The sequence below is a fragment of the Labrus mixtus genome, chromosome 3 (assembly GCF_963584025.1).
Source record: "Labrus mixtus chromosome 3, fLabMix1.1, whole genome shotgun sequence".
In the NCBI taxonomy this organism is placed as follows: Eukaryota; Metazoa; Chordata; class Actinopteri; order Labriformes; family Labridae; genus Labrus; species Labrus mixtus.
The window spans coordinates 2555776-2669155 of record NC_083614.1 but is presented as its reverse complement, the minus strand read 5'-3'; the positions used below and the strand labels follow the sequence as shown (position 1 = coordinate 2669155).

The 113380-nt window shown below is 40.1% G+C and overlaps 3 protein-coding genes, 2 long non-coding RNA genes and 1 pseudogene across 6 annotated transcripts; 4 read left to right on the top strand and 2 right to left on the bottom strand.

Annotated features, from left to right (window-relative positions):
* Positions 1-13701: 13701 nt before the first annotated feature.
* LOC132972094 (uncharacterized) lies at positions 13702-14402 on the bottom strand. Its single transcript, XR_009672861.1, has 2 exons — positions 14140-14402; positions 13702-14077 (listed from the first exon to the last, which is right to left on the bottom strand). It is a non-coding gene; the product is annotated as an uncharacterized LOC132972094 (long non-coding RNA).
* A 7264-nt stretch (positions 14403-21666) lies between these two features.
* On the top strand, positions 21667-30352 carry LOC132972053 (cytochrome P450 2J6-like; annotated as a pseudogene).
* A 12859-nt stretch (positions 30353-43211) lies between these two features.
* LOC132972062 (uncharacterized) lies at positions 43212-45677 on the top strand. The gene is made up of 2 exons (XR_009672852.1): positions 43212-43484; positions 45443-45677. It is a non-coding gene; the product is annotated as an uncharacterized LOC132972062 (long non-coding RNA).
* Positions 45475-56187, bottom strand: LOC132972027 (cytochrome P450 2J6-like). Its single transcript, XM_061034892.1, has 9 exons — positions 55812-56187; positions 54659-54824; positions 54420-54572; positions 54169-54329; positions 53847-54023; positions 53600-53738; positions 47750-47937; positions 46575-46716; positions 45475-46473 (listed from the first exon to the last, which is right to left on the bottom strand). Exons 1-9 carry the CDS (start codon positions 56001-56003, stop codon positions 46298-46300), a joined length of 1494 nt encoding a protein of 497 aa, XP_060890875.1. The 5' UTR covers positions 56004-56187; the 3' UTR covers positions 45475-46297.
* Positions 56188-64321: 8134 nt separating this feature from the next.
* On the top strand, positions 64322-74916 carry LOC132971951 (cytochrome P450 2J6-like). Its single transcript, XM_061034784.1, has 7 exons — positions 64322-64614; positions 66591-66753; positions 66870-67019; positions 67334-67494; positions 73029-73205; positions 73321-73459; positions 74726-74916. Exons 1-7 carry the CDS (start codon positions 64414-64416, stop codon positions 74914-74916), a joined length of 1182 nt encoding a protein of 393 aa, XP_060890767.1. The 5' UTR covers positions 64322-64413.
* Positions 74917-88526: 13610 nt separating this feature from the next.
* On the top strand, positions 88527-96784 carry LOC132955547 (cytochrome P450 2J1-like). Of its 2 annotated transcripts, XM_061028441.1 has the most exons (5): positions 88531-88943; positions 90152-90314; positions 90396-90545; positions 92067-92227; positions 96512-96784. In XM_061028441.1, the coding sequence occupies exons 1-5, from the start codon at positions 88743-88745 to the stop codon at positions 96755-96757; spliced, it is 921 nt and encodes a 306-aa protein (XP_060884424.1). In that variant the 5' UTR covers positions 88531-88742; the 3' UTR covers positions 96758-96784. The 2 variants fall into 2 exon arrangements, with proteins under 2 accessions (XP_060884416.1, XP_060884424.1); XM_061028433.1 differs by having other exon boundaries at positions 88527-88943; positions 90152-90545.
* Positions 96785-113380: the final 16596 nt, after the last annotated feature.

The window sequence follows — 113380 nt, the reverse complement described above, 5'->3', positions numbered from 1 at the left end:
GACCTCTAGTGGAATGGGGACAAAAAATCAGGTCCACAAAATGGAAACCCTTTAACATTTCTTTAGGAGCCATGCTGAAGGTTCCTAAGTGATTTTCAGCATTGGTGGACACAGCTGCGCCTCCCCCCCCCTCAGTTTTAAACTGGTACTGCACTGTCTGCTCTTCACACAAACATTTTTCCAAATATGGTTAATCCCACCCACTTTATGGTTCCCATTATCAAAGATTTTAAAAGCATCAATATTTTCTGTGTTAAAGGGGTCATATTATGCCCTTTTTGGGGTTCATATATTTAATTTATGTGCTTATTAAAGTATGTTCACAATCGCAGCGCGCAGCGCGGTCTCTCTGCAAAGCATACAGCCTGCTTGGCATCACAGGTGCACCCAGAGAAAGTCCATCAAAACCACCACAGAGGCAGCCAAGAAGGCCTCTAGATGGCAGTGAATCAAGAGGGGCGATCCGTGGGAACATGCTACTTAGAGACAAGCCGGGACTTGATCAATCCCGGCTGGGTCGCCTGGGTAAGGGTGAATGATGTTGAAAGACCCGAACACCCAATGACCCCAGGTTCCATCACTGATGATGTGTCTAAGTGCATCAATAGATGTATATTGAACTATCATTCAAAAAGGTTATTACAATAGATGGCTATTGACATACTAATAACAATTTCTGTCAATTATGTAACATAAGAGTAATACATGACTTAGGCAACATGCCTTTTAACATGCCTTTTGCATTTTAACATGCTTTTGTGACTTAGGCAATTTTAAACATTCAACTCTGTCAACAATAAAGCATAGCTAACACACTAACTAAACATACTGTAATGCTGAGGATGGGGGACGAGCCCTGAATCATGGAAATAACTTCAGTGATAGAGTGGTTTGTTGTCGTTCTTATTGAAGCAGCTTCTTGAAAAGCTTGTAAAATTGCCTAAGTCACATTGACTTTTGACTTAGGCAAAATAAAACGGCCTAAGTCACACTCTTGACATAGGCCATTATACTACGGGGGGGAGAATAGTATGCTCTGTTTAACTGAGGTTGTAGGCAACTTTACCAGAGGTGGCAAGCATCATGAGGAGATGATTGTATAAATCGTTTTTTAACACCCATTAATAAGCGAACGCTTAACTGAAATAAATACAAATAAAAAATAAAATAGACTCTGACGCTTCCATGTACGAGCCAAATTAACTGATTTTACTTAATAAAACAAATGTAGTAAAAGTAAATATAGGAAGAACCTATATAACATCAGCATACCTTAATTAAACATTGTGAGAGTAATCTCTAAGAATTAGGAGAATATTAGTCTCTTCCAATCTGTCATTCAAGACAAACAATGCGTTAAACAATCAACAAAATTGATAACCATCACAGATCAATGCAATATAAAAACAGAAAGAGATAGTATACTATACATTCTATAGCCAATAACAAGTAATATGATTATAACATATTCTAAACATATAATTATAGGGCTTACATGTCCAACAAATCCTAACCACTAGATGGCAGTAGTGCTCCACACTAAAAAGCTCTTAAAATCAGCTCTTTCTCATTTGGTATTGAAATCGTAATCAGATAATTCAGTCACATTAGTTATCACAATTTTATATATATAACCCAGAGATTAAATGGCCATTCATTTGAGTCAGAATATAACACATGTTGGTTTGGACCCAATGTTCCTTGGCAGATGTTTAATTGTGGATTACACACAAATGTTCCTCTGCTACAATGTTGTATATCTTTGTAACATTATATGGGAGATAAACTCCGGAGATAGGGGACTTATGACAACACTGCTAGCTGCAAGTAAAAAAAGTCATAACTCGTAAGTGCTTGAAACCCCAGGCACCCTCGATTGAGGAATGGATAGACATAGTTTACCAAATATGTACGAAGGAGAAACTCACATATTCACTAACATTAAGAAAAAATAATTTGTCTTTTCTAACTTTTTTACAACACAATTTCCAGGTGTAGAGTTACTGCTGATGTCAGAACATTAATTAAAGCAAATATTAAGCACAAAAAGCTATCTAAAACACACCTAACAGACATTACCGAGGGACTAAGAAGTTAACGTTTGTAACCTAGCAACAATGAACACTGGTGAGAAGCACTGAAATATCAATCAATTCAATCAATACATTTTTATTTGTACAGTGTCAACTCATAACAAGTGTTATCTCGAGAAATTTTACAAAAAGCAGGTAAAGACCTTACTCTTTGTCTGTTAACATTACAAAAGAGCAGGTAAAAAGACCTTACTTATTGTTATGTTACAAAAAGCAGGTAAAAGACCTTACTTATTGCTATGTTACAAAGACCCGGTCTATCCATCATGAGCACTTTAGCAAAGCAGCAAAAGTAACAGATCTTCCATGTGTCCATACTCTAATATCTCAGCAGGTATTCAAAGTATTAATCAGATATTCAAGGTTCCTGTACAAAGAAAGCTCTGCCACATTTTGTGGGGAGCTTAATCTTTAAGTTTTCTACCAGAAGCTCCTCAATGATGTCAATGTTTTCACCTTTCAGCGGAAGTGTCTGTGCACACAATGATGGTTCTCAGAGGATGTATTGCAATGATTTTTCTGCGACTGAATCACAATGAGAATTTGCGGTTTACAGCATTTAAAAAAAATGTTTTATGAACGCACCACTTATAACGCATCATAAGCACTTTTATAAAACGGTGCTGATCAGTGATTATAAGCATTTATAACAACTCATAGCACTGTTTATGAAGTGTTATAAGTAGTGAAAATAATGCATTATGAAGGAAAGATTAATAATGGTAAATGGACTCAAGCTTGTTGTAGCGTAATTAAATTATTAAGATGTTATATCTTTATTTAACCTCGGATTAAAAGAAGGGGGCACCACTTCCTGTTAAAGGAAGAAAATAACTTTAATGGTATAAGTTAATTAATTAATTAATCAGTCAGTTTCATATCTTGAAAGAAGTAAGTTCTGGAAATGTTAAACAAGAAAACACACAGACAAAGTCCTGAATTTTATGTGTAAAATTTAATATAAAAAGGGGTAAACAATAATGTATAGATGAAACAGATAAAGAATATGATTATTATGATTAAGATAATGCAATTATAATGTATGGTGACATTATATATTTAGTAATGAGATAAGACACGGTATTGTTTGAATGACTTAATCAGAAAATGGTCGAAAAGAAAAAGTTGCTAAAGAAATTTTGGGATTCTATTTGGATTTTAAGGAGGAATCTGAATAGACACGACTCAAGACTCAATCTTCCAACACCCCTTGCCACCAGCAGTCTTACTGTGAGATGTGTTCAATTGAACTCCGCCGGCTGGTCCCACGTTTCAGTCTCTGGCAAGCGGTTCTTTTCAGGCCCAGAGAGGTCCACGGGCCAGATTAGCTGCCTTAACAACTTGGTCGGAGTGTGCAGCTGGGATGGAGATTGTACGTCGGTTCAGCCGTTGTCTCAGAAGCTCCAAGAGGATCCAACAGGAAAAATATTAAAGGGTCTTTTGATACGTCGATTTCCAATTCAGATTAACCGGATGGCCATCTTGATGAATCCAAATTAAGTAATTGGCGTTCAAAATTGAAGAGCAAAGACTTTAGAGAAGAAAGTTCAAAAACCTTGCTTGAGCCAGAAAGAATTGATGTTTCCAAAAATTGTGCGTGAAAAAGAAAGTTTGGCAGAGACTCGTCTCTACGGCACAAACTTAAAAGAAGTGATTCGGACTGAAGTCCGAAGAGAAGAGAGCAAGAGCTGAAGCTCTAAACTTCAAGAAACCAAAACAAACTAAAACTAAAGAGCTGAGCTCAGTGTGAGCTCTTATCAGCTGGATGAGAAGAGGGGGGTCTGCAGGCAAAGAGGGGTGCCGCCCACGGGTGACTCCCATTCTGACCGGAGGACAATTGTTTAAACTAAACCGAGTTTACTCAATAAGATTAAGAATAAGAATCTAAACATATATACGTCACCATACATTCATTTCAATATTATTTCTATCAGATCCACGTTGATGTAGGTTCACGTCATATATTTAGACAAACATTTCTATCAGATTCATGTTGATGTACGTTCACGTCATATATTTAGACAAACATTTCTATCAGATTCATGTTGAGATGAAAATCACACCATCTGGGAACATCCTCAGTTAATCCCATCCTGTAGGTGAACAAAAACATGTTATACAGTCAACATTCTTAATAAGACATATTAATAAAGTAGGAAAAGAAGTTGGTGTCTTTAAATAACACCTTCTATATCTAATATCAAAGAGTATGCTTTATAACACCTCTAAATGTATAATTATGAAGGTTACGTATTCATGGATATTCTAACACTAGATGGCAATAGCGCTCCACGTCAAATTCCTATTAAACATAATATAACTCTTATTCCTGTTCTGAAGATCAGATTTTTGATGATTATAATACGTTCAATGTGACAATTACAAATATCTAGATGAAGAAAGACATAAATGTTCATTTGATGCAGAATTGAAAGCTGTGGTTTAATTCAGTTCTTCAGCAGTCCTTCAACAGATGGTCAATTTTACGACTTTGCAGAGACTGGTTTCGGTCATAGTTCATGTCTTTGGGGTCAATTCGTAGATAGCAGAGTGTTCTGTTTCCGCTCGGTTGTTTATTCAAGGTGTTGTAAAAGTTCATAATATCCTGTCTTCCAGAGCCTGTCTGAGAGGGAGACTTAAATCATTGATCAGTTCCTTTGTTTCTTGGTAAAATAAACCCAGATGTTAATGCACAGTCCTGAGTTCTGCAGGAAGAGAGGTTGTAAAACGTGGCTGCTGATAACGGCTACATTGTAAAATTCTGTTCTAGTCTTCTGTCTCCTCAAAGCTCTTTTAGACTGAGGTCACACCTACATATTCAATCACTGATGGTAGAGACTGCTGTGTAAAGAGTCCATCAGTATTAACTCATCCGTTCATACATATTCACACACTGATGGTAGAGGCTGCTGTGTAAAGAGTCCATCAGTATTAACTCATCCATTCATATACATTCACACACTGATGGTAGAGGCTGCTGTGTAAAGAGTTCATCAGTATTAACTCATCCATTCATACACATTCACACACTGATGGTAGAGGCTGCTGAGTAAAGACTCCATCAGTATTAACTCATCCATTCATACACATTCACACACTGATGGTAGAGGCTGCTGAGTAAAGAGTCCATCAGTATTAACTCATCCATTCATACACATTCACACACTGATGGTAGAGGCTGCTGTGTAAAGAGTCCATCAGTATTAACTCATCCATTCATACACATTCACACACTGATGGTAGAGGCTGCTGAGTAGAGTCCGCTGAGTAAAGAGGCTGCTGAGAAAAGAGTCCATCAGTATTAACTCATCCATTCATACACATTCACACGCTGATGGTAGAGGCTGCTGTGTAAAGAGTCCATCAGTATTAACTCATCCATTCATACACATTCACACACTGATGGTAGAGGCTGCTGTGTAGAGAGTCCATCAGTATTAACTCATCCCTTCATACACATTCACACGCTGATGGTAGAGGCTGCTGTGTAAAGAGTCCATCAGTATTAACTCATCCATTCATACACATTCACACACTGATGGTAGAGGCTGCTGTGTAAAGAGTCCATCAGTATTAACTCATCCATTCATACACATTCACACACTGATGGTAGAGGCTGCTGAGTAAAGACTCCATCAGTATTAACTCATCCATTCATACACATTCACACACTGATGGTAGAGGCTGATGAGTAAAGAGTCCATCAGTATTAACTCATTCATTCATACACATTCACACGCTGATGGTAGAGGCTGCTGTGTAAAGAGTCCATCAGTATTAACTCATCCATTCATACACATTCACACACTGATGGTAGAGGCTGCTGAGTAAAGAGTCCATCAGTATTAACTCATCCATTCATACACATTCACACACTGATGGTAGAGGCTGCTGAGTAAAGAGTCCATCAGTATTAATTCATCCATTCACACACATTCACACACTGATGGTAGAGGCTGCTGAGTAAAGAGTCCATCAGTATTAACTCATCCATTCACACACATTCACACACTGATGGTAGAGGCTGCTGAGTAAAGAGTCCATCAGTATTAACTCATTCATTCATACACATTCACACGCTGATGGTAGAGGCTGCTGTGTAAAGAGTCCATCAGTATTAACTCATCCATTCATACACATTCACACACTGATGGTAGAGGCTGCTGAGTAAAGAGTCCATCAGTATTAACTCATCCATTCATACACATTCACACACTGATGGTAGAGGCTGCTGAGTAAAGAGTCCATCAGTATTAACTCATCCATTCACACACATTCACACACTGATGGTAGAGGCTGCTGAGTAAAGAGTCCATCAGTATTAACTCATCCATTCATACACATTCACACACTGATGGTAGAGGCTGCTGAGTAAAGAGTCCATCAGTATTAACTCATCCATTAATAGTCCATTCAGTTCAGGGAAATTTAATATGGTTTATATAGTTTTTAATCATTACAGATGCTCTTACACAGAATATAGCAGTAGAAATATAAAATATAAATAACATGGAATGAAAATAAGATATAAAGTACAAGAAATAGTTTGAAGAATACAGCCATGTACCGAGCTCATGTTAATAACAGATGAGTTACTGTATGTTCTGTACTAAAGCACAGAGAGTTGGGACCTGTTAATGATTTAAATAATTCAGGTTATATTTGTTTCATGTTAAGATGAAGTACTATCCACAATAAATTGCTTAATTTTTCCTAACACAAAATCTGAGACAATTTGATGTGGAATATCATTGTGCAAGTGAGTCAGAGCTGAAAATATCATGATTACAATAAGGTTTATCTTCTTAACTTTAAATAGATGTTGATTACCTGAATACTGTACCTTTGTTGTCTGGGTAGTACACTGTTGAATTTATAAATGTGCTCTTACATACAGATGAATACAGAAAATGCACAAACAAATTGATTTAATGAATAACTGATATTTTCTCTCTTTCTTTGCCATCCTGAAGACCCCGCACTAAAAGTCCACGTTCTCCTGGATCCATGTCACATGCTCGAGCTTCTTCAGAATGACTTTTCAACAGTTGAAGTTCTGGTGAGAGAAGATGGCCAGCAGATAAGACGGCAGTACATGAAGGAGCTCCACAAGCTTCAGGAGGAGGAGGGTTTGCACCTTGGAAGACTGTATTCATGCTTCAGCTGTTCAAATAAAAATAGATCTCCTCCAAACAACTTGCAATCAAACCATTTTCTTCTCATTTTAAAACCCTTTGTCCAGTTTAGATGGGAGAAGTCAATATTATGTGATCTAGATCAGGGAAGACTACATTTATAAATCATTTTTAACTGTTTTTATTCACAAGTTATTGATCTTATTTACTCTCCATGTATCTTGATTTAAGAATGGGGCTGTGTTTAAGGGCAATTTTTTGCAATGACTCTGTTCCATCCCATTTTCAGAAAAAAATGTCAAAAGAATAAAAAGTTGTGTAAAAGTAGACTTCCTTCCCTTAGCTATTGAGTTGAGCATTAATGCACATTTTAGTCTTGTCATTTCAAATCTGAAATGTATACTCATAAGTAGACATAAAGGAGTTCATTTATATAGAAATATTTATTTAATCTGGAAAAACTACTTTCAAAAAGCCTGTTTTTACAGCAGAGATTAACACGTTTACAGCTTGGTACAAAACAAACAAATAGGTGTGATTATCTCATGTCTCGATCGACATACACTGTACGGGGGGTGAATGTTTTGATTTAATCAGTTTTGATTTGATGAAGGATAAGAGTTCTGGAATGGGTGGGAGACAATGTTCAAGATGACAACGAAATAGAGACAGCATCCTCCTCTCTGACACTGCCGTCAGAGAGTCCAGCTCCACTCCAATAAAGTCAATGGCCCTGCAGGTTGTGTGTTATGCTCATTCAGTTAGCATAACACACAACCTGCAGGGCAAGCAGAGAGTCCAGCTCCACTCCAATAACATCACTGGCCCTGCAGGGCAAGTAGTTGGCAAACAGACTTAGCCAGTAAACACAGCAAACAGTAAACCAACTGAAATTAAACTCAATGCAAAACAACGCACACATTGTGATGTGCAGTGTACACCAGACCAAGATAAGGACAAGGTGAGGACCTGAGGACCTGGACACAAACTAATACCAGTCAAGAAAACAGCAATCGATTATCAAGCTTCATGCTGATAATCCATGATGATGTCCATAGAAATAGTCCATAAAGTATATAGCCTATATAACATTTACCGTATATGAGAAGACAAAAGTCTGTAGTCAATTTGTGTTCATTCCACTTTATCAAATCAATATTGAAGTCACCACAAACAAAAAGTTGTTTCTTATCACATACCTTTCCTAAAATATCAACAATAATATTCATAAATGAATCAATCAGGAACCAAGCGTTCTATATATGCAACTCAAGATTACACTCTTAAATTTAGTAGAGTGAATTTCAATTGTCAAGCTCTCCATAATTTAATCAACAACTGTACACTCCACTATTTTACATTGAAGATCTGTACAAAAAATGTCACACCACCACCCCTTTTATTCTGCCGGTTTACATTATAAATATTATACCCTTCTAAAACAAAATCAGAACAAGCCTTTTCATTTGTTAACCAAGTCTCACTCGAAACACATGCTTTCATGATTGTATATAGTCTTTGATTTGAACAAAATTTGTAAGGAGGCTTCGGCTGTTGAAATGTACAATAAAAAGCCATACAGATTAAGTTTATTAAACTGATTTTCAGAGTAGAACTCAGCATTAGATTTGATATCTTTGTAAAAATGTACATCTGGATCAATGTCTTTTTCAAAACTAATAGATTTATATTCTATTAACTTTAGAAAACTTTGATTTTTTTTTGTTATTACAATTAAACTCAACTAAAGAATTTTCATTTTGAGAGAAATCATCACTCTCCTCCTCCAAAGGAAGATACATGTTTTCATCCGTCATATGAAGAAGAAAAAAATGATATGAAAGTAAATTTTACAGGACTCTTTCAAAACATGCTCCTTGAACTGCCAAAAAAAAGAACATGATATGGAAAAAGCAAGAGTGCCTTGATCCCACCAGACTGTAACCATTGTCACTTATTGTTCCAGATCTCTCACCACAACCACCTAAGCTTGCTCTGGTGGTCCATTTAACTTTATAAATGCTTTTCCATTCCTTGTCCATGTTGCTTGAATTTTGTTTTGTTTTCTGAGTATATGCCATTTCTAGCTATTTCAGCATTTTTCGTTGTCAAATGTTCATTTACATACACCACAGTGTCCTTACATTTTTTTTTGACTGTCTCAGCACATCAATCTAATCCGTTCTGTTAACAAACTGGACAACAATTGTTGGTGTGACACGTTAAAAAGGAATGCACTTACAGTTAAGAATAAAACACAGAGTTCATGATCTGTTACAGGGTTAAATAATTGATTGTGGATAAAAACATTGCATAGTCACAAGAAGTTATATAGAGAGTGATTAAAAAGTATAAATAAGTTAAAATGCTTAAATATCAGTTTTATGTTAAAAGAAAAGGTTAAAGATGCTAAAATGTTTAATAGACATGATTTAGTTCATTCTTTATTGTTAAAAGTAAGATTTGTTGATGTGTATCTGTGATCTACTGAATTGTTTGAGTTATATTATCTGGGAGCGATTGCTTTTGTCTCCGCCCACATACCAGGAGAAATCGCGGTGTTTTCCTCATTACACTAAATGCTCTTGATGAGGAAACACAACTGAATCACTCTCGTGATTATTTATCTCCTTATTCAGGGGTGTAACATTGGCTTGGCATTATCCTTACGTGGAAACGTGTGACAGGCTGAAATGTGCTCACTCTTTAGATGAATGTTCTTAATGCTCAAGAATTTAACAACTTGTTTCTCTAATGTGCGCAGTTCCTCAGGTGATGCATTCTCGCCTTGCCGGTCACTGGCTGCGGCCCTGGCATAGCTGTGATGTTTGGTATCCAGCCCAGAGATCATAAGATCATTGGTAAGAGAGTGCTTCTCCATATCGTCAATCCTTAGTTCCAGTAGTTCAATCCTCTGGTCTTTTTGGTTGATTGTGGCCCTAAGCTCACAGACTTCCTCCATTAGACCCATAAGACTGACTTGCTGTTTGACCACTTTGCTAATCTCCTCAGACATTAAGTTGAGGGTTTTTTTTAATCTCTTCTAGCTCCTCTGCCAGCTTCTTGGTTGTTGTTTTCATCTTCTTCAACTTTGGTCACCAAATAATATATATTCCAGGTAGACTTAATAAGAAAAACTGCTCTGTTGCCGATCACCATCTTCCCCAAGACCCCAAAAATCTCTTCGATCATATCCTGACCAAAATGTTCCAAAAAATGGAACTAAAATGTCATTTTACCACCACTAATGCTTTCATTTTAAGTGGATGGCCCTTCATTTAGGTGATTTTAATAGGAATTCAAGGAGACTGAGACCCAGGACGAGCAGCGGCAGCCATCTTGGATGTCAAAATGTAAAAATGAAGTTAATTAAGTCTCATGAGTTGACAGCATGATAGCTAGTTAGATCTAATTAGCTGGAGAAGCTACATGTAACTTTGAAATTAACCATGTTTTATCATCAATGTTTTCACAAAAACCTTATGTTAATTTTTATGTCTTTGTTTTTTCTGCATAATTCAATTCAAATAAATAAATATATTACTATGATTAGTTAAGGATAAATATTTCTTTAGAGATTAAATTTATTTAGAGAGATCACATTATTTTAACTACATTTTTTTTTTATAGTAACAAAAAATCAAAACTGTTTTACACTACAATAAACAAACAGTATGTATACATCGCACATAAAGTAAGGAAATGTGTGTTTGGTAGATTATGTCTTTGTTGGGTGTGCTATTCATGCCAGAGTGACCAACACAACCACATTGGCTGACTTGCAACAAATGCTGGTTGAAGAATGGGATGCCATCCCACAGCAGTGTGTGACCAGTATAAGGAGGATCGGCCAGGCTGTTGTGGCTGTGTAAGGTTCTTCCACACGATACTGAGGCTCCTGTTTGTTAAATGAATAAATTGTCGATATGTCTGGTTTAGATGGAATACCCATAGAACTTTATCAGAAATTTTTCGACTTAATCAAGAACCCATTACTTTCCTGTTTTAATTTTACGTATAACGTTGGATAACTGTCAAATTCTCAAAAAGAGGGCCTCATTTCATTACTTCTAAAACAGGAAACCAATGATCAATAAGAGGACCCAGTAGATCCTAAGAACTGGAGACAAATCACACTCCAATGTTATGATGTTAAGATACTGGCAAAGTACATAGCCCATAGACTTAAAAAAGTGCTGTCTAATATTATTCATCAGGACCAATCAGGCTTTATGCAGGGTCGCTTCATTGGTAATAACATAAGAAAATTGTTAGAAGTTATAAAAAATTATTAATTAGAAAAAGAGGCTGGCTTGATATTTATTGCTGATTTGGAGAAAGCTTTTGATAAAATTCATTTGGAATCTTTTTTTAAGTGTTTGGGATTTTTTAATTTCAGTGAATCATTGATTAATTGGATTAGAGCTCTATATAATGGTACCAACTTCAAATTTATTAATAATGGATATATGTCTAAGTCTGTTTCCTTATTAAGAGGGGTAAAACAAGGATGTCCACTGTCCCCATATCTGTTCATAATTGCAATAGAAATGTTATCAATTAAAGTAAGATCAAATAAAAACAAAATTATCAATGTTTGCTGATGATGCCAGTTTCCTAATAAATCCAAGACATTCCTGTTTAAAAGCCCTCCTCGAAGACTTAGACGCTTTCTCTAAAATATCTGGTCTAAATCCAAACTTTGGAAAATGTGTTATACTTAGAATAGGGACTTTAAAGGGTGCTAACTTTAGGTTACCATGTAACTTCCCGATTACTTGGACTGATGGACCAGTCAATGTGCTGGGGATAGTGATGTACAATAAATTATAGTAACAAAATGGTTAAGATGGATAAAATGTTACAACCTTGGAGGGGTAAAACCCTAACACTCTTCGGAAAGATTTCTCTGGTAAACTCTCTTGTAGTGCCACAATTCACATATCTCTTTATGTCACTCCCTAGCCCATCTCAGTCCTTTTTTAAGACCCTGGAACAGAAGATTGTATAATAGTAGGTATGAATCAGGTGGGTTAAAACGAATAAATCTGGAAGTATTATGCCTTACTTTAAAGGCTGCTTTTGTTCAAAAGATGTACTTGCATACAGACTGGTTTTTATCCAAGTTAGTGGAAGGTATTCATCCTCTGTTCCAAAGAAGGCTTTACCCCTTTTTGCAAATCCAACCTCGTCATACAGGTTTAGTGGAGAACTTACTGGGAAACTTATCTGTATTTTTGAAAGAGGTAATGCAGAGTTGATTATGTTTCCAATTTAATCCCCCAGAGGGAAGAAATTAGGTTTTGCAGCAGGTTATATGGCTTAACTCTAATATCTTGATTGAAGGGAAGCCAGTTTTTTGGAAGAGTCTCTTTGAAAAAAGCATTTTGTATATAAATGACCTTGTTAATGAAGAGGGAAAACTTATGAATTACATTCATTGAAATGTATGGCGCTAATTGTTCCCTCCAGTCCTTTAATCAAATGTCTTCTGCCCTCATAAATTTAAGTAGAAAAAATAATGATGGAAATTCTAAACTGTTAGTTTGTCAACCTGCTATAAAAACAACAGATGGTTACAAAACAGGAAGATAAACCAAAACATATATAACTTCTATTTAACAAACCGGTCCTTGGGAAATATTCCATACACTACCTTTAAAAAATTGGAGGATACTCTTGATTTCCCTATAACTGGTTTTTGGGTTGATATATAAAACAGCTGTTGACTCATACACAAGGTACTTTCAATTAAAAATGATTTATAACTTCCTTGCTACTAGAAGAATGTTAAATATCTGGGGAATTAGTCAATCAGATGAGTACAGGTTTTGTTGTACAGAACCTGAGTCAACATTACATCTTTTTTGGTATTGTGATATTGTAGCTGCATTTTGGGAAGATGTTAAAAAAATGTGTTTGAAAATGAGATTGCACCTAGATTTGGATCTATTCTCTGTGGTGTTAGGGGATATCACAGATTCAAATACCTATACTGTTAATTTAATTAGATTAGATTAGACTCCATCGTGACGACTTCCCACTCGGAAGGTAATGAAGCCGACAGCAGGATAGGATACCCCCTATGGAGTCTAGACACTGGTGGTGGTGAAGAGGAATGGAGGCCATGATGAGCCTGAATCTGGACTCTGCTGAGCTGGAATGGAGGTGACTGGGGCGGTGGTGGGTTGCAGTGGTTGCCCTGACAGAATGACTGTGGAAGAGAGAGAACTGATTTAGTATTTTGCAGCAGCAGGATGATTGGTTGAGAGAGGTTGTGCCCGAATCTGGTTGGTTAATTACTTAAAGAATAAACGCCCATAATCAGCTGATCACCAGAGAAGGGAGACAGAGGAAGTAGTAGGGGGAGTGGTTTAGGTTGAAGTGAAAGGATGAATGAATGAGTGGAAGAATATAACCAGTCTTCCTGTCTGAACTTACGCTGAGCTCCATTTCAATCAGGAGAGACTTAATTGAGAATGAACAATTATTTATTTACAATAAATGTGCAACAATTTCATTTTGAATGTGCAAAGTCTTTGGGGGATTAGACTCCATCGTGACGACTTCCCACTCGGGAAGGTAACGAAGCCGACAGCAGGCTAGGAGAGCCCCCAAAATAAAAGTGAGAAAGAAAGCACCATTATCGTATGCCTTACCTTATTGGCTGTATGGATATCTATGTGGGAAATTACAGTTAGATGGAGTAATATAACCATGATCATTTATTGATATGACATGAATAGGCATACACTTATAGATAGTGCAGATAGTGATTTACTGGGTCATGATGCCCGGTATGTCTAGGTATTTGACCTGACAATGGCTCGCATGACCCGCTAAACTGCCCTGTAGTCGTGTGGCCCCCGGCATGTATGGGGTCTGTCGACCCACATGTGGCCCGGCACGACCTATAGTTGTGTGGCCTGGCACGTTTCGGTCCGTCGACCACCTAACGTGTGGCCCGGCACGACTGCTAATGAGCTATAGTCATGAGGCCTGCATGTATGGGTCTGCTGCCCTAACAAGTGGCTCCTCATGACGATTGATAAGCCCTAAAGTCAAGTGCCCGGCATGTTGGGGTCCGTTGACCGCTTGACATGTGGCATGCATGACGTTAAGCTGCCCTACAGTCATGTGGCCCGGCACGTGGGGTCCGTCGACCTCTGATGTGTGGCCCGGCATGAATAGTCATATAGACATCTGGTCCGGCGTATCAGAGTCTGTTTGACCTGACGCGTGACCAGCCTGATTGCATGACATTTGAAGCATCGGAAGACGCCAATGTTTTAGAAGAAGCTTTATTAATATGACATGAATAGGCATTCACTTTGTGCTTGAATGACATTTGAAGCATCGAATGACGCCAGTGTTTTCGAAGAAAAACTACGTCACCTATTAAATGACAGCGATATTCACCACCACCAGTTATATGAATTTCTTACCAGTAGTTAGGGTTTAAGGGATCTTTGGTTTCCCAAACTCGTACTGATATCTGGAAAAATAAAGGACTTGAAGGCAGGGTAGACCATCGCCCGGCATGTGGCCAGCATGACATGGGTCTGATTGACCTTTGTGGATAAATCAACCGATGCATGCCCGCTGACAAGGACTTCCTGATCAAGACAGCATAGGACAGAAAATTATTTTCCAAAGCACTTAACATGGGACATGCGTGAAAGCAATTGCTGCAAAATCTTACAACCATACACAATGATTGTGAACATTAATGTAACATGTAACCACATTGGTGATGTAGCAATGATGTAGTACAAGCTGCATTAAACTGTAAGTCTCAACCTTGACACTTGCCCGTATGTATGACCAAGTTGGATGATGTTTAAAAAGCATATAAATGAATTGGTCTCATACCGACTCATGACCGAAGCTGAGTTCATCACTGGGTGTTATTTACCTGGAATGAATGCCAGGGTACAATAAGCAGGCCATACGGTAGCCGTGAAGGAATTCACTGACGGCAGAATTACATTTTACGGAAGACTTATCTGGTCATGTTTCGAATATCCGCTTTGCATTAAATGCTTGGATTGTAGTCTGCCCTGACTATCTGGAAGTGCAGTTCCCCCCAAAACCTAGGGATGTCTACATCCCTGAGAAAATATGATGATCGGCTTAGCATTGAAACTTTATATAACTGTTGCAACAACTGCTGGAATTTAAATCTTAGCTCCTAAATGAAACTGTACTTTGATTGATCATCGGTTTCTGATCCTATCTACAGCATAGTGATTTGACTTGATAGAACCGTCACCTACAGTTTTCACTTGCCACTCTTATTAAAACTGTGATGCTGTTGGACGTAGAGTTGCTGGTACAGGTTGAGGGGCATTAAGCAGTTAGCAGAAATCCTAGATATCTGGTTAGCATCGACAAGCTAGTGGGAATTCCACATGGCACTTTATCCTACAATATTAACATCACCATACCATGTAGAGCTGGTTAAGAAACTTGATTCATCAATGCATTGCAATTTTTTTTTTTCCGTTGTAATGACACCCCTCTCCACTTGGGGCCACTGTGAGTACTGTGAATTTTTAATGTAATACCACCCCCCTCCACTGGGGCACTGTGAATTCAAGTCAGGCACATTTTTGCACTTTAGATCATACTGTACTTTCATGTTTTATTCTAGAGTAATGCAAATGAATTCAATGTTTTTGAGTCAGTTTGTTTTAAACAAATATAAACATAATTATTCAACAAATATAAGAAGGTACTGTAAGTAGTTATCTCGGTATTTCTCTCACCTATGTGTAATGTTGAATCGATATCAAAGCATATTGATCAATATCGAATCTTGACCCAAATAATCGAAATCGAATTGTGAAGTTGTGGACAATACCCAGCTCAATACCATGCCAGGTTTCCGGGTGCTAAATTTGCTTATACTTTAGCAGAAATAAAGACTTGCCCTGCACCAACTCATCTGAATTTGAGTGTTCTCCCGTCTTACATGCCTGCAAGATGGCTGTCAGAGAGTAACAACTTCCTGTCATTAAAACTAAAACTTTTGAATTACAGTGATATTCTGGCTGTTACATGGTTTAAAATGAGCAAATCACTTCCAGTCTGTTAAGTTCTTTGTCTACATTGACGTTTCCAGGTATTTAATCACTTAATATAGTCTATTTTTAAGTGATGATCTTGTTTGCATAAATTGTCAAGCGCTGCTTTTAGTTTGATCTGGCTTCAACTTATCTATTTGAAGAACATTTTATAGCAGAGTGGTGATTTTAAACTCGTGACAATCAAGTTAACACGTGAGCATGCCCAGTAATAAGTATTGTTTGTTGACTAAAACATATTACTTTTTATTAATTCATTCATTTTAAAATAATTTCAGACTTTCATAATGTGATTATGGCCAAACCTCATATCAGGAACAGTTCAATTAGTTGTGCAACATTAGTTTGACTACCCTCTGTTGAACAGAGATTGCAAGGCATATTTGTAGAGTGAGACGCCAGCAGAGGAATTATATAATGAGCCATACGTGCTGGAAAATAACTATTATTAGAATGACTGGCCGACGTTTTCCTGGTTAAATGAAGAAAATACATAGTGAGTGAACGTGAAAGACTTAAACTCCTGATACAGTCAATTTATGACTGTTGTACAATGATTAGAAGTAACTTATTAAAGAGCTTTGAATTAAGGTTCTTTATTTATTGGTACTCAAGTAAATGTGGATTACTCAAAACCTTCCTCATGAGACATTGAGAAGAGTAGACTTTTGTTATCATAAATCTCTCTAGGCCTACCTTTAAGAAATGGAGCATGATATTGATCGGTCTGATTCATGTTATTATTATTATTTAGCAGACCTGGTATGCTTATTTCTACCGCTTTATTGCCACTTGTTGACTATTCCCCCCGTTGATTTAAATAATTCTTGTAAATCGGGTAAGAAGAGAGAAAATGCATTGATATTGGACGCCACGATCCCCGACGCGTGCACGAGACGCTGAGAAAATTACTGAAAGATTCAGATTGAATGATCAGCCCACCTAGCTGATTTGTATTAAACATGATATCCTACTGGACCATGTGACTGAACGACGGAACACACAGTGTGAAAAGTAAGATGAAAATAACAGAGTCTTTCTCAAACTGTTAAGGATAACCTATGACTGAAGAATTATGCGCCACGGCTGCAGCTCGTTAACCGGTTGACTCCCCGGAGTATGCAGCTGATCACCTGCGCTGTGTGTCATGGCAGGGACAGGTGATTTGCTCCACCGAGCCAGGCAGTGATTGAAACCAATTACGCAAACAGTTACCATTATTTAACCACGGTGATGAGATTAGCAACACTGATAAAGGCTATAAATATATGTTTTGATCCTAATTCCCCTAGTTCATTAGAAATAATAGCCTACTTAGTCAGTGACAAAGATAGTGATAGCCTTTCTATCGTAACAAGTAAAGGTATCGAGGAGTTTCCCCCTTTTATTTACCTGAGACCGCAGGTAACAGCGATGATGTATTCTCACCTGTGCTGCCAAGCAACGGAGACCAGAAGCTGTGTGGCTTCACTGTAAAATGAACCTGACGCAGACTGCAACCTGTCTGCAATCGTGAGGGACGCTGACGATGAGACGGGGATATTAATTGGAGCGCGGACACTGTGACAGACAGCTTGGAGATGACCAGAGACTGCAGATAGCCTAGATGAACAGGCTGATTCCTGCCGATGCCTGTGAGGCTGACAACATGAACGAGTGGAGATGACTTTCTCCTTTTTGCTACCACTGCCCCAATGAACGCACCGGTAAAGTGTGTGTTGCAGCGGTTGCCCTGAAATCACAGAATGACTGTGGAAGAGAGAGAACTGTTTTAGCATTTTGCTGAAAAAAGGAGGGTTGTGTAGAAAGTGGTATTATTGGAAGAGGTACAGGAACTTTGGCAAAATTGACATTTTTAAGACGTTTATGCGCCCATTCAAGGATATGGGTAGTTTGTTTCAGCTGTTTATAAGCTGCATGACTGCATCTGTGAGGGGGCTGTAATTTGCTTGGATAATTTTGCTGATAGTGGGGGTGATGACCCAAGTAATTGAATTCTTGTTTTGATTCCACAAATGAAATAGGAGGGTTGAGCCTTTCATTTTCTGCCAAAAACTTTATTACTGATTTATTATTATTATTTTTTTTTACTGATAATGAAAGTCAGGCAGGTAAAGTTTGTTGCAGGTTTGAGTAGAAATGTATACATCGGCAGAAGCCCAGACGATCGTAGATTAGTCACATACACACGGGAAGAAAAAATATATATAAAATGAATTACTAAAACTATTATTATATGATGTATTTAAATAATATATATTTCATATATTTATCTAGGGGATTAATTTGAATAATATCATTTGTGGTATCAAAACAGTAATTTAATTAGAGACTCCCCCACACTTCCTTCAAGAAACCCCTAAAAACTCAACACTGCCTACAACTCCCATCCCCCACCCCCTTACATTACTCCTTAGCTGTACTGTCCTCGTCGTTCTTGTTTTTGGTTGTTTTTGTCAAAGCGTCTTTGAGTATTTAGAAAAGGGCTGTATAAAATATTAATATATGAGGGAAAAATGAAGGCTAAGGGAGCCAAGTCTGGATATCCAATCTTACAATGTTTATTTTATGAATTTATTTCCATTTTTCGTTTTCGTCCTTTTTAGTTTTTCTCCTTACATGCAGGTGAGCTTATGTAGATGCAGATAAAGAGGAGTTATTACAGATTCAAGATTCAAGATTCAAGATTTTTATTTGTCACATGCTCATACAGATGTGCAGTGAAATGTAAAGACTGTTCTGCAAGGCCATGCAATAACATTCAAATTACTAATACACATATATACAGTAAAATAGAATATAATGTAAAATTTTAAAAAGGAATTATTTGAATATACAAAATATAGAAGAATATATAAATATATAAATATAATATAAATATAAAGAATAATGTAACCAGTGTAAAGTGTCAGTGTGTAAAGTGTCCAGGGTGTCAAAGTGCAATGTGCAGATTGGAATGTGTGGTGTGTGTGCATCATATAGTCACAGTTCTGTTTTGTTTTTAACTGAGGAGAGTGGAGTTAACAGTCCGGACAGCCTGAGGAAAGACTTCCTGAGTTTTTCTGTGTTCGCCTTGATGTGTCGAAGGCGCCTGCCAGAGGGTAGCCACATAAACAGTTCATTACCTGGGTGGTGGGGATCACTCATGATCCTGTTTGCCCTGGCTGTGCTCCTCCTTGTGAAGATGTCCTTCTTCCTGAGGTGGGGAGTGTTGTACCCATGGTACGCTCTGCTGACTTCAGCACCCTCTGCAGGGCTCTTCGGTCACGTACAGTGCTGTTCCCGTACCACTGGGTGATGTTTCCAGTCAGCACACAGTTTCCAGCGGTTTCAACGATGATCAGTGGTTGCCAGTGGAACTCCTGTGTAACACAACACAGGACAGGAACAATGGTTGGAGGAGGAAAAAGCACAGAGGAAGACGAGGTGGTGTCCGAAACAGGCTAAGAACTCAGTCCCACCGCTCAACCCTGCTAAGCATCCTTCTTGCCAATGTCCAGTCCCTGGATAACAAGATGGATGATCTGAGGGGTCGGGTAAAATACAAGCGGGACATGAGGGACTGCAACATAATCTGCCTGACGGAAACATGGCTCACTCCTGTGGTGCCGGATCAAGCCATCATGCCATCGGACTCGTTCTCTGTGTTTCGCAAGGACAGGACGGAGGAATCTGGCAAGTCAAAGGGTGGAGGGGGTTGTTTTATGACCAACAACAGCTGATGTAACCCACAGAACATTAAAACTCTCCCCCACTCCTGCCCGCTACATCTGGAGCACCTAACCATCCTGTGCTGTCCATTTCACCTCCCCCACTTCGGTCATCGCTACATCTGTTTACATTCCACCACAAGCGGACACGGACACAGCTTTATCGGACCTGCATGACGTGCTGTGCCGACACCAAAACAAACATCCGAACGCTGCCCTCATCGTGACTGGTGATTTTAACAAGGCGAACCTTAAGAAAGTTATGCTGAACTTTTTACAACATGTCACTTGCTCCACCAGGATCAACAATACACTGTATCATTGCTCCACGCCATTCAAAGAGGGCTACAAGGCAACTTCCCTGTCCCCACTGGGTAAATCAGACCATTTCGCCATTTACCTTATGCCAAGGTACAAGCAGACTATTGTACGTGAAAAGGCGGTGACGAGGCAGGTTAGGCGCTGGAACGACCAATCAGAGGCTACGCTGCGAGACGCTCTGGATGACATCGACTGGGGCATGTTCCAATCCAGCTCGAGTGACGTAGACGAGTTTACGGAAGTTGTGACGGACTTCATAGCAACGCTGGTAGACGATGCCGTTCCTATGGTGTCTGTCCGGATTTTCCCAAACCAGAAGCCATGGGTGGATAAATCTAGCCGCACCGCTGTGAACGAACGGACCGCTTCATACAACTCATCACTTCTCACGAGCAGTGAAAGACGCTAAGCGGAGGTACAGGGACAAAGTGGAATCACAGTTCCAGCAGCGTGATTCAAGGAGCTTGTGGCAAGGATGGCAGACAATTACTGACTACAGGAAAAGAGCCCTAAGATGGTTTGTGAATAACTTTTATCTTTACCAGGATCTAGTCTTAACGTCTAACTTAACCACCCAGGTAACGAACTGTTTATGTGGCTACCCTCTGGCAGGCGCCTTCGACACATCAAGGCGAACACAGAAAAACTCAGGAAGTCTTTCCTCAGGCTGTCCGGATTGTTAACTCCACTCTCCTCAGTTAAAAACAAAACAGAACTGTGACTACATGATGCACACACACCACACATTCCAATCTGCACATTGCACTTTGACACCCTGGACACTTTACACACTGACACTTTACACTGGTTACATTATTCTTTATTTTGTATATTCAAATATTTATTGTTTAATTTCACATTATATTTCTATATTACTGTATATATGTGTATTAGTAATCTGAGTGTTTATTGCATAGCCTTTTGGAGCAGTCTTTACATTTCACTGCACATCTGTATGAGCATGTGACAAATAGAAATCTTGAATGTTATCATGAGTTTACAGAACTAAAAAATGGTTGCCTTATTGAAACTTTGTGTTCTGACTTGTGTTTAAAAGAGGTATATAGAAATTCTAAAGAGATTAAATCGAAGAGAAGGGTCTTCCACTGTATGTTATTTATAATGGGTCTTCATTTCCAGTTCATCAGGATAGTTTTCTTGGCGATAGTTAAGTCAATGATGACAGTTTATTGTGTTTACATGGACAGTGCAATGTGTTTACACAGACAGTGCAATGTGTTTAAACAGAGACCTATGTACATAAACATTATCCTACCCTAACCCTTACCACTCCCAACAAAGTAGAGTGTAGTCGCTGAGCGAGTAGACAATCCGTAAACCATAAGTGCTTCAAGTTAGAACATAGGAAGTCTTCCTCCTGCTGCTGGCCTCTCTCATTTTAACAATGTGGCTTTATGATTTTTTACTGAGTTTAGACCTCAAGGGGCTATTTCTGTTTCTTATTATTTTCTTCATAATAGCAGACTACCTCAAAAACCGGAATCCTCCTAATTATCCTCCAGGACCATGGGCTTTTCCGATTGTGGGGAATATTCTCAGTGTGGACAGTGAACATCCAGACAAGTATATTACCAAGGTAAGGCTTAAAACAAAGGTGAAATCTTACAGTTTGTGTAAATTCAATGTATCAAAGGTGAACTTTAATGTGATTGCTTAATTGCTCCATTTCTACTTTTTTTAATTGTTAAAAAAAAATATTATGTAGATTTATTATTTACAATATTTCACTCTTTTACAAAAATTAACTTAATGAATGAAACCTAAGGAGCATTCAGTAATCTGATTGCAGAGGGGATGAAGAATTTAGGATAACGGTTAGTTTTACAGACAGTTGAAAAATAACAACTAAGTCCTGATGGCAACTGAGAAAATGAAAAAAGATCATGACCAGAAGAAGCTAAAATACTTTCAGCCTTTTGGAGGATCTGTTGGTTACAGAATAAGTTCAAATCTCTGTTTCACACTGGTACTCTTCAGACAGATGTTGACAATGCTGTTCAGACTACCTTTGTTGTTTACTGAAAGCCTGTGAAACCAGCAGATGAAGGAGAAATAAAAGAGACTCTCAATGAAAGACTGATATAAACAACAGAATTATAGGACTGACTGAAAATTAATTCAGTGTCCTTCAAAGGGGAACTCTCTGTTGCCCTCACTTTACAATGGACTCAGTGTGGACATCAAATTTAAGTTGGTCATCCAAATACCCCACCAATACATATCGGATATCAAAGTGTTTGTATGAACATACCTTTTTCCACATTACCGTAGCGAATGATGCACTCCATGGTTGCCTCTCTCTTGTGTCTGAAGTCAAATATCAGTTCTTTGGTTTTTAGAAACATTCAGTTCAAATGTTCACAGGGTTTGTGGTTCATAAGTGTTTAATCATTGATGTGTTGTCCACAGCTGGCTGACATTTATGGAAGTGTATTCAGCATTCGTCTCGGCAGAGAAAAGATGGTGTGTGTGTCTGGATACAAGGCTGTGAAGGATGCTATCGTGACACAGGCTGAGAACTTTGTGGATCGACCCCACCGTTCAGTCGAGGATAGATTTTACTCAGGAAGCTCAGGTTTACATCTCTCTTTCACTACTTATTCTTTAAAAAATAGTCCTTCTGAGCCACTAACCTCATTTCATCTGTATTAATTTCTCTAGGTGGTCTGTTCATGAGCAATGGCGAAACATGGAAGAGACAGCGAAGATTTGCCTTATCTACGTTACGTACCTTTGGCCTTGGCAAAAACACCATGGAGCAGAGTATCTGTGAGGAGATCCAACACCTGCAGGAGGCTATTGAGCAAGAGAAAGGTTCTTCACAATGACTTTAACATCAGCTCATGATCAGAAGTTTCAGGTATTTTCTAGTCATTGTCTAAATAGTTGAATCCTTTCCTGCAGGTGAACTTATTGAGCAGTCAATAATCAGACTGGCTGAAAGTCACATGTCTTTGGACTAAATTGACCACAAAAGTTAAAATATGATGCTAGTGTAACATCCAAAAAGGGGTAATTAATGCTTGCAATAGAAGACTTTAAAGGAACAATAGCTTCGGCTACTGGAGCAAAGTGGAGTGTTCAAATGAGGCTCAGAGACAGGTAATAAATGTAAAATATTTACCGGCTTTAGTAGAAAAAGTAGTTTTGACAAACATCAGTTGGTACCATACACAAATAACAAGACAATTTTCTAATATCAAATTGACTTTTCTATCTTGGGTGCACCCTTGTAACCTGAACCCTGTATCTAACTTTCAAGTTATTAAAATCAAGTTCAGTTCACAATAACAAATTAAATCTCTTATCAAATCAAATCACAAACACCATTCATTAGGAGGGTATCCTACACATCAGCCGCCCTTTTACAGTTCCCAGAATGAGGTGCTGGTATTTTGAATCGTCCTTGAATAGTCTTAGATGTAAGAAAAGTCAAAAAGTGTCGGTCCAAAAGTTCCCGGGATGTTAAAGGAAAAAAGAGTAAGTCTGGGGTATTCAGAGTGTGTGTATAAGTGGTTGGGAAAAAGGGGTATGTGGGGCTGTGTGTGTGAAGGTGTCAGCGAAAACTGGGCCTACCACACCAAAAAGTGAGGCAGAACCTGTCCAGTGACCACAAGGTGTCTCTCTCTTCAGATCCAGGTGGGAAGGCTTGCCATCTATTTCACTGGACGGGTTACCAGAACAATCCAACAAACAAAAAAAACCTGACCGATCTCTGTGAGTGAACTGAGCAGACACAAAATACGGCAACGCCCAGTAATGCCACGGGGTCTCTTCTTCCCTGTTATCCTCAGCAGAATCCACCCCAAATGCATCTCCTAGTTCCCTCGTTTAATTCAGACTTCAATCAGTTCAGCTCCGACGTTATGCCCTCTCTACACACATAACGGACACCGCACCCTGCTACGCACAAACCTGAACAGGTGGGCAGGACCAACCGCCGTTGGTGGCCTCTGATTGGCCGAAATGACAGTCACCCTGTTTTCAAACATCCCCATTGGGTGAAAACACGAGAACTAACATCTGATTAAAACGAGTATAAAATATAAAATAGACAATAGAAATACTCCACACCATTTCTTAAGCAGAATCATTAGGGTATAATAATTCAAAATGTAATAGTCTGTTTTTCTCCATATATAGTCTATTATCCTACATGTGTTACACTAGTGTTTCTCTCATGTTTTATTTGGGTGTAGATATATGACTTGTTCCCTTCAGTGATGAAGCACATGCCAGGTCCTCACAACAAAATGTTCAACAAGGTCAACATCCTCAAAGAATTTCTCAATCAGGAGGTACAAATGCACTAGAATCCCCGGGACTACATTGATGCTTTCCTCATTGAAATGGAAAAAGTAAGAGAAGAAATGTGTGAAAACACACTGCACTAGATTGAAGTTCTTCTCCTCAGTTTACTAATCCCTCTTTCTTGTATTATCGTATTATATCTGCTATTCTAAATAGCACAAAGAGACCAATGTGGGCTTCGATGAGATCAATTTGGCTGTGTGCTCTTTGGATCTGTTCTTTGCTGGAACAGAGACGACCTCCACTACTTTGCAGTGGGCTTTGGTTTACCTCATCAATAACCCGGAAATTCAGGGTGGGTGATATTACAAGTGCCTTTACTGAACTTACTGTGAAACAGCAAGAAAACATACAGCTGAGGTTGATTGAAATGTATTATTTAGTTTTGTTTTTTTTGAATAAACAAATGTATGCAAAATGTGAAAAAAAGGGCAAAATTCCAATTTAATGTAATCCAGCCAGAGTAATGGCTCATGTAACCAGGGCAACACTGGTGATTTCAGGTAAGAATGACAGGGGTTATCCCTCCACCCATCAAATTCCTTCAGTATTTCCGAGGTGGTTTGTGGTGGCAGCAGACAAAGTAAGTCAACCCTGACTTCCCTCTCCCCAGCAACATTTTCCAGATCAGATGGGATATATAATCCCTCCTGGGAACTCTGGTTCTCCACTGGGCTCTCCTCCCAGTTGGGCGTGGCCAGAAAACCTCCAAAGGGAGGCATCCGGGAAGCATCCTAATCAGAGGCCCGAATCACCTCAACTGGCTCTATTTGATGTGAAGGAGTGGCAGCTCTGCTCTGAGCTTCCCCTGAAAGTCAGAGCTCCTCACCCTATCTCTAAGGATAAGCCCAGCCACCCTTTGGAGGATATTCATTTTGTTTGCTTGTAACCACGATCTTATTTCGGTCACTACCCATTGCTCATGACCATAGGGTTGGAGCAAAGATCGACCTGTTAATAGAGAGCTTTGCCTTCAGCCTCAGCTCCCTCTTAAACACAACGGTTCAGTATAATGCCCGCATTACTGCCGACGCTGAGCCAATCTGCCTGTGAATCTCACATCCGATCTTACACTCACTCATGAACAAGACCCACAGACACTCCTTCACCTGGGGCAAGGACTCACTCCCCACCTGGAGGGAGCAATCCACCGTTTCTGGAAGAGAACCATGGATTCAGACTTGGAGTTTCTGAGCCTCATCCCATCCGTTGCACATCGGCTGCAAACTGCTCAAATACCTGCTGAAGGTCACAGCATGAGGAAGCAAACAAATTCAGATCATCTGAAAAAAGAAGAGATGATATTTGAGGCCCCCAAGCTGTAAACTATTCTCCCCCCGGCTGCATCTTGAGATCCTGTCCATGTAAATCACAAACAGAATCAGTGACAAGAGGCAATCCACCAACATGACCGCCTGAGATATACGGTAATAAACCTTCTCCCCAAAACATGTGACTGTGTGAGCAAACTCCCATGTCCCCCCAAGAAGCCCTGCAAGGGTTAAGAGCTGGTTCACTGTCCCATGGCCAGGACAAAATCGGCATTGTTTCTCTTGTATCCAAGGTTCGACAATGGGTCGAACCTCCTTCTCAACAAAACAGAGTGGACTTTTCCCTGGAGGCTGAGAAGTGCGACACCCCGAAAATTGGAGCACACTCTCTGGTTCCCCTTTTTTTTAAATAGGAACCACCACCCAGATTTGTCACTCCACAGGCACTGTCCCAGACCTTCACAAGACATTGAAGTGGCACGTCAGCCAATACATCCCAACAATGTCCAGAGACTTGAGCCTCATGTACACCTGGCACCTTGCCCCAAGGAGCTCTTTAACTGCCTCAGTGACCTCTGCCAAAACGTCTTTCAGATGACGTGTTGGTTTGGTTCAGGAGTTCCTCAAATTATTGTTGGTGACCTTCTTGTTCACCTGGGCAAACTCCAACACAGCAGCGATAAGCAAGGGGGTTGTTTGTATCCCCACACCCGCCCAGCGCCTCTCACCCTGAACAACAGAGTCTAGCCCCTCTCCAGGAATTTGGTTCCAGAACTAATGCTGTGTAGTCCTGGCATACACGTGTCCCCCTGATGCATCCAACTTTCATTCTAAAGTGTCACAAGAATAAAATCCACAGGTTGGTACTGAATCCAAGTAGCACAAGTTTAGACACGAACACTGACAAGGACGCAGTATGAAAACCGCGCATCTCCACAGCTTGTCAATACTCCACACAGCCCTCAGCTCAATGAGGGAAATGTGCCACAGTGTGCCCTGTGAAAGCTACAGTAACTTAAAGCAACACCTTTATCAAAACTAAATAAAAGGGCCAATAAAAGATGTTAAAACAATTAATCTAATATTTAAGTGTATCTTCAATTACGATTAGCATTCTTCAAATGAAACTAACACACCAACTCTTAGTGTGTATTTAGTAAGGATATTATAAAACACAGAATAACCAAGAAAACAACAAGCCAGTCCTTGCCTCATACATTTAGCTTGTAGCGCTCCCCCTCCTGCACCAGCTTCAGCTCCTTCCCCACCAGAGAGCTGATGTTCCACGTCCAGATAACCACTCTGCACAACAGGGGATTATCACACCCAGGCCCCCCGCATACGCCTGTCACCCAGTATAGCATGCCCCCAAACCCCATGTCTTTCCCTGATGGTGGTGTGCCAAAAGGGAAGTGGCTCCATGTAGTTCTTTTGGGCTGAGCTCGACCGGGTCCACTGGAGGTAAGTCCGGCTACTATGGAGTTAGATCAGTCTCAATACACACAAAAGCACACAGAAGGATTCACAAATGTATTTCAATGCACAAACAAATATATTTAATTCTATATAAATGTAAAACAAATCCACAAATAAAAAAATAAGATTCACAAATGTATTTCTGATTCACACACAAATATTTATAATTTTGTATATATGTAATAGAAATCCACAAATATATAAAGTGTTCAGTCTGCATTTACAAACTGTTTGTCATTTGTGAACCTCATGCATTTCATGCATTTGTTACCTCCAGGTTGGATTATTGTAACTCTCTTTTGTCAGGGTGCTCTGGTAAGTCTCTAAAGACTCTTCAACTGGTCCAGAATGCTGCAGCTCGTGTACTGACTAGAACTAGGAAGAGGGACCACATTACTCCTGTCTTGGCTTCTCTGCACTGGCTCCCTATACAGTCTAGAATAGAATTCAAGATCCTTCTTCTCACTTACAAAGCTCTAAATGGCCAGGCACCATCTTATCTTCAGGAGCTACTAGTGCCGTACTGTCCCTCGAGAACATTACGGTCCCAGAATGCAGGCCTACTAGTGGTACCTACAGTCTCTAAGTGTACTATGGGAGGTAAAGCCTTCAGTTATCGGGCTCCTCTCCTCTGGAACCGCCTTCCAGCCGGGGTCCGGGAGGCAGACACAGTCTGTATTTTGAAGAATAGATTTAAAACTCTCCTTTTTGATAAATCTCAGTCACTAACCATCTACTTTCCTGGGAGCTCTTGAGCTCGTTGGTTGACGGCATGCCAGAACCTGCTCTTTTGTAATGTTAAAAGAAAAAGAGTAAGGTATTTCACCTGCTTTTTGTAAAGTGTCTCGAGATAACACTTATTAGTGTTATGAGTTGACGCAATACAAATAAAAATGTTTTGATTGATTGATTGATTGATTGATTGATTGACATGCAAAGCCCTCCACCACATTAAGGTTGTGATTCTTTAAGAGGTGTACCTTTTTATGGCTTTTAAGGCAATACAGCCAAATATCTTAATTTTATGAAAAGTTAAAATTCCCCCAGTTCTGCAGTAAAGATTACTCACATGCTCATGTTCAGTATAGTTCTTTCTCTACTCTGTACTGGAGTCATTTTAATGTTACTGATAGGAGGCAAACATCCTTAACCATCATTTTTAAGTTAACATGTCTAGATATAAATTTGTCATTTCAAGTTGTACTTTTTCTTTTTCTGTTCCTACACCTTTACTGTATTTTAGAGAAAGTCCAGGCAGAGATAGATGGAGTGATTGGACAAAGCCACCTGCCCACTATGGCCGACAGACCCAACCTGCCCTCCACTGATGCTGTCATCCATGAAATCCAGAGATATGGAAATATCGTTCCTCTCAATGCATTAAGAATGGCTGCCAAGGACACAACACTGGGTGGTTACTTCATCCCTAAGGTACATGTCCTTCAAAGTCAATAGGGCTGCACGATATTGGGAAAAAATTACATTGCAATATTTTTGTTTCCCGCAATATATATTGTGATATTTTTTAAAGTTTACTGCTTCACTCTTCTCAGCAGAATTCACCCTGACTCTCCCTGAAATGATGATTCCAGACTCTCACCTGTCTGCCTCTGTGTTAAGTGTTAAATACAGTATAACCCCTTATGTGATGTTAACTCTAAGCAAACTATCAGATTGTATAAATCCCTGCTCCTCTCCGCTCACATTCACCGCTCACTCACGCTGCACGTCGCTCTGCCCGACCCTGATAACAGCAGGTGAGATGACAGAGCGCTGAGAAGGTGTTCTAACTATGAACATAGTTGCATGTAATGTGGTAAAATATATAAATGTATGCTCATTTAGATCTATTAGTAATGTGAATGGGTTTAGACAGGATACATAAACTTAATTGAAAGGCTCAAATATATTTTTTTATTTTTTATGTCCTTGCAGTGTGACTAATCGCACATCGAGATGATGATGCTGAAATGATATATCCTGCAGCCCTAAAAGTAATTTAAACCCGATACTTCTTAACTGCTATTTTTTGCTTTTTGATGTTTTTTTTTAGGGCACGGCCCTGATGCCCATCCTGACCTCTGTGATGTTTGACAAGACTGAGTGGGAGACTCCAGACACCTTCAACCCTGGACACTTCCTCAACTCTGAGGGAAAGTTGTTGAAGAAAGAAGCTTTCCTTCCCTTCTCTGCAGGTACACCACTTCCCCATGAAACTTAACTTTAACCTGATGCAGAATACAGTTTATTCCTGAGCTCTTACTTCAGTGTGTGTTGTTGTTATTGGTCATTTCAGGGAAACGTGTGTGTCTTGGAGAAAGTCTTGCCAAGATGGAGCTGTTCCTATTTTTGGTTGGTCTACTACAGAAGTTTTCATTCTCTGTTCCTGATGGAGTTGAGCTTAGCACTGAAGGAATCACTGGAACGACACGCGTGCCTCACCCATTCAAGGTTTACGCTAAAGTGCGTTAAACTGAACGACATCTCCCTGAGTCATGCAACATCTAATCAAAGTTTAATAGACAAGACAAACGCTTTTTGTGCTGGAAACGCTGAAGACCTCCGTTTCAGAGCCCTTCTTACCATTGCATTGTAGCTACTGTAGGTTAGAAAAGTAAACTTCCGCTTCCCTCAGTAATGTCTGTTAGGTGTGTTTTAGATAGCTCCATGTGCATAATATTTGATTAAATTCAAGGAAATATCACCAAGAAAACATGAAAACAATGTAAAAAGTAGTCATGTACTGACACCAGCAGTAGCTCTACACATGTAAATTGTATTGTTGAAAAAAGTAAGTGACATTGAAGTCTGTGGTGCAAAAGTTGTTCTGTTGTCGACTGAGAGCGCTGTGAGCGCAGCGTCAAAAACAACTGACGCAGAGGGCTTTTTACCACCCAGGACTCTGAGCTCTAAAAACACTGAACTACATTTGTTTTGTTTTGAAAACGAGCGCTGTGGACTTCCGCTTCCGGCTGAATGGAGTGAGCAGCAAGTAGAGGCAGCTCCGTACAACCTTATAACATTTAACTTTCTAGACCAGCCATAAAACATATTTAAGATCATATTCTGACATCGGACGACGAGATAAAACATATTCTGCCATGAAAAAGGAGAGCAGTCGAAGATTCACGCAAAAACTTTGCAAACTTCATCTTCTCCGGCCTCAGCCCCCAACGGTGAAAGTCGCAAGATGGCGGGCGGGGAACAAGAGGACGACTTGCCTATTTCTGTGAGAACTCTTTGGAATGAGCTACAGGCTTATCGAGATGGTATGATGAAAGACATAAAGACACAAAATGAAAACATGCAGCACGAGATTTGTAAAGATATGTCATCTCTTCGAGAAGAAGCTAAAGCGGATACCAAAGCGCTGCGAGATGAACTCTCACAGAAAATACAAATGTTATACAACACACACGCTGAGACTGCTAACACGCAAAAAGAAATGGAAACATCACTCAACGATGCCTCTGACAGACTTGTAACTCTGGAGGATTCGCACGAATCGCTAACAAAGGAGTTAAAGAGACTACAGGATAAATGCACCGATCTTGAGAACAGAAGCCGCAGACAAAATCTACGTATCATCGGTATGGCGGAGGGCGTTGAGGCCGGCAACCCGAGTCGGTTTGCAGCAGAGTTTCTCGCCGAAGTGCTCGGTGAGGAAAACTTATCAATCAATCAATCAATCAACTTTTATTTGTATAGCGTCAACTCATAACAAGTGTTATCTCGAGACACTTTACAAGAAGCAGGTAAAATACCTTACTCATTGTCTGTTAACATTACAAAAGAGCAGGTAAAAATACCTTACTCATTGTCTGTTAACATTACAAAAGAGCAGGTAAAGGACCTTACTTATTGCTATGTTACAAAGATCCGGCCTATCCATCATGAGCACTTTAGCAAAGCAGCAAAAGTTACAGTGGTAAGAAAAAACTGCCTTATTAAAAGGCAGAAATCTTCGGCCGGATCCCCGGCTCATGACGAAACAGTCTTCACAGGCCTAGACTGCGCCGGGCTTGGAAAGGGATAGGGGGAGAGATGGGATAAGATGCAGGAAGAGGGATAGAGAGCAAGGGGGTGGGGGGAGGTAGACCGTCCATCAGCAATCCGGTGGGGAGGGGAGGGGGTGTGGGGGGTTGTTCTGGCAGGCCGCCAACCCACGATCATCACCTATCATCATAGACTGGGCTCACCAGACCCTCGCACCGAAGCTGCGGAAAGACGAACGCCCACGAGCCATGATTATTCGTCCTACACTATTACTCCGACAAGGAAAAGATCCTAACGTTATCCCGGAATAAAGGACGTCTTCATTATAAAGGTTCCCCCGTCCACATCTTCCCCGATATGAGCCCTGAGGTCGGCCGGCTGCGAGCATCCTTCAACAGCATTCCCATACAGCCTGTATTATCCAACGAGACTGATAATAACAGTGGACGGCACCAGGCACACATTCGACGACCCACAAGTAGCCGAAAAATTCATCAAAAGCATCTCCACTACACCTGTTGAGGGAACGGAATAAAAACTGCATAATACATTCGGAATAAGAGGAGACCAACCAATCTGTTAATTGTCAGACTGAATATATGAACATCATACAGGTTGGATTTCCCTGCAGACATGTGAGTTTCAGACAGATGTCCCTATAAAAAAAAACTCAGGTTAGTTGACAAAAAACATTTTTTTGTTTTTGCAAATCGTTATTGCTTTCCTTTTCCCACTTATCCTTTCCCAATAAGGAGGAATTGAAGAATTCCATTTTTTTTCAATTTATCTTTGTGATAAGTCAGTAATTATGTTAGAAATAATACTAAATTTACATACCAGATTTACTGTTTGTCAAGATCAAAATAGGAAACTGGGGAAAAGGAATTTAATTTAATTTTTGTACTCACTCATAAATACACTCTCGTTGAGAAGTTAATAAGCGGAGAAGGTTCTTAAAAAGTATTGTTTGTAGTCATAAGCTGGTCTAGAAACACAAGATAAAACACTTAATGGAGCTAAGTGGTAAGTCATATGTCCATGTACCTCTTGAAGTTAAAGTTGGACAACGTTTTCTGTGGTAAGCACTTTCTTTTTGGTTTTGCTGGGTATGTCTTTTGTTTGGGGAAAGACAGAGTGGGGTCTAAGTTAAGTTTCAAGGGGGTATTTTTGTTGTTGTTCATTTTTATTCATGTAGTTTTTTTTTTTACTATGGAGGATGTCTACAAAAACCATAAACATGGGAGCATTTACCATAAAGTGCTATAATGATGGCTAAAAACACTAACCTTAGCAAAGCAGTGTCACAGAACTTGGTCGAATTCATTACATGGAACTGTAAGGGACTCAATGGGGCCGTAAAGCGAGGAAACACATTTGAAAAACCAACATCATAACAGACTCCGTTGCAAATGGGTAGGACAAGTATTCCATTCCAAATTTAATGTTAAGAGTAGAGGCACAGCAATAATAATTAAGAGAGCAATCCCTTTCACGGCATCTACAATCATATCAGACCCTCAAGGAAGATATATCATAGTAACAGGGAACTTGTATAATAATCCAGTAATACTAGCAAACATATATGCTCCCAATGTAGATGATGAGCAGTTTATACAATCTTTCTTTTCCAAATTACCGGATATGGAATCTCATCAGCTCATTCTTGGGGGTGACTTCAACCTAGTATTGGACCCAAGTTTGGACCGGTCTTCACATAGGCCAATAGCTATATCAAAATCAGCAAAAGTTATTCATAATTTTATACAAACATATAAAATAACAGATCCATGAAGAGCGTTGTTTTCGGATACACGTAAATACTCTTACTTCTCTCCAGTCCACCATTCCTACTCCAGAATAGATTTGTTATTGATAGACTCCAAACTGTTATCATCAGTTAAAAGCTGTGAATATGAAACAATAGTACTCTCTGATTATGGTCCTGTAGCTCTCCATTTAGCTCTTGGACACAAACATACATCTAGAGTATGGAGGTTTGATAATTGCTTGTTGTCGGATAAAAAATCTGTAGAGGAAATAAAAAAACTAATGGATCTGTATTTATTTACTAATGTTACACCAGAAATATCAAGATCTACACTGTGGGAGGCCCTAAAAGCATATATGAGAGGACAGATAATTTCATGGAGCAGCTTAATTAATAAACAACGTAGAGACAAGGAAAACAAACTTACAAAGGAAATAGCGGAAATAGATAAAAAATACTCAATCTCCCCTTCACCAGACTTGCATAAACGAAAATGATATCTTCAAACAGAACTCAACTTACTATATACAACAGAAACAACGAAACTCCTTACCCAAATAAGACATAAACATTATGAATACGGAGAAAAGGCTGGAAAGATATTAGCACATCAAATAAGAGAACAAGCGGCAACAAGATTCATTTCGGAAATAAGAACAGAGTCAGGACAAACTACAATAGCTCCTGTAGAGATTAATAATACCTTTAAAGAATTTTATAGAAAATTATACTCCTCAGAATCTAAAGAAGACTCAACATTAATTGATAACTTCTTTGATAAATTGAACATCCCAACAATAAGCTTGGAGAACGAACAACAGTTAGAAAAACCCATAACAAAAGAGGAAGTAGAAAAAGCAATACAAAACATGCAAAGCTCCAAAGCCCCAGGCCCAGACGGCTACACTACAGAATTTTATAAAGCATTTAAAAACCAACTATCAATCAATCAATCAATCAACTTTTATTTGTATAGCGTCAACTCATAACAAGTGTTATCTATCACCGATACTGTTAGAAGTATTTAATGAAGCATTGATCAAAGGCTGTCTACCACCTACTTTCTATCATGCAAGCATCTCCTTAATTTAGAAAAAAGATAGATCCACTGGAACCAGGTTCATATAGACCAGTGAGCTTACTGGACGTTGATAATAAGATTCTTGCTAAAATTTTAGCTACACGATTGGAAGATATCCTTCCAACAATAATTTCTCATGATCAAACTGGATTCATAAAAGATAGACAGTTGTATTTCAATATCAGAAAGTTATTTAATATAATTTACACCCAGGAAACAAACGACCAGCTTCCCGAGATACTAATATCTTTGGATGCGGAGCAGGCCTTCGACAGGGTCGAGTGGGACTACCTCTTCTCGGCCTTGTCAAGGTTCGGATTCGGCACCAGATTTGTTTCCCTATTTAGATTATTATATGCAAAACCCTAGGCCTCCATACAGACAAACAATATTAGGTCCAGTTACTTTCCACTGAGCCTTATCACCATTATTATTTGCCTTAGCCATCGAACCTCTTGCTGTTTCATTACGCACAGCAAAGGAATATATAGGAATAAAAAGAGAAGGGACTGAATACAAAGTGTCGCTATACGCAGATGATTTATTACTATATATTTCCAAACCTGCAATATCATTACCAATCATAATGTCCATAATATCAGATTTTGGAGCTATCTCAGGATACAAACTCAATTTATCAAAGAGCATACTATTCCCGATAAATGTAAAAGCACACCAAAGTATTAATTCTTTCACATCCTACCCATTTGCAACTTCAGGTAAATTCAAATACTTTTTAAACATAACTTTTCAAAACTATATGATCAAACAGTACAGGACCTAGATAGATGGCCTATCTTTCCAATTTAATTAGCAGGTTGAATCAATATCATCAAAATGAATATTCTACCCAAGTTTTTACTCCTTTTCCAGGGCATTCCGATTCTCATTACCAAAGTTTTTTTCAAGAAGTTAGATTCTTTAATATTTAACTTTATATGGAATAGAAAGACTCCTAGAATTAAAAAAGCATTTTTACAGAGACCAAAATCTACAGGAGGTATGGGGTTGCCTTGTTTTCAGCTCTATTATTGGTCTTGTAATATACGTTCCTTTTCTTTTTGGTGTCATAAACTGGGGGCTGGCTGGGCATGGATGGAAAATCAAAGTTGTTCCCCCACTTCACTAAAGACTCTGATATATTCGGCATTACCTACTCTTAAAATTAAGCTTAAAAATCCAGTTGTTTCCCATTCAGTGAGAATCTGGACCCAGATAAGGAAACACTTTCATTGGAAAGAATGTTCAGTGCACACTCCACTGAGTAACAATCATACATTCACTCCTTCACTTTTAGATTCTACATTTAACAAATGGCACCTGAAAGGAATACAATCCATATAAGATCTGTTTACTGATAAGATCTTTTCATCATTTCGTCAGTTACAGGTAAAATTCAACATACATAATAGAGACTTCATCAAATATTTGCAAATCCGAAGTTTTGTTAAGGAAAGGTTCCCGTCCTTCCCGGATCAGCCCCCCGAATGTATCATGAACTCAGTGCTCCCGCCTGATCCATTAAAAAAAGGGTCTATATCTAAGGTTTATAACATTCTGTCACAAATGGACTGTACAGCCACACTTGAACATCTAAAAGAGGCTTGGCAGGAGGACCTTGAAGTGGAAATCTCAGGAAACCAATGGACAAAGGCTCAGGATGGTGTGCACTCTTCATCTGTATGTACCAGACATGGACTGATACAATTCAAAATTTTACACAGGCTTCATCTATCAAAGTTGAAACTTTTGAAAATGTTCCCTGCTGTAAACCCACTCTGTGATCGTTGTGGACAGGTACTGGCCTCACTGGCACATATGTTCTGGACTTGTCCAAGCATCGCCAACTACTGGATCAAGATATTCCAAAGTTTGTCTGAGATTTTCCAGAAACATATCAATCCAGACCCAGTTCTTGCAATGTTTGGGGTTGGGTCAGCTGCTATGGAGCTCTCTTTATGAAACAACCAGAAGAATGTGATATGGTTTGTAACACTGTTAGCAAGAAGATTCATTCTGCTGAACTGGAAACAAAAAAATCCTCCATTTTGTCAAGCTTTAATGAATGATATAATGAAGCATTTGCAGTTAGAAAAAATAAAATTTACCCTGAGAGGAAGGATAAATATGTTTTACTCAATATGGCAGCCATTTATAGACTACTATAACAAAAACAACCCCAGGAAAAAATAATAATTTAGTAAAATCCAGAGCACTAGACATCCTCCAAGTTGTATTATTATTACTATTTAAATCTTTTTATCTTATTATTTTGGTATTATATTTGTTTTTTACTTATGTTTTTTTATATCTTATCTTATCTTTTTATTTATTTATTTAGATTTTTGTGTTGGTTTGAGGTATGAATAATAATGTCTCAGATTGTTTTTTTTTTTAAATCTGTATTTGAAAAAAAGAAAAAACCCCAATAAAGAGAAGTTGAAAAAAAAAAACGAGCGCTGCCAGTGCAAAAACTGCTGTCTGTGAACAAAAGTATGGTGGCCCTGAAGTGCAAAACACAACCACAAATCAAAAAACACAACCACAAATCAAAAAACACAAACACAAATCAAAAAACACAACCACAAATCAAAAAACACAACAACAAATCGAAAAACACAAACACAAATCAAAAAACACAACCACAAATCAAAAAACACAACCACAAATAAGAAAACACAACCACAAATCAAAAAACACAAACACAAATCAAAAAACACAACCACAAATAAGAAAACACAACAACAAATCGAAAAACACAAACACAAATCAAAAAACACAACCACAAATCAAAAAACACAACCACAAATAAGAAAACACAACCACAAATCAAAAAACACAAACACAAATCAAAAAACACAACCACAAATAAGAAAACACAACAACAAATCGAAAAACACAAACACAAATCAAAAAACACAACACAAATCAAAAAACACAAACACAAATCAAAAAACACAACCACAAATCAAAAAACACAAATCAAAAAACACAACGACATTAACTTAAACCGGAAAAGGTAGGTACCTGCAGTCGACAAGGATTGTCGCTGATTAGACGAACGCAATGTCCGTCTTTTTAACCGGAAGTAAATGCTTCATACGCCTTTGGAGCCAGGCAGAGACATGTCAACGAAGTAAGCGGAGATTTAAAATGCATGATGTATTGCCCAAATTGTGGCAAAGAGCTCCCAGAAAAACCCTAACATATCATATTAAAACAACCTGGATTTTTATTCAGACAAACGGTGACTCTTCACTAACACGGCATGATACGGACTGAATGAAAGAATGAGGAAATGAAACAACGTTTCTGGCTCTGAAAGAGGAGACCTAGAGAAACTCTGGCTTCATTGAAGAAAACCCGCTCCTGACCAGGTTAGGTTCACAGACTCAGTTACCATAGTAACTGACTCAGGTAAAGTAACCGCTCCCTCTGAAATGGGCTGGAGTTACCCCTCTTTCGCGGGTTTGAGTGACCTCCTCTTCTGAAACGGAATACCCAGACTTTCCCTCATTTCAGGGTGAACTGACTCAGAGTTTACACAAAACCTTCTTTCAGAACGGGCCCCAGATCTGTTAATGTATTTAGATGTTTTCAAACCTTGGAGACGGTTCACACTTCACGGTTCTTGTCCTGATGTTAGCTCCTTGTTTTTTATTTTGCTGTTTCTTTGTTTTCATGGCTTACTCTCATTTGAAAAAAATGCTATGACATTTTATTTACTAACAAATTTGATGTATTCTGCTTTTTTTTTCCAGCAACATATGTTGGTTTCAATAAATAAAACAAATACCTTTATGAGGGTAAAATACTGGTGTGTACAGATGTCAATTGTGTAATTTGTTGTGAATTATTTAGCTTGTGACTTCTGTAGCATTAATGCACAGTATGTGCTGTTAACATGGCATACTATGCAAGGAAACTGTCTACTAGATGTTCTACATGTAGTGTAAATCGTGATATCAGTTCACACAGAATAAAATATTTTGTGCTTGCAAGAATTCCAGTTACCAAACCTGAAAATAGAAAGGACCACATTTGAGAATTTTGGTAGATCGTCCTTTTATTAACAATTAAAACCCTTTATGCCACTTATATGTCAGTTCACAATTAAGACTCAGTAGTTCCCAAAATATAAGCACTTACAGTCCAATCAGTAATATATGTAATGTAAAGCCATCTCCTGCTAAAGCAGAAACATTTTTTCTCAGCTATAGGTTTACTGTAACATGGAATATGTGGTAAGGGCTTCAGTATAGTCCACATCTATAGCCCAGCTATTTGATGGCTGCTGTAATCCATTTTGTTTCACAGCCTGTTGTAGATAAACTTGAATGTCTGGGTCACCTCATGAATCAATTGTTTGCCTGGCCTCCGGAAACACATTTAGTTTCCTGTCTTCAACAGCAAATCCACAGTCCCTTGAACCAAACCTGCAAATTCAGACAATTATAGAATTATGAAAGGTTTTTTAAGCAGATATTAGAAATGTAGTTTGAAATGGCCATTGTTGATAAGATGTGTTTGCTTGTTGATACAGAAATGTGAATGTAAACAAAGGCAGGACAACTAGCCTATAAATTATATTAAATACTATAATTTACAAAAATATACAATAATCCAAATATAGTTACCATAACGAGTGCAGTGCAATTTGTTATAATACAATATTCAGTTTATGATCATTTAACTCTGAGTTGATGTGGATTACCTGTGAGGCAACAAATAGAGTTCGTTTGGAATCCCTCCAGGACATGAGGCAAGTCTGGATGGTCGAATCCTGTGCTTGTTCCAGAGGTCCGTACACTCATCCAGGTCTTTCTGCAGAACATTACTGAAGCAGAATCTCAGTAAGCACTGGTGTTCATGGCAACCGTTGAAGTGTCCAGAGTCTCCAAACAGGTCCATCCAAAACTGAGACCTAGGAATACATTAAATGCAAAGTTGTTTTTTTTTTTTTTTTTTACACACGAGGAGAAATGTTTAATTGAATAATCTAGAGGACTGAGATGAGGAATGTTATCAGCATTTTAAAGAGTGGTCTGAAAAAAATAATTCATAATAGTCACCACTTTTGGTGTGATCACTAGGCAATACATAGTTACATACCTTCCTCTTCTGAAAAAGGACCACCAGGACTCGCTACGCTGATTCCCTGTTGATGAGTCGTAACTGTGGCTTGACGAGCCTCCATAGTAGTCCGTATGTGCATGGCGGAGGGCACATTGTGTTGCTGCAATTGTCCCATGTTCTGTTCCGAGGTCAGTTCTTAATCTCATGGGATCACACCAACACTTTTAATATACAATTAATATAATTGTGAGCGATGACAGATGGGTTGTTGTTAGTAGTTCCACAAACAAGCCACATTATTATTCTCAAAAAGCCATCTATACATCCTGAGAGGGCCGATCCAAAGGGTTTCCGTTTGTCATAGCCATCTGCATGCCATCTGTAGTTCGGACTCATGGAATGATACATGTGTCTTGTAAACCTCTGGTGTGGTCCCAAAGCTGTCCCATGTGGATTTAGTTGTTTCAACAACTTCTTGTTTCACACGTAGTTTGTGTTTTCGTTGAAGAACTTGCCACATAGTCCGATAGCCGAAGAGTTAGTCCAATCAGCGACGATCCTTGTCGACTGCAGGTATCTACCTTTTCCGGTTTAAGTTAATGTCGTTGTGTTTTTTGATTTGTGTTTGTGTTTTGTAATTTGTGTTTGTGTTTGTGTTTTTGGATTTGTGTTTGCGTTTTCTTATTTGTGTTTGTGTTTTTTGATTTCTGTTTTCTTATTATATTATTATATTAGATATTGTATATTGTGGATTCAGGGATCAGTGGGCTTCCTTCAGCTGTCCAGTTATGTTCAATGACGTCTTTGAAAAATCAAAGGAAAGAAACTCTTCTTTTTGCTCGAACCTGATAGCATCTGATTGCGCCCAAAACTCCTAAAAATATGCCGTGGAAGTAGACAGCTGAATCCTCTGATGCTTGAATTCAGCATGTGAAGAGCTACCTAGACTGAGCAACTTCAGCTCTGGAGTTTAACCTATGTAAGCCAAGAGGAGGAAAGGGTTTGTCTCCTCCAATGCTGGAGTCCATCATATGGGAGAGGGTATCCTCTTTGGGTCGGCAGACCACACTTCAAGAGAAAGAAAGTGAGTGGAGTGATGAACTGCTGGAGTTTACCTCAGGCCTCCTCCAATGAGGATAGAGAATTCAGACAACCCCCACCCCCCACTTTTCAAACCTATTTGTTAGTTGCTATTGGGGGGGACTGGGCTAAGACTCCTTTGTGTAGTTCCCTCCAAAATATCTCTAGTCAGGCTTGAGAACTGTGATACAGGCCTGAGTCCTTTGTCCAGCACACATGGCTGAGGCCCAACACATGCAACTGCACCATACTGAAGTCAGAAAATTGCCTTTTGTTAAGGATCAGTAACAGTTTCTAATAAGTATCTTATAAGACATAATCTTTTTTTTTAATTATGCCTATATTAACACTTATATAGACTTATTAGTCTATTATAAGAATCTAATAAGGTCTTATTAGTGACTTATTACCTGTTATTAATGCTTATTACAAGCACCTTAATATAAAGTGTTACCGAGAAATCATTCACTGCAAAGTTGGCACCAAAAAGGCTTGGCCCTTGCCTAGTCATATCCGAATTAGGGCCTTGGAATTATGATATTGTCTTGGAAGACACAGGTCAGGACAGGAAGGTGATCCACGTTTAATGCCTGAAGCCTTGTTATCCTTCTGCAGACCAACTTGCAAAGCTCGAAAGGCAGGAGGTCTTCAATGAGGACAGTGATGGAGAGGAATTCTTAGGATTCCACAACTCTCTTGACAGAAAAAGTGAACAATCACACAGAGAAGGGCAAAAGAGCAAATAATAATAAAAAAGAGACTGCATGGTTGCAGCTTTTAACAAGGGGAGGGGTGTGTGGCAAATTGCCTAAATTCGTACTGATTACCTGTTCCACTCGCCCCACGTCCTGTAACAAGTCACTCTTTGGCCAATTAGCTCCCTGGATTGACGCTGCTCTATTAATAAAAGCGGTGACGCAAAATAAGAACGCGGCTCCCGCAAAGCTTGAGAGCCGGTTCTCACGTCCGTGGCTGCCCCAGCCATTTTCCAAAAAGTCAGTGGTGTATTAACCCCTCTGAGATTGAATGTCTTATTTTGTGTCATGCTTTACTGACTGTCCACGGGAGGATTGTTTGTAGAGACAGAGGAGCCAGCGGATCGCCCATGTTCAGGAGGTAACTCCGACAAGTCTGAGAAAATCCCTTGTGTTGTCTGTGGCCAAAGATTTGTTGAGGAGAGTGAGGGCTCACTCGGTGGGCAAGTTTGGTACTGAACTGGTGGTCAAAGAGTTAGACACGGACAACAGGGCCAACTCTTGATTTTTTTTTTGTGTTGTTGAACTGAACTGACTTGCTTTGTGTTTTTTTGTGTTTGAATCCTAAATGAGGTACTTCTGGTATAAAGACAAAGAATGTATCTTTGTGGTGGGTTCAAATATATACAAGTTGTCGGTTGAAATACCGGCTGGCACCCCAAAAGGCATTAAAACTGCTACAACATGCTGAGTCAGGCCAAAGCTATCAAGAGTGTAACACAGTTCTTAAGTCCCTCTGTCCTGTGGTTTATCAATATGGATATTAACATCACCAACAATAATAACACAGTCAAAGTCAATACAGATCATTGGTGTCATGGTGGTGTACTGAAGGGCCACATATTCAAAAGAAGCAAAAACAACTGTGTCGTAACGGGTGGAGCTAGCCGCCATGGGCAGTGGAAAACTACAACTCTCTTGATTCGGTTCTTCATTACTCCTAAGCAGAAATAATTAAGATCCACTGATTCAAACGGATGGAGGCAATGCCAGACTGACAATGCAAATAATTACATATATTTTGGTCTTTCCCTGTTCTAGACAATTACTGGAAAGAAATTCACCAGACCCTCAAGAAAGTTTTGCAGAATAGTCATCCCCTCTAGATTTGATATTGTATATCTTTGTAACATCACCTAGGAGATAAACTCCAGAGACATAAAAAATACATAACTCATAAGTGGTTGAAACCTCATGCCCCTTAATTGAGGTTTGGATGGACATAGTTTACCAAATATATATGAAGGAGAAACTGACATATTCACTAACATTACAACAAAATAAATTCACCAACATATGGTTGAGGTGGGTCAACTTTATCAAGTCCCAAAGACAAGAATTAAAAAAAGACACTTGCACACAACGTAAGAACCAGCATTCCTCCCACTTATTCAATGTGGAACATAGTTCTGTTTCTTTAGTACTGGAAACTGAGACCTGTGTAAACCAAGGCATGCACCTATGAGGAAGGAAATATACACATTTTTATTCAGAGATCTTTTCATTTTGATACTTTTGTTTTTTATGTTTGTTTTTAAATCTCATTTGGCCATTTCTTGTAAACTATATGCTGAGCAAGAGTGAGGATTATTTCTACTAATATCATAAAATATTTTTTTTATCTGTTTGTTTGTAAGCCAAATCATACTGTGACTGAAAGGTATTGTAAGGTAAAAGAGTACAGAAATCACTATACTGTATATATAGAAATGTTGTGCTTTCACATAATGCACTGAAATATGTGGTAAATGGTAAATGGACTAGAGCTTATAAAGCGCTTTTCTAGTCTTCTGACTACTCAAGACGCTTTTACACCGCATGTCACATCTACACATTCACACACTGATGGTAGAGGCTGCTGTGTAAAGAGTCCATCAGTATTAACTCATCCATTCATACACATTCACACACTGATGGTAGAGGCTGCTGAGTAAAGAGTCTGTCAGTATTAACTCGTCCATTCATACACATTCACACACTGATGGTAGAGGCTGCTGTGTAAAGAGACCATCAGTATTAACTCATCCATTCATACACATTCATACACTGATGGCAGTGGTTACTATGTAGGGAGACAATCAGAAGTAACTGATCTCATTCATACGTATTCATACGCTGCTGCCGATGCAGCGGGAGCAATTCAGGGTTAAGTGTCTTGCCCAAGGACACATCAGACATGTTGCTGCATGAACGCCTTCCGGTTGAGAGACGATGAATCTACCACTGACCCACAGCCGCCTGTGATGATGTAACACGGGCACGCCATGAATGTTTTTGTACATGCTTCAACTTCTGGATGCCAATGTAGCATATCTACTTTTAATATTTATATATGTATAACTCGGGGCACCATCCTTGTTAAGTAAGGAAACTAATATTACTTGTAGTTATTAATGAATCTATAAATCAGTCTCATATCATTGGGATGAATTCTCAAGCAGTAAAAACCATAAAATTACACAGACAAAGAATTGAAAGTTTATATGAAAGTTTAATAAAGAAAAATGATGAACAGAAGAATTTAAAGGAAATGCATAAGTAATATCAGTATAATTACGGCAGTGATATAACTTTAATAATAATATTGAATTGTTTAAGTTGCCATGGTGAGATCCTTATGTCAAGTTTGGAGTTTAACTATATTGTTTGAGGGATTTAATGAAGTGGGATTTTGAGAAATAAAAATAAAAAGGGAACTTAATAAATTTGGTGAAAGTTGACTCTGAGGCTTTGATTCGGATACCACAATCTTGACTCAACAACCCAATCTCATAATCAGAACGCTTCCTTACTGAGATGTAGTGTTCAATTGAACTCCGCCGAATGGTACCAAGACTTCCCGTCGAGTTCTTTCGGATCAGGAATGCCGGTGGCCCACAATAACCGCCGTAGCAGGTCCGGTCGGAGTCGACAATGAGATGGGTTTGAAGAAAAACACAGCGGTCCAAGCAGTTGTCCGTGGGTCCTTCTCTCAGCGGCTCAAAGAGTCTTAATTAACGTTCGTCAGGATTGACGCTCGTTAATCCTCACTTGACTTGAATGGTCACTTAGAATGCGGGCATGAAGAATCAGGGTTGGTTTAAGTTGGATTCGAGTTCTGCAGGTCCTGCGAATCCGGACTTAAATTCAAAGAGTTTCGCGTCGGCAAAACTTGAAGAAACAAAGTGGTTCGAAACAAGAGACGTCTAAGAGAGTTTAGAAGAAGAAGTTACGAGGAAAATTTACAAAGAAAAAATGAGAGAAAAAAGCGAGAGAAAAAGCGTGAGAAAAAGCGTGCACTCCTGAGAGACGAGCCCCTTTATCCAGGGGATGATTTTTTGAGGGGGCGGGGCCTAATATCTAACCCGCCTCCGATGTTTACTTTTATTTCAATACACTCCGAGTTCTTTACTTATTAAGAGCATAAATAAGAACTTTGATCATATGAACATCACCATGTCAATATTCGTACGTAGGATTATTTCCGGCAGTAAACATTTCAGACAATTATGCAATGAAATCGACATTACGTACAACCGGAAGACAGTTAGACGATTTCCGCCTGTATGGGAATGAAATCAGCATTATACCATTCAACATTCAAACACACATTAATATAGTATGAAGGGTATAATATCATATCTTAAAATACAAAATTTATAACTAGGACAAAATCACATTAACTATCGTACTTCCTCCGTCCTGAAACTCAGGTCGGTACAGCGCTCTTGCCACTAGGGGGCAGTAGCGCTCCACGTAAGATTCAAGTATAGTTCATCAGGTAATGTGATTTAGTTTCTCAATATCTAAGTTCGTCATAGATGATCGTAGCAGAATCTAACTTGCATGAAAGTGTTAGTCTTGATGTCATGGATACATATATCCGATTCAGGGATTGAACCGAAATTCTTTTATAACAGAAATGGATTATGTTGGTTAAGGCAGTTCGTTCAACGGGTCTAAAAGCTATTAAGTCCGTTTGAGATAGTCCAGATCACGTCAAAGGCCTCCCCTGCCATGTTGATTAACTCGGCAGACGGCTGTCTTCCTGGGATTGTTTATTCTAAGAGTCGTTTCACACGTATCCAAGTGGTCTGTTTCGCTAACTTGGATTAAAGGCTTATTGTTTTTTTATGACGTTCTGTTCTTCACATTCCGATGTAAAGTGTCTTTCACAGTTAATCAATTGAATGGCTTTTGTTATCAGTAAACAGGAAGAGTGGGGGTTTTCATTCATGTCCTGTGAGTTTTGGGTTGATCTCAGGTTAATATGTTACACCAAGCAAAAGAAAGTAAAAAAGAAAAGAAAAATACATTTGTGTATTTTGTGATCATTTTATTATATTATTCACTTGTAAATATTATTACTTGAGTTTAACCTTTTTTAGAACTTTGTAAAAAACATTACAGCGTAAATGCATGTTTAAAAGAATCAGTACATGACGCTTTCATACATTTTGTCATTAATAACAAGGAAAAAAAGAAGGTTGTATATTCAGAAGCATTAATACAAATGATACATAATACAATGAAAGGTTGAGTTTGGGCATAATATATAGTATTAGTTCTTAAGGGCTTTTGTCCACAGACAGCAGTTTTTGCACTGGCAGCGCTCGTTTTCAAAACAAAACAAATGTAGTTCAGTGTTTATAGAGCTCAGAGTCCTGGGTGGTAAAAAGCCCTCTGCGTCAGCTGTTTTTGAGTTGTTTTTTTCAGTCGACAACAGAACAACTTTTGGAACAGCACCACAGACTTCAATGTCACTTACAACATCAGGCTTTATCAACAACAATGGTGGAGGAGACGCTAGTCTGACTCATTTTTTCAACAATACAATTTACATGTGTAGAGCTACTGCTGGTGTCAGTACATGACTACTTTTTACATTGTTTTCATGTTTTCTTGGTGATATTTCCTTGAATTTAATCAAATATTATGCACATGGAGCTATCTAAAACACACCTAACAGACATTACTGAGGGAAGCGGAAGTTTACTTTTCTAACCTACAGTAGCTACAATGCAATGGTAAGAAGGGCTCTGAAACGGAGGTCTTCAGCGTTTCCAGCACAAAAAGCGTTTGTCTTGTCTATTAAACTTTGATTAGATGTTGCATGACTCAGGGAGATGTCGTTCAGTTTAACGCACTTTAGCGTAAACCTTGAATGGGTGAGGCACGCGTGTCGTTCCAGTGATTCCTTCAGTGCTAAGCTCAACTCCATCAGGAACAGAGAATGAAAACTTCTGTAGTAGACCAACCAAAAATAGGAACAGCTCCATCTTGGCAAGACTTTCTCCAAGACACACACGTTTCCCTGAAATGACCAATAACAACAACACACACTGAAGTAAGAGCTCAGGAATAAACTGTATTCTGCATCAGGTTAAAGTTAAGTTTCATGGGGAAGTGGTGTACCTGCAGAGAAGGGAAGGAAAGCTTCTTTCTTCAACAACTTTCCCTCAGAGTTGAGGAAGTGTCCAGGGTTGAAGGTGTCTGGAGTCTCCCACTCAGTCTTGTCAAACATCACAGAGGTCAGGATGGGCATCAGGGCCGTGCCCTAAAAAAAAACATCAAAAAGCAAAAAATAGCAGTTAAGAAGTATCGGGTTTAAATTACTTTTAGGGCTGCAGGATATATCATTTCAGCATCATCATCTCGATGTGCGATTAGTCACACTGCAAGGACATAAAAAATAAAAAAATATATTTGAGCCTTTCAATTAAGTTTATGTATCCTGTCTAAACCCATTCACATTACTAATAGATCTAAATGAGCATACATTTATATATTTTACCACATTACATGCAACTATGTTCATAGTTAGAACACCTTCTCAGCGCTCTGTCATCTCACCTGCTGTTATCAGGGTCGGGCAGAGCGACGTGCAGCGTGAGTGAGCGGTGAATGTGAGCGGAGAGGAGCAGGGATTTATACAATCTGATAGTTTGCTTAGAGTTAACATCACATAAGAGGCTATATTTAACACTTTCGGGGGTTAAAGGCAGCGGCTTCCAGATCTGTGGAGTCAGAACGGGCTCTCGGTTTCGTTTTTGAGGCCTAAGTTTCAATCTTCTGATAGCCCATTCTATTGTTTATTTCACGTCCTCCTTCCCATTCCTTACGATTTCATGAGCTGCCATGAAACTTGAAGCAGTCGTAGTTTAATGTTGAAGTAGTAGTATTATTTAATAAATATTCCCGCAATATTATTTGGTTGCGGAGGGAAACTTAAATGATGGAACCTCATTGCGAGTTACCTCAGTGCGAGTTATTAAAAAGTCTGACCTGATGTGAGAAGAATCACTTGCAGGAAATATTATAGATCAATATCGATAATTAACGGATATCAACATGATTAAGACTCTTTGAAAACGCAAATAGCGTTCCCGGAGGCAGTGAGAGATAGAGGCAGACAAGTGAGAGTCTATAATCATCATTTCAGGGAGAGTCAGGGTGAATTCAGCTGAAAAGAGTGAAGCAGTAAACTTTAAAAAATATCGCAATATACAGTATATCGCAGGAAACAAAAATATTGCAATGTAATTTTTTCCCAATATCGTGCAGCCCTATTGACTTTGAAGGACATGTACCTTAGGGATGAAGTAACCACCCAGTGTTGTGTCCTTGGCAGCCATTCTTAATGCATTGAGAGGAACGATATTTCCATATCTCTGGATTTCATGGATGGCAGCATCAGTGTAGGGCAGGTTGGGTCTGTCGGCCATAGTGGGCAGGCGGCTTTGTCCAATCACTCCATCTATCTCTGCCTGGACTTTCTCTAAAATACAGTAAAGGTGTTGGAACAGAAAAAGAAAAAGTATAACTTGAAATGACAAATTTATATCTTGACTCCTCCAAGAACCGTCTCCTTGGTGGAGGAGTTTGTTTGTCCTGGTGAACCCGGGAGCTGTGTTGTCTGGGGCTTTAGCCCCTGGTAGGGTCTCCCAAGGCAAAGTGGTCTTGGGGGAGGGTTCAGACTAAGATCGGTTCAAAGATCCCCATATGAGGCGCAATACAAGGGAGCCAGTCATCTTGCCCTGAAGAGGGAAACCGGGGAACCCCCCTGGAGCCGGACCCGGGGGAGGGGAGCTCGAAGGCGAGCGTCTAGTGGCCGGGCTCTCTTCCATGGGGAAAAAACAACTGCAGGGAGAGACATGGGGAGCAGGTGTAAGATAAGCCGGTGGCAGGCGTAGGCGGAGACCTGGGCTTTCTAATCAATGGCAGCGCAGACTGGTTCTGGGGACGTGGAACGTCACCTCTCTGGTGGGGAAGGAGCAGGAGCTGGTGCGGGAGGTGGAGCGCTACCAGCTAGAGAGAGTTGGGCTCACCTCACCTCGACGCATAGCACCAGTTCTGAAACCAAACTCCTGGAGAGGGGCTGGACTCTGTCTTTTTCTGGAGTTGCCCAGGGTGAGAGGCGCTGGGCGGGTGTAGGGATACTACCGCTGTGTTGGAGTTTTCCCCGGTGAACGAGAGGGTTGCCTCTCTGTGACTTCAGGTTGCAGAGAGGAAGGCTCTGACTGTTGAATGTGCATATGCACCTAACGGCAGTTCAGAGTACACAGCCTTCTTGGAGTCTCTGGGTGGGTACTGGAAGGGGTTCCGCCTGGGGACTCTGTAGTTCAGCTGGTGGACTTCAACGCTCACATGGGCAACAATGGAGACACCTGGGGAGGGGTGATTTGGAGGAACGGCCTGCCCGATCTGAACCCGAGTGGTGTTTTGTTGTTGGACTTCTGTGCTAGTCATGGATTGGCCATAACAAACATCATGTTCGACCATAGGGATGTTCGTAAGTCAACTTGGTACCAGAGCACCCTAGGCCAAAGATCGATGATCGACTTTGTAGTTGTTTTGTCAGATCTGCGGCCGTATGTTTTGGACAATCGAGTAAAGAGAGGAGCAGAGGTGTCAGCTGATCACCACCTGGTGGTGAGTTGGATCAGATGGCGGGGAAGGTTGCCGGACAGACCTGGCAAATCCAAACGTGTAGTGCGTCCTCTGAAGAGGAGGCAGAGTCTGAAGATCCGGGAGAAGCCTTACCACTAACCTTGGCAGAGGTCACTGAGGCAAGCTCCTCAGTGGCAAGGCGCCAGGTGTGGATGAGATTTGCCCTGAGATGCTAAAGGCTCTGGACATTGTTGGGCTGTCTTGGCTGACACGCCTCTTCAATGTCGCGTGGAAATCTGAGAAAGTGCCTGTGGAGTGGCAGACTGGTGTGGTGGTCCCCATTTACAAAAGGGGGACTGGAGGGTGTGCTCCAATTATCGAGGTTTCACACTTCTCAGCCTTCCGGGAAAGTTTACTCTAGGGTGCTGGAAAGGAGGCTCCGGCCGATTGTCGAACCTCGGATGCAGGAGGAACAATGTGGATTCTGTCCCGGCCGTGGGACAGTGGACCAGCTCTATACCCTCGCAAGGCTTCTTGGGGGGGGCATGTGAATTTTCCCATCCAGTCTACTTTGTAGATTTGGAGAAGGCTTTTGACCGTGTCCCTCGGGGGATCATGTGGGGGGTACTGCGGGAATATGGGGTCCCTGGCCGTTGGTGCGAGCTATCCGGTCCCTGTATGACCAAAGTGGGAGCTGTGTCCGCACCCTCAGCACAAAGTCAGACAAGTTCCCAGTGCATGCTGCCTCCGCCAGGGTTTCCCCTTGTCACCAGTCCTGTTTGTGATCTTCATGGACAGGATCTCAAGGAGCTGCCGGGGGGAGGAGGGTTTCCAGTTTGGGGACCTCAAAATCTCGTCTCTGCTTTTTGCAGATGACGTAGTTTTGTTGGCTTCCTCAAGCTGGGACCTCCAGCAGGCATTGGGGCGGTTTGCAGTCCCGGCTGGGATGAGGGTTTGCACCTCCAAGTCAGAGGCCATGGTTCTCTGCCAGAAAACAGTGGATTGCTCTCTCCGGGTGGGGAGTGAGTCTTTGCCCCAGGTGAAGGAGTTCAAGAATCTCGGGGTCTTGTTCACGAGTGAGGGTAGAATGGAACGTGAGATTGGCAGATGGACTGGCTCGGCATCAGCAGTAATGCAGGCATTGTGCCGGACCCTTGTGGCGAAGAGGGAGCCTGAAGGCAAAGCTCTCGATTTACCGGTTGATCTTCGTTCCAACCCTCACCTATGGTCATGAGCTATAGGTAGTGACCAAAAGAATAAGATCGCGGATACAAGCGGACGAAATGAGTTTCCTCTGGAAGGTGGCTGGGTTCAGCCTTAGAGATAGGGTGAGGAGCTTGGACATTCGGTGGGAGCTCGGAGTAGAGCTGCTGCTCCTTCGCATCGAAAGGAGCCAGTTGAGGTGGTTTGGGCACCTGTTAAGGATGCCTCCTGGACGCCTCCCTTTAGAGGTTTTCCAGGCACGCCCAACTGGGAGGAGACCCCGGGGCTGACCCAGAACACGCTGGAGGGATTATATATCCCGTCTAGCCTGGGAATGCCTCGGAATCCCCCAGGAGGAGCTGGAAAGTGTTGCTGGGTAGAGGGAAGTCTGGGCTGACTCACTGCCCATGCTACCAATGCGATCCGATCGCATCCAAGAAAATGGATGGATGGATATCTTGACATGTTAACTTGAAAATGAAAGTTGAGGATGTTTGCCTCCTATCAGTAACATTAAAATGACTTCAGTACGGAGTAGAGAAAGAACTATACTGAACATGAGCATGTGAGTAATCTTTACTGCAGAACTGGGGGAATTTGAACTTTTCATTAAATTAAGATATTTGGCTGTATTGCCTTAAAAGCCATAAAAAGGTACACCTCTTAAAGAATCACAACCTTAATGTGGTGGAGGGCTTTGCATGTCCTGGTGAACCTAGGAGTTGTGTTATCGGGGGGACTAGACCCTGGTAGGGACCGGTTCAACAGAGCCCCTATAAAGTGGCAAAAATGTAAACTAGTCACCTTGCACAGAAGAGGGAAACCAGGGCGCCCCCCTGGAGCCAGACCTTGAAGGAGAGCTGAGAGGGGAGCTCGAAGGCAAGAGTCTGGTAGCCGGGCTTCAGCCAACAACCCCCTTGCTTATCGCTGCTGTGTTGGAGTTTGCCCAGGTGAACAAGAAGGTCACCAACAATAATTTGAGGAACTCCTGAACCAAACCAACGCGTCATCTGAAAGATGTTTTGGCAGAGGTCACTGAGGCAGTTAAAGAGCTCCTCGGGCAAGGTGCCAGGTGTACATGAGGCTCAAGTCTCTGGACATTGTTGGGATGTATTGGCTGACGTGCCACTTCAATGTTTTGTGAAGGTCTGGGACAGTGCCTGTGGAGTGACAAACCTGGGTGGTGGTTCCTATTTAAAAAAAAGGGGAACCAGAGAGTGTGCTCCAATTTTCGGGGTGTCGCACTTCTCAGCCTCCAGGGAAAAGTCCACTCTGTTTTGTTGAGAAGGAGGTTCGACCCATTGTCGAACCTTGGATACAAGAGAAACAATGCCGATTTTGTCCTGGCCATGGGACAGTGAACCAGCTCTTAACCCTTGCAGGGCTTCTTGGGGGGACATGGGAGTTTGCTCACACAGTCACATGTTTTGGGGAGAAGGTTTATTACCGTATATCTCAGGCGGTCATGTTGGTGGATTGCCTCTTGTCACTGATTCTGTTTGTGATTTACATGGACAGGATCTCAAGATGCAGCCGGGGGGAGAATAGTTTACAGCTTGGGGGCCTCAAATATCATCTCTTCTTTTTTCAGATGATCTGAATTTGTTTGCTTCCTCATGCTGTGACCTTCAGCAGGTATTTGAGCAGTTTGCAGCCGATGTGCAACGGATGGGATGAGGCTCAGAAACTCCAAGTCTGAATCCATGGTTCTCTTCCAGAAACGGTGGATTGCTCCCTCCAGGTGGGGAGTGAGTCCTTGCCCCAGGTGAAGGAGTGTCTGTGGGTCTTGTTCATGAGTGAGTGTAAGATCGGATGTGAGATTCACAGGCAGATTGGCTCAGCGTCGGCAGTAATGCGGGCATTATACTGAACCGTTGTGTTTAAGAGGGAGCTGAGGCTGAAGGCAAAGCTCTCTATTAACAGGTCGATCTTTGCTCCAACCCTATGGTCATGAGCAATGGGTAGTGACCGAAATAAGATCGTGGTTACAAGCAAACAAAATGAATATCCTCCAAAGGGTGGCTGGGCTTATCCTTAGAGATAGGGTGAGGAGCTCTGACTTTCAGGGGAAGCTCAGAGCAGAGCTGCCACTCCTTCACATCAAATAGAGCCAGTTGAGGTGGTTCGGGCCTCTGATTAGGATGCCTCCCGGATGCCTCCCTTTGGAGGTTTTCTGGCCACGCCCAACTGGGAGGAGAGCCCAGTGGAGAACCAGAGTTCCCAGGAGGGATTATATATCCCATCTGATCTGGAAAATGTTGCTGGGGAGAGGGAAGTCAGGGTTGACTTACTTTGTCTGCTGCCACCACAAACCACCTCGGAAATGCTGAAGGAATTTGATGGGTGGAGGGATAACCCCTGTCATTCTTACCTGAAATCACCAGTGTTGCCCTGGTTACTCTGGCTGGATTACATTAAATTGGAATTATGCCTTCTTTTTTTTACATTTTCAATACTTTTGTTTATTCCAAAATACCTAAAATAAATAATACATTTCAATCAACCTCAGCGGTAGACTAAATAGTAAAAGCATAGCCTCCCAGAACTGCCATCATGGCTGTGGTCTTGTTTTCTTGCTGTTTCACAGTAAGTTAAAGGGATACTTCACCCGTTGAAACATGAATCTGTATTGACATTGGGTCATATATGTAGTAGAAATGTGAAATACATTTTTAAGTTGGTACCTTCTTGACCGACAAAAGGCAGAAATTGTCTTTTACGTGGATGAAAGACACAAAATCCCAAAATGCACAGCACCGCAGGCCACTCCCACTAAGGTCCTCGATTTCAGAATCAGAATCAGAAATACTTTATTAATCCCAGAGGGAAATTCGATCGTTACAGTTTCTCCAAAATATACAATATAGCAGTAGAAATATAGTAATAAAAACATTAGCCAGCAGCCGCTGCAGCCAAAACACAAGACCGGCCTGTGGGCAGCAGTCTCGCCGATATATTTATATTTTTTCACCATTATCAGCTTTCTCCATAGAGCCTGTTAGCATAGCTTCCAAGCAATATAGCGGACGTTAACTTTCGATTCTGGGAGTGACTTCCCACCCACTGATCTGTGATTGGTCTGAAGCTTCAGTGGTCGAAAATATGAGGAATTAGCGTTGTAGTTTCACATCACTAACCGCAACAGCTTACAGTGACTCAATATGACGATATTTGCGTCACTGGAAGCTTCTTTTCAGACTTAGAAATACAGAACTTTCCAGTCTCAGGGGGAAATGAGGGCTGGATGCACGACCATTCAAAAATACTACCAGTTCACTACTGATACAATGCTTAATGCAAATGGGTGAAGTATCCCTTTAAGTAAAGGCACTTGTATCATCACTCACCCTGAATTTCCGGGTTATTGATGAGGTAAACCAAAGCCCACAGCAAAGTAGTGGAGGTCGTCTCTGTTCCAGCCAGGAACAGATCCAAAGAGCACACAGCCAGATTGATCTCATTGAAGCCCACATTGGTCTCTTTGTGCTATTTAGAAAAGCAGATATAATACGATAATACAAGAAAGAGGGATTAGTAAACTGAGGAGAAGAACTTCAATGTAGTGCAGTGTGTGTCACACATTTCTTCTCTTACTTTTTCCATTTCAATGATGAAAGCGTCAATGTAGTCCCGGGGATTGTTGTGGTCCAGGTTCTTCTTGTGCCTTTGTACCTCCTGACTGAGAAATTCTTTCAGGATGTCGTAGTTGTCGAACATTTTGTTGTGAGGACCTGGCATGTGCTTCATCACTGAAGGGAAAGATTCATATATCTACATCCAAAAAAACATGAGAGATACACTCGCATCAAAATTTAACTTTTAAGATCAATTTAGTCCAAAGAAATGTGACTTTCAGCCAGTCTGATTATTGATTATTGACTGACCCCCCCATTTATATGATATTAGATTGACCCACCCAACTCCATATAGAGCCCTCCAGATGTAGAAGCTCTGACAGACATTTCAGCATGTGTTGGAAGTTGTGGTCGCTGTACTCAAATCGTTTCCCCATCACCAGTTGGCAAATGATGTTTGACACAGCTTTGTTAAAGTGGTTTGCTGGGTCGAAAAGTCCACCTGCAGGAAAGGATTCAACTGTTTAGAAAATGACTAGAAAATACCTGAAACTTCTGATTATGAGCTGATGTTAAAGTCATTGTGAAGAACCTTTCTCTTGCTCAATAGCCTCCTGCAGGTGTTGGATCTCCTCACAGATACTCTGCTCCATGGTGTTTTTGCCAAGGCCAAAGGTACGTAACGTAGATAAGGCAAATCTTCGCTGTCTCTTCCATGTTTCGCCATTGCTCATGAACAGACCACCTAGAGAAATTAATACAGATGAAATGAGGTTAGTGGCTCAGAAGGACTATTTTTTAAAGAATAAGTAGTGAAAGAGAGATGTAAACCTGAGCTTCCTGAGTAAAATCTATCCTCGACTGAACTTTGGGGTCGATCCACAAAGTTCTCAGCCTGTGTCACGATAGCATCCTTCACAGCCTTGTATCCAGACACACACACCATCTTTTCTCTGCCGAGACGAATGCTGAATACACTTCCATAAATGTCAGCCAGCTGTGGACAACACATCAATGATTAAACACTTATGAACCACAAACCCTGTGAACATTTGAACTGAATGTTTCTAAAAACCAAGGAACTGATATTTGACTTCAGACACAAGAGAGAGGCAACCATGGAGTGCATCATTCGCTACGGTAATGTGGAAAAAAGATAGTTTACACCAGGGGTGCCCAACCAGTCGATCGCGATCAACAAGTAATAAGTCAATATTAAATACAATTGTAAAATAGAAACGTGTGTTAGTTTCATCTCATTGCAGTGTTTCCCACACATAGACAATACCGGGGCGGGGAGCCCAAGTATATTTCCAACTGTTCTGTTTGTATTGAATTTTTCATTTATTCATAAAATTGCTGTGTGCATGAGAGAGCTAGAGAGAGAGCGGGGGAGAGAACGCGCATGTAAGAGAGTGCAGACAAGCGCAAGGACGTGCAGGTAAAACTGGGGCGGGTAAATGTTTTACCAAAAAGTCATATACAGAAACTATGCTATGAGTATTAGGCGCGTTTTATGCAGCTGCAGCTACTTTTCCCTGCTCCTCTCTCTGCTGTCATGTCAGCATCGCGGGGCACGCTTAGACACATCAACATACATTGCATTTGCTGCCCAAACGCGCGCGCGCACACACACTGGAGCGCCAGCCACCACGCAGACCTTTTGTTTCACAGGCTCTCAGTAAACAACAGAAACAGTCTGAACAGCATTGTTAAAATCTGTCCTATGATTACTGGTGTGAAACAGAGATAACCAACAGATCCTCCGAAAGTATTTTAGCTGCAATCAGATTACTGAATGCTCCTTAGGTTTCATTCATTAAGTGCATTGAAATATGAGTGAAATATTGTAAATATAAATCTTCTAAATAAAACGTGTTTAAAAAAGTAGAAATTGAGCAATTAAGCAATTATATCACAAGTTCACCTTTGATACATTGGATTTACACAAACTGTAAGATTTCACCTTTGTTTTAAGCCTTACCTTGGTAATATACTTGTCTGGATGTTCACTGTCCACACTGAGAATATTCCCCACAATCGGAAAAGCCCATGGTCCTGGAGGATAATTAGGAGGATTCCGGTTTTTGAGATAGTCTGCTATTATGAAGAAAATAATAAGAAACAGAAATAGCCCCTTGAGGTCTAAACTCAGTAAAAAATCATAAAGCCACATTGTTAAAATGAGAGAGGCCAGCAGCAGGAGGAAGACTTCCTATGTTCTAACTTGAAGCACTTGTGGTTTACAAATTCCTGTCAAATATTGATAAATAGATGGTCTACTCACTCAGCGACTACACTCTACACATTACTGAACAGGTTGAGAGTAGGGTAAAACAATCTGACTGTACAAAGAGGAGCATGGTTACACAACTTGCAGCAGCCACGCCTACTTTCCCTTGTCAAAACAGGCCTTTCTCACGGTCTGATTATGGAAATCACTGCTGGAAAAACAACAATAGCAGCCCGGTAATATTATCTAACACACCTTAAGTGCCAAAACCAAACTGCATTTCAGTGACTTTAGACTCTGATTAAATAAGATAAACATAATTAAGCCAACAATACAAAGTGCAGTGTGAACAAAATGTATCTGCCTTGTCCTGTGTACTCAGAAATGTAGATCATAAGTCAAGTTCTGTTATACAACACAGCTCTGACATTTAGCATCATTGATCTTTGGACAGGAAGCTCCTTCTAGCACCAGACTTTTCAAATTATATTCAACTGGAGTGTCTTACGTTTGATAAATTCAATAAGTATCAAGAATACTGTGGAACATTATTTATATTAAGTACTTTGTTAACACAACACATTGTGTTGCCGTTTTGAAGCTCAATACTTCCCCTGACTTCTCTTTATTTATGTTAAATTATGTATTTTAGAATAAAGCTGCAATCATTTATTGATTTAAGAACAGGAAAATATATCATACATAATGATTTAAATATATTTCCAACTTTGGAGGTTAATGCAGTCCCTGAAACAATGGTTTGAGATAACAGCATTTGCAGTTGAAGTAATAAAGGTGCTTTACTGTGTCACTGCTTGAGTTGAAGAAAACAATCCTATATTTTCAAGTTAAGTAAAAAATGCAAAAGGCTTCTGTCCTACCAGTGAAAGGAAAATATGATGTATGTATGCTTTATGGATGTGAGAATGTATTTTGAAGCTCTGCTTTCAGTACATCAGTGTTATTTATATATTTTAAGCTGTTGTTATTCTGAATGAGTCTTTTTTTTATATTTGTGTGTCGTTACATGATGAGAACATCGTTAAATGCCTTGTCCAGTGTATCCAGATGTCTGTCATATCGGTCTGAGATTGCTCAAATATCTTTTTAAGGTATTCTTAAGAAAACAAGGGCCGTTGGTTGGGTAACATGTGGCAGATCCTGAAGATCACAAACTTCTTCAAGAATGGGTGAAAAAGTAAGGTTACAATGTGTAACCATGGTTCTCTGAGTGAAGAGACTATCCCTCCACTCCATTACTTATTCCATATGTATGGGGCTGACCATGGGGTCAGGTGAAGTTTTGGACAATTGGCTTTATGACAATCCACCTGTCAGGTGGCTACTAACAGTATAAGAGCACCAGTGTACCACACTGTAACTGATTAAAATTTTGATGGAAAAGATCCATTAGCGGCCTCGAGCCTGAGAAATAGTTTATTGTATTGAGACTATCTCTCCACTCAGTTACATATTCCATATGTATGGGGCTCTGTAAGACACACCTTGAGGGGATAGAGCAGCACCCGGCCATAACATGAGCCAAACTGTGTGTCCTTTGAATGAGACGTTGCCGCAACCAGGAGTGCTCCAAACAAAAGTATCATCAACGTGGATGTCAACAAACCTTAATACAATTGTACAAATATACACATCCCCAGGCCGGCAAGTACTGCTGACTGTAAGTTAGTGCTGCCTGATGCCAAGGCGCCAGATGCTACCAAGGCCCGCATATGCCTGCTTGATTGCAACTACAGTCCAGTGGGAAAGGGCTTTTGACAATGGTTTACCAGAAAGCTCAGGCTTAAAACAGACAAACAACTGAGCTGTCCTCTTGTGAGTCCGGTGCACATACACTTAAAGTGCCCTTCCCCCCATACCAGTGAGGGTCTGTGCTCCTCATTCTCTCTGCATCTAGTAGACATACCAGAGCTCAACCCTCTGACTTCTCTGAGAGTCTGAAAGTACCTTGGGGAGAAATGCTGGATTCGCCTGTAGGACCACTCCTGCATCCTCTGGTAGGAACCTGCAGAGGTCCGCATGAATGGAGAGAGCCTGACGCTCTCCAATTCGCCTGGCGGAGGCCAGTGCCAGCAGTAGGCCAGCCTTAAGAGATAGCCACTTCAAGTCGACAGAATCCAGGGGCTCGAACGGAGTACATCCAGAGCCTTTAGAACCAGCTCTAAATCCCAAGGCAGGAGAGAAGCACCTGGCGATGCAAATTGTCAGAGGAAGATGGCAACCTTGTGTCCCAATTCCTCAAGGGGGCCAGAAGACATATTGGCCATCATTGTGCCACCTGCTTCTTCATCAACTGTGCCATGACAGATGAAACAAGCTGCAGTTCAGAAAAGATGCGCATATCATATCCTACATCCAGCTCACTTGCCAGCCGCCGATGATACAGCACCAATATGAATCCTGTATTAGCAAGCTGCGCCTAAACTGCCATTGCCCTTTGTACCTTAACTATTAGGCATCCAACATTTCTGCATCCCTTCATTAGGCAGCTAGGTTTCCCCAGCACAGAGCCTGATGGGAACATGAGGGCTGCAACGATCTCATCCAATGGCAGCAGTGCCGCACAGCCAACCTTTGCTCGACTCTGCATAGCAGACACCTGTCTACTTGAGGTAGAGAATTTGAATGGATCGGTGGGTTTGGAAAACCCAGCCTGCATCAACTCCTCCATATCTGGGAGGAGAGGCAACAGAAATGGCACTGGCTGTGCCTCCATACCCTCATCAAAGCATGTTGGTGCAGGTGCCTTTCCTATTGTGGTAGCTACATCCAATGCCTGGGCTGCCCCCCCAATCAGCTCTCTGAATAGGCTGAGCTCACTGCCCCTTTCTACCTCCTCATTTGCCGAGGCAGCCTCCTCTAGCACATCCACATAGACCTCTTCATCTTCCTCTTCAGTCTCAATATTTAAATCAGGCAACATCGACCTGAAAGTGGGGACAGGAAGGGGGTTCCTGGAGCCACAGCCAGGCTCTGCCCTTTTGAGGCGCTTGCCAGGACCCAGCAAACTTCTTGTAAAGCTTCTAGATACCAATAAAAATTAAATTGAAAAAAAAAAATACATTTGTGTTTTTTGTGATAATTTTATTATATTATTCACTTGTAAATATCTAGATTTAGATATTAAGATTTATTTTTGGGCTCTTTTATGCCTTTAATGGAGCGATAGGACAGTGGATAGAGTCAGAAATGGGGGAGAGAGAGTAGGGAATGACATGCGGGAAAGGAGCCAAAGGCTGGATTTGAACCCGGGCCGCCTGCTTGGAGGACCATAGCCTCCAAGCGCTCTCAGTCGACAACAGAACAACTTTTGGAACAGGAGGACGAGACCTGACAAAAGTTTAAATAAATAAATAAATGTATAAATGAATATTGGAATAAATAAAAGAATGAATAAATAATTAATTAAATGCGTGAATAAATAAATAAAAACTGGTAGATAAATGGGACATAAATAATTAAACGTCTTAAATTTATTTCTACATTTATTTATTTCCACATTTATTTATTTCTACATTTATTTATTTCCACATTTATTCATTTCTACATTTATTTATTTCCATATTTATTTATTTCCACATTTATTTATTTATACATTTATTTATTTCCACATTTATTCATTTCTACATTTATTTATTTCCATATTTATTTATTTCTACATTTATTTATTTCCACATTTACTCATTTATACATTTATTTATTTCTACATTTCTGTGTCCGTATGCTAATGAGGTAGGAGGGACTAAGGTCAGTCTCATTCAGGATTGGTCAACTAAGCGATCCAGTCAGATCTATTCCTAGCGAGACTTCCTGTTGACATGATTAGTGATCATAATTCAAATGAAAAAGCTCCTTTTAAAATGAAAATACAGTAACAGAAACGCGTTTTAATTTTCAGAATATAGGCGCATTATTTGACCTATATTTAAAATGAGTATTCAGTCATCCAGTTTGCATTATACTTTTACTCTCTTATGTATGCATATTGTATGACATCATTCAAACTTGCCATGCTAAAAAGTGATCATAATTCAAACCAACTCGAAAACGAAATGGCAAAGTGGACGGTGCAGGAAAGTGACGTCAGACTCCAGCTCCCAGGCAGGGGAACATAATATTTACAGTCTATGAGGAGAGCGGGCAGAACGCGCACTACGATGGGTGGCGGGGTGAATCTTTAAACCTTGAATGGGTGAGGCTAGCGTGTTATTCCATTGAGTTGGTTAGTTTTGGCTCAGCATTTTTGAAGGCCAATTTCGTACTTGAGAACTAATCGAGGTTGGCCATCAGATTAGTTTAAAATTGGAGATTGAAGCATCAAAATACTTTAAAAAATATTTTTCCATTTTGATCCACTCAGCCCCTGGACGACGACGCAAACCAACCCCGACAGCCATCGCCTTGCATCAGCATCTTGAAAGCTACAGACCCGAACTTCTATCCGGCTGACTACGGCAGCTGCTTGGGTAGCGGACCTGTGCTGGATGACCCGAAAGAGAGCCATTTGATCTAGACCATTTGGGAGAAGTTCGAGAAGAAAACACAAAGTAAGGATGTCTTTTCTGAGCAGCTGTTGAGAGATCAAAGTGGTCGTGTCGCATTCAGAATCCAAGTCCAAATTTAATCCCAAAATTAGTTTATTAACTTCTTCTCCCGTGATCGTTTGCTGATTAAGTCATTCAAAACAATATCATGTTTTATCTTGTTACTAAACATATAATTTCACCATACGAATTAAGAGCTAGAATTCAAGATATAATATTATAATGTCATATACATTATAATTGCATTATCACGGTCATAAGAATCTTTATCTATATCTGTTTAAATTCAGAACTTTGCCTTTGTGTTTCCTGGTTTAAAACATCTTGAAAACTCACTCTTATGATACGAGATTGACCGATTAGCTAATCAGCTGTGTGACTTTCTCCATGACAACAGTTTATTTGAGGAGTTCCAGTCAGGATTTAGAGTCCACCATAGCACTGAGACTGCACTAGTTAGAGTTACAAACGACCTACTTCTAGCTTCAGACAGGGGACTTCTCTCTGTGCTCGTCTTGTTGGATCTTAGTGCTGCTTTTGACACTATTGACCATCAGATCCTGTTGTACAGACTGGAACATTTGCTTGGAATTGCAGGGACTGCTTTAAGTTGGTTTGAATCCTATGAAGAAATAAGGTTAGTGGCTCAGAAGGACTATTTTTTAAAGAATAAGTAGTGAAAGAGAGATGTAAACCTGAGCTTCCTGAGTAAAATCTATCCTCGACTGAACGGTGGGGTCGATCCACAAAATTCTCAGCCTGTGTCACGATAGCATCCTTCACAGCCTTGTATCCAGACACACACACACCATCTTTTCTCTGCCGAGACGAATGCTGAATACACTTCCATAAATGTCAGCCAGCTGTGGACAACACATCAATGATTAAACACTTATGAACCACAAACCCTGTGAACATTTGAACTGAATGTTTCTAAAAACCAAAGAACTGATCTTTGACTTCAGACACAAGAGAGAGGCAACCATGGAGTGCATCATTCGCTACGGTAATGTGGAAAAAAGTATGTTCATACAAACACTTTGATATCCGATATGTATTGGTGGGGTATTTGGATGACCAACTTAAATATAGCGGCGAGACGCTGCGTCTCCACCAGTCCGCCCCGGCTCCTCGTCCTCACCGCCGCCGACAGGCAGGCCGCTGGCCGCTGCCAGCTCGTGCTGGGGTGGACTGGTATTGTCAGTGCTCTCACTGTTTGCCTATGGACACAGACATAGAGTCTGTTTTCTGACAGGAAATTCCAAGATGCCAATTCCTTCTGGAAGAAATCTCTGAATCTGTTGAGGAAATGGTCTTATGTGTTGAAGTAAATATGTCTGTAAATAGAGGACCTTAGTGGGAGTGCCCTGCGGTGCCCTGCGGTGCTGTGCATTCTGGGAGTTGGTGTCTTTCATCCACATGAGCCAAAAAGACACTTTCTGCCTTTTCTCAACCAAGAAGACAAACTTCAAAATGTATTTCACATTTCTATTACATCTATGACCCAATGTCAATACAGATTCATGTTTCAACGGGTGAAGTATCCCTTTAACTTTGATTTCAACTCTGAGTCCATTGTAAAGTAGGGGCAACAGAGAGTTACCCTTTGAAGGACACTGCATTAATTCTCAGAAAGTCCTATAATTCTGTTGTTTATATCAGTCTTTCATTGAGAGTCTCCTTTATTTCTCCTTTATCTTCTGGTTTCACAGGCTTTCAGTAAACAACAAAAGCAGTCTGAACAGCATTGTTAAATCTGTTCTAAGATTACCAGTGTGAAACAGAGATAACCAACAGATCCTCCAAAAGGCTGAAAGTATTTTGGCTTCTTCTGGTCATGTGCTTCTTACATTTTCTCTGTTGCCATCAGGACATTGTTTTTATCTTTCACCTGTCTGTAAAACTAACCGTTATCCCCTCTGCAATCAAATTACTGATAGGTTTCATTTATTAAGTGCATTTTTGTAAAAGAGCTAAATATTCTAAATAATAAATCTCAATTTTTTTAAACATTTTTCTAACATTTAAATTAAACATTTAGAAATGGAGCAATTAAGCAATTATATCACAAGTTCACCTTTGATACATTGAATTTACACAAACTGTAAGATTTCACCTTTGTTTTAAGCCTTACCTTGGTAATATACTTGTCTGGATGTTCACTGTCCACACTGAGAATATTCCCCACAATCGGAAAAGCCCATGGTCCTGGAGGATAATTAGGAGGATTCCGGTTTTTGAGATAGTCTGCTATTATGAAGAAAATAATAAGAAACAGAAATAGCCCCTTGAGGTCTAAACTCAGTAAAAAATCATAAAGCCACATTGTTAAAATGAGAGAGGCCAGCAGCAGGAGGAAGACTTCCTATGTTCTAACTTGAAGCACTTATGGCTTCCAAATTCCTGTCAAATATTGATTAACAGATGGTCTACTCACTAAGCGACTACACTCTATATCAGGGGTCTCCAACAGGTAGCTCGGGAGCTACTGGTAGCTGTTAAAAATAAAAATAAAAATCTGACGACGGTAAATGCACCTCTTCCCACTATTCATATATTTGGCCCATAAAAACAAGTATGAAGTACTAATATTTTTCTTGGACATTGATGTGAATTTAAGATTATTGATAAGCATTGGCTTATTGCAATTTCACACATGTACAAACAGTAGCTTAATTCAGCTGAGCTATGTAAATAAATGCAAGCGATTTGATGCAAGTAGCCCTTGGCCACTTTCATTTTTTTGAAAGTAGCTCTCAGATGAAAAAAGGTTGGAGACCCCTGCTCTATACATTACTGAACAGGTTGAGATTAGGGTAAAACAATCTGATTGTACAAAGAGGAGCATGGTTACACAACTTGGAGCAGCCACGCCTACTTTCCCTTGTCAAAACAGGCCTTTCTCACAGACAAATGTAGAAATAACATATTATCATGAAAGACCAAAATAATAATATGGCAATCACTACTGAAAAAACAGCAATCACAGCCCAGTAATATTATCTAACACACCTTAATGGCCAAAACCAATCTGCACTTGAGTGACTTTAGACTCTGATTAGATAATGTAAACAGAATTAAGCCAACAATACAAAGTGCAGTGTGAACAAAAGGTATCTGCCTTGTCCTGTGTACTCAGAAATACAGGCTAAAAGTCAAGTTGTGTTTCGCAACACAGCTCTGACATTTAGCATCATTGATCTTTGGACAGGAAGCTCCTTCTAGCACCAGACTTTTCAAATTATATTCAACTGGGGTGACTTATGTTTAATAAAGGTTTCATTCAATAAGTATCAAGAACACTGTGGAACATTACTAGATATTAAATACTGTGGCTCAGTGGTAGAGTCGATAGTGTCTCAACTGGAAGGTCTGGGGTTTGATCCCCAGCTCCTACAGCCTACATACCATCTCAAGTCCATTTACCAAAAGTGTTCTGCCAGATGTGAATTTGTCTCAGGGCTCCTAAAAGTGTCTTCTAAATCTTGTAAATTTGTTTTTGTCGTTGGTAAACGTTTTGATTGCTTGTGTAACTTTATTTTATGAAACCTTAAAGTGTTTTCCAAAATGTAAATTTTTCCCATGCTTTGTAAAAAAAAAGTTTTTCTCACTGAAGGATGAATGCACACTGTTTTTATTTTGAAGGAAACAAGCACAAACAGGAAATGATAATTTAATATCAACCTATCGTATAACGTTTCTTCTTGACTGAACTTTTAACCTGTGCGGACTTAACTCTCTTCAGTCCCTGATGCACTGTAAATAAGCAGACAACTAAAAGTCAACAGATGGAGGCCATAAAAAGTCTGCTTGGATTTGAGTGGATGGACGGAGTAAGTATTGTGATATTTCTGTGTGTTTTTGTGCAGCTGGCTGATATTTTGAAGAACAGAGTCCCGTCAAGCTTTCCTCCTGGACCGTGGGCTCTCCCATTGATCGGAGACCTTCATCGCATTAACGCCAGCAGGATCCACGTGCAGCTCTCAGAGGTTTGTAGAGGCCATTCATACATCACTGTCCAGTGAAACATCTGATCATTGAAATATAAAATATTTAAATATATACCTTTTTTCGCATTTGAACACTTTCTAAAATTAAATATTACTCTTTCCTGACTGACTTTGTTTTGCACTTTCTTCGTCTAAAATAATGTCAGCAATAAACATGATTACTGTGGATGAGGACGAAGAATTCACAAGAAAAAATAATCTATTTAAGGTTTGCTATTCAGCAGCTTTAGACAAAGTTCAAATGTTAAATTTAGATAATCATTCACTTTCAAGCAGTGAAACCCCTGTATCTTCCCTGAGCCTCCGGGGCTCAGGGAAGATACACAATAACAATCAGTTTGCAAAACCATCCTAATGGTTACTATTACATGTGCATTCATTTGCAGTTTTCTGTATTCTGTTTTGCAACAATTTCATATTGAATTGTGTGCATTTTTGTGACGGGAAACGTATATAAAAAATAAATGTTCTCATTTAAATAATGAATCACATGTACTGTAGGTCCTGCATGAATTTGACATTTTAGCAAGATTTAAAGTCCCTTCATTCAATTAAAAATAATAACACAAGCATAAGAACCCAAAAATGAACAAAACACCACAACAACAAAGCATCCCACGGATAAGACACCAAACCAACAACCACAAAACCCCAACATTAGAGCCCAAACAAAAACCAGACCCACATCAGAACCCAAACATCATATAAGACTGCGGACAAATAATTAGGCCTATTAGAACCCAAACATCATAAGAACCTGAACACCATAAGAACTCAAACATCATAAGAATCAGCAGAATCCAAACATCATAAGAACCCAAACATCATAAGAACCTGAACACCATTAGAACCCAAACATCATAAGAATCCAACAGTCAGCAGAACCCAAACAAAAACCAGACCCACATCAGAATCCAAACATCATATAAGAACGCGGACAAATTATTAGGCCTATTAGAACCCAAACATCATAAGAACCTGAACACCATTAGAACCCAAACATCATAAGAACCCAACAGTCAGCAGAACCCCCCAAAAAAACAGACAAACGTCAGAACCCAAATATCATATAAGAACCCAAAAATCAGCAAAACTCAGACATCATAAGAACCTGAACACCATTATAACCCAAACATTATCAGAACACAAACATTATCAAAACCAGAACATCATAATAACACAAACAACATAAGAACCCAAACATTATAAGAACTCAAACATCCTAAAAACCTGAGCATCATAAGAACCCAAACATCAGCAGAACCCAAACATCATCAGAACTCAAACATCATCAAAACCAAAACATTATAATAACACCAACATCATCGGAAACCAAACAAATAATCAAAACCTAAACATCATCAGAAACCAACCATCATAAGAACCCAAACATCATTAGAACCCAAACAACATCAAAACACAAAAATCAGCAGAACTCATACATATGAATCCAAACACTATAAGAACTGTAATGCTTAATTTTCTCACGCTCTTCTATCGAGACAAGTCTTAAACGCTCAAAAAACTCATTAAAGTGCATGAGAACACAAGACAGTACACATCTATTAAATAAGACAATAAGACAAGTACAGCACACACTTCACATGGTGCAACTACAGGTTGATCTATGGCACCTAGCATGGGCTCGTCTGCTAGCACATTTATTGTTCATAAAACCAAACTTTTAGCTTACTCAAACATCAAAACTGCATTGTCATGAAAGTCTTTACGTGTCAGTAAGTTATTTCAGACATGTTGGCTTTGTTTATGACCATAAAAATACCTGGAAAAAAGGAATAATAATTGATTCTGATTCTGTTATGTTTCCTTATTAAGAATTTAGTAGAAGTTATTCTAAACTATTAGTGCATAACTTTTTCACTTGTCACAACAGCCGGGTGAGTGTTTGTGGTGTCATGGTTCCACCTGAACACCTGTCTGCTCTGTGTTCTCAGTTTGCAGAGAAATATGGAAAGATTTTCAGCCTGCGGCTCTTTGGTGGAAGAGTTGTGGTCATCAATGGATACAAGCTTGTGAGGGAGGCCCTGGTCCAAAAAGGGGAGGACTACGTCGATCGCCCCGTCATACCTATTTTTTATGCAATGATGGGGGACAAGGGTACTGCTTTTGCATTGCGTGACTGGTTGTATTTATGCATATATTACCATCGAGCTTGTTGTTAAATTCTTATTCCTTAATGTGTTCAGTATAATGTGTTTGTGTGTCTCTAAAAGGTCTGGTGATGTCAAACAGCAATCCATGGAAGCAACAGAGGAGATTCGCTCTTCATACTCTCAGGAACTTTGGAGTGGGCAAGAAGACCCTGGAGCCATCCATCCAGCAGGAGGGCCAATATCTCACCGAGGCTCTTGCCAATCACAAAGGCAATAAAAAAATCATAGCAGCAACTGACAAGAATACAATCCTGAACTAGTCTTGTAGTCCTGTTTTCCTCCCTTTGTCTTTAGTTATCATTAAATAATCTTGTGGTAAACATTATCTTTAAACTTTGACACACACAAAACCAAGCAACAAAGGATCATAAACCATATAACACATCTGGTATCAACCTGATGATAATCTATTGTTACAAGTTTATTGACAACTTGGCACAGCAGTGACTTAAATACATATTTAAATAAGGTCTGTGTCTTCTTCTTTTTCACAACTCTGTCTACATTTTCTCTTTACCTGACAGGACAGCCTATGAATGCTCAGCCACTGATAATCAGTGCTGTGTCCAACATTATCAACTGCCTTGTGTTTGGACATCGCTACGAGTACACTGACAAGAAGTACCTGAGTATTCTTCAAGAATTCAAAGAGGTCGTGTTCTTACAGGGAAGTTCAAGTGTACAGGTGAGTCACTTTGTAAACTCTTTTTAAAGATCTATATTGGGCTTTTTATGCCTTTATTTAATGAAAGGACAGTGGACATGGTCAAGAAATCAGGGAGAGAAACAGTGGGGAAAGAGATGGAGGAATAGAGCCATAAGGCTGCCTGCCCTCGAGGACCACAGCCTCTGGACATGGGGCAAGCGCACCAACCACCATGCCATACCCATCATACTGTAAACAAGATGCATTGCACACCGTTACTAATACCAAAACTTCATAAACAACATGAAATTGAACAAACAGAAGGGAAGGGCATTACAATTAAGGGTACATTTTAGGTTGCAGCCCATAATGTATCGTGTAATTATTTAGAGGCTACAGTGTAATCTTTTGTACCCCTGTCATACGTACAAAAACATACATCAAGTGTAGGTAATGGTCCAGGTACTAGTTTGATAATACGCATTAACTATTGCAACTCCTGGCAGGTCTTCCTGCATGCACTATCAAACCCCTGCAGAGGATCCATCCAGGTCTACACTCCCTTGCGCCATTCAATCTGCAGAGTCCCTGTGCACCTTTAAGGAAAGGCTAAAGACCCAGCTCTTTATGAACACCAACAAACTTAATGACAATGATGATGATGATATTTAGGATGCTTTTGATGCTGGTTAGAACTCTCAAGAAGAGCTGTTGATGAAGAAAAATAAAAATAATAATAAATGAAACAAATGGGGGAAGAAGAAAAAAAAAGTATACATATATATATATATATATATATATATATATATACATATCAATTTCAATCAATTTTTATTTGTATAGCGTCAACTCATAACAAGTGTTATCTCGAGACACTTTACAAGAAGCAGGTAAAAGACCTTACTTATTGTTATGTTACAAAAAGCAGGCCGCCAACCCACGATCCGGTGGGGAGGGGGTAGTGGTGGGGTGGGGGTTGTTCTGGCAGGCCGTCAACCGACGATCTTGAGGAGCATAGGAGAGCTCAAGAGCTCCCAGGAAAGTAGGTGGTTAGTGACTGAGATTTATAGATAGATACATGCAGTAATATGATGTACTGTATATGCACAGATATATATATATATGGATATCTATATTATATATATATTACAATAACAAGAGATTATGAAAATAATTACAAATAAAAAAGGTAAGTAACCAAGAGTTCAGGCAGTAAAGTGTAACAGCTTTTCTGCTTTATTAAGGGTTGAATACAGGTTGATTACGGTCCAAATAAGTCCATATAGGCCTCTTTGCAGAGGCTGTGCTTTCTCTACTCCAATATAGGTTAAGAAGGGTCCCATATTTTATAAAATGAAGAGGGTTTGTCCTTGAGCCAGTAGGTCATGGCCTCCAGGGGTATGAGTTCTATTATACTTCGTAACCACATTGAGAGCTGAGCAGGTTTGTCAGAGATCCACTGAAGTAAGATGCACCTTCTAGCACCAAACAAAAGAACATCAAGGAGTTTCAACATGTTGGGTTTAATATTAATTGCAGAATATAAACCAAGAATACAAGAAACTGGCTTAAGATCTAAGTTTTTACCAAACATTACAGAAATGTCTTTACAAACATTTACCCAAAACGTTTTGATGAAAGGACAATTGAAGATACAATGGAAGTATGTCCCTTCTATAACAATAATAAATAATTAATTCTGTGGATTAAAGGCAAAAAGTTGGCTTTATAAAGAAAGAGAGGGATGGAGTAATTTATATATACCCAGATAAACAAACCCAGAATTGGACCATCAGAAAGGGGCAGAGCTATATGATGTCCAAATGGTATTAAGAGTTAGGAGCATAGCCTCTAATTTTGCGTAATCAATTTTATAGCCTGAGAACCTCCCAAAATTTTTGATGATTTCAATGGAGACTTCTGGGTTGCTTAAAGGGATACTTCACCCATTAGCATTAATCTTTGTATCATTACAAACGTTGTAGTATTTTTGAATGGTCGTGCATCCCTCCCTCATTTTCCCCTGAGATAGGAAATCTTTGTATTTCTGAGTCTGAAAAGGAGCTTCCAGTGACGCAGAATTATGATTTTTGCGTCACTGGAAGCTGTTGCAGTTAGCAGGGTAAAACTACAACGCTAGTTCCTCATATCTTTGACCACTGAAGCTACAGACCAATCACAGATCAGTGGGTGGGAACTCACTCCCAGAATCGAAACATAACGTCCGCCATATTGCTTGGAAGCTATGCTAACAGGCTCTATGGAGAAAGCTGATAATCTCCGGGCTTGCGGCCGCCAGGGGCTGGCCGCAACACAAGACCGGCCTGTCGGCAGCAACCGTCTCGCGGCTGTATTGCTATATTGCCGCCGCTGCCAGCTCAGCAGCCGAGACATAAGGCCTGTCTGCGGTGGTGAGGACGAGGAGCCGGGGCCGGCTCGAGCTGGGGCCGACTGGTAGTGTCGGTGCTCTCACTGTTTGTCTATGGACACAGACATAGAGTCTGTTTTCTGCCAGGAAATTCCAAGATCAATTCTGGAAGAAATCTCTGAATCAGTTGAGGAAATGGTCTTATGTGTTGAAGTAAATCTGTCTGTAAATGTTTTTATTACTATATTTCTACTGCTATACTGTATATTTTGGAGAAACTGTATCGATCAAATTTCCCTCTGGGATTAATGAAGTATTTCTGATTCTGAACAAGAGGACCTTAGTGGGAGTGCATTCTGGGATTGGTGTCTTTCATCAACATGAGTCAAAAAGACACTTTTTGCCTTTTCACGGCCAAGAAGGAACCAACTTCAAAATGTATTTCACATTTCTACTACATCTATGACCCAATGTCAATACAGATTCATGTTTCAACAGGTGAAGTATCCCTTTAAGAATAACAACAAGAGATTTTGTGCTTATGGGGACCTATATCAATACTTGTCACCAGAGAATCGCTCCGTATCACCTCTGCCAAAGGCTCTATTGCGAGAGCAAACAAAAGCGGGAGACAGGACACCCCTGGTGGGTGCCATGCCCAACCTGAAATGTAGGGGACTTCCAGCCATTTATAAGAACTGATGCTTATAAATGGGGAGTCATATAAAAGAGAAATCCATTTAATAAAGTTATCTCCCAGGTCAAATTTGGAAAGAACATTCAAGAGATAAGGCCACTCAACTCTATCAAAAGCCTTTTCTCAATCAAGGGAAACCACGATAGCCTTAGCTTTCAAATTAGTGCCACACTGGGTAAGGTTCAGCAACCTCCTAACATTTTGATTTTGGCCTACGATGAAGCCAGTCTGAACTACTGAAATCAGGTCTGGAAGAATGTTTTCTAATCGTCTAGCCAGAATTTTTGCTATACGCTTTCTGTTGACATCAAGCAGGGCAATTGGTCTATATGAGGAGCAATCCTCTGGTGGTCTGCCCTTTTCAAAATTAATGAAATGTTGGTGTCCATCATAGTTATGTTGTTGTTGACGATGTAAGGATGTGATTTTTTTTGTGCTCTGTCTCTAGTCACTTCCTGTCAGCACCTGTGTGTCCGATTGGACTTAAAGCTGTTTGTTTGCACTTCCTGATGTTGTTTGCTCCTCTCTAGATCCGTGCTTGTGTTTTTCTTACTCTTTGATGTTAGTAACATTGGATAAAAGTGTCTGCTAAATCAATTGTGATATTTGGAGAATGGCACCCCAAAAGAGTGGACTGCTCCTTCCAGGTGTGGAGTGAGCCTCTGCCTCAGCAAAGGAGTTGAAGTATCTTGAGTCTTTGGGCAGCTGTGGCCCAGTTGGTAGAGTTGGTGGTCTCTCAACCGGAAGGTCAAGGGTTCAATCCCCAGCTACTGCAGCCACATGTCCGATGTGTCCTTGGGCAAGACCCTTAACCCCGAAATTACTCCTGCTGCTTCGTCGGCGGCGTATGAATGTGTATAAATGGGATTAGTTACTTCTGATGGTCTCACTACACAGCAGCCTCTACCATCAGTGTGCGAATGTGTAGGTGTGACATGCGGTGTAAAAGCGCTTTAAGTAGTCAGAAGACTAGAAAATAAATATACAAGCTCAAGTCCATTTACCATTTTGTGTACGGGTAAAATGGATTGCAGCATTAATGCGAGCATTGCGTAGAACTGTCATGGTGAAGAGGGAGCTGAGTCTGAAGGCAAAGCTTCCCAGGTTGATCTTTGCTCCAACTACAAACTGTAAATATTATATATTAAATACAGACTATGGTTCCAACCCTCACCTGTGGTCAGGAGTTTTGTGAAGTGACCTAAAGAATTAGAACTGGACTACAAATGGACTTTCCTCTGGAGGGTGGCTGGGCTCAGCCTTGGAGAGAGGATGAGCAGCTCTGACATCCGAAGGGAGCTCGGAGTAGGGCAGCTGCTCCTTTGCATCGGAAGGAGGAGCCAGTTGAGGTGGTTAGGGCATCTGATTAAGATGCTTCCAGGCTGGGCTGTTCTCCATCAGCTGCAGAGAAAGAAAACCTCTGAAGAAGGGAAGTAAAAAAGAGGAATATTTCCATTTTGGCCAGTGTCTCCCCGATACACACGCTTCCCTGAGGAAACACAGATCGACCAGTGAGGTGATTGAACACAAGACATTTGTTCATTTGTTTTTTAATATTGCTGCAGCTCAGAGTCTGTAACAAGCACAGACTATTGTAAGACACTGACACTGATCCTGTCCCAGATATGGCCCAGGCACATCCAAATGGGCAACTGGGAGGATTTCGGCCAATGGTTGTGTAGCATGTTCGTTAAACAGAGTGTAAAAAATTATAATTTTTAGTGGACTGCTTAAGGGATTATATATCCCGTCTGGCCTGGGAACACCTGTGAATCCCCCAGGAGGAGCTGGAAAACGTTGGGAAGAAGGAAGTCTGGGGCGACTTGCTTGCTGCCACTGCGACCCAACCCTGGATAACTTCAAGAAAATTAATGGATGGATTGATGGAAATTGAAGAATAGTTCGGGGAACAAGATGACTATTTTGATGAGACAAAAAAGAAAAGGTTCCTCATAAATGCTTCAATGAAATTAAAACCATTCAGTACTGAAACCTTTGGAGTTCCATTTAAAAGACAATGCTACTCAAACAAACATTATATATTGCAATAAATTCATATCTGATCTTATGGATGTGGCAAGGGGCAATAAGGGTTGGTGACCCTACAAAAATCTAACTGACCCTACAACGCCACCTGGGGAATTTCACCCCAGGAAATATGTAAACACATTAATCAGACAAAAGCAACACAGGTTCAACAACTGAATCAAGACAGAGACGTGGTTCCAAAAGAAAATGTAAATTTAATGATTACTGAGACTGCTCCCACTACAATCGATATCAGTTGCTAGCCTGTTTGCACTATTTTTTCTCCATCTTCTTTACATCAGAGCAACCATCAACACATTTCAGTGGAATTAAACTCTTTGGGTAGATAATAAACCACCAACAGGTTTCTGGAGCACACGTCCACAATGTTTTGTCTCATCTACAACGGCCTGCACCTTTGACTTGTTTAGGTTTCAAACTACCTCATGCTTAACTGATTACTGCCTCCATAATCTGTAGATTTATAACACGTTCCCCTGGCTGATGAAGTGGCTGCCTGGATCTCACAACAAGATTTTAACTATGTTCAAAAGGATCGTTGACTTTGTTGAAATCAAGATCAAAGAACACAGAGATAGTCTAGACCCGTCCTCACCAAGAGACTACATCGACTGCTTCCTCACAGAGATGGGAGAGGTAAAAGTGTACATGTTTGGAGGTCTTTGTGGTAAATTTTGTGTGTGTTGTGTTTGCATATTGTAATTGAATATGCAAACTTGTACTTGACACTGTCTTTTTGTTTTATTGATAGAGAGACGACAAAGATTCTAGTTTTGATATCGAGAATTTGTGTTCTTGCACTCTGGACCTGTTTGCTGCTGGAACTGAAACTACTACCACTACTCTACACTGGGGACTGCTGTACATGATCTACTACCCTCAAATACAAGGTGTGTGTGTGTGTGTGATAGTGTTTAAGTCATATATGTCCTCTCCCATGCCTGCTTAGTTTTGTAAAAGTTTTAGCAGGACTTTATAGTATCAGAATTCTTCAACAGGATAAGTCAGTTCGTCTCTCAGCTGAAAAGACGGGTTCAACCGGAAAGTTGGGGGCAGCAGTAGCTGAGTCCGTAGGGACTTGTGTTAGGAACCACAGGGTGGCCAGTTTAAGTCCCAATGCGGACCATAATATGGAAGTTGGTCTGGTAGCTGGTGATGAGCAAGAGTACTGCAGAGGTGCCCTTGAGCAAGGCACCAAACCCCCAACAGCTCTGGTGCGCTCCCAGCCGCACTCTGACTTCTCTCCACTAATGATGTCCACAGGTCACTATGCATGCGTGTGATTCAGGCCTATGTGTGTGAGAAGCATGTCTCTTAATAACAGAGTGTAAACCAGAATTTCCCTCAGGGATTAATGAAGTATATCAAATTGTATATATTGTAATATATCAACATGTCCGATGTGTCCTTGGGCAAGACACTTAACCCCAAGTTGCTCCCGCTGCTTATGAATGTGTATGAATGGATGAGTTAATACTGAAGTACTCTTTACACAGCAGCCTCTACCATCAGTGTGTGAATGGATGAGTTAATACTGACGGACTCTTTACTCAGCAGACTCTGCCATCAGTGTGTGAATGTGTATGAATGGATGAGTTAATACTGATGGACTCTTTACTCAGCAGTCTCTACCATCAGTGTGTGAATGTGTATGAATGGATGAGTTAATACTGATGGACTCTTTACTCAGCAGCCTCTACCATCAGTGTGTGAATGTGTATGAATGGATGAGTTAATACTGATGGACTCTTTACTCAGCAGTCTCTACCATCAGTGTGTGAATGTGTATGAATGGATGAGTTAATACTGATGGACTCTTTACTCAGCAGCCTCTACCATCAGTGTATGAATGTGTATGAATGTATGAGTTAATACTGAAGTACTCTTTACACAGCAGCCTCTACCATCAGTGTGTGAATGGATAAGTTAATACTGATGGACTCTTTACTCAGCAGCCTCTACCATCAGTGTGTGAATGTGTATGAATGGATGAGTTAATACTGATGGAGTCTTTACTCAGCAGCCTCTACCATCAGTGTGTGAATGTGTAGGTATGACCTGCGGTGTAAAAGAGCTTTGAGTCGTCAGAAGGAAAAAAAAGTAAATTTCCAGTTTATCTGGTCAAATTACTTGTTTTATGTTTTCCCTGTATACAGAGAGAGTCCAGGCTGAGATAGACGCTGTGATTGGTTCATCCAGAGCGCCCTTTCTAAATGACAAAGAAGACATGCCCTATACTAACGCAGTCGTTCATGAGATCCAGAGAATGGCCAACATCCTTCCCCTTAATGTGGCCCGCATGGCAACCAAGGACACAACACTCGACAAGTACACAATCGGTACGTGATGCACATTGTAGCATTCTGCTGATAATCAGTCCTGTTGTTATGTTAGTATGGATTATCAAATGTCCTTCATAAATGCTGTTTCCTCAGGGCACCATCATCATGCCCACCCTGAACTCGGTTCTTCACGATGAGACGATGTGGGAAACTCCACACTCCTTCAACCCTCAACACTTTCTGGATCGGGACGGCCAGTTTAGGAAGAGAGAGGCCTTCCTTTCTCAGCAGGTTGGTCAGTTGTTACAACTCCATCAAAGCAACATAAAAGTGGCGTCAGTAGAAATATTCGTGACAGTCCGTAAACACCCCTCCTTCTGGGCTCAACACCTCCAGAATCGCTATCACTGCCGGTTAAGTGTGAGCGTTTGCTGCTTGTTCCTACACTGCAAGCAACCAGAGATTATCGAGGCCCGGACACACCATGGAGATTGTCGGCCGTCGGTCCTAGTTGGACCGTGTTTTTGTATCAAAACAATGGTTTATATACAGTATATCCGCATTCTTCTCCGTCCTCTTCCGGTTTCTCCTTTTTGGAATGACGATTACAGACTACCGCTGCCTGCTGGCATGGAGAGTTATTTCCTCTCACACATGCACAGAACTTATGCCTTTGGCTGTAGTCTTTACGGTGTGTTCAAGTGCAACTTTTCGGCCAAGACAAAGGCGACGTGAGGCGAAGCCGCAGGCGGCCTTCGTTGCCACTAGTTTCTTGCCATCTGCTTGGTGTGTCAGGGCCTTTACATTTGTTGTAATGGAAAAGACGATTATTTAGCACGCTAGCACAGCTGTGTTTGGCACATGCCTGTCCAACAGAAAGCAGACCAACTCCAACTCAAGCTTCACACTTACTTTGCAATGAGCTTCACTGTGATTATGTTTTCTCTTCTTTGCTGCTACTTCCACGTCCGTCTTATTCGCCGGTTTCACTGGCGTACAAACGCTGAATTGTATCCACTCCTAAACTTTCATTGGCTGGGGGTAACATAACATCTCCCCGCCCAGAAACGTCCCGAGTCAACCAGAACAAAGCAGAATAGTAAAATCCAGTCAGAGGACAGAGTCTCTGCAGACACAGTCACCACCACACATGTATGGAGGCCCAGAAGGGACGATGGAGCAGCTTCACTTTGGGAGAAGTCTGTATTTGATTTTGTAGGAGAAAGCTGCTGACTCGACCTTTCATGTTATACACCAAATGATTTCCTGAAGTTTCCTGAATGATTTTTTTTTTTTAACATTGGAGGTGACCTTCTTCAAGCTTACAGTCTTTCTTTTTTTAAAAGAGCCTTCCTACTAAAAGGCGGACTGTATTTAAGTCTCAGTTTACAAACAACAACATGGCCTCTAATGTACCTATATTGGGTTCTTTTTCAACAGACCTATAAACACGTAAAAAGTGGCTCTTCGTTGAGATCACAAAAGTGAAAAAGATTACTGGATCAACATTTATGTATTCACATGTTAACATTTGATGGAATATATATGCAGTGGCGTGCCTAGAGGGGTGACATGGGGCCCCTTGAAAACTGATAAGCCACCCCAGGTGCCTCTCCAAAACACTAAACTATGAGTGGCTACTTGCCTTGTCAGAGGCGGTACTTGTGTTTCAATTGAGTATTCAGGCCAGAAGTAGTTTTCTTCACATGTCAATGTAGTTAGTAGTTTAAATAGAAAAAAACTGCAAATGTATTTATTGAATAAGAAACAACCTGAGAAAATGAATGAGTCTATAAAAAATGGTGGGGAGCAGAGGTTTGTTTTTTTTACCAGAATCCCACTGTGACATCAGAAGGAGAGCGAATTAGAAATGAACCATTTTTCTCTGTGTTGTAAGACTTATGCAGACCACAAACAAAGGACTGGATGGATTTATTTCACATTTTGTTGGTCAAAAAAATTATATTTATTTCAGAATATGTCTCCTTTAAAGACAGAATATGTGATTTTTCACACTTAAATGTAATATAAATCAAGTATATCCTCTGACAATAACTCTAACTACTAACTGTGAGTCATGACTGTCTACAATGGGTGTAACACCTGAGTCCCACTGTCTGTGATGTTTTCCCGAGTTTTCCGAGTCCTATCTTCACTTCGCCGGCTCATCCCCTCTCGTATAAAAGTTGTTTAATTGAGGGAATTGGGAGAAAAGAAGAATAACATACTGTACTCACTGCTTAACTGTGTTTCTAGATCACGCTCATTTCAGGTAAATTTACATGCAGTGTGAAGATACGAGCATAAGATAAGATAAGATTAGAATGCTAACACAACAATGCAGCGCGAGTTGTTTTGGTTTCATGCTGGTGCTCAATGGCGACATCTGCTGGATCAAAAATATAAAGCCTTTAAAGGCAGAATATGCTATTTTTCACACTTAAATGTAATAGATACTGTGACAGTGACATTTTCTGCCTTTAAGCACTCAGATCAAGATCTCTTTCACATGGTGGCCTGTCAAAGAGGGCAGCATCACACGTCATAATGAACTTTACATGAATATGGAACAGTTCACAAACAATAATTTAAGCGCAACATCAATTAAAACATCAGATAAAGTGCAGAAGTCGTGATGACAGATTACAGTTCAAACACATCAGGCACTGTCCAATGGTCTCGTGTTTTTGGTCATTTAAGATCGAGCCAAAGGCTTCAAGTGAAATGAGATCTGCTGGTTTCAAATCATTTTGGACAAAGTGCTCTGTAGGGGGCAACAAAATTAAAAACTCTTTTCCTGAGCTCAGTGTTATGAAGGAGTATTAGGGCCACATTAAGGGGGAAACCATTTTGAGAATAAAGTTGTAATTTTACAAGATATACAAATAAATTGATTGAAGATAAATGTCTTAATGTATCAGAATAAAATCATAAATTTACTAAATTATTGTACATTTATGAGAATAAAGTAAGAGATTTTCTTTTTAAAAGTACTTTAAATTGTGACTTTGGACAAATGTCTTCTTGGCATCACCACTCATAGCAATAATGCTACACACTGTGTGTGTTTTAAATAACAATAACTCTTTCCACATGTGGAAGTGTACATATCTTGTATTATTCTATTATTGTATTTTTTCTCCCTTTATTTAACTGATGTAAATATGCTTGATTTTTAACTTCTTGTTATTTTTTTTATTTTTTTTTTATTTTTTATTCAAACATTTATTTTATTCAATATTTTACACATTTATATTTACATATCTCAGTTGGTAATCATTTTACAAGAATTATTTACAGTTCGGCAAACATATAAAAAATAAAAAATAAATAAAACACATGGCAACATCTTCATCTGCACAAAGAGGAGACTCTTGACAAGTAGAGGGAAAAAAATAAAAAAAGCAGGCATCAGATATATCTGTCCATAAACACACAAGCAATTGTTAACCTTTCACATACATCTCTATGAATATGTCTACTGACACGTCCAAAATAAACCAAAAGAAATATACATAATGTTTTCTTTTAAATAAATTGAGATTATGTAAACCGGTCTCTTACCCTATTGGTAATGTAAGGTAAGCAATGACAGGAGCCCATAGAACCACAAACAAATCCATTTTCAGATGGAGTTTCGCTGTTATTTTCTCCATCAAGTAAACCCTTGCTAGCCTTTCTCTCCATTGGAGAAGGGTGGGAGGTAGAGGTCTAAGCCAGGATATGGTTATCGTTTTCCTCGCCACCAGAAGAAGGATGTGTAGTAACCGGGCCTTTCCTTTATCCATCGCTCCATCCGGTATTAAACCCATGATGAAATATGACGCTGTAAGCGGTAAATCTACTCCTAGGATGGTTCGTATTTCTGCTTGAATCCCTTCCCAAAATGACTTCAGTTTGGGACAGTCCCAAAAGATGTGAGTATGATCTCCAACCTGTTTACAGTTCCTCCAGCATAAATTTGTCTTACTTCTGTCATATTTTGATATTATGAACGGTGTCTTGAAGTGTCGCATTTTTAATTTCCAACTGAATTCTTTCCAAGTTGGACTGTTAGTTATCTTATGCCCCACTTCACACACATCCTCCCACTCTTTATCCTTAATGACCACATTCATCTCCAGCTTCCACCTTTCTTTCACATCAACAGAATTTCCTGAGCATTGTGCCTGTAAATATCTGTACATATGTGAAACTACTTTCTTTTTTCTTCCATTTTCCTCATCAGGAAGTCCTCTATTGGTGTGGGCAGTTGTTTAAGGGTGCTCCATTCTTTGTGTGACATTAAAAAGTTCCTTAGTTGTAAATATCTATAAAAATCCTTGGGGGACAAATTAAATTTATTCTGTAATTGCTTAGATGACTTTAGGGTTTCACCTTCAAATAACTGGTTTATGATCACAAGGCCTTTTTCTGCCCAAGCGTTGAACCTTGTATCTAATTTATTTGGCAAGAAGTCTATGTTTTTTGCAATTTTGACCGCTTTAGATATTGTTAACGGCGCGCCTATCATTTTCCTAACTTGAAACCAGACCCTTTGAGTACAATTCATCCATTCATTTTTTATCTTATAAAAAAATCTTATCTCCTTGTTTTTTAGGGTAATGTAACAACTTCTGTCGAATCCTAGGTCTCTTCCTTTGCCAGATAAATGTAGAAATCATTTTGTCTAATGTTTTAAAGGTAGAGCCTGAAATAGGCAAAGACTGAAAGAGGTACAACAGTCGAGGAAGTACATTCATCCTGACTGTTTCAATTCTTCCGATAAGTGAGAGCGGGAGAATCTCCCACCGAGCCAAGTCTAACCTTATCTGAGCAATCAGTCTACCATAATTAGCTTTAAATAATTCTGAGGTATCTGGAGTAATCATTATGCCTAAGTATCTAAAGCCTTGTGCTGACCAGTTAAGTGTAACTTTTTTGTCCAGCTCAGAAGGCCACCTGCCAACAAGCATCATAGCTTCTGATTTAGTTTCATTAATTTTGTAACCGGATACTTCCCCGAATTCATGTAAGCTATCTAAAAGGGCTGGGATAGAGCACAGGGGGTTATTAATATATAAAATAACATCGTCAGCATACAGCGTCATCTGATATTCCTATTATCTTGGGGTTCTCCCTTATCATTTCAGCTAAAGGCTCTATACTGATAGCAAATAACAGAGGAGAAAGGGTCTGTAACTTTATAAGCATCTTGTTTTGATACACAGAAAAAATCGATTCTAGAGTAGCTCCCATGAACCTTAGAGAAAAAAGTAAAGTCTCTGTCTTTAGGGTGCTTTAAGCACCAAATATCTACAAGCCCAAGCTCCTCTATCATACCACAGAGGGTTTTAGATTTTTGAGTATTAGGTCCCTGGACAAATGGCCTTTTATCTATTCTCTGATTCAACACACAGTTGAAGTCCCCACCCACTATAACCAGCCCCTCTGCTTTTGAAGCTAAAAGTGCTGAAATTTCTTTAAAGAAGCCTGTGTCTTCTTCGTTTGGTGCGTATAAGTTTAGAATGGTCAACAAAGTATCCCCAATTGTACCCACAATCATGACATGCCGTCCCTTCTTATCTTCATATACCTTCTCTGGAATGAGGCAGAGCGATCGATGACATAAAATTGCCACTCCTCTTTTCTTTGCATCGCCGCACGATGCACTAAAAACCTGCCCTACCCCCTCCCTTCTAAGTTTTTTGTGTTCCATATCACTCAAGTGGGTCTCCTGAAGTAATGCTATAGAACAATTTAATCTTTTCAACTGGTTCATGATTTTTTTCCTCTTTATGGGATGGTTTATTCCTTTAATATTGTAACTAACAAGATTGATTTTGTTCATTTGTTGTTACCTCAACAAAAAATAAAATGTTCACAAATAAATTTAACCTTATTATGTTGCCACGTGTAATATACCAGCCGTTCTCAATCTTCACAAGTATGTTTGCCGAAAAATTCTGAACAATAAGAACAAAACAGTGATGGAACCTTATTGAACCAAATAAACAATAATGAACTTCCAGTAGTCTAGTGGAATGCAATTAAGTAAATATTAAAGTGGGGAAAAACAGTGACAGTTTTGAGTTAAGTCCTAGAGAAATAAACAAGACTTTAAATCAATATCAAAAACATATTAATTACATTTCTTAAAAGTGTCAACCCAAAATAGCATACCTTTAATTCATCAAGTGTGCTTTTAATGTTGTGATGAGCCATACTAAAAAAATATATAAGAAAATAATTACACAGTGTCACACAATTTGATACATTCATTTTGCACAATAATAATCAGCAAGTTTACTCCCGTTGCTGCCGCTGATGATTAAGAGCGATAATAAAATATAAACTAATTATTAAAGCCCAACAGAGATGATTTAATTCATAGCACAACATGGGGACTCTCGTACCGTTAAAACAATGAGTCACTACAGCGTCCAGTTGTCCTCCTACTTGTTGTAATCCGCTATCTACAAGAGTGAATAAATTATGATTACGTCACCCTTCTATAGCCTCTCCCGGGGACCGACAAGCAACCACATTACACCAGTATCGAGGAAAAGTTCTAGTTGAGCCGGATATGGAGACTGGGCTCTGATGTTTTTTTCTTTCAGCTTTTTGATTACCTCTCGCCCTTTTTTTTTCTTTTCCTCTGCAAGTCAGGGGAGTAGTCTTGGTCGAAGAAAACCCTCCGGTCTCCATATTGAATGTCTCGTTGCTTCCATGCTTGCTGCAGCACCATTTGTTTCACACTAAAGTCCAGAAACCTCACAATTATAGACCTCGGTGGTGCTGTTGCATCCTTATCTCAGCCTAATCTCTACATCTCCTTGCAACTCGAGCACAGTTTTCAGAAAGTCAGACACAAATCAAAGTCAAAGTCAAGTCAAAGTCAACTTTATTGTCAATTTCAAAATATGCCAGACATACAGTGGAATAGAAATTGCCTTTGTCTCCGACCCGCGGTGCAATACAACCAAGATAAATTAAGATAAATAATATTTACAGTAATAAATTCTAAATTGTGCAAAATGGTAAATAAAATAAATAAAATACAATTTTAAGAAAAAGTAACTTGTGCAATATGTGCAGTGTGCATTAAACGGATTGATAATTAGTTATTATTCCAGAGTTCTTGGTGGCAAACGGGAGGGGGTTTCAACATCCAGTGTTCGTGGGGGCAGAGGGGGGGGGGGGGGGGGGGGGAGGGGAGAGAGTTAAGCTTCCTGACAGCTTGGTGGAAGAAGCTGTTTCCCAGTCTGGTGGAGCCGGCCCGCAGGCTGCGGTACCGTCTCCCCGATGGCAGGAGGCTGAAGAGGCTGTGTGAGGGGTGGGTGGGGTCACGCACAATGCTGGTTGCTTTGCGGGTGAGGCGGGTACCGTAAAGGTCCAGAAGAGAGGAGAGTGGGACACCGATAATCCGTTCAGCAGCCTTCACTGTGCGCTGCAGGGTCTTGCGGTTGGCAGCAGTGCAGCTCCCAAGCCACACAGTGATGCAGCTGGTCAGGATGCTCTCGATGGTCCCTCATGATGCACCATCGTGATGTCATATCTTTCTTTTCGGCACCTTCTGGTATACCATAAAGCAGGGATGTCAAAGTTCTATTGGGTCAGGGGCCGGATTTGTTCAAATGACACCTCCAGTGTGCTGGACTAATTTTGCCAACATCACTATAACTCAACACATGGATATATAGGCTAATGTATAATTGTATAGAAAACTTTAACATTATCTTGGACTTGGGTGGCAGTAGCTCAGTCTGTAGGGACTTGGGTTGGGAACTGGAGGGTTGTCGGTTCAAGTCCCGGTGTGGACCAAATATGGAAGTTGGTGTTACATGTTAATGATGAGTCCTCTATGCACACTAAAGTTTGCCATGGAGTTCCACAAGGTTCAGTGCTTGGACCAATTCTCTTTACATTATATATGCTTCCTCTGGGAAATATTATGAGGAAACACTCCATACAGTTTCATTGTTATGCAGATGATACTCAGCTAGAAACGTGCCTTAAGGACGTTAGGACCTGGATGACCAGAAATTTTTTGCTACTTAACTCAGACAAGACTGAAGTTATTGTGCTAGGCCCGAAGAACCTCAGAGAGACTTTTTCTAGTGATTTGACTGTCCTTAGTGACATCAGCCTGGCATCTAGCACCACTGTTAGGAATCTAGGAGTTCTATTTGATCAAGATATGTCCTTTAGCTCTCACATCAGGCAAATTTCAAGAACAGCCTATTTTCACCTTCGTAATATATCCAAGATCAGGAATATCCTGTCGCAAAATGATGCAGAAAAACTAGTTCATGCATTTGTTACCTCCAGATTGGATTATTGTAACTCTCTTTTGTCAGGGTGCTCTGGCAAGTCTCTAAAGACTCTTCAACTAGTCCAGAACGCTGCAGCTCGTGTACTGACCAGAACTAGGAAAAGGGACCACATTACTCCTGTCTTGGCTTCTCTGCACTGGCTCCCTATACAGTCTAGAATAGAATTCAAGATCCTTCTTCTCACTTACAAAGCTCTAAATGGCCAGGCACCATCTTATCTTCAGGAGCTACTAGTGCCGTACTGTCCCTCGAGAACATTACGGTCCCAGAATGCAGGCCTGCTAGTGGTACCTACAGTCTCTAAGTGTACTATGGGGGGTAAAGCCTTCAGTTATCGGGCTCCTCTCCTCTGGAACCGCCTTCCAGCATTTTTAAGAATAGACTTAAAACTTTCCTTTTTGATAAATCTTATAGTTGGTGCTGGTGTAGACCAGCTCTTAGTTATGCTGCTATAGGCTTAGACTACCAGGGGAACTGTCACCTTGAGCTCCTCTCTCTCTCTCTCTCTCTCTCTCCCTCTCTCTCTCTCTCTCTGTGCATATACAGTACATCATATTACTGCATGTATCTCTAGTACTTGTGAGTGACAGTGTTGCAAGGTTAACATCAACAAACAAAAACAAACAACATTTGAACAGGGTGGTCAGTCTGGTCATACTATGGATCACGGCTGTTAGTGTGCATAACAATCTCAGTCCTTAAAGCAGAGTACAAGAGGGAAGACAAAAAAGAAACAATAAATACATACATTAATACAATAATTACGCCTAAATTGGTTCCAAATCCTTACGGTAGTTTTGACAATTATATTTTTAACATAGGGGGAGAATGGGCTGTTGATGGGGGAGTGTACCAAAGATATCAGTGACATGGGTTTCGAGGAGAGGGACTCCATAGCCAACCAAGAGGGGTGGGGGTGAAGCGTAACAGATCTGATCCAGTGCAGCACAATTCTGAGGTTTGTAGCCCAGTAATAGAACCTAAAATTTGGTAAGGCCATCCCTCCAGAAGACTTAGGTCTTTGTAAAAAGTCTTTACACAGTCTGGGGGGTTTCCTGTTCCAAATGAATCCCAAAATTAAACTATCAATTTTCTTACAAACTTTTGAGTGATAAAAATCGGTATACATTGAAATAAATAGGAAAACTTTGGAAGAGTATTCATTTTAACACAATTGATCCGTGCAGCTAAATTCAGTGGGAGTAATGATCATTGATCAAAATCTTTTTGCATACGTGCTAAACAGGGGACAAAATTGGTTTGAAAGAGACTTTTAAAATTGCTTGTAATTTGAATGCCAAGATAAGTGAAGCAGTGATGAGATATTTTAAATTGAAAACTGTGTAGGGGCAAATTGTGTGCGGTTGCATTCAGAGGAAATAACTCACTTTTACCAAGATTTATCTTATAACCTGATATAAAACCAAAAGATTTGAGTGTGGTAAGTACAGCAGGGATGGATATAGATAGATCGGAAATATATAGAAGAAGGTCGTCCGCATAAAGGGAGACTCTCTGTTCTAAACCACATCGGGATATCCCAGAGATGAGGGGGTTAGAACGAAGCGCAATCGCAAGTGGCTCCATTACTACGGCAAATAGCAGGGGGCTCAGGGGACAACCCTGTCTCGTTGACCTGTGGAGAGGAAAATATTCAGAGCGCGTGTCGTTCGTTCTAACTGAGGCTTTGGGAGAAGAATAAAGAAGCTTAACCCAGGAAATGAACTTTTGACCGAAACCAAATCTGTCTAGTGTGTAAAAAAGGTAGCCCCACTCTACACGATCGAAAGCCTTCTCGGCGTCCAAAGATATTAAAGCTTCTGAAACAGTAGATGTAGGTGGGTTATAAATTGTATTGAACAAACGTCTTAAATTAAAATACGAATGCCTATCTTTAATGAAACCTGTTTGATCGGGGGAAATTATGGTTGGAAGTATTGAGTCAAGGCGTAAGGCTAAAAGTTTGGATAGTAATTTAGAGTCCACGTTCAGAAGACTGATGGGGCGGTATGAAGCACAGGAAAGAGGGTCTTTATTCTTTTTCAATATAAAGGAGATTGAGGCTTGGGTAAGTGTCTGGGGCAATGAAAGAGATTCAAATGATTTGTTAAACATATCAATCAAGATAGGGGCCAATTTATGGAGAAACGTCTTGTAAAATTCAACAGGGTATCCGTCCGGCCCTGGGCACTTCCCAGACTGCATAGACCTGGCTGCTGTAATGAGTTCTTCAACAGTAATATCTCTTTCCAAGTCAATAGCAACATCAGGATGGACATTGGGTATATTAAGTGAGTTAAAGAAACTTTCAAAGTGAGAAATCTCCGCTGTATTTTCTGAAGTGTATAGCAATTTGTAAAAATCCCTAAATTCGTCATTAATTGACTTCGGATCAATAGTCACACCTGAAGCTGTACCTATTTGTGGAATTTGGTGAGTTGCCAAGGTCTGTGGCAGTTGGTGGGCTAACAACCGACCAGCCTTGTCCCCTTGTTCGCAAAAAGTATATCTGGATTTCAGTAGCATTTCTGTTGTGTGATCTGTAGCTAGAACCTCAAACTCAGTCTGCAGAGAAAGACGTTCTTTGAAAAGAGATAGAGAGGGGGAGATGGCATATATCGCATCTAATTGTGAAATGCGTTTCGTCAGTTCACTAAACTTTTATTTTTTAATTTTCCTCTCGAAACCACAATAGGAGATTATTTCACCTCTAATATAAGCTTTTAGGGTCTCCCATAACACAGATACAGACACATCTGGGGTCTTATTTACGCTGAGAAAGAAGTCTATTTGCTTTGAGATGAAATCCACAAAGTCCTTGTTTGAAAGTAAGCGGTTGTTGAAACGCCATTTGTTATCAAATCCTTCAAGTTTTACGTCCATAGTGACTGTGGCATGGTCGGATATGACTATTGCATTATATGAAACAGATTTTACAGATGGAAGGATTCTATTATCAACGAGAAAATAATCAATACGAGTAAAGGTATGATGCACATTAGAGAAAAACTAATACTCTCTACCAGAAGGGTTAAAAAAACGCCAGGGGTCAGATATGGCAAAGTGTTCTTTATAAGACTGAATCAACTTAGCGGACTTCGAGGAGGTGCAATTTTGGGTAGAGGAGCGATCCATTTTCGGATCAAGCCAACAATTGAAATCTCCTCCAACAATAAGAAAATGTGAGGAGATGTCTGGTAGAATGGAGAACAGTGTTTTAAAAAAGCCGTCATCATCCCAATTGGGACCATAAAGATTAACAAAAAGCATTTGTGTTTTGTGAATTTTGCCACTAATAATTACGTATCTCCCATTTGTGTCCGCAATAACCTTAGAGCAAACAAAGGGAACAGATTTGTGGAATATAATGGCTACTCCTCTGGATTTACCAGGAAATGAAGAATGATAAGTCTGGCCAATCCAGCTACTTTTTAGTCTGGAATGATCAGATACTTTAAGTCTCTTGTAAAAAAAAGTTATCTGGGCACCCAGGTGCTGACGATGGTGCAGGACCTTGCTGCGCTTAATGGGATTATTTAAACCCCTGCAGTTCCAGCTGCAAAATTTTATCCCACCCCTATCCTGCTGTGATAATTTGGGCAAAGCTATGGCAATGTCATGAGAAGCAAGGACTGGAAAAAAAAAAGTGACGTGAAGATAAGAAACCAATATTTAGTGTATATATTTCGCATATGTAGACCAAGCAAACCCACCACAAAACCGACAAAGAACACAAAACAGAACATTCCCTTGTGGTAAACTAACCACGTTGCCCCCACCCACCCTGGCAGAAGTGTCTCCCCAAACGAGACACGTGCATTAACCCTTATAAGACGTGCTAATCGCTCCATCGTAGCCATCGCTATATATAAGCTATAACGCACAGCTACCTGAGGGAGAAAAGTGACGTAGTCAAACATGAACACGTATAAAATAAACAGAGCATCTATAGAGAAAAAAAAGAGAAACATAGCCGTAAATGACAGCTAACCGAGTCACCCTGTAGTGCGCTGTGCAGCAATGCCTTACTTGGAATGTAGTCCAAGTCAATGTAAACAAATGAATGAAGGCACGGTAAACCAGCGGCATAAACTCACATAAGCTATGTCTCTTCAAACATCACCTGGGGTGACAGCTTTCTTGAGGTGCTTGTTGAGATAGTCGTTTGCGGAGGCTGGGTCAAACCGAAGTGTGTCTCCGCTCGGCAGTGTTATTCTGAGTGTAGCCGGGAATAGCAGCCCAAACTTAATGCCCGGGCATGAGTGGAGTAGCCGCTTAACATTTCCAAAGGCAGCCATCTTTTTAGCGACAGTGGAAGTGTAGTCAGCAAAGATGGAAATCTTCCTGCCTCGATAAAGGAGAGGGGAGAGTTCCCCAGCTCGGCGAAGAATCTCGTTGCGAAGGTGAAAGTAGTGCACTCTCACCACAAATGGTCAGGGTGAAGCTCCCTCTTTAGGCTTGTCCCGCAGCGTCCGATGGGCACGATCCAGCAGCGGCTTTTCATCCAGGCGAAGTAGCTCTTCTAGAAGTTGGGCAATGAATTCAGTAGCACGGGGCCCCTCCGATCCCTCCGGTAAACCCACAAGCCGGATATTGTTTCTCCTGGATCTCCCCTCAAGGTCCTCACATCGATCATCCAGATGCCCAACTTTAGATGTTAGCTTGCTAACAGTAGCCTCCAGCTCCGTTATACGGCCACTATGGTCAGTAGCTGCTTGCTCGAGCTCTAGCATGGTTAGCCCATGTTGCTCGACTTTTTTTTTCAGTGGTTCTATCGACTCTTTCAGCTCTTTACGAACAGAGGTAATCTCGGAGCGGAGACTGCATGACAGCGAGTCAAGTTTTCCAAAGATATCAGCTTTAAGGGAGTCCATCATGGATTTCAGAAGTTCGGCATCGAGAGCGTTAGCACTAGAATCAACAACCTGTTGAGCAGCCGATTCAGGACAGGGCGAAGTTTTGCCGGCTCCGATTTTTGACGAGCAGAAGACATTTTGGTCGTTTTGGTTGACAAAAGTCACCTACAGTACTTGTAAATATATACTCTGTGTATTGGAACTATAAATGACCAGGATATTGCCAGAAGTTTTTAAAAGTAAGTCACATTCCCAGGAGCACCGGAGAAACGCGTCCTACATCCCTGCGCACCCTAGCGGTCTCCCAACCTGTTAAAAAACTTTTGATATGAGTCTGGCAGTCGGTTCTTCTACTTATCCGCACTATCGTAATCTAACTCTGTCACTGACTTTTCATGCGCCATGAATCTCTGCCATCTCCGTGCGTAATTCAAGGAAGCATTTTAATGCTGCTCCTCGGTTAAACCATCTATATATTACAGTTATAGATTCAGACTGTGGTACACTCTTGGTACACTGCAGTAGGTAAACACAGACTACTTACTCCTGCGTGTGTGCATTATGCTTTTATTTTGAAGGTTAGGTACGTGAACCGGAACTCCCATCATAATATTACAGTCATTATTGTGAGTGGTTACGTCTGACAGTTTTACCTGAGTCCTGTTCCCAGAGAGTGTTGTGTAGCGCAATTTTAACTTAGCACAACAAACAGCTGTCCAAATGGAGACAGTGAAAAGTGTCCTCGGGTTTGAGTGGATGGATGGAAGAAGTTTTCTGATATTTTTGTGTGTTTTTGTGCTTTTTTCCGACTTTTGGAAGAACAGAGTCCCAACAAACTTTCCCCCCGGACCGTGGCCTCTTCCGTTGATCGGGGACCTTCATCGCATCCGACTTGCCAGGCTTCATCTGCAGTTCACAGAGGTGAGTTTATGCATTATCACATCACATAGGTCTAAAAAGTTCAATCTCCTTAGCTTGATTTTTTAGGGATTCAAAAATAAAGATGTTTGTGCAAAGTCATCGTTTAAAGTTCTTAGAAGATTACATGTGTTGGGGTTTTATCAAGTCAAATTTGGTTATATTATTAATAATTATATTTGATTATTTATTAATATAAATAACAATGTTATTAAACTATGTTTACTTGACTCGGGGACACCACCCTGAAACCAGTGAAAAATAACGAAAATATCACTAAAATCAGTCTCAAATTAGTTATTTAATTACTGTCTAATATTATTAATAATTAATAACTATATTTAATAAATTGAAGGCATGAAATATGTACACAAAGCCCTCGTGTAACCGGTTGTGTTTCTCTGCTGGACTATGGAGGGTGTGTGTCTGTCTCAGATGTTTATGGTGCAGGAAGAACGCCACAACAGCCGGAGTTGCTCTCACTCTGGATCTCTTTCCTTTTTATTCTAAAGTTTTTGGAACAGTTTTAAAACATTAAACAGAGACATGTTGGTCGCAGTACTAAACACACACCCCCACCTTCAGCTCAGGAGATATACCTTTGCTGAGGTACATACGGTGGCCAGCTAGGAGCCCTACAGTTGCGCTATTAGACCACCAGGCGGCAACAAAGTAACATGCATATGACAGACACATTAATTTTGTAGAAATTCAAAAGAGGTTCATTCTAACTCTGTTACACTCGCACCCAGCTTATATCACAATGCAAATACACCAGTAATCACAAACAACTGCTCTCTTAAATTATAACAGAATTTATTTAAACAAAGCAACATCAATCCAAAATCAATGAACTTAATCAAATCCAAGCAAACAAACATTATCAAGCAAAACTTGTGAATGAGGTGTAAAAGTGTAGTTGTGTGTGTGTGTGGATGAGAGAGAGAGAGAGAGAGAGAGAGAGAGACTTAAACACCAGAAAGCCAGTGGATGGACTTTGATTCAACGGCGGGTAACAGTGGGTCTTTCTGATTGTGAAAGCCGTTGATTGAAGGTTAACTAGCATAGCATTACTCACATAGGCACATTGACTGGCAGTTTGTCTCTGTGTGATTTGGCCCTAAGAAGGGAAATGAAAAATCAGCGTCAGCCAAGTGAGTGTTTGTGGTGTCATGGTTTCATCTGAACACCTGTCTGCTCTGTGTTCTCAGTTTGCAGACAAATATGGAAAGATTTTCAGCCTGAGGCTCTTTGGTGGAAGAGTTGTGGTCATCAATGGCTACAAGCTTGTGAGGGAGGCCCTGGTCCATAGAGGGGAGGACTATGTTGATCGCCCCGTCGTACCTCTTTTTGATGAAATGTTTGGAAACAGAGGTAGTGTGTTTTCTGTTGTGTCACTGTTAGTTATACTGATCTCCATGTACTCTCAGCCTAATCCTCTGGTGTCTCTTAAAGGTCTGGTGATGTCAAACGGCAATCTATGGAAGCAACAGAGGAGATTCGCTCTTCATACTCTCAGGAACTTTGGAGTGGGCAAGAAGACCCTGGAGCCATCCATCCAGCAGGAGGGCCAATATCTCACCGAGGCTTTTGCCAATCACAAAGGCAACTAGACAATTTGCATTTACCTGCGGAAAATGTGTGGAAATGCTGACCGCTGAAATGTTTTGCAAAACACTGCTGAATGAAGAAGAATCAGCAGAAACAGCTGAAGGAATAGTAGAAGATGAAGAAAAAGTAGAAGAAGAGTAAATAGTAAAAGAATAGTAGTAGAAGAAGAAGAAGAAAAAGCAGTAAAAGCAGAAGAACAAGAAGTAGAAGAAGTAAAAGTATTAGTAGAAGATGAAGAAACAGTAGTAGAAGTGATAGAACAAGTAGAAGATACTGCTTAAATGCAGTCAGACAATGAGAAAAAGGGGAAAACGTCTCCCTATTGGGTGCTCATTTCAAGTTTAAATTGAGAGTTGGTGGCTAAATGATGATTTTGTGAGCAAGAGGACAAATGGCTGAACGCGTTGATGTGATTTTCATGTCTGGGATCCAAGAAATGTGGAAACCACAGCGATTTAAAAAGTTAGTCCCAAGAGGTTTGGTCAGTGAAGTCAGGCTGAAGTTTAACATTACCCCAGATGGAGATGTATCTGGACCACCTGCCGCTTTGAAGCTCACAGTATACAAACGTTTTCTCCAATTGTCCTGGAAACTCAATGTGTGAGAGAGAACAAGTTTTCCTACATTTTGAGGGTAAATTTATGTGTGTGGGGTGAAGATTGTGGTCAGTAGAGCAATTTGTTCGGGAGATTTTGAAACTATCTCAGAACTCTGTCCCACTCTAGTGATGACGTCACTCACTCTAAAATGTGAAAAAAGTTCAAAACTTCACCAAACAGTTGGAGGTACAGTTTGAAAAGTATAAAAGGTAGCAAGAAAAGTGAAAGTAGTATGAATAGTGGACAAATGTGTGAACATTTTAAAGCAAAAATGGGCAGAACACAGCCAAAGTTATAAGGCTGAGAAAAACGTGGAAAAGTGGAAAATTTTCCCATTCATTTCAATGGGGCAAAATTTTGTGGAAAAAGTGAAATAACTTAAAAAGTAGAAGTAGTTAAAAAGTGAAAAGTCATAGCCATCATGTCCCGAAGAAGCCGGATAGTATGATAGTTGAATGGTGGAAGTAGCACAAACGGTTGAAGAGGAGAAGAGGGCCAAAAAACGCACGGAAGTAGAGGAATAATAATAAAGATTTGAATAACAATAGTGTGAATGCTGTGTGATTGTTTTATCACTAATAAAAACAAACATTTTTAAACATCAGCAACTGACATGCTTACTAGTAGACTTTGTAGTAACCTTTATTAATATTTAATAACTAGACATGTCATTTCCCCTACCCTTAAACTTTGTCACAAAGAAGCACCAACACCTTGCAGTGGTGGACTATAAACCCCAGATCATCTACATGTGACTCTAAATCCCTGCTTCATTATCTTAAGGACCAGACCTGTTTACTTGATTTTTACGAGGCTGGTACTCAGTATTTACAGAACCTGATAACAACCTGTTTGTTCTTCATAATCAAAATGATATCAAATCCATAATTGTTCTTATCTACTTTTTACCTGGCAGGACAGCCTTTTAATGCCCAGCAGCTGATATCCAATACTGTGTCCAACATCATCTGCTGCCTGGTGTTTGGGGATCGCTACGAGTACACTGACAAGCGGTTCCAGAGTATTCTTCAGGACTTCAATGAGATTGTGTTCTTACAGGGAAGTCCAAGTGTACAGGTGAGCTTCATGTGTAAAAAAGATACAGTAAACTGTTTTTTGATACCTGAATAGTCAATGGGTTATTTTAACTTAATGTTCTTCAATGAAACAAACATAAAAAGCCATTAAAGAAAATAACCAGTGTACTCATTAAAACAAAGATCCCTGCACATGAACGCCAAGTTAAGTGAAATAAGTGGTCATTTTATACTTCAAATATTTGTGCAATAAAATGCCAGATCTGAATATTGTAACGTTTACCTTTATTTAAGACATTGTTTTTGTCCCAGTAGACACTTTGACAGATTGTAAATATGGGCTCAGACATATTGCACCAGTAATGACATTTGGAGGCAGGACATGTGCAGGAGGGATCTGGATGGTAGAGCCACTGAATTTACCTCCACTAACCAAAGCACACACTTAACTTACCAATAAACCTGCAAAGATCCGAAGTTCATTGACTCTTGTTTTAGTGTTCGTTATGTTTCCTCTGGCTGTTTCTCCTCTGCTCTGCTAATCCCCTAAAGAAAGCTGTTCCTTTAGCTAGGGATGTCCCGATCCCGATGTCTAGTATCGGATCGGAGCCGATTTGGGCATTTATTAACTGATCGGTGATCGGGAATTTGAGGCCGATCAGCTCACCCCGATCTTTTACATCAGCTGACGTAAACCTAGCACAATTTGCGGCAGACCGCAAACACGCGAGTGACGTAGTAGTATCAACAACACCGCACATGTATCAACACCGTGGCTAAAATGTCAGCAGTGTGGAAGTATTTTAAAATAGAGAGCGAAACAAGTCAAACAGCCACTTGCAACGTCTGCAATACCATCATTTCGCGAGGTGGTAGCACTAGAGCTGCGTTTAATACCACCAATTTGATAAGACATTTAAAAACCAAACATGCTATGGAATATAGCACGTTCGCTAATGCAACAGAGCAAAAAACTGCTGCGCCAAAGCAACAAACTTTGGACGAGGGAGCGAAAAGGCCAAAAGGATTACAGAGAAGGTGGTTGAATTCATCGCTTTGGACAATCAGCCCATCTCCGTGGTAGAGAATGCAGGTTTTAATCGTCTTTTGGAGCTTCTGGATCCACGCTATGCCCTGCCGTCTCGTCTCTACATTTCTGACACCACTTTACCGGAGCTGTACAACAAAGTTTGTGACAACATACTAGGGGATTTAAAATATGATGTAACTGTTGTTAGCTTCACGACAGATATTTGGAGCTCTGATGTTTGTCCCATGTCATTGCTGAGCCTCACTGCGCACTGGATAACTTCCTCCACTTTCGAGCTTAAGCGTGCAGTGTGGAGAAGGTACCACATCAAAACACTGAAAGCAGCAGCCTGGGCACTGTCTTTGATGAGATATTAAAAGAGAATGAGTTGGAGATTGGATCTGTGACTGCCTCATCAGCTATTGTTCAGGTGCAGACCTACCTCACAGAGCAAACCATCCCCAGATCAGACAATCCACTACATTTCTGGAGGGCAAATGTTGCACGATTTCCCTCACTGGCTGCTATTGCAGTTAGGTTTCTCTGTGCCCCATGCACCAGTGTGGACAGTGAGAGACTCTTTAGTGCTGTCTCCAACATCATTGATGAGAAGAGGAACCGCCTCTCTGCCAACAGGGTAGAGATGCTGGTTTTCTTAAACAAGAACCTTCATTTCATTTTGAAGTGACAGTGAATAGATTAAAGAACACTGTAGAAGCTCCAAATGCACTTTGAGAAATTGTTTTGTTAAGAGTGCTTTATATTTTGATGTTCAGGTTTTATTGTAATACTTCTACATAAAGTTATGTTTTTTATTGACTTAAGGATGCTATAATAGGAATTGTAATTTTTGGAATATGTTTTAGAGAATTCATGTTTTCTCTAACTTGTGCCTATTCAAGTGAAACTGTTTATACCACTTTTATGTGGAAATTAGATGTTTTGAATTCGTTTTTATAGAATTCATTTTTTGTTAAACTTGTGCCTATTACAGCCAAGCTGTTTATACCACTTTAAAGTGGATCTACAATTTATATTAAGTGTACTTGTTATTTAACTAAGCACTAAGTGAATGTGTCATTTGTTTTCATGACTGAATATTAAAGGTAAAAGCTTTTACACCATTCTGAGTAGAAATTTGATTTTATATGTGAGTTTTACAACAACACCATCTGGACTAAGTTGAATGTAACAAGCTGAAGACGTCTTGTAGTTACTTAATGTTTACAAACATTGTTTTTGTCATACTAAAAATGTGGACCATCTCTTATCTAGGCAAATATAAGTATCGGATCGGGATCGGGGACCTTAAAAGCTGATCGGGACATCCCTACCTTTAGCGTTAAACAGCATGATGGCTATGATGACAGAAACCATAACATGTTCTTTAAAGGAGCAATATGTAACTCTGACACCTAGTGTTTAAAATGTAAAACATTGTAGAGAGCTGCCCCCCCCCCTCCTCTCTAGAGTGGATGCTCACACAGGTCACCATGTGGTGGACTCTGAAGCTTCAGTGTTTATCCAGCTCTGCATGGGTCTGTAAACCTTTCTGTGTTCTAACCTGTAGAAAGTGTATGTAAAACCAGTTCAAAAATACAGCTTCTGCAGTGGTACACCAATTAAAGTGCAGGGACCAGAGGAGAGTTTCTTCATGCTTTATTTCTCAACAACTTGATTCCACTTGTGACAAGCATAGTAGTCAGATGATTTAATCAAATAATGCATCTATCAGAGTCACAATAGAGTTGTCAGCAGCCTGTCATGCAGCTCAGCAGTGTGAAGCAAACAAAAGGATTGAGCATGGCCTGCTGCAGGCCTCTTAATTGCTCAGGTGTGGCTTGATTGGTTCAGACTAGGCTTAAAGGGGAAGTGGGATCTGCAACATAACCTCTCCATTTTTCAAAAGCATCTCCAATATTGATCCTAGTTTGAGCACGTTTCTGCTCGTGGAGCTTATTAGAAACATGCAGAGGCTTTTTAGGTCGGGTACAATCACTTCTATCTGAACCACTTCTCTTGACCGCTTCCATCGCTGCAACACCTGTTGACCTGATAACTGCTCTCATATCTGGTAAACTGAGGGGCATCCAAAACAGCCATGTGGGGGGGGGGGGGGGCCTTTAAACCCCAACTTAAAATCAGGAAACACTAAAGAAAAACAGAGAACTCAAGAATGTAACAACAATACACACTAGCGCTGTATCTGAATTGCCAAGTACCTACTCAATCTGTCAGTAGGCATTAGACAGTACCTACTATTCATCATGATTTGGTCTTTTCTAGTTTTGTTTTTCAGTGTTTAATGTTTCTGTATGTTCTAGTGTGTTTTGTTCATTCCTTCCTCTGTGTGTTTCCCTCCATTGTGATTGCCCTCATTGTCTTCACCTGTGTCTGATTACTCCCTTGTCTATTTAGTCTCAGTGTTTCTTCCCTTCTGTTTCAGTTCATTGTATGTGTTTGTCGGTGGCGTTTGTCGCATGTTAGTTTACCCGTGGCGCCTGCTCTTGTTAGATTTTTTGGAAGTAAGTATTTGTTTGCCTTTTGTTTAAAGAATAAATAGTTTTAGAATCCTGCATGTGGGTCCTCCTCTTCGTTTTTGAGATCCGTGACACTATCCGTGCTGTATACTGTTAGTACCTACTATTCAGTAGTAGCGCACAGTAAGCAGATATTTGTTCCTACTTCTTCTGATTCAAATACTGCATACTGAATGACCACGAAAGTTCAGTATACTGAAACTCCATACTGAAAAGTACGTACTGCCTACTGAACTGTGGATATTCGGAAAGGGCCGAGAACATAGTGAGACGAAAAGACAAAATAAAACAGGAAATATCAAACCAGGGCACATTAAGAAACTCACAATGAGAAAAACTAAAACAAGAAAATCTAAACTCTGAAAATCATGACCGTGGCTTCATAACCTCTAAAGTAAATGACCCAACACAGCAGTTCCCATGAACAGGAAAATACACTACAATGACCTAACCTATTTTTTGTACGAGGCTTTAAAGGGGACATATTCAGAAAAATCCACTTCTTCAGTGTTGTTGAACATATATTTGGGTAACCTGAGTGTCTACTGACCCACAAAATGTGAAATAAACCCATCCAGTCCTTTGTTTGTGGTCTGCATAAGTCTTACAACACAGAAAAAAGCTCTGTTTCAAATGTGCTCTCCTTGTGATGTCACAGTGGGATTGTTTTGAAATAAACAGCCTCAAAGAATTGTTTTGCCCTCAAACCTGTGTCTGTGTTCTAGTTTTTAATGACCGTCTCATTGCTCTGTAGATGTACAACACTTTGCCCTGGCTGATGAAGTGGCTTCCCGGATCTCACCAGAAGTTTTTTACTCTGGTACAAAGGATCGTTGACTTCATAGAAATGAAGATCAAAGAACACAGAGAGAGTCTTGACCCGTCCTCACCAAGAGACTACATCGACTGCTTCCTCACAGAGATGGGAGAGGTAAAAACTTTCATCTGTATGTCTCATGTTTGGTCTCTTTATAGAGAACTGATTAACTATGTTAACTGATGCATCTGTAATTTGTTTCATTGATAGAAGGAGGACAAGAATTTATCAAGAATTTGTGTTTTTGCACCATGGACCTGTTTGGTGCTGGAACTGAAACTACTACAACTACTCTACACTGGGGACTGCTGTACATGATCTACTACCCTCAGTGTGTGTGTGTGTGTGTGTGTGTGTGTGTGTGTGTGTGTGTGTGTGTGTGTGTGTGTGTGTGTGTGTGTGTGTGTGTGTGTGTGTGTGTGTGTGTGTGTGTGTGTGTGTGTGTGTGTGTGTGTGTGTGTGTGTGTGTGTGTGTGTGTGTGTGTGTGTGTGTGTGTGTGTGTGTGTGTGTGTGTGTGTGTGTGTGTGTGTGTGTGTGTGTGTGTGTGTGTGTGTGTGTGTGTGTGTGTGTGTGTGTGTGTGTGTGTGTGTGTGTGTGTGTGTGTGTGTGTGTGTGTGTGTGTGTGTGTGTGTGTGTGTGTGTGTGTGTGTGTGTGTGTGTGTGTGTGTGTGTGTGTGTGTGTGTGTGTGTGTGTGTGTGTGTGTGTGTGTGTGTGTGTGTGTGTGTGTGTCTTTACTCAGCAGCCTCTACCATCAGTGTGTGAGTGTGTATGAATGGATGAGTTAATACTGATGGACTCTTTACACAGCAGCCTCTACCATCAGTGTGTGAATGTGTTTCAATGGATGAGTTAATACTAATGGACTCTTTACTCAGCAGCCTCTACCATCAGTGTGTGAATGTGTATGAGTGGATGAGTTAATACTGATGGACTCTTTACACAGCAGCCTCTACCATCAGTGTGTGAATGTGTATGAGTGGGTGAGTTAATACTGATGGACTCTTTACACAGCAGCCTCTACCATCAGTGTGTGAATGTGTATGAGTGGGTGAGTTAATACTGATGGAGTCTTTACACAGCAGCCTCTACAATCAGTGTGTGAATGTGTATGAGTGGGTGAGTTAATACTGATGGACTCTTTACTCAGCAGCCTCTACCATCAGTGTGTGAATGTGTATGAGTGGATGAGTTAATACTGATGGACTCTTTACTCAGCAGCCTCTACCATCAGTGTGTGAATGTGCATGAGTGGATGAGTTAATACTGATGGACTCTTTACACAGCAGCCTCTACCATCAGTGTGTGAATGTGCATGAGTGGATGAGTTAATACTGATGGAGTCTTTACACAGCAGCCTCTACCATCAGTGTGTGAATGTGCATGAGTGGATGAGTTAATACTGATGGAGTCTTTACACAGCAGCCTCTACCATCAGTGTGTTAATGTGCATGAGTGGATGAGTTAATACTGATGGAGTCTTTACACAGCAGCCTCTACCATCAGTGTGTGAATGTGCATGAGTGGATGAGTTAATACTGATGGACTCTTTACACAGCAGCCTCTACCATCAGTGTGTTAATGTGCATGAGTGGATGAGTAAATACTGATGGAGTCTTTACTCAGCAGCCTCTACCATCAGTGTGTGAATGTGTATGAATGGATGAGTTAATATTGATGGACTCTTCACACAGCATAAACACAAACTATAATGGGCCCTCCATCGTAGCCTCCTCAGTAAAACTGCACCCACGACAGCTATCCAGCTCAGTAATGTCCTCAGTAATGGCTCAGGGCAACAAACCCCACTAATGTGTTTGCAGATTGTCAGACACACATTTGAAGATATTTGTACACATTTGTGGATCTTGCACGGCAGGAGTGTCTATACTTGTTGCAGGATTGTTGCAAAAGTCAGTTTCCAAACGATATCCAGCAGTCTGCGCTGACGTTCGATCTCTTCCTCGTACTCGACGATAGTTCTTTTAAAAACTACAAAAATGTCTTCCGCAGCAGCCATTAGTCGCTGGTTGATAAAGTCTCTCAGAATCTCCGCTGAACACATTGTTGTGGTTTTATTAAACTTTAAAAAATATGAACTAGGACAACAGGAAAGTCTGAGGAAATGTAGCTGCGTTCACAACTGGTGCTTGCGCTGTTTACTTCCGCTGTGTGTCACACTATAAAGTAGCCTACCGACGGTGGAGGTGCGGCAGCCTTTTGTTCCTCTTTCTGTGGATTTATTTTGTTCAAAACATGTTTATGTTATCAGAAACAAGACGTAAAAAACTTCTCTTTATTAAACAACTAGATTATATTGTACAGTGAGTTACTATGGTTACAGGGACAGTGAGTTACTATAGTTACAGGGACTGTTACTATACTTTACAAAAACATCAGAAAATAACACCAACTTCATGTTTGAGTCAAATTAAGTTTAATTTCAAAGAAGATTAATGTACAGCCTTAATAAAATCCCCACTGTGATATTTAATAAACAGAAGTGGTTGATGTTATTTAATGCAACATGGCCATCGTATAAGAGGCGGATTGAAAGCAGTGAAACTTTGTGTTGACATGGTGTCAGTTATTTAAAAAGTAAATCACTTGTAGAATCTAGAGACATTATTTGAGTGAATTATCAAGAGTAACACACATGAACAACATGACAGAAAGATCACTGTGTCTGGGTTTACACCAAGAGCAGAAACACCAGCCCATCTTAAAACACGGGGTTAATTAGATCAGACGAGGAACTCGTAGAGACTGTGTTGAAGAAATGTGGAGAACATGTTCCCTCTAAAGTGAAGAAGAGTCCAAGTATTCAGTTACAAACTACAGAGAGACTCAAAGAAAGCTCAACTTCCTTCACACTTCCCTTCATTACAGAAGTCCAAAAGATTATTTTTCTGCCTTTGGAACGCTCCACACTCCTGTCCACTAGGGGGCAGTGATTACAAAAAGAGACATTAAACTTGAACATGAAATATAAAAACATAAGAACAAATAAAAGAGCTGGCATCATCTATCTTTCTTTGTGTTTCCTGACACAGAAATAATCCCTTCAGATCGATCAGTCTGGGAGGAAACTGTGGAAACAGTGACACCTGCTGGCAGAAAGCAGTGATAGCAGCAACAGAACCTAAACATGAATTATTATTCAAATAAAACCCTCCACAGATTGAATTTATTTCTATTTAAAATCCTGAGATAATAAAAACAGGAGGTTCAAACATCAAAGTGTAATAAACATCAGAAGTTAAAAATAAAGATAGTTTGATAACGTGTCCGTTGTTACCCTGACATGATGAATGAATATCAATGATTGAGTCTGCATGTTATTCAGCTCTTTTTATATCATCTCATATTACATCAAATATTCAGGTGCTGACTCTGCATCTGGATCAAGACATCCTGTTTGTAGTTCTTTTAAAAACTCAGTGAAGCCTCCAACAAAGAGACGACTGATTTATTATCAGACGACCAACGACTCGTGGTTAAAAGCAGAACTTCAGACTTTAACTTGCACAGGTGGAATCAACTTCTACTGTTATCTTTGAATATGAGTCAATGAATAACCTGCACCACTACACATGTCCACAGGGTGGCGCTGCAACAGAAACATTTATATCCAAATCAAAGAGTTAATCTTCGGTCGTTGAGTCATGAAGCAGTTTGAATTCAGAATATGAGAATAGAACGGTGGCGGTGGAGCTGATCTCAGAGCAGCTCAGACTGCAGCGCTGAGAGTCATCTGCGCTGTGATTGGTCCGTCAGACTCCCAGTAACACAGCCCAGTTAAAGACTCACCAACACACCAGCTGCTGCTTCCAGCTCTGTGATCGGCAGGATCCTCTCTTTAAAGACTTGTCCTCCACCTGTTGATATAAAAATACATAAATCAGAGATTACACTCTGAGAGAGACTTCATGATTATTCTTTATATTATTCAACAACAAGCACGGACGGGGCTGGCTCCAAGCTATAAAACAGAGCTCCTGACACCATATGAGCCAGCCCGCAGTTTAGTTTTAAGTCGAGACTTAAAACTAAAGGTGACCGGGCCTTTTCCGTCAGGGCCCCTCGACTTTGGAACACCCTCCCTGAGGCGATAAGACTCACAGACTCTCTCAATTCTTTTAAATCCGTACTTTTACAGACTTAAAACGTACTTTTACAGACTTGCTTTTATGTGATGTCGTCTTCTTAATGTCTTTTCTTACTGGTTTTACTATTTTTATCTTCTTTTACTTCTTACTGTTCTTTTATTTATGCTCTTTATGTATGCTCTTATCTTAACTCCTCTACTGGTAATTTCTTATCTTACTTACTTTGTCTATTTATGTTTTATATTTATATTTACTTTTTATTAATATTATAGGTTTTTTTTTATCCTTTAACCACTTGTTTCTATTTCTTTTACTGCTCTTACCTTCTTATTGCTGTTATCTTTTGATTTGATTTTATCTCTTTTTGTTTCTTACATCTTTTTAAATCTTTGGTCCTCTTGGTCTCAGCTCGTGTTGTTGGGTTCTTGTGTTGCCTGGGTTCTTATGATGGTTCTTGTGTTTCCTGGGTTCTTATGATGGTTCTTGTTATGGTCGGGTTATATATGTCTGTTGTGTATCGTGCACTTTGGGTTCTTTTCTGTTGAATTGTATTTAATTATTTTTAGTATTTTGTATTTGTTATGTTCTTGCTGTTGTTTATGTTCTTCTGTGTTTGGTTTAGTTTGTTCTTGTTTGTCAAAGCACTTTGTAAACCTGTGTTTTTAAAAGGTGCTATATAAATGAAGTTATTATTATTATTATCATTATTATTCTGATCATATAATATCATCGTTATCATGATTATTCTGATTATCAGTGATACAGAACATCCAGTATGAAGAGCAGCAGGGACTTCAGTCCTGCTCAGAAGTGAAGTGGGCGTGTAAAGTAGCACGCCACCTTTCAGCTCTCGTGGTCACGTGTTGGTGACTTGAAGCTTAAAGGGACAGAGAGTCCTTGAAGGCATCATCATGTCAGAGACAGTTGAGTGATGTGTTTACTGAGAATCCTTGAAGGCATCATCATGTCAGAGACAGTTGAGTGATGTGTTTACTGAGAGTCCTTGAAGGCATCATCATGTCAGAGACAGTTGAGTGATGTGTTTACTGAGAATCCTTGAAGGCATCATCATCATGTCACAGACAGTTGAGTGATGTGTTTACTGAGAGTCCTTGAAGGCATCATCATGTCAGAGACAGTTGAGTGATGTGTTTACTGAGAGTCCTTGAAGGCATCATCATCATGTCAGAGACAGTTGAGTGATGTGTTTACTGAGAGTCCTTGAAGGCATCATCATCATGTCAGAGACAGTTGAGTGATGTGTTTACTGAGAGTCCTTGAAGGCATCATCATCATGTCAGAGACAGTTGAGTGATGTGTTTTCTGAGAGTCCTTGAAGGCATCATCATGTCAGAGACAGTTGAGTGATGTGTTTACTGAGAGTCCTTGAAGGCATCATCGTGTTACAGACAGTTGAGTGATGTGTTTACTGAGAGTCCTTGAAGGCATCATCATGTCAGAGACAGTTGAGTGATGTGTTTACTGTTGATTCATGTAAACTGTGTTTAAATCTAGCAGCAGCAGTTTCTGATTTTCTCGGCCTTTTGGGACAGAAATAACAGCAGACATTAAACACACTTTAAAGAGTTATTTCCACCTGGATGAACTGCAGTGTCTCACAGGTGTGCTGTGTGTAATCTGTCCCTGTGTGTGTTACGAGCCTTGTGGAAGAACAATGTGAACCTGTCTGTGTCTGTGCATCTCACCATCTTACTAATGGAGCCTTTAAATAGCATGGAAACACTGCACCATGACTTTAGAGCAGGTTTTTGTTGGTCCATGGTGCAGCTGCTTTCTGCCCCCTGAGACAGCAACGCCCCACCAACACACCTGAGCACAGGTCATGTTAAGACCTAAACACACTCAGGGGAAAGAGGAAGTGCTGATTCAACGTTTACTGATGTAAAGGTTCAAGTGATTTATCTCAAGTGTCCTCACAGGGAAATGAAAAAATGTCCCTCTGAAGAACATTTCTTTGTTTGGTGCAAAGTTAACAGAACTTCACGTCATATTTCAGGGATCATTAAACTGAATTTATTCTGACTTCAAATAACAGAAAAATAACAAACATTAACTTTGCTGTAATCAGTCTGATGAAGAATGTCTAACTGCTCTGAATCTAAATGGCTACTCCTCATGTCTCTTATTTTTCGTGGCTTGAACCAGAAGTCGTTCTGTGCCGCCATGTTGATGGACGTCTCATGTCTCTTATTTTCAGCACAGAGGATCGAGGAAACTTGAGACCAGCCTTCCAGGAAGTCTTTTTACAGACAGACACGCCCCCTTATCAAATATCACTAATTGACTGGATCAGACTTCAGTGAAACTTCTCAACATTAGCAGAGTTTAATAAGGGAGAAAAGACGGACATTAAAAAGACGCTAAACAGACACAGCAGACATTTAAGTGTCTGTAAACATCTGTCAGTTTGTAAAGAGTCGGTCTGTGATGAGCTGGAATTCAAAAAGTGTTTGACATGAAGATTAACAACGAACCTATCTGTTTGAAACCCAAAGTCAATTTGGACTTCACACCAACTTTATAAGCTGATTGAAAGCTATGAACAAGCAGCCTAATGCCAGAGTTAGAGTTAATGGCATTCAGAAACGCCTCCAATTAAACATTTATGGTAACAACACACCTCTTTAAAAACCACCTGAATATGTATATTTACCTCACCAGAATAATGACTACGAGAGCAAAGAAAAGGAGCTTCTTAACAACAGGAATGGAAGTGGAAGAGGTTGAATAAAAAAGGGAAATAGATAAATAAATAAAGAGATAAAATAAGGTTAGTAACTCTCGCGCTAAGTGACCCAGATAAATGATTAGTCTTTTCACTTAGTGGAAGTTACTGACAAAAGAACAAATGCTGCATGAGAGAAGGTGACAGGTCAGAGGAGAAAACACCAAGATGAAGTTTGATAATAAGTTCAGTGCAAAAAATAACAAAGCATCACGGCACAAAAGCGAGAAGTATCTGCTCCACAATTTCACCCTTGAACATTTACAGCGTGGTCGGGGGCACAGCTCTCTCTGGGGGATTAATCAAACAGTGACGCTCTCCCAACAGAACAAGCTGGACCAAACGGATCAGTGCGCTCTTTTGAACTTACTGTGGAGCGCACGCTTCACCAAATCATCTAATAATGCAAAACCAGCCATGATGTAACATTTCAAAGTAACGCCTGTCACAGACGACTTTTTAAGGTTTTCAGACCAATTAGGCAACGGGTCTGTTTCAAACCACACAAAATCACTTATTTTGTGTTTTGAATTTAAAAAAACTGGGAACATGCATCTAGGTTGAGATGGATTCTGGCGTGCTGTGACACTCGTGGTCCTTTTTATTTGTAGTTTCAATGTTCTACCTCTAGATTCTGTGTGTAAGCATGCTCAGAGCTGTGCGTATATTTACACACATTTCTAAGTAAAAGAACAAGTTGGTCAATTCCACTCTGCGTGGGAATGTTCTTACACACTCATTACACACAGATCCGTGCTCACACACTGTTGATAGATGAGCCCCCTGGACTTTTCTCCTTTCCTCTAGGTGTATTGGGTTTTTTTTTCAGCACTTTTGTAGTAATTTGTTTGTATATTTAGTCACTTCTAACTTCTCATCTGCTTTGGTATGATGTTTACATTTTGATGATTAACTTTCTTTGTTTAAATGTGTAACCTTTTTACTAAACCATGTGACTACTACTGATCATGTGACTGGCTGTAAACCGTTAAAGGAAGTAGCTTGGCTGCCATTTTGTAGCTGCCCTGATGAAGGCCTGTATGGCTGAAACATGTTGGCATGTTTTTATGAATCTGTAGCCCTGATGAATTAAAGGATTTTTATGCTGAACCCTCTGAGTGCCTCAGACTTCTTCAAAAACTTCTAAGTTGGATCCCCGCACGAAAGAGCACCAGAGGAACTAATTACCAAAATCATTTACAACACCCATGCAGCACTCCATGCATCTGCTTTTTGACTGGAAATATTATATTTTCAAATTCCAAAACATTTCAAGGTTTTTAATGACTGTACGAATCCTGAACTGTGTTTAGTGAAACCCTGTAGAGACCAGGATGGACTAAACCCAACCCTGTACTCACTGCAGAGTCTCCAGACTGTAGTCTGGATTCTTCTGATGGTCACACAGCAGCTTCACTCCTGAATCCTGCAGATTGTTGGAATACAGGTCCAGAACTCTCAGATGGGAGGGGTTGGACTTCAGAGCTGAGGCCAGTGTGTATGCGTGTGTGTGTGTGTGTGTGTGTCTGTGTGTGTGTCTGTGTGTGTGTGTGTGTGTGTGTGTGTGTGTGTGTGTGTGTGTGTGTGTGTGTCTGTGTCTGACTTACAGATGCATGTTCGTGTTTGTGTTTCATTTATTTTTCAGTCACTTCTGTTGGGATCTCCATGTGTTGAAACAAAGGAAGCCTGAGTACGAGTACTTAAATGACTCTTACTCCCAGCATGCCCTGCCCTGCAGAAACACTCCCAGCATGCTCTGCATCATCTAACATAGTGGTTCCCAAAGTGGGCCCCTGGGGCAATGACAGGGGGGGCGCGAAAAGTTTGGGGGGAAAAGACGAAGAAGAAAAATTCCAATTTCCAAACAATGCACTACAGTTAGCGCAACTAGCAAAGCATGGCGAATATTGAGAGAGGACCTCCAGCAAAACGTAAAGCTGACAATGAATCTTCATCAGATAGCACATCAAAATCAAAGACAAGAAAGTATGACGAGTCATATCTCGCCCTCTGCTTCACCTGTACAACGGTGGGTAACGAAGAGAGACCACAGTGTGTGTTGTGCTTCAAAGTATTAGCATCTGACAGCATGAAGCCGAACAAGTTAAAACCCCATCTAGAAACAACCCATCCCACACACACACACAGAAGCCTGTTGAGTTCTTCTAAAAGAAACTTCTCAGCTGTCATCAGCAGAGCACCTTTACCAAAGCAGCCATTTTGCCGTCAAATGCTCAACTGGTGTCATATAAAGTAGCGTGTAAAAGCCACACACCATCGCTGAGGAATTAATACTGCCCGCCGCTGTTGATATGGTCTCTACTATGATTGATGAAGCAACAGCCAGTAAATTAAAAACTATCCCTCTGTCAAACAATACTATTGCAAGATGTATTTATGACATGTCAAAAGACATCGAGGAGCAGCTTAATGACAAGATACGGGACAAACGTTTTGCCCTGCAGATGGATGAAGCGACCGACAGCAACAAGGACTGCTTATTAATAACTTATGTCAGATTCATCGCCGCTGATGATCTGAGGGAGGATTTGCTTTTCTGTAAACATGTGATGAATAGAGCCACTGCAACTGAGCTGTTTAATATTGTAGCGTAATTAAATTATTAAGATGTTATATCTTTATTTAACCTCGGATTTAAGAAGGGGCACCACTTCCTGTTAAAGGAAGAAAATAACTAATTAATTAATCAGTCAGTTTCATATCTTGAAAGAAGTAAGTTCTGGAAATGTTAAACAAGAAAACACACAAAGTCCTGAATTTTATGTGTAAAATTTAATATAAAAGGGGTAAACAATAATGTATAGATGAAACAGATAAAGAATATGATTATTATGATTAAGATAATGCAATTATAATGTATGGTGACATTATATATTTAGTAATGAGATAAGACACGGTATTGTTTGAATGACTTGATCAGAAAATGGTCAAAAAGAAAAAGTTGATAAAGTAATTTTGGGATTCTATTTGGATTTAAAGGAGGAATCTGAATAGATATATGGAGGACTAAAAGTGCCAAAATGAAATATATAATTAATTAAATCATTAAATGTGTCATCAATTATTTAATATTGGAAATAAATCAACAAATATATGAATAAATATATAATTAAATTAAATGCACGTGTTATTAAATAATTAAATAATTATTTAAATGTGTCATTAATTATTTAAAATTGGTAATATATAAATAAATAAATTATGAAACACATCATTAATTAATTAAATGTTTAATTAATTATTTAAAATGTTAATTCATTTTATGTAAAACCACATTTAATTATTTCACTATTTATTTAATTATTTCACTATTTACTTAATCATTTCATGGTCCCTACACCAGCAGTGCATCATGAAATAATTGTATCTGTCACTGCTGCTCGTCAAAGTTTCTAACATCTGATTGGTTACTCAGCAAAGCAAGTCATGACAGATCGATCCCAGATAATAGATTGAAGCAGTGAATGCACTCCGATACATTAGGTGACAGTGTTCATCCGTATATTCGTTTCGGTACGCTCTTCATTTGTCACCGAAAAAATAGTTGCTGATGATACAAGTGAAGACGGATCAATCACCTTACCCGTACACCTCGCCATTGGTGCAAAGTGTTAGGTGCAGGATGTCCAAAACCTCTCCGGAGCTGCTAAGAGAAGCAGCTAATTTGATTGAAGAAGCTCTGAGGAGAACTCCACCGGCAGCACAGGTACAGCAGATACCTGTTGCTACACCACGTACACCTGTTCAAGGTAGGTAAGGATAGCCAGATGTGCTTCTAAACGAAGCTAGCTAGTCGGCAGAATGGTGTTAGCATGTCAGCAGCCCTTAAGTTGGAGTATTATTAGTTATTTCTTTTTAGTTGTTGTTTGCTGTCTTTATTACATTTATCAGTGACATTCGTTGAAATTACTCTAAGCAGGGACTTAAGGATGTTTTAGCTGAGTGGCGATCATGGGAGCTGTAACATTTTCTCTGTTGCAGCCGAAGTAGCAAGGCTCTTTGCTCCATACAACAACAACAACAACAACAACAACAACAACAACAACAACAACAACAACAGCGGCGGCGGCGCCAGGAGACGGCCAGCACGGAGCCAAGTCATCCGAAGAAGCTACACACACACTTTTGTTTGGCTGACAACAAGGCTGATAAAGTTCCAAGCATTCAGCTTAAAGCAGACCTTCTTGCTTCAGGACTTGGAGAACAAAGGGTGATCTTTTCAGGTGGGTCTGAAACAAGAAATTTGGCAAAACACTGAGTCCTGACATTAGTAGGAGTTGTATTTTTAATTTCATTTTATTGCCATTTGTGTTCACCTATTTTACATATTAGACTCAAACTTTAATTACGTGATTCTCTTCTTTTCTTTTGGTATTTGAGTTAATGTGCATTATGTATATTTACAGGAAATGACAACGATCCCATGGTTGTAACAAATAAACGGATGGAGGTGTTTCCAAAGCTGCAGGAAGGGGAAGGCTTTGAGTTTCTAAAAATTGCAGGATCTACTCGCAGTCGAAATCTTGGACTTCTTCAATGTCCCAGCACAGGATACACCCTTGCCTATCTAAAAGATCCATCTACAACAATTGGACAGGCTACAATTTACATACACCCACTTCAACAGGACCTACCCATTGATTCAGTATGGAAATTTACACTGTCACCATTTGATACATAGTTAAAATAAATTGCACTGTGGAGTTTTAATCAATACTTAACAGATTTGTTGTTCTTAGGAAAGCTCGGGACATGCCTCTGGTCCAGCCATCTCATGTATCACTTGTCAGAAGGAGGTTCCCTTCTCTGAAATGAAACTGCACCGAGCTAACTGTGATGGGTATGCACTTGTTAAAGATATATAAGAATTAAAATTCTCTGAACTTCAAGGACCCCCATGCAGGAAACACATAGAGAAGGAGAGGGAGACCGTGGGGAGGAAAATGATAGAGAGCCACCCACTGACAGGGACAGCGTTCCAGTGAGGCCTGAAACATCTGTAGAGAGTGAAGTAGAACCAGTAGTGATTGAAAGTGAGAAGATTGATCTTAAAGAACTTGACAATGGTTTGTGTCATCACAGTAGGAATGCTATAATATTGTGCATAATTAGAACTCAGTCAATAGAAGAATAACACCTTTTAACCATAATAAATAACGACTATAAGACATGCCATTATCACTGCTGTTTTGTAGAACCTTAGAAACACTTCCTCATACAGTTCAACAGAACACATTTACACAGACTCCACATCTAAGTGAAGCTTGGTTGACTTAAAACAGCAAATAAGCATCATTCTGATGAAAGTGAAGTAGAAATGGACTTTCCTAGTATCTATTAAAAGGCTGTTGGATTCTGTTACATTTTTCAGGTGTTCCTCCTTTTCTGTTGATTGGGAGAGGTTATCTGCATTTAACATGCAAAGTAATAAAATTTATTTTTGTTCTTGTCTAGACTGGAAGATTATTAAAGAACCAACTCTGGCTGCCCAAGTTTTCAAAGATAATCTACTAAGTGAACATGCAACCGGGAAGCCTCTTAAACTGAAAATGGATGTAAGGGAGAGTGAGGAGGACAGGGAACGGGCACTTCTCTCATTCTATAAACAGCAACAGGAATGGGCATGTCCACTTCATTGTACCCTTGATGGTTAGTAGAATAGAGTTCATAATATAAATATATATGTTACATTAATATCAATTGTATGTCTTATATGGAATGGTATTAGTGGTTTACTGGTCCCATCAGGTAATTTGGCTGATATTAATCATTATATGATAATCTGCATTGGCTGTTCATGCTGTCTGCATAACAGTTAATGTGTTTGTCCTTCCTTCCTAAAACTTGTCAAGCACCTATAGCCTTGTTACAGCTTGTTTCCAGTGTGTTATTAACAGTATACAGTATTCTTTTTTTTTTTTCAGGTGATGCTGCTGTTGGACAGGGAGTGATGCGGTACTTTCTGACAACAATAATATCCAAACTCCAGTTTGGATTCAGAATGAATCTTGGTAAATGTGCTACTATTCAGGTTAATGTCATGCATTTTAAAAGATAATTGTTTGATTTTAACCCCTGCTCTGTTGGTACTTACAGGAGGAGTGGGCCAAACTCTGCTATTTGAAGGTGAGCCTGACCATCTCGTTCCAGCTGCATCAGAGGTGCTTATTGAGAGCAACCTCGTCCGGGTTGCAGGAAGGATGATAGCCCACTCCTTTTTGCATGATGGCCCCCATGTCACCGGATTAAGTCCTGCTGTTATTCATGTACTGAATCAACTCAACTTACTCAGGAACAGAAGGACACAGTGTCAGATCTTTCCCTGTCTTGGGATCTCCCAGCAGTCACTAAAACGAATCAGAGTTGGCTACATAACAAACTTCTAGTACACGCGGTGAGTTTCTCCTGCTGATTTTGTGAATTCTCCTTCTGAAATTGAACTCATCCCCCATTTATCCATCAATTATGTTTCAAGCTAAGCAATTCTATCACGTCTGCATTTCTTTTGCACATCTGTATTTCAATCACAAACTAATTGGAACTGCAGGCAGGATTATTACAGAACCTAAACACTCTTTAACTTGTAATCTGGGCAGGGAGTGGTTTGGTGTTGCAATATGGAAGGATATAATTGGGGAAAAATACATCTTAAGCACTGCATTAGAGTTTTACAAACACTTTCTACTGTGCCAACTTTTGTAGAATTTTAATATTTGGTCAGTAATATGGGTTTGGCCTTTCTTGTAGGTCATCGGGAGGACCATGCGCCAAATTAAACAGTTGAGAAAGGGATTGAAAGATGTGATGCTATGGCCCCTGCTGACATCTAGGCCAGATGTTGTCCCACTTCTTTTTCCGAAAATGGCAGGAATGCAGTTTGTACCCCAGGTGATTTAGTACATCCAACTTATTAACAATACTTTAAATATTAATAAATGTGTGTGCAAATCTTATTGTCTAATTTACTGAGCTGGATATTTCCTCAATTACCAAGACTGTAATCTATATTCCTTTTCATCAGTGCTGAATTATAAATTATCCTAGACACCAAAATAATTTTTAAACTTTTTTTTTTTCAGATGTTCTGAGACAAAATCACATGGCCTGTGGAGGACAGTGATGATGATGAAGAACTTGACATTGAGTGCAAGTGCCGCATCACTGGTTTTCTACGGATGTTCATTGAAACAGGTATAGCTATCTTATTTTGCAATTTATTTTCATGTTTACCAATGTCTCTATGTCCCATAAACATCTCACTTAACACTGTAGAATATATGAAATGCATAGGGATCTGAACAGTTACAGTGCACTAACTGTGTTCTTAATCCACTTTCTGACTTTTGGCCCAGTTGCTGAAATTCTGGGTCGGCTGGGAAATGCTCCCTCCAGAACTCAAAGTGGAGTTTTCCGGGGGAACCTTTCCATCATCCTCCACATGCTTTGAAACACTGAAGCTGCCAGCTCATTACAACACCTACAAAGACTTTGAGGAAGCACTTGTTGCTGCCATAGACAGTGCACACACTGGATTTGGTCTTGTTTAAGTATTTTCAGGCAATGATGTTGCTATGCTTTTATTAAGTAGAAAAGGTCAATTTGAGTGAAGTGAGTTCAGTGTTTTTCTAACATTTAAAATACAGTGCAGTATTTTCTTTCCCTGAAAATGATACTGCTTTGTTGTTGGTCTTCTGTCAATTGCTTGATACTTCAATGTGCATCACCTTGCTGTCCTTGCCTGTTGTCATTGGCTACATGAGGTTGTTGAAATATCTCTTTATGCTAGACAAATTGGTTTTATTTGCATTAAAACAGCATATTTTTATTGACAAATCAAGTTAACTAATTCATGAGTGACATTTGCACATGCTAAATAAAATAAAAGGCCTGGTTAAGATATCAGTCTCCAATGATTCTTGACAAAACTTACACTGTCTCCAAATATGATCCAATTGCATCATTTAAAGAAACTGCTGAAACTGGCAAAATGGCAACCTCTTCATCTGAGAGCTCACGGGCCATCTGAATCTCAGGAACTGACAGTGTCTCCATGCTGATTGTGAGGCCCATTCCAGTCGATCCCATAGTCTTCATAAACCTGAACAGAAGATAACCTTGATTGACATATTGTTTAAACTACTATGACATGTCATCACACAAGATTCATGGGATTGATCATTGGTCCTTATGTTGGTGACAAATTAAGTTTTAAGCACCATAAGAGACTTTGCTGCTCAGATGTTGTTCTGTCAGAGCTCAGGAGACAGAAGAGATTCTCATGTTTCGTTCAAAAACAAGAACGAAGTGATAACAGAAACTCTTTTATTAAAATATAGTGGCTCCAATTATCATCTGTCTGAAATGTTTGAAATGTTGAAAGTCCATGAAAGTTCCAAGCATCTCTGAAGGAGCTGAGGGTTCTCTGAATTTGGGGAAGGAAGATCCGGTGCAGGGCATAAAGATGGACTTCGTTGTCTGGATTGAGTGTTCCCTGATCTTCCAATGAAGTGAAGATCTGATAGAAGAGGTCTAGGGCATGCTCATAAACATCTCTCCACATCCTCTCTATTCTGCAATTAGAATGCAATTGACAAATTGTTAATTAATGTATAATCTCAAGCTTTAAAATACATTGAGCTGCTATGGTTTGTACAAGCAGTGGTGGACAGTAACGGAGTACATTTACTTGAGTACTGTACTTGAGTATTTGTTTTTTTGGAAACTTATGACTTTCACTCCACTACAAGACAAATATTGTGCTTTCGACTCAACTACATTTCTAGGAAGCTTGTCGTTACTGGTTCCTTTTAGGCTCAGCATAGCTTTGTAGTCAGCTGTTGGTGTTTTTCTTTTCTAAAATGCAATTGGCCACACGCTGTGCTCCTCATAGAAGGGAACCAATCACAGTCACCGCTCACACATGGGATGGATTTGGAAATACATCATCAACGCTCAGTGTAGCAAGCTCTCCCGCCTTCATTCAAACAAAACTCGGCAATGGAGATGGCAGGAGAAGCTGAGGAAAGAGACTAAATGTGCACCATCTTTTAGGGATTTCCATCACTTTCCACAGACATGGAAAAATGCAGGGCGGTTTACAGATTTTATTAAGGCAAGGGTTATGTTGCCATGTAGCCAAGTGGTTCAACTGGATGATGAGTTCTTGAAAGCAGAGTTGTAGTTTGTTCGCGGTAATGGACTGAACAGTAAACTTGCAACTCCCCCACAGTGAATGTGTAGAGAGAAAAAAAAGGCCCTCCTGTTTTTTTTGGGTGGGGATATGTAAATAAAAATTTTAAATGACAATAGCTGTCCTTATTGTTTTTGATTGCATTTTTATGCTGACGTTTTTACAGGTGTTTCTATAGACTTGTAAATCAATACATCATTAGGTGGTTTCAGAGAGTTACAAGGTTCTGTATAAGCACTGAGAAAACAATACAGCAATGCACTGATATTAGAAAATGCACTTTGTACTTTTGAATACTTAAGTATTTTTAAAAGTACTTTAGTACTTTAACTTGAGTAAAATCTTGACCGAGCAACTTTTACTTGTAGTTGAGTAAGATTTGACCACGAGTATCAATACTTTGACTCAAGTACTGGAGTTGAGTACTTTGTCCACCACTGTGTAATAGTAGTCGCCAAACAGATATTGTACCTACCGCTGATTGTGTACACTTCTGCCTGTGATGTGAGAGTTCCTGTTGGTACCTCTGCTCCTGATCATGAATTCTGCTACGTCTGAATTCTCTCTTCCTTTATCAGACCGTACCCTTGACGGCAGCCCGTACTGCTGAACGGCATTGATAAAGCTCTGTAGGACAGTGCTAACCCTATTATTGCCAGCCACATTCAGGTAGACCACCAGTCGACTGAATCCGTCCACCCCACTGTTTTGTTCGTTGTTTGCAAAAGAATATTAGTCCTT

Bases quoted from the DNA above. Each gene is read 5' to 3' on its own strand.
- LOC132971951 (XM_061034784.1), top strand. From the start codon at position 64,414: ATGGAGGCCATAAAAAGTCTGCTTGGATTTGAGTGGATGGACGGAGTA. The intron at 66,754-66,869 runs GTACTGCTTTTG...TGTCTCTAAAAG, and splicing joins TGCAATGATGGGGGACAAGG to GTCTGGTGATGTCAAACAGC. The intron at 67,020-67,333 runs GCAATAAAAAAA...TTTACCTGACAG, and splicing joins GGCTCTTGCCAATCACAAAG to GACAGCCTATGAATGCTCAG.
- LOC132972027 (XM_061034892.1), bottom strand. From the start codon at position 56,003: ATGTGGCTTTATGATTTTTTACTGAGTTTAGACCTCAAGGGGCTATTT. The intron at 54,024-54,168 runs GTGGGTCAATCT...TTTTGGATGTAG, and splicing joins AGGGCTCTATATGGAGTTGG to ATATATGAATCTTTCCCTTC. The intron at 53,739-53,846 runs GTAAGAGAAGAA...TTTTCTAAATAG, and splicing joins TCATCATTGAAATGGAAAAA to CACAAAGAGACCAATGTGGG.
- LOC132955547 (XM_061028433.1), top strand. From the start codon at position 88,743: ATGGAGACAGTGAAAAGTGTCCTCGGGTTTGAGTGGATGGATGGAAGA. The intron at 88,944-90,151 runs GTGAGTTTATGC...CTGTGTTCTCAG, and splicing joins TTCATCTGCAGTTCACAGAG to TTTGCAGACAAATATGGAAA. The intron at 90,546-92,066 runs GCAACTAGACAA...TTTACCTGGCAG, and splicing joins GGCTTTTGCCAATCACAAAG to GACAGCCTTTTAATGCCCAG.